At 44.9% G+C, this 109,239-nt stretch overlaps 14 protein-coding genes, 2 non-coding genes and 1 pseudogene across 18 annotated transcripts; 5 read left to right on the top strand and 12 right to left on the bottom strand.

Annotated features, from left to right (window-relative positions):
- Positions 4,833-10,083, bottom strand: LOC8079022 (MADS-box transcription factor 18). Its single transcript, XM_002460944.2, has 8 exons — positions 9,733-10,083; positions 7,271-7,349; positions 7,128-7,192; positions 6,937-7,036; positions 6,789-6,830; positions 5,999-6,037; positions 5,772-5,908; positions 4,833-5,474 (listed from the first exon to the last, which is right to left on the bottom strand). The coding sequence occupies exons 1-8, from the start codon at positions 9,915-9,917 to the stop codon at positions 5,360-5,362; spliced, it is 762 nt and encodes a 253-aa protein (XP_002460989.1). The 5' UTR covers positions 9,918-10,083; the 3' UTR covers positions 4,833-5,359.
- On the top strand, positions 13,302-13,373 carry TRNAD-GUC. Its single transcript has one exon. It is a non-coding gene; the product is annotated as a tRNA-Asp (tRNA).
- On the bottom strand, positions 13,624-17,286 carry LOC8079021 (UDP-arabinopyranose mutase 3). Its single transcript, XM_002460943.2, has 4 exons — positions 16,588-17,286; positions 14,763-15,013; positions 14,449-14,617; positions 13,624-14,218 (listed from the first exon to the last, which is right to left on the bottom strand). The coding sequence occupies exons 1-4, from the start codon at positions 16,909-16,911 to the stop codon at positions 13,877-13,879; spliced, it is 1,086 nt and encodes a 361-aa protein (XP_002460988.1). The 5' UTR covers positions 16,912-17,286; the 3' UTR covers positions 13,624-13,876.
- Positions 26,278-26,349, top strand: TRNAP-CGG. Its single transcript has one exon. It is a non-coding gene; the product is annotated as a tRNA-Pro (tRNA).
- LOC8060662 lies at positions 27,256-28,052 on the bottom strand. The gene is made up of 2 exons (XM_002460942.2): positions 27,880-28,052; positions 27,256-27,693 (listed from the first exon to the last, which is right to left on the bottom strand). Exons 1-2 carry the CDS (start codon positions 27,901-27,903, stop codon positions 27,442-27,444), a joined length of 276 nt encoding a protein of 91 aa, XP_002460987.2. The 5' UTR covers positions 27,904-28,052; the 3' UTR covers positions 27,256-27,441.
- LOC8060661 (mitochondrial import inner membrane translocase subunit TIM17-2) lies at positions 30,702-34,511 on the top strand. Its single transcript, XM_002463115.2, has 2 exons — positions 30,702-31,541; positions 34,041-34,511. The coding sequence occupies exon 1, from the start codon at positions 30,866-30,868 to the stop codon at positions 31,532-31,534; it is 669 nt and encodes a 222-aa protein (XP_002463160.1). The 5' UTR covers positions 30,702-30,865; the 3' UTR covers positions 31,535-31,541; positions 34,041-34,511.
- Positions 31,548-32,771, top strand: LOC8060660 (mitochondrial import inner membrane translocase subunit TIM17-3). Its single transcript, XM_002463114.2, has one exon. The coding sequence runs from the start codon at positions 31,944-31,946 to the stop codon at positions 32,469-32,471; it is 528 nt and encodes a 175-aa protein (XP_002463159.2). The 5' UTR covers positions 31,548-31,943; the 3' UTR covers positions 32,472-32,771.
- On the top strand, positions 35,448-37,823 carry LOC8079020 (COBRA-like protein 6). Its single transcript, XM_002463113.2, has 6 exons — positions 35,448-35,608; positions 35,696-35,775; positions 35,930-36,386; positions 36,467-36,611; positions 36,710-37,014; positions 37,168-37,823. The coding sequence occupies exons 1-6, from the start codon at positions 35,551-35,553 to the stop codon at positions 37,461-37,463; spliced, it is 1,341 nt and encodes a 446-aa protein (XP_002463158.1). The 5' UTR covers positions 35,448-35,550; the 3' UTR covers positions 37,464-37,823.
- On the bottom strand, positions 41,422-45,455 carry LOC8079018 (COBRA-like protein 1). The gene is made up of 6 exons (XM_002460940.2): positions 45,071-45,455; positions 43,976-44,055; positions 42,734-43,190; positions 42,404-42,563; positions 42,039-42,316; positions 41,422-41,943 (listed from the first exon to the last, which is right to left on the bottom strand). The coding sequence occupies exons 1-6, from the start codon at positions 45,174-45,176 to the stop codon at positions 41,648-41,650; spliced, it is 1,377 nt and encodes a 458-aa protein (XP_002460985.1). The 5' UTR covers positions 45,177-45,455; the 3' UTR covers positions 41,422-41,647.
- LOC8079017 (probable 6-phosphogluconolactonase 2) lies at positions 49,093-59,864 on the bottom strand. Of its 2 annotated transcripts, none has more exons than XM_002460939.2 (4): positions 59,681-59,864; positions 57,420-57,656; positions 57,174-57,309; positions 49,093-49,973 (listed from the first exon to the last, which is right to left on the bottom strand). In XM_002460939.2, the coding sequence occupies exons 2-4, from the start codon at positions 57,602-57,604 to the stop codon at positions 49,449-49,451; spliced, it is 846 nt and encodes a 281-aa protein (XP_002460984.1). In that variant the 5' UTR covers positions 57,605-57,656; positions 59,681-59,864; the 3' UTR covers positions 49,093-49,448. The 2 variants fall into 2 exon arrangements, with proteins under 2 accessions (XP_002460984.1, XP_021309860.1); XM_021454185.1 differs by lacking the exon at positions 59,681-59,864 and adding an exon at positions 59,395-59,616.
- LOC110432931 lies at positions 54,561-57,167 on the bottom strand. Its single transcript, XM_021454183.1, has 3 exons — positions 56,609-57,167; positions 55,263-56,434; positions 54,561-54,936 (listed from the first exon to the last, which is right to left on the bottom strand). The coding sequence occupies exons 2-3, from the start codon at positions 56,425-56,427 to the stop codon at positions 54,893-54,895; spliced, it is 1,209 nt and encodes a 402-aa protein (XP_021309858.1). The 5' UTR covers positions 56,428-56,434; positions 56,609-57,167; the 3' UTR covers positions 54,561-54,892.
- On the bottom strand, positions 65,667-68,800 carry LOC110432791 (annotated as a pseudogene).
- On the bottom strand, positions 68,680-70,992 carry LOC8079013 (aspartyl protease family protein 2). Its single transcript, XM_002460935.2, has one exon. It carries the CDS (start codon positions 70,702-70,704, stop codon positions 69,151-69,153), a length of 1,554 nt encoding a protein of 517 aa, XP_002460980.1. The 5' UTR covers positions 70,705-70,992; the 3' UTR covers positions 68,680-69,150.
- LOC8079012 (pentatricopeptide repeat-containing protein PNM1, mitochondrial) lies at positions 72,232-75,275 on the bottom strand. Its single transcript, XM_002460934.2, has 2 exons — positions 73,733-75,275; positions 72,232-72,575 (listed from the first exon to the last, which is right to left on the bottom strand). Exon 1 carries the CDS (start codon positions 75,197-75,199, stop codon positions 73,745-73,747), a length of 1,455 nt encoding a protein of 484 aa, XP_002460979.1. The 5' UTR covers positions 75,200-75,275; the 3' UTR covers positions 72,232-72,575; positions 73,733-73,744.
- Positions 76,048-79,481, bottom strand: LOC8079011 (protein NRT1/ PTR FAMILY 8.3). 2 transcript variants are annotated; one of them, XM_002460933.2, is made up of 5 exons: positions 79,280-79,470; positions 78,673-78,781; positions 78,108-78,325; positions 77,425-77,972; positions 76,048-77,073 (listed from the first exon to the last, which is right to left on the bottom strand). In XM_002460933.2, the coding sequence occupies exons 1-5, from the start codon at positions 79,316-79,318 to the stop codon at positions 76,269-76,271; spliced, it is 1,719 nt and encodes a 572-aa protein (XP_002460978.1). In that variant the 5' UTR covers positions 79,319-79,470; the 3' UTR covers positions 76,048-76,268. The 2 variants fall into 2 exon arrangements, with proteins under 2 accessions (XP_002460978.1, XP_021309990.1); XM_021454315.1 differs by lacking the exon at positions 78,673-78,781 and having other exon boundaries at positions 79,280-79,481.
- Positions 85,153-87,045, bottom strand: LOC8079010 (cytochrome P450 78A5). Its single transcript, XM_002460932.2, has 2 exons — positions 86,048-87,045; positions 85,153-85,936 (listed from the first exon to the last, which is right to left on the bottom strand). The coding sequence occupies exons 1-2, from the start codon at positions 86,990-86,992 to the stop codon at positions 85,328-85,330; spliced, it is 1,554 nt and encodes a 517-aa protein (XP_002460977.1). The 5' UTR covers positions 86,993-87,045; the 3' UTR covers positions 85,153-85,327.
- On the bottom strand, positions 93,104-97,386 carry LOC8060659 (putative methylesterase 11, chloroplastic). Its single transcript, XM_002460930.2, has 5 exons — positions 96,888-97,386; positions 95,184-95,420; positions 94,030-94,173; positions 93,751-93,882; positions 93,104-93,628 (listed from the first exon to the last, which is right to left on the bottom strand). The coding sequence occupies exons 1-5, from the start codon at positions 97,227-97,229 to the stop codon at positions 93,338-93,340; spliced, it is 1,146 nt and encodes a 381-aa protein (XP_002460975.1). The 5' UTR covers positions 97,230-97,386; the 3' UTR covers positions 93,104-93,337.

Here is a 109,239-nt window from a genome sequence, read left to right as displayed (position 1 = left end):
CCATGCGAGCGATGTGGTCAACCATGGGTGTGACAACACATCTCGGGCACGGCAGGCCAAGTGTGTCGTCGACCTAGATAAACCCTAGCAGGGTCGTGCCTAGGCCGATGGCTCAGCCTATGGACAGGCATGGCGCGATACGATTAGTCGTGCTGACCTAACCATTGGATTCATTTGGCTATTTATAGCTTAGAGAGGTAGCCGCTAGTTACTACTCATGCTCGCCGAGAAAGGAAATGGAAGCTAGAGCACGGGTAAATTATTGAGAGAGTCATTTTCATCCTTAGGGCACTCACAATGCAGACTCTATCGTAGAGTTTAAAGTTATTTATTACCTCGAACAATGTTGACTTAGAGTCTAAATAAGACTTAGAGTCTTATTTTTTCTACCTCTTTCTTCAATAAATATGCTGCCATATCAGCAAAATACCATAAATAATATATAATTAATTGTCTTTGACTCTATGATAGAGTCTTGTATTGTGAGTGCCCTTACTTCTCCATAAGCCATGAGGATGACGGAGCATCAGGTAGCTTAGAAGCTTTCCTCGTCAGCCCCAGGAGTGCCTAGCGACTTCACATATAGAGGCTAAATGACTTTTGTGACTTGTGAGTGGCTCCACAAAGGACCAAGTTGTGTAACAATAAGGTTTTCCTCAAGAGAAAAGAGAAAGAGGGCAATCACGATTCACGCACTAGGGCTGCGGGGAAAAGTGTCATAAGAACTGCGACAAAGAATCCAACCACCCCACCATCCATAGATATTGTAAAAAAAATTGAAGCTATTCTACAGTAGTATTTTAAAATGACGTAAAAGGTATGAGGTATCACATAGCCCTCGGCCGTTATTTACATCATTGCTTTGCTTAACTTGTAAGCCATCCATTTCTTATCTTTCCTTGTAAACGAACTTCTTTTAGATGAGTCTTAATACATAGTTTTATGGCACATTTACCAAGATTATAAACTAGGTAACCGAGCCATATAAGTTTTATAGGAATGAAACTCCTCTCTCATCTGATGAAACTCCTTCATTTAATGACCCTGTCAAGTCAGCAATTTTGCTTATGTGACACCCTATTTAATATACATGATACTCTTATGAAATATGCATTGAGACTAGCCTTAGCCTTATAGTCCCTCACGGTACACAACTTTCAAGTTGTGTAAAATCTCGCCTGACTTCCATTCGTGGAACTTGCTTCAATACCACCAGCATCTCTTTCCAGCTCTCAAGTATTTGTGGAACTTGCTGCTTGACTTCCATCGTAGTTTCAACGATTTTAATCCAGCATGTTTGTGACATCAACACATGTGATCTATAGTCTCTAGCAAGATAACGAGCATCATGCTACGCTAGTCGACATAGCGCTTGTTATTGTAGTCGTCCCCCACAGTGCAGTGCAAAAGAGTAGCAGTGCCAATCACCACGAAAGTTGCCACCGGGAAGTAGATGAAGTCGTGGATAGATCGAGCAATCGTGTCACTTGTGGATGCTCTCCAAAAACTTGATTGTCGCAGATGAATGCAGAGACGGATTGGTTTTTGAGGCCTACTCACCCTATTTTCATGCTCATAGGAACCAAGACGGGGAGAACACTAACTGCAACTAAAGCAATGGATGTATTTGCGGAAGAAGAAAGAATTCTAAATAATGTGATGGGTCTCTTATCTCGTCCACTCTCATAGAAGTCCAAAGGTCTCACAGAAACAGAACAATAAGTTGTCGGGGCTAGCCGTGTGGATGACTAGAAGGCAGAAGCGAAAGAGACACACAAACTTCCGACGAAGTGGAACAGATGCTCGCAAAAGAAACTACGGGCGTCGGGGCCAACCATGCGGAAGACCAGAAGGCAGAAGCAAAAGAGACACTCACGGAAGAAATTCTTGTAACTCCGGTAACCACGAGCTAAAACTTCATCAACCAGGCACTCCCAATGCTAGAAATTATATATAGTTTTCTATACCTATTAATTTTTATAGATATTATATATAAAAACTATGGTTACAATGGATAGTTTCTATAGAATATTTTTTTTATCCAATCATATTCATTCTCTCTCCATTCTTAGCTAATCATATCACTTCATGTCTTGGATTTGGTGTAGACATAGTTTCTAACTTAGACCCAGTTTCTATGATTTTTGCTCTCTCTCTCTTCAATAACTCTCTTGCCACATCAGCAAAATGCTTATGTGACACTACAATTAATGTCTATAGAAACCACAATGGTTTCTGCATTGGGAGTGCCCTTATATAAGTGGCAAAACCAAACCCGCACCCCACACTATTTAGATGTGACATAAGGGCACTCCCAATGCTAGAAACTACACATAGTTTCTATACCAATTAATTTTTATAGACACTATCTATAGAAACTATGATCCCAATGGATAGTTTCTATAGAATATTTTTTTATCCAATCACATTCATTCTCTCTCCATTCTCAGCCAATAAAATCACTTCATGTCTTGGATTTCGTGTAGACATGATTTCTAACTTAGACCCAGTTTAGAACAATTTTGAGCCCTAAAACCAAAGGTTTATAGGACACATGGAGTACAATGGATAGTATCATACTTTAATATCCAAGGCAATTAATTATTTTGGTAAAAAAATATATTTTTCAGGTGATTTGATGGAGATCCTGATTAGTTAGTGCGGGTAGACCCAAACCAATTATTGGTCAAACATGTAGCTCCAAAGCAAAGTAAGCTAACTAGGGAAAAAAAAGGAGACAGAATACAGCAAAACAACTACGGCCTTGTTTAGATGTAGCCAAACAACCAAAATTTTTGTAGAAATGAACACTTTTTGGAAGAATGGATCTGAACAGGGACATGTAAAACTTGAACTGTAAAGATTTGGAATTTGGGACCTTAGAGCCCTAAAACTGTGTAAACTTACTTAGGAGCTCGTATCTTATGTGTTGCAGACAAAAAATTTAGAGAACATCTAAACACATATTTGAAATGTAAAGTTTACAGCTAAAAATTTTGAGATGTAAAGATTTGAGATCTAAGCAGGCCCCTACATCTCCTCCATAGGCGAAAGCAAACAGAATAACGATCAAGAGTGGAAAGTGATGCAACTGATATGACGCAGGCACATGACGTTCATGCGTAGTGCCACTCGATGCAATCTCTCAATGCAACGCACTAGAATCGCTCACTCACACAATCGGATGATTACTATCAAGCATATGTGAGTTAGAGGCTTTACTAGCACTCTCCAAGCATGGACACTAAGTCCCAAGAGTGCTCAGCACCGGCCAAGGCCGGCCACCACTTCTATTTATAGCCCCAAGGGCTAAACTAGCCGTTGCCCCTTCACTGGGCAAAACACGTGGGCACCGGACGCTCTCAAGGAGCCACCGGACGCTCAACACCCAGCATCCGGTGCTCAGCTGACCGCCACGTGTCACTAGCCGTTTGAAGTCGACCGTTGCCGCCAACGGCTACTTCGCACGCGCGCCTGCACAGCACCACCGGACGATGGGCACCGGACGGTCCGGTGCTCACCGGACTCGTGCGTAGAGAGTTTGTCAAACTCGCGACCTCACCGGACGCTAGGCACCGGACGGTCTCAGAGTGCGTCCGGTGCTTAACCCTAGCAGGGTTAAGCTCACCGGACGCTGAGGCCAGCGTCCGGTGCCTCCGCACTCAGCGTCCGGTGAGTGTTTCTCAGTGAGAAAACACTCCCGCGACTTCTCTAAATTTCCCACCGGCGCAATAGAAAATATACACTTATTTTTCTCAAAAGCGCCGAATCCCGCCTCGCAAGCTCGGCGGGAGGGAGAGAGGAACCCACACCTCTCTCAACCCTAGGAACACCACCTCCTTTGTAAAGTGTGCCAACACCACCAAGTGTACACCACCATGTGCAAGTGTGTTAGCATTTTCACAAACAATTTCCCAAAGAAGTTAGCCTCTCAACTTGCCACGCCACTCGATCCTAACACGTATGCAAAGTTAGATTGCTCAAGTGGCACTAGATGACCGATATGCAAACAAGTTTGCCCCTCTTGATAGTACAGCCATCTATCCTAAATCCGGTCATAAACTTCTCTACACACCTATGACCGGTGAAATGGAAATGCCCTAGGTTATACCTTTGCCTTGCGCTTTCCATTCCATCTCCTCCAATGTTGATGCAACACATGCACCAACCAATCACCAAAAGATATGATCCACTTCATATCATCACGTGACCGTATTGGTTCATCGATCTTGACCTCACTTGCTCTTCACCGTTGCCTCGGTCCATCGGCGCCAAGTCTTGCTCAAGCTTCACCGTCACACGCGGTCCCTCGCTTCAAAGCCTCCGACTTGCCCTTCACTCTTGCAACCGGTCCATCAAGCCAAGCCTCATCTTGATCTTCTCCACCTTGGTCACATGACTCTATGTCATGTCTCATATGCAATGAGCTCCTCCATCATCACATAATCACCTGTGGACTAATCTTCTGTGTATCTCACATAAACACTATTAGTCCACCTAAGTTGTCACTCAATTACCAAAACCAAACAAGGACCTTTCAATAGGTCATAGCCATTCGTGACGCTAAGGGCTTCTTTGTCTGCACACAAATACACCCCAATCCCTCCAAAACATGTGGATTGAGGTGGATCTGTGTACAACCAAACAAAGCCTAACAGTAGAGACGGATCTAGGACTTATCAAGGTCCATTGACCCTAAAAAAAAATCTGTGAATTCTTTAATAGTGTTGTAATTTAAAGAATTATGTAAACTTTACAGTACGCATGAGCGTAACGCTGGTCTTTATTTGGCAATATCAGTTAGTACCATTCTTCTCATGTGGGGCTCAGAATCACCAGGGTATGTGTATCATTACCATGACTAGAAGCTAGTCAGTTCAAATTGTCAAGACGCTGAATTCTGAAACGTACAGTTCAGAATTAAAGTCACGCATGTTTGACACTTTTGAGACTCTTTATAACATTTCGGAGAAAAGAGCCTTCTTTTTTTTACAACAACAAAAAAAAAACATCACCACGGGTACAACATACATCTCCGTTAAAGCATACACAGGACAGAGGAAACATAGTAGTAGAATCTCCGACACAAAGCTACACCAAGCTCGTAGAACGGAGAAAAAAAGGTGGCTCTGGCAGTAAACGCAAGAACGAAACACAATATAGTGGTGCTGAGAAGCTCCAGACTTCAATCACCATGTAAAGCATTTGACGGGGCCTGACTTTATTAGTAGCACCTACGCCGGTATTCGATCACGGGATCGAGAGGGATCATGCATCTGTTGATGCCTGGGTCACCGAAGCGTGTCGGTGGCAGGTGTGTAGCTGTCGAGTTCAGCCGCAAAACTGCATTGGGAAGAGCTCACCTGTTACTGACAGTGCGGAGCATCCATGGTGGCAGGTTGCCGCTGTTTGCTTGTGCAGGAGCAGGAGACGGACCAGGCTCAGATTTTCCTGCTCCTCTAGGTTGACATGGCCTACAATGGTGACGATGGGGTAAATTAAGTAATTATGCTGGAGCACTATATAAAATGCAGTGCCCAATCGATATACCTTTGAAGATTTAGCTAGCAAGGTATGCTTAGCGTTCAATAAAGCTACTTTCAAGCATGTGTGTTTCTACCTTTAACCAACACCCTTCATAAATTCTCTATTTATTAACAAATCTTGGTATAGCTAAACTACTACTTATTATCAATATTTTTTTGCTAGAAATGAAGTGGGACATTTCACTTTAGTTGTGCACAGTAATGAATTCAGTGGAAGCATGATACCCAATATTTAGAGTTGGCATGGAATCTGGAACTACTGGTGGTGACAGTGATGGGGAGCTTGTTGATGCTCCATTTGGCTGCTCCCGGAGGTGTGCGTTCATTAAAGCATTGTTTTTCTCCTTCTCTGCCTCCATGAGCTGTTATAAAAAAATACAATTAACATCAGGGTCTGCTGACCTCCTAGACCAACATTGTCACTATGCCATAAACGAGAAAGGAAGCTTTACCTTTTGCAGGACACCATTTTGGTCTGTAAGTGCTTTCTCCTGCACACATGAATACAACTGATTGTAAAGATGCACCACAAATCTTGTCAGCAATCAACATTCTGGGATTTTTACAGGTTTCTTGCCAGACCAGCTATAGTTACCACAACTTGTCTGCTCAAGCACTTAGACCTGAGTGCTTGGTTTGTTGCCAGACCAGCTATAGTTACCACAACTAGTCTGCTCAAGCACTTCGACCTGAGTGCTTTCTTTCTCATTATCCTTTTTCACTATTTCATGGTAAAATGCTACTCACAGTAAGCCATTTCCTAAGTTTAGGGCATCCACTGGAGATCAGTTTCACGTCCAACTCAAACTAACTCATTTCATGGCCCCTTCCCCCCTATTCCATGGTTTCCACCCATGATGCAACGGTTATCAGTTGTCCTGTCTCCCGCTTGAAACTAACTTGCATTTCCTAAAAATATCGAAGGGTGACTCACACAGATTCAGGTCTTCCACTGATGTGTTCCTTATCTGAGACTTCTACAGAAAGAGACAAAACTTGACTCTGGTTTAGAGTATATCTGTAACATTGCATGATGAACGGTGGCAGCAGATTGCAAATGTTAAACTACATTGTAAATACATTAATCTCAATGAAACATGTGTATAATTATGCCATGATGAGACTGAAACGTTTGATCTCATTCCCAAATTCTGGAGGTGTGCCCGTAACAATGATTTTCACTAGTGACTTGTGTAACACATCCAGAATGCGAGATACAAGGGAATCTAGAGTGTAACTGACCTTTTTCTGAAGCTCGGAAATTGAATCGAACATGAGCTGATTCTGTACCAAAATAAAATAAAACTATAATATAATAACTGACTAAGACGTCAACAAATAACCAAATTAGCTGTGCACCGAACAACAAATTTAACCCCAATTTATTCACCTTTCTTGACCTAATATGCTTCAAAGAACTGTCCAATTGTTGCTCCAGTTGCTGGAGTTCTTTTATGGTTAGTGAATCCAATTGTTCTCCTAACAGTTGCCTTCCATTGGGAATAGACAGATACAATAAGTCTGAATCAGTAAACATTATCATAACCAGAATAAGGGTCCTCGTGAGCAAGTCTCTGGTACCTTTGACTCTTCTGAAGTGCATCAAGTTTGGATTTTAACCGGACATATTCATCTCCCCAATTTGCCTGGTATAAAATGAACCACATATCAATGCGCATTTTGCTGTAACAATAGTAGTTATAGTAGATATTCCATAACTATACCTGGTCTTCAATAGTTGGGTCAAGTACTGCTCTTTCTTCAAATGAGTAACGCTGGTAACGCTCAAGAATGCCTTCCATGCTGCAAAAAAAGAAAAAAGCATCATACAGCAATGTCATGTTCCAGCAAAAAATGTTGTGCTCTCATTTTAGAACTTAATATACTAAGACAAATAGCCAGGTACAATATTCTTTTTCTTGTACTTACTATATTTCTAGATGAAGCATATTAGTCTTGCATACAAAACGACAAAATTCACGATGCACAACATTCAAGAAACCAAGATTTAATTTCTCCCTATTTAAGAGATGCAAGATATATACAAGTATATTCTCCCGATTCTAGAATTGCAGAAGACATTGGACAGTTAACCTTGAATCACATGCATAACTAGATGATGCAAGCCTAGTTGTGGAACAACATGTGTCATCACATGCACACATAAGGCCTTGTTTGGATGTAGTCGGATTCGCATCAATCCACATGTGTTAGGTGGGTTGGAGTGGAAATTGAACTAAATTCTACCCCTATCCACTCTAACACATGTGGATTGAGGTGAATCCGACAACATCCAAACAAGGCCTAAGTGGGTTATTACTCAATGAACAGATGGTGCTTCATATATAGTTCATATACATGAACTCATCAAGAAGGGTGTTTTAGAATAATATAAAACAAGTCAAGACTACATAATGATGTAAAAATAACTCTAAAATGTAGCAAGCTACTCATTTGCTTGCGCGAACAAAATTTTCCATCACTTTGACACTATAATCAGGTTGATCGATCTGACATAATCTTTTAGACAAATTTGGCATCTACCTTCTTTGTTGGGATTAAACAGTAAAGTTTGTAACATCTTCAGTAAATTAGCAAAAGTATAGTGATATATACATTTTTTTAGAAATCTATTGATATTCTCAGTTCAAACTGATAACTGTAATTAGCACAGTTTTCTATAATCCACAACATATAAAAATGGCTCTACCTTAAACCATATCATATTATTTTTAAAAACAAAATTCATTACCGGTTTAGGTGATGAGCTGTAGTTTCAGCTAAAGAAAAATACAACAAGTTTTGCCATGACTCCAGCCATAATCTCTATCATGTTTGGATATTATCACCAGCACATATCACTCGTGTGCAAAAGCTAAAACGTGCTTATTATTATTTTTAACATACATATTTTTCTCTCCGGTATTAGAAAGTTTTCAGTGAAAATTTCCCTGAATCAATCAGTTATATACGAATATTCTGCATGGACAGAATATGTACTAATGCCAATTAACTTGTATCAGCATAAGGTCAAATTGTGCTATAATCAAGCATCCATTTTCTATCATAGCCGTGTTGTTTACTTACTAAATAAAGGAACTAAACTTAAACTGTACTTGAATATGGACCAAAGAATCAAACTAATGTTTAAATATTACGATCACCTTGCACACCACTTATATAATACTAAAATGAGGAACACACATAGTCTCTTAATATATGACACATGCATGTACCAGAGACACCACGCAAGAGCCGAATTGTTCTTCTAGAATTTCTGAAAGTATACAGATAAATAATAGCAGTTCTCCAAATGACTCTTCTACAGCATGGCAGCAACAGCTCTTTCTATAGAAATTTGTTCAGGTTATCACAGACCATCTGAAAATCGGCAAGATGCACATATACAAGGAACATCGAAGCACCAAACAGTACACTAATACTGATAAACATATTCCTCACCATGCATCCAGAAGACAAAAGCAGTGTTTCCTTTGGCAGAAATCATGCTGGAATAATACAGCTACTTGATACTGAAGAGTTTAATCGCATGATGAAAAAAAATACTTTGATAATCAGAATCCTTCCTGCGTCTGATCCCAGTTATATTTTGTGGCTGACATTTCCTTTAAACAGTATTTATGAATCAAATAATCCTGACCTCTCTCTGCGCTAAAAAGTTGAGTCTTCATAATAACCTTTAGGCAGTCAGCTCAAGGCTTGGGACTTACTACTTTGCATGGGCTAATTGTCATTCACCAGCAATACAGAAATACGGAGGTGTTTGCAATGACAGTATCGCCAAGTCATAATACATGTCAAAGAAATACAGAAATACGGAGTACTAAATAGGCTATCATCACTGTGTACGTACGTACGAAATAACCAGCAAGCGATTCCATGATCCAATCATCTAGAGCGATCGTTGATCGAGCACAGTTCAGCCATGCAAGCAACTAGAATTAATCCACACAGAACCAACACACGTAATAACAAACAAACATGCATGCATCTACAAACACCTCCCACAACTCAATCCCCATCCGAAGTTCGACGAACGCGGCGGATTGGCATTAAAAATGATCCCAAAACCATGCGTTAAAGCACACCCAGCGCTCCAAACCCCAAGCGGGCGATCATAGCAACGGGCACCGGCAGGCGGCGAGAGGGGATCGAATACGTATACCTGGAATGGCTAGAGTACTCGTAGAGCTTCCCCTTAGTGGAGAAGACGATGAGCGCGACCTCCGCATCGCAGAGAACGGAGATCTCGTGGGCCTTCTTCAGCAGCCCGTTCCGGCGCTTGGAGAAGGTCACCTGGCGGTTGATCTTGTTCTCGATCCGGCGCAGCTGCACCGGTCCGCGCCCCATCTCCGCCGCCTCGACACCTACCCTCTCCCGCTCACTCTCGGCGCAGCAATGGCGATGGGGACGTGTGGGAGGAGGAAGACGGGGAAGGAAGGATCAGGTGGTTTTCGTCTCTCGACTCGAGTGGTGCGCAGACAAGAGAGAGCTAGGAGGAGGAGAGGAAGAGGAGGTGGGCGGTTTTAGATGGGGAGGAGAGCGGTATCGCGAAACCACGGTGGTTTTGCCTGACCCGCTGTCGTGTTTTGATTGGACGATGAGGTTTCGGAGCGGCGTGGAGGCAGATGGACCGTCGGATCCCGAGGGGGATCGTTATTATGGGCCAGAAGGATGGGCCCAGCGAGGCCGGCGTGGGAGTGCTGCGCTCGTCAGGGCGCGCGGGGCAGGGATTGGTCGAGCCCGTCGTGGGCCGGAAAGGGTGCGGCTGTGGGTAGCGCGGATCCGCGGTGAGAAATGGTTTTCCCTGACCCTGTGCCTGTCGGGCACAAGGGAGCGAGGTGGCAAGTGACACGTGGGGTAGCTTCAGGGGGACTGGCTGATGGGTCCACACGGATGTGGGACCGCATGTCCGTGAGTGCTCTGCCCTTTTTCTTCCATTTCTGGACTGCAACATCCCCAAATTGGTTGCCGAAATTGACTCTTTTTTTGGTTTGCTTACATATCAAGCATACTACACTATTACTCCAAGAGAGCATACAAATACAAATACAAATACAGATTCTAATCAAAATATCTCAAGTGATTTTTTTCACGAAGGGTGAAAGTAACATTGTAGCAAGAGCTAGAAAAATAGCTAAAATGTAAACCTAGTAGTTTATTTCTCCAAGAGAGCAAATAAAAACATGCACAATTATCATGGACAATTTTTGCTCCTCATCGTGCATCGACACTTCCTCAAGCTTCTATTTGTTCCTCCACTTCACGAGCACTGCCACTAGCGAGCCAGTTCTAGATGCCATTGTGTCATAGAAGATCGTTTCTGCACCTCATCAACCTAGTGGCGCTAGCAAGACTAGAGGACCTCACCGTGATGGTTTCATGTGCATAAGGAGAAGGGTGTCCTCTTTTTTGTGGTAGCAAGACCGTGTCATCTTCTCTATCTCAGCTCAGCGAAGTGCCGCTTTGACTGATGAATACGACCAGTGCTACCTTAGCAGCAGCGAGCCATGGCAATGGTGGTGATGCTCAAGAGTGAGCTAGGAGTATGGGCGGTGGTGGAGAATGACAATGGGAGCAAAAGGTCAAGACGCTTCGGAGCAAGTTCCAATGAAAAAAGAACGAAGAGTCGAAGAAGATATAGCTCACCAGCTTAGGCCCACAGTATCAATTTTGTCTTTTACGAGTAGTTATGTCTCATCCATACTAGGAAATCATGATTTTATGGATGGGTAGAAAATTATAACATTTAAAGGATACTTATGGGCAAAGACAAAATTAACTGTTATCCATATGCAAATACCGCAGGTGATGAAAGTATGTCCACGAACAAATTTGCACTAAGCGCATTTCTTCTTCTTTTTCTTTGCCAATCATAGTATAATAATACACACACTTATACATGTACATACACCCATCTTTATAAACACGTGCACATCTTATTCCTATGAGGATATTTTGAAGGACTGGTACTAACCAGGAGCACGACATCTCTTGAGATTGACAAACATCACAAACATATCGTTGTTGATATACACTTCACCTACAACAACAAAAAAACAATATCGTTAAACCATGAAATAAATGCAGAAAAATACGAGCACTCACGTTTAACTCAGACTTAAACCAGGATGCACCAGCTGATCTCAGCTACATCGGTTCGTCTAATAAACACATTTATTTGACAACTGCACACCATTATTGAGGCGTCAAAGTGGTTTATCCGAGGATCTCCTTGGTAGCCTTACGCTGACAGTTGATCCTACCCGTTCGATGGTGGCCCATGCCTCTCCAAGACTGGCCAAGCTGGCTTTGGGTTTGGTTGGGCCAGATTTATGAGGGTGTTTGGAACTGCTCCACGAACTCTGCTCCATAAACTCCGCCGTGGAGCAGCTCCACAAAAAACTAGAGTTCGTGGAGTAACTCTTTAGGTGCTCTCACAACTCCACCCTTTTTTCTCGAACTGAGTGCGTGGAGCTGAAACCGTTTGGCTAAAAAACGTGGAGCGGAGCTGAAAAACGTGGAGCAGAGCAGTCCCAAACACCCCCTATATTGTTTGGTTCCCAGACCAGCCTCTAGAGCTAGGCTCTAACTGGCCATCCATACACCCGGAGCTAGACCCACAAAGAAATATGAGGTTGGTGTTTCTTCTAGAGCCAGATCGGAGCTAGCCTTGATGCTCCATTCTCGTCACCGTCCGATTTCACTCTGCACTGCTCGTCCTTCGCACTGGATTGGATGTCCCCTTCCTTCGCATGGACCACACATCCGCCCTTCAGTCGTCGGCCTCCCGAGCATGTCCATGATGGAGCAATTTGCCATGAAGCGTGTGGCGCCCGCGAAGGCCGACAAAGACGAATTTTTTAAATCTAGTTAGTCCATAATTAGATAATGTTTGTCAAAATACAAACGAAAGTGCTATAATATTAAAATCCAAAAAAATCTAGAACTAAACAAGGCATTAAACCAGGCCTCAGTTTGTTCGTCCCAGGCAATAATCATGTGTACTGTAAAATGCGTCGCACTGGCATACTCGTACCAGTCAGTTTCACACAGGTAGTCAGGTGTCAATGAGTCGTGTCCCCACAGGCCAGGCTCCCAGCGACCCCGCCGCCGGACCCCCCAGGGCCCCAGCCAATGCCGATGCCGGCCATCGCATGATAGGCATCAGGCGGCCACACAGATGGATGCAAGGAAACTAGGAAAGAGACGAGGAATCATAATCCCGGGACGCAGACGGCAGACATGCTCGCTCCCCACCAGTCCACCACAAATTCAGGCAACCATGCAGCAGATCGCGCCTCTTCTCTTCAGAGTCAGAGAGTACCTGCGCTACGCCTCCACGGCTCCACCGTCCACGCGCTGACGCCTCCACCATGCACGAGTCCCCCTGATGATTGATGATGATCCATGATCCCCGGCAGGTCTCCCTCAATGCACCCGTCCAGAGACCAGAGAAGAGAGTCCAGAAGAAGCGATGCCTCAGACCTGCCAGTGCCAGCATCAGCAGTGCCCGGTAGTGGGACCCTGCAGCTTGTATACGGAGGACGGAGCGCTCGTTTTCACGGATTCGCCCGTTGCATCGTGTCATACTGTCATCCTATATCCTTATTTGCATGGACGAGATATATAAGGCACGATTCTTCCATGCTGATAGGATAATGGAAAGAATAAAGGTCCCAGATCATAGCATTCTAATTAGAAATAAGAAGTTAAGAAAGCCATAGCATCAAAGTCGTTGTAGTATAGTGGTGAGTATTCCCGCCTGTCACGCGGGTGACCCGGGTTCGATCCCCGGCAACGGCGTTTTGTTTTTTATATGCATCCAGCTTTTTCGAGATGCAGCATCTCTGTCGCAGACATTGCACCGTTTACAGCTAACCACCGATCTTGCTCGCAGTGCTCTCGGGAAGCAAACAAGCGAGACACCTAGTATAAGCTAATCTAACCATTACACGAGGCAGTGATTTTTTTTTCTCACAGCGCCATTTTGCACTGCAAAGTGCAAACATATTAAATAGAGGAATAAACATGATAAACACGACAACACACATAATTATGGTTTCCGGGGGGAAATCAAGACCATAATCTGTAAACTTTATTCTAATTTGAAGGTAATCCAATCCGATTGCATCACACTCAGAAGCGAAAGACATGTAAACGCCTCATAACCGGCAGGACGGTTCCCGGGACGTGAAAATTTTGAGTTGCAGCAGAGTGATCTCAGTCCATCAGCACTAACCAAAAACAGTATTTCCTTTCAGTATGACGGTCCACATGAACAAGTGAAGTTTATACTATATCGTCTTTTACTTCTTGGGAGGGCCATTTGCTGTGGGGGCTCCACCTTTTGGGGGGTTCAGCTCGTCCCAGGCCTCAATCCACGTGACCATGGAGTCGGCAAGCTTGTTGAAGTAGCCATCCACCTTGCCGAGCTTTGCCCTCACCTGCTTGGCCAACTCGAGGTAGCACTTTTGGACGGTGGTGGCCTCCTTTGGAAGGGAGACTGACTGGAAGAATGGGATCAGCTCTTCTTGCCAGAAGATGCCGTTGTATTCCTTCTTCAGGTTCACAAACGGGTTGCTTGCTTTGCTGTGCCAGATGTAGGGTAGGCCAGTCTTCACACCCAGGCCCAGATGATCCGTAATCACCTGTGTGTTGCAGCAGAGAAGACATTGCCATGGACCATGGTCTTGTCAGTACAAAGATACTGAATTAAGACATAAGAAAAATCACCAAGCAATGGACACCCAATAAGCATACACTGGTAATAGTCACTAGCCTGCACAACGCAACTTCTTACAACCAACTGTGGGCAATGGAAATGTTTTGTTGCACTTGTAGGCATAACATGAACTAGGAAGCTGGTAAGGGAATATACCTTTGTGCACCATCCTGCCCACATATCATCGTAGCGACCGATAGGCTGGCCATCACCCATAAGACCAAAGTACATTGCAGGGCCAATGAGCTCACGGTCAAATGCAAGGTTCATTCCACACATAGGGAAGAGGGTGCCCTTCGGGATTGTAAGAATAGCATCAACATACCTGATTTCAAGAAAGAAACACCAGTTAGCAAAAGACAACCACCTGACAATGGAACATACTGAAATGTACTCCCTCCGTTCCAAATTATAAGTCACTTTGACTTTTTTGGTTCATCCATTTTGCTATGGGGGAATAGCATTTTTACCTGGTGTTTCTCTCAAGGGGCTTAACAAGCTGGGTAGGGGCATCATAGTCTGGAATGTTGAGCCAAAGCCCGTGAGAAACAGCAGTCGGGACACCCTCACGAAGGCTGAAGGGGTACCCACGAACAAAATCGGCGCCAACACGGTAAGGGTCATACAAAGTATTGAAGAAAAATGGAGTAGAAGGGCTCAGGAGGTTCTTGATGTGCTGCTCAAGTGCATTGATGTCCTTCCCTGATGGATCCTTGGCAACCTGAAAGTTTTGAAAAGCCATAGCTCAGCAGTTAGCATTTTGCCTAAACACATACAGAGTATCTTGGACAAAAATATGCCATCATACTCAAAGGTTATAAATTTTATACTGAAAGGGATGGGCATGCGCAGTGTTAGTTTCAGCTGCCAACAAACATAGAAAACTATCATGTTTCATGTTCTGCAGGCCTTCCTCACATGCAAATAATGCAACGAAAGTGAACATCAGCGTACTATTTTTTAACAGTAGTAGTTAAAACAAAAGCCATGCTCTTGAGTTAGAAGATTGCTTTTAAAATAATTGAAAAAGAAAATATGATTCCTTGGTAGAGCCCCTGCATCATAAGCAAGCACAACGATCCAGTAAACTAGTATTTGGAAAGTTGGTGGGACCCCAGAGTCAATGCACTTGGAGTGCTGTCAAGATTTATGCCCTCTAGGAATCTTTATATAATACACCCTAAATATTTTTCCAATGGCTCTTGAGACATTATTGATTAAGCTTCCTGTTTCTTCAATTTCTTTACAAGATATTCCTTCGCAAGCTTTTATGCAGCCTCTAGGATCTCCAGTTTGTCAGAGAGTCACAATGCAAGGACAAAACAGTATGTATAAATCAACACAAGGCTTGATGTTGACATGGTCCACCAGGTGGTGGTGATTCCAGGGCAGTGGTAGCTCCAAGCTAGCATTAAGTTACATCTATGTGCAAAGGAATAATTTATGGTCATAAGAAAATATTATGGCAATAAAAAATAGAGGATGGTCCAAAACTACATGAATGATATCATTCACTCCAACCAGATTGTCTGTACAGGCTTGGGAATAAACCATGCAAGGTGCAATGCAGATAACTCTCTACTGTTATTTGTATTGTAAAATAAGCAATTTTGTCCCCTAGTTACTGGTTCTACTGATCATGACCCAGAACATAAAGAAATGCATATGCATCAACACAACCGACACAATATGTCTGCAAGGCGACATATACAAGTTATCCAACAGAGAACAGACATTGTGAGCTAGCAGACACCAAAGATCAAGCATATTCCACAGTACATATACCCTCCAACTTGGAGCAATACAGGGCCAAAGCAGTGAATGCTAGATACTTTTTGTAGCAGTGAAACAAGTCCAAACTCAAAAGTCTAGTCGAAGTAACATGATTAGATCTGACAGCTGCGACCACCACTAGACACATGTCTGAACTCTAAGGAGACAATATCCAACTCGTCAGATCAATCAATCACCTGAAGCACGTGAACTTTGCATTCTACCTACCCAGATCACAGCGCTCCGGCCATAATTAACAGGACGGGTAACGGCAAAGACGTCAAAACTTTGCACCCCAAAATTTCAATCCAGGACGCATTGTATTGTATCCCAAATTTCACAGCTCAATTCATCCCCACGGCGGGTTACTCTCGTGTATTTTCCACGTCACCTTAGAAAATACCCCCAGTGAATTTTCTACGTCACCTATGTAACCAGATCTGAGCCCCATCCCCACCAACAGATGGAAATTACTCCCGGGTTATCGTCGAGAAGGAACGGAGCGGAGCGGAGGGCACTCACGAAGCAGTCGTCGTCGATGGTGTAGATGTACTTCTTCTTGGAGACCATGTAGCCGAAGCAGCGGCAGGCGGAGTCCTTGAAGGAGATGCAGGAGGCCTTGGGCCCCAGCATGCGGTTGATGTCGTTGCGGTTGTAGAGCTCGTAGTCGAAGCCCTCGGGGACGCGGATGGTCTTGCTGGGGTCGCCGTCCTGCACGATGATGAGGTGGTATGGCTGGAAGAAGGGCCGCCACATCTCCAGGAAGTCGAGGTTGCGGATCGTCGGGATGACGATGTCCAGCTCGTCCTTGAGCAGCGGCACCGGCGCGTGCGAGCCGGACGCCATTGCTGGAGAGCGGGCGGCTGGCGGAAGGGAGGGAAGGGACGCGGCCGGTCGGGGCAGCGGTGGCTGCGGTGGTGGTGGTGGGGCGGGGACTGCCGGAGTGGGGAGAGAAGGGAGGGAAACGGAGGGGGTATAAATGGAGGGAGGGTGGCCGGGGATGTAACGGCCGCGGCGGGTGGGCTGGTGCGGTGGAGCCGGCGCGGCTGTTGTTTGCTTCTGAAGGAAAGGGGAAAAAGGAACAGTGGGTTGGCCGGGGTGCTTTGTCACGCCCTAGACCCATTCAAACGTCCGGCCAGGCGGCCATTGAAAGGAGCCCGTCTAGTGTTACACTAGTGCAGGTTGCAGGCCTCGGTTCGGCCCGACCTGAAGCCCAAGGATGGCTTTAAAAGTTCATTTTGCTTATATATATAAAATAAATACTTTAATTTTCGAAAGATTAGGCAAAAAAAATTGGAAAGCAATATTAAGTACAACTTCCACCAAAATACAATTATAGTTTCGTCTTATAAATAAATAATTAAGTTTAAAAAGTATGAAAGGATAATATTTATGATACTTCCTCAATTTCTCTGTCCTAAAAATATTTGACCTTATATGATTTAAGTTTTATTTTAAAATACTTAACCTTATCATGTCTCCATGCACATTTCTCTTTTTTCAATGTGCATTTTCTTTTTTTAATACATCTCTATCTCTCTCTTTCTTGTTTTTCTAACCATACTTTTTAAGTTTTTACTTAGCCTTAATTCCAATACCCCAAAACTAAAACATCAAATATTTTGAAATAGTGGGAATAGAGTTTATAGTACATATATTTCATGTCACACATGTTGATAATATTTTTGTATATAAACTTAGTAATATAAATGGTTTGATTTAACAAGTATATGTACTTCCTCTGTATAGGATTTAGAACTCGTTTTAGATAAGGTTTGGGTCAAATATTGGGAATATAAATTAACAATAACTTTTAAATTGTTGAGTTTGCAAATATAAAAAATATATGAATAGATTTGTCTTGAAAAATACTTTCATAAAGGTATACATATATCATTTGTTCCTAAATTTTTTTTATAAAAATAAGAGGTCAAAGTTGTGTTTTGTAGACCGTGCTGTTGTCCTAAACGACTTCTAAATCCTATACGGAGAAAGTATATCTATACCTAATCTCCTACAACTAAAAAGAACAAAAATAAGACCACCATATAGTGCAGAACAAAAGTAAGACCACCATATGGTGCGACTTTTTTTAGGTCGCTCCCCCCGCCCCGACGTGCGATACCCGTGCGTAGTAGGAGGTGGAAGGGTCAAAATTGAATAAAAAAACCAGATAGGATTCCTGATGCAAATTTTAAATACAGAATAATATATAACAGAGAAGTGGAAGGGTGCGAAATGAAATAAAGAAAAAGAAAGGATTCCTGATATAAAATCTCAGTCATGTAAAGGAAACAAAATTAATCGCACGCTCTAAAGGAAAGAATCGCGCATGGTACCAATCCTCGCCCGACGCCCGACGCCCTCGCACTCACACTCGCCCTCGCCCGACGTCGCCCCTCTCCCTCGATCGTCCTGGGTCCTCGCCGCCCTCGCACTCGCCCCCGACGCCCGACGGCCGACCTGCGTTGCCAGGTCTGGAGAGTCGCCCTCGCCGGAGAGTCGCCCTCGGCCCCGACACCGTCGCCCTCACCCTCGCCTCCGCGTCCCGACCGGCCCCCGACGCCGTCGCCCGCCCTCGCCCTCGCCCCCGACACCCGACGGCCGACCTGCGTTGCCAGGTCTGGAGAGTCGCCCTCGTCCTCGCCCCCGACACCGTCTCCCTCGCCTCCGACGCCCGACGCCCGCATTGCCTGGTCTGGAGAGTCGCCCTCGCCGACCTGCGCCTTGTCCTCGCCCGACGCCCTCGCACGACCTGCGTTACTAGGTCGCCCTCGCCCTCGCCCGACGCCCGAGCCCGACCTGTGTTGCCCACCTCAGCCCTGCGACCGTCCTTGAAGCCGTCAATCCGGCGTTTTTACAGGTCCTGGAGTCGCCCTCGCCTTTGCGTTTCCTGGCCAATCCACAACCATAAAACAAGGTGAGTTAGACAACTGAAAACATGTCAATTGGAGTTACACGTTCTTGAAGCACATACAATACTGTGTATTTTGAAAACTGTGTATTTATACACATCATTTTGTTTCAAAGTAACTAATATTAATTGTAAAATTTTAGACTGGGGGTGCAGCTATTCAAAATAAAAATTTTAAAACAGCTCTTTACACAGTTCAAAGTAACTAATATTATTTGTAAAATTTTAGACTGGGGTGCAGCTATTGAAAATAAAAATTTTAAAACGGCTCTTTACACAGCTTGCAGGCAGAGAAAAATATGTTGTAATAATGGTTGGTAAACAAGAGAATAAATTGTCAGTTACACAAGAAATTTCTAAAATAATGCTCAGTACATGTTCTTTGTTTTGTTTTCGGATCAGTACATAGTTTTGTTCCCTATAAATTAGCGGCCAAAATAGACATGCTAATTGCTGTAATTTATGGTCTTTTCTTTGATTCTTCATTTCACATGCTGCCACCTAGCAGTCACTATTTTTCTTTGAATCAGCGGGACACATAGCTGGTATTTAAATTTTATTATAATATTATTATCTTATTGTGCGATACATGTATTTTTAATAAAAAATGTTAGCTGTCCCGTAGCAACGCACGGGCACGCTACCTAGTAACATTAAAAAGCAAAAAATCTTACTACATATTTTGATCCATCACTCTCTCTTCAAAATTTTGTGTCCTTCCACTCTCCAAATCATAAGATAGCTAGCTGTTTTTATTAATAGCAGTGTTCGCCTAAACGGCCGATTAAACGGTCATTAAACGGTAAACGGTGGCAAACTGTTTTGTTTAGGGGGTAAACGGGAAATTAAACGGTTGACTGTTTAAACGGTCAAAAAACGGGGAAAACGGTCTAAACGGCTTACACGGAACAGTTGTAAACGGCTGTTTAAACGGCCGTTTAGGCAAACACCAGGTGAATCTAGTTGAATTTTATATTAACAATTTGTATACTTAAATTTATTATATTTATAAATATATAAAATTGATTTGTTATATGCATAAATATGTATATTTAATTATTCTAACATGCATAAACATATATACATAATAAAATAAATGGTTTTTAGTTGCATAAATATGTATAAATGATAGAATAATTGATTTTACATTAAAAAATATGCACATTTTTGTAATATTGTGTAAAACCGTTTAGACCGTTTTAATCCGTTTAAACACCGTCTAAACAGTTTAAACGCTAAACGAAGGGTGACCGACTGTTTACCGTTTAGCGTTTAGGATAACATTGATTAATAGTAGCACATGATGGATTAGATATTAGTTCTAATTTGTTTATTGTTTTGTTTATAATCCAAACTCAAGATCCATGCTTATACGAGTGGCAAAAGCGGACGTCTAATCAAGGACTAAAAAGTTATGACTGAAAGTACTATTTGCTGATTTATTGTGAGAGAAAATCATTGTTGAATGGTTGGCTGATTTGACTAATAAACTCAAGCGAAATGACATATCAAGGGCGTCCCTGAGCCCGTGTGGGCTGTGCGACTGAACTGGACCTCCAAAATTTATGGACCCCAAAATTTACTAAGTGTTCTAAGTATATATAATAATTAGTAAAAGCTTGTTACTTCCTTCGTGAGAAAACACATTGAGTCCATGATTGTGAGTTAGAAAAGTCTATGGTTGGTAATTTTTCTTCACATAAGTTTGTAACCTTTCGTGAGTTCGTGGTTTCGTCCCTTAGACTTATTCCTCGCCCTTGGTGTTGTTCGTCGCTCAAAAGTCGAGACCTAATAGCAATTATAGACGGCTGGACCCAGATTAGGACGCCAGACAGAGATCATTGCCTGGTATAATCCCTATTTTATTTAGTTAATCTTTTACACATTGTTTTTGTAATATGTTGATATTTAATATTTTTTTTAGATTTTAACAATAGACATTAGGCCTCCACTTATTGTTTTGAACTGGGCCCCATATTTACCTGGGACGCGCCTGGACATATGTAAGTTTTGTTGTAATATACGAACATATTTGTTAAAAGTATGTTTTTTATGTGGACACTTGAGAAAAAGAAAACACTGCCGAACCGGACATAACAAAAAAGCTGACGATCGATCATGGGATGTTGTTCTCATCGAGTCGATAGCTTCGCCACTTGGAGTAGGAGTGCTGGACACATAGCATAGGACAAGAACATAAAGACGCGACCGATTGGCACGACCCGACCTGTATGCACCTTGAGTGAAAGCGCCGTGTGACTTGAATATGAACGATGAATAATCACGTCAGTGAACGCGCCTTTTTAATTTCCGCGGTGCACGCCACGGTCACGGCATAGCATCCGAGTGCCGAGTCAAGAGTTCAAGACGACATCGTATCCTATGCCAGCTGGGCAAGGCATCTTTTACCCCCCTTTTTTTTCTAGGTCGGTGGGTCGCATGCATCGCATCCCAATCGCAGGTGCCGCCGTGCCGAGGAGCGAGCATCTGGTGGCCGGCATTGTCAGGGCACCGTGCGTCGCGTACTTGGACGGTTGCATGCATTGAGAGATCCGAGGTAGGCATACTATGTACACGTAAGTGTACGCACGTCGTCGGAGAATTTTTTTTTATTTTTAGTCCATTTTTAAAACAAATTTCAAATTTAGACCGCTTCTTAAAAAATTTTCAAATCTAGGCCGTTTAACCCCGCCACCATGCATGGCGGGGCAAAAACACTGCACCCCGCCATGCATGGTGGCGGGGTAGACCCTGCCACGTGGCGCTGCATGGCCGAGGTGGCTGACCTGGACCCCGTCATGATCGCTGGCGGGTTAGGGCGACCCCGCCATGGATCATGGCGGGTACGTACCCAGCAATGCAATGCACACGAGGTAGAGAGCTGGACTTGTTTAGTTGCAAAAAATTTTGGAAAAATCGATACTGTAGTACTTTCGTTTGTATTTGAAAAATATTATCCAATTATGGACTAACTAGGGTCAAAAGATTCGTCTCGTTAATTTCGACTAAACTGTATAATTAGTTTTTATTTTTATCTATATTTAATACTTCATACATACGTCTAAGATTCGATGTGACGGGGAATCTGAAAAATTTTGCAAATTTTTTTGGAAATTAAACAAGGCTGACAGGACATGTTTGTCCTCTCGTACGAATTGAGCACATCATGGAGTCTAGTCTAGGGTCTTGTTTAAGTTGCGAAATTTTTTTAGTTTTGGTACTGTAACATTTTCGTTTTTATTTGACAAATATTGTCCAATCATAGAGTAACTAGACTCAAAATATTCATCTCGCAATTTACTGGCAAACTGTGTAATTAGTTTTTGTTTTTATCTATATTTAATATTCCATATATGTGCTGCAAGATTTAATGTTATAAAAAATCTTGAAAAGTTTTTGAGTTTTAAGATCATCATGTCGCTTTGGACAAAGCCTAGCTAGCAGCCGTAGTCATCATCATGTCCATAAAGCTGCGCCCATAGTTCAGGCATTGTTTAGTTCCCAAAACTTTTTAGATTTCACGTCACATTGAGTATAGTGGCATATGCATAATACATTAAATATAGACAAAAATAAAAACTAATTATACAATTTATTTATAAATCGCGAGATGAATCTTTTGATACTAGTTAGTTCATAATTAGATAATATTTGTCAAATAAAAACGAAAGTGCTACAGTAGCAAAATCCGAAATTTTTTCATAACTAAACAAGTCCTGAGTGGTCAGTTCGGCCACTTTTCCCGAGTCGGTCGTGCATGTTCACGTGACCACACCACCAAGTCTTGTCAGCCTTGTTTAGTTCAAAAAATTTTGCAAAATTTTTTAGATTTTTCGTCACATCGAATCTTTAGACATATGTATAAAGTATTAAATATAAACAAAAATAAAAACTAATTGTACAGTTTGATCGAAATTGAGGAGACAAATCTTTTGACCCTAGTTAGTCCATAATTGGACAATATTTGTCAAATATAAACGAAAGTGCTACAGTACTGATTTTCTAAATTTTTTTAAACTAAACAAGATGCGGGCGCGGGTAGGGTAGGACAGAGGGAGAGAAAGAGCTTTTGGTGGTCCTGTGCGTGCCCCGCCATTATGCACGGCGGGGTGCGCAAATCCGCCATCAGTCACGGCGGGGTACACGTCAGCGTACTCTGCCAGCCATGCGCCACGTCACCAGTGCACCCCGCCGCCATGTATGGCGGGGTCATGTGTATTTGCCCCGTCATGCATGGTGGCGGGGCCAAACGGCCTAGTTTTGAAATTTTTTTCCTAAACGGTCTAAATTTGAAATTTGTTTTAAAAATGGGCTAAAAATAAAAAAATATTCTCGTCGGAGACGACGACGACTTTGCTTGTTGCGTGCACGAGCAAAGTCGCCGCCTGACGTACAGTTCACACTATACGGAGTAGTGCAGGCTGAGACTGAGGCCCTGTTTAGTTCGCAAAAATTTTCAAGATTTTCCGTCACATCGAATCTTTAGTCGTATGCATGGAGCATTAAATATAGACGAAAATAAAAACTAATTGCACAGTTTACCTGTAATTTGTGATATGAATCTTTTGAGTTTAGTTACTCTATGATTGGACAATGTTTGTCAAATAAAAACGAAATGCTACATTAGCCAAAAACGAAAAATTTTGCGAACTAAACAAGGCCTGAGCGCTAGCCAGTGCCTAATGATCGGAAAGTGAGCTTGGTAATTCGAAAAGTTTTTGGATTTTGATATTATAGTATATATTTTCGTTTTTATTTGACACATATTTTTCAATTATGGAGTAACTAGGCTTAAAAGATTCGTCTCGTGATTTACAGACAAACTGTACAATTAGTTTTTGTTTTCATCTATATTTAGTGTTTCATGCATGTATCGTAAGATTCGTTGTGACGAGTAGTCTTGAATTTTTTTTGTTTTTAGGGTGAACTAAACAAGACCTTGGTCGCTAGTCGCTGTAAGAGCGTGGACGGTTCTCCAAACAGATACCCACAATTTTCCTATACTGTAAACGAACTAAATAAAAGAATAAGAAAAAAATTACTCCCTCTATACCTGTTTTGCAAAGCTTGACGTTCTGTACTAGATAGGAGCGCAACTGCCCCGCGTTGCTGTGCCTGCATTCATTGCCTCTGCAGGCGTGCATGCCAGCGCCGCGCCATGCAGCCAACCCGAGGATTCGAACTGATGACCTCAAGCTCCACACCCCCACGAGCTCGCCATATGCACCGAGAAACTTTCTTAGAAAGAGTACACCCGTATCCTATTTAATAAGGACAAAGCAGGAAAAATACTCTCTAATTAATCACTTTTTAGTTACCACAATCATGTTCTAAACCTCAAAAATTTCAAGTATAGAGAGTATCTATTTAGTTTATAAAATTATATCAGAACCTATTTGAAGGGCATCCAAGGTCGCTGGCGTGCCCGCATTGCACGTTGTTGGCGCGCGGTTGTCAGTTGTGCTGTCACGACTCGACTTCATAATAGAATTACGTGTCAATCCATACACGTGTTTTTTCTGCCTACAACTAGAAGAGCGAGGGACAGAGACGGTCCAGTCGTTGCACCGAGCGAGCTAGCACCCCACCGGCCACCGGTACGGGCCACGAGTTGGTGCGTGCGTGGCCCTGGCACGATGTACGTGCACAAACTGCACGGCCACGAAGGCTGTAATCCTTGGCCCTGAGAGGCTCTGACAAGCCGACCAATCCGTCCGTGCATCCATCCATTCCAAAGCTACAAGAGGTCACCCTGCAACTGCATCTGCAAGCACGCACTGATGACCATGTACTAGTCGCGGCCGGTCGCTCATGAGCATCCATCCCGTTCCCATGGAGCATGTCCGGGCGTGGCCTCGACCCTCGAGAGTCCTCGACGACGGTCCCGCTCGCCGTCGTCGCTTCCCCAGCGCCAGCGGGACCGTGTGCGAGTAGATCACGAGCACCAGGCCACTAGCCGTCGAGTCGAGCGCCCCCAATTCCGACCTGTCGCGGTCGCAGCATGAGCTCGTCACCATCTACGACACGGTCACCGCGAGCTCGTCAGAGTAAATGGACCAGGAGGCCGTGCCGTCCCGCGCCACCTTTGTCACTGACGCGCGCGCCAGCCCTCGCCGTGCCACGGCATGCGTACCAGTACCACGGGGGAACAAGTGTATGGTGACACGCGGCGCCCCCACTGAACAGGCCGCGCTCGAACAACACGGGCTTCCCACGCGATCGACGGCAGGAACGCATCCACCTCTCTCGCATGCAGAGTGTTCAGCTGTACTATTACAAATATCAATGATGAATTCAGTGTGTCGATGGCCGGCTGCCCAGGCCCGGCTTTCAGTAGATTGAACAAGCTCCAGTGCTGACAACCCATGGCTTTTTGCCATCAGAAAAATGGCACTGGCGCTGCTGATTTCAGCTGGCTCGCGAATGCGGTGAAGTCGAAGCATTTCCCTGTTTTTGGTGGGGTGGCAGCGGCTGCCACAACCGGACGTCCCGCCGCGGAACGCCAGAACCGGAGTTCTCGCACATACAGTATGATTGAACCGCAAGCTGATCCTGTACAAGACATAACTAGGTCGTCAGTAGAAATGAAGGACAGAGAAACACAAACCTTGCACATGTCCCAATTGAACAAGCTGCTGCTGCTCTAGAGATCACACGGAGCGACAGGAATGTGATTCTTGAGCTCGGCCGGCACCATTTTCCTAAAGTCTGAACCGAGACAGGAACAAGTTTAACTGAGGTGCGGCACAAAAGTTGAAGATATCACTGCATCAGCGCCATCATCACGATTGATTATGTCTCTTCAAGCATGTTGGGTCTGTTTGGTTCCTTCTTGGCAGGCAACTTTTGGCCAGACAGAGGTAGCGACGCCAAATGTTTGATTCCGGTCGTTTCGATGAAATTGTATAGATTCGTGTGTGGGCGTTGGCCTCAGGTCAAGGTGTCAACCAAGCACCCTTTGTTTTTTTAGATCACTTCGTTTTCTTAGGTGTGTTTGGCTTTGAGGAATGATGTGGTCTGTCGCCTTCTCACTCCTTACTTTTATATTTGGTTTGTAGAATGGAATAAGTTGATCCATCACCACCTCATTCCACACAAGCTAATAATTAGTCTATGCATAAAATAGAGATCTCATGGAGCATGGGGTGACTCCACAAATCAAACGCACATTACTTTCCCTGCATCACTTCCGCTTCCTACCTTAACATGAAACAGGGATCTTATGGATTTTGGTGCCCAACACGGCAGCAAGCCAAATAACAAATATGTAAACTTATGTAGATGTGTGCCAATTGATTGGGTGTTTGGTCTAGTGGTATGATTCTCGCTTCGGGTGCGAGAGGTCGTGAGTTCGATTCTCGCAACACCCCCATTTTTCTTTTGCTTTCATCTCAAATCCGATATCCAATGTTATTTCAAATCTTCGCTTTTTTTGGCTAACAGATCCGATGTTATTAAGTTCAAAAAAATGAACGTGCACCATCTTTTATCGTTGAACTTATTTCTAAAACTTCTCAACAAAAAAACGCCATCGCTGAAACATTATTTATCTTCACTTTTTTGCCAAAAGATCAGATGTTATGTCGTTCAAAAAATGAACACACGCCACCTATTTCTTTGCTTTTTCGCTAACAAAACATTATCGTCGAACCTATTTCTTTGCTTTTCCACCAACAAAAGACCTTAACCATCTCTTGCCGTCAAACCTATTCCTTCGTTTTTGGCCAACAAATCCCAAATGTGTTGAAGAACAGAAGGAATGAATGGCCATTAGACACGATTCAATCCTGCGTTAAATAATCAAGAATTTCTCTGCATAAGCAATCTTGTTTAGTATTCTTAGTGTCCCTGATTTTTTTCCTGTCTCTTTTTTTTGTTTCGTGAGCTACCCAGTAACGTTTTTGCTTTATTTTAATTAATCCCACAGTAGGGGCTCGCCCCTGCTGATTTTCCAAAAAAAAAACACCTATTTCATTATGCAGGAGTAGGGAAAACAAAACAATACAACACTCCCACAACTGTAATCGCGTAATGACAGACCTGAGAGACTACTCAGGAGATCACAAAAGAAATATTGAACACTCCCCACATCGATTCATTATATGTTAAAATCCCTGTTCTGAGCTTTCAAGGAATTTAAGTTAGGAATAAGATATGCCGCCTCTGAAGCTCTGGATGGCGCGGGTAAGCAGAAACTGCAGAATTTCAGATGGTTTGCCCATGGAACGGAGCTAAACGGCAGGATTAAACGCCGCTGAAAATGGAATCCGGACGTGTGCGTACACCACGAACTAACAGACTCGATTTTTATTCAATCGGCACACACACCATGGCATGATCATAGATTTACAGACACGCACACCGTGCATCCATAATTCCATATATATTCACACGCGCAAGCGCCGTCCGGCGGCGTAAGAGATCGACGAGACGATTGATATACACGAGATGAATCGATCAGTTCACTTGTCGGCGGCGGAGTCGGAGTTGGAGAAGAAGCGGTTGAGGGCGGGGAAGACCTCCGGGCGCTGCGTGCTGAGGAAGCGGCGGAAGGCGTGCTGGCTGTAGCGCTGGCCCTCGTCGGCGTTGTCCAGCACGGCGCTCTGGCGGTGGCTCTTGCTCACCCGCACGTCCGGGTTCATCAGCACGTTCCGGGTCAGCTGGAACACGCACATCCCCGTAACGAACGACATGGCCGCGATCAGCGGGTACACCTGCGTCACACATATATATATATATATATATATATATATATATATATATATATATATATATATATATATATATATATATATAAACACACACACAGCATACAGCATGCATGCATGCAAATGACGTGAGCGCGCGGCCGGTTCACGAGAAGAACGTAAACGATGCATAAAGGACCGACGCGTACGTACATCTGGCTTCAACCAACGACCCATGACGCTGCTGCAGATCCTGGGACGTGGGATGGGATCACTGTAGCTGCTGGTGCTGGAACTCTGGAGGGTCTCTCTGGCTGCTGGCTTTGCTGCTGCTACTTTTTTTTTTCTTTGATCTCTCTTGTGCTCTGCTACCCTGATGATCGATGGATGGCATGCAAATGTGGTACGCGTGCGTATATATATACTACTCCTACCGCGCAGCACTCGGCACAGCGTCCGGCAAGCCGGCCGGTCCGCGCGCGAAGCCATGGACAGGGACAGCAAGTTGCTTCGGATTGCATTGGTGTCGTGTCGGACGAGAGCGAGACGCACGGTTTCCTGTGGGCGGCGAGGTGGGTTTCATGGCTTCAGCGTGTGTAGGCCGGCCGCTCCCGCTCGGCTATGCTGGTGCTGGATGAGCCGGAAAAACCATGAGCTGCCCGTTGTTTTCCATTCCCGGGCCTTGGTTGTCAAGGTCTCCTTCTCGTCGCCGTCGCGTGCGTGCTCCCGGGCGGGTCAGGTCAACCCCGGCCACATTTCAGCTTCCCGCGCCCCACACGACCGTTCCATCGCGGGCGGTCAACTTCATCAGATTGTTCCAGGTCAGCCCGTTAGTACAGTCACAGGGTTTTGCGTTACTCAAGCATATAGCATCTCTATCCTCCGTATGGGACGACTCCGTCGACGTCGGTGTACGTACACATGTGGATACGCATAGCAAGTACGTACTCTCTCGTCAGAACGGGCTGCTCTTTTCTGGACGTCAAATTGCAAACCGGCCGGTCCGGTCCATGTTCCAGATCGAAACAGCCCAGGCTTTACCTTTGGTTTTTAGAGAATCTGTGGGAGTAAGTCTGGTTTTGCACATAACTGCTGTGCTGTGCTGTGCTGTGCGTAACTCTGATCTGGGTTATGGTGTCCATGTCCACGTCCAACTTCCGATGACGGCCCACGGCTGGCATGATGATGTGCTACTGCTACGGCGCTGGCCATGCTTGAACATGCATTTTCGCTGGATATACAATGATGAGTTGATGACTCGTGTAAGAAGAGATCGATGAGGACGAAGGCGTGACAGCCTGACACGAAAAAAATGGATGGGCGTTACAAGAATAATAATACTCTACTACTACATACAAATCAGTTTGACGCTTCTAATATCATAAGGAGTTATTTATGTCCAAGTGCAATACCACGGGCACGGATTGGTGTTTGGGTTTTCCCACAGAGGTACGTAACTGCGTAACGTCGTGTTAAAATCTGGGCATACTAGTTTGACGATTTTTTGACAAGGTTGTTTCTTTTTTTTTCTTTCATTATGCAGGTTGTTGTTGTGTGCAGTTATTGCCCCGAATGGATAGCTTTATTTTTTTTTGTTTTCTTTAAAAAGTGTTTTTCCTTGCAAAATTTGGCTTGGTCAAAGAAGAATCGAAGATTTTATTGCCTGATAACCGGAAGAGACTAGAAAATTCTCAGTACGTGGGAAAGCCTAAATATGGAGATTGCTTCTCCATATGGGGGACAACACCAAAGGGAAAGAACCCTGCCAGGTGACGTTGGACACGGGGGTGGCGAAACGGCCTACGATGACGCTAAACCAACAGTGGCTACTTCCTTGAAGTGCATAATTGAAGGTCTAAGTTGACTGCTCCTATGTGGAGGCCACGGGCGAGGTTGGAGCGGGTGTCACTGCCAAATATGAAGACGATGATCGTGTTGTCCTTGTGTCCTAGAAGTATTTCAGCAAGTGTGGCAGTACTGAAGAAGCGGAGGCTTTGGCCTGTGTCGAAGGATTACAACAAGCTCTCCAAGCAAGCTTAACACAAGTAATTATAAAAACAGATTGCACAAGGATCATGTCGGCCGTGAAAAAACCGAAAAAGGATAGATCAAAGATCGGCATCATCATTGCTAAGGCCAAGGGACTCACTCGTTTGATGGGCGATTGGAGAATAGCCCAAGTAAAAAAGAAGAAAATACTATAGCTAATGCTCTGACTTGTTTAGCTAAGTGCCTAAGTAGTGTAAAAGTTTTGAGGTTAGATGTTGAAGCACCTAAGTGTGTCGTAGATTTTCTCAGAAATGAATGTAATTTTATCTTGTCTAGTTAATAAAGCTTCTCTTTAAACGAAAAAAGAATAGGGAGGAATGAGAACCGAGTTTTTAGCTGCCCAATAAAAAGTGATTATGGTATGATTTTCTACCAGAATTTATAATATGTATATTGGGCTAAAACTCCAGATCCATGCCCTGACTAGCCTTTTGCCCAGCCCAAACACGTGCGGTTCAACAGACCAAAATTCATTGGGCTATATTGTGGATGATCCCCCGCCACGGCCCAACGGCACGCTAAGGTAAGGTCGCCGCCGCCTCGCCGGCGCCGCCACAAAAATCTCCCACCGCCTGTTGCCCTGTCCGGCTGTCCCCACAGCATGGTGTCGGTAACCACACGAGCTAACAGTCAATGACACTAGACCCCACGATCCGTGGGACCCATTTACAGTGAAGAGTGCTGTCACACTGTAACCCAAAAAATAGGACGAGTGCTTAGCACCCGGGCCTTGTTTAGTTAAAAAAATTTGTAAAACAGGTACTGTAGCACTTTCGTTTATATTTGACAAATATTATCCAATCATGCACTAACTAGGTTCAAAAGATTCGTCTCGTCAATTCCGACCAAACTGTGCAATTAATTTTTATTTTGTCTATATTTAATATTTCATATATGCGTCTAAAGATTCGATATGACGAAGAACGTGAAAAATTTTGCAAAATTTTCTGGGAAGTAAACGAGGCCCCGGTGCTAAAAAGCCATTTATCCACATTGATTCTTCATCCCCCATTTCGCCCAACTTCCTTCCCACGTCAGGGCCCGAGCTCCGAGCTAGGGTTTCCTCTCTCGCCGCCGCCGCCGCTGCCGACGACGACGGGAGAGGAGGAGGAGTAGGCGAAGCCGAGTTAGTTGTGCCAGGAGAGGGAACATGGGCACGCCGGAGACGTCGCGCGAGCCGTGCCCGGACCGGATCCTGGACGACGTCGGCGGCGCGTTCGGGATGGGCGCCGTTGGCGGCTCCGCCTTCCACTTCATCAAGGGCATTTACAACTCCCCCAACGGGATGCGCCTGTCCGGTGGCGCACAGGCCGTGCGGATGAACGCGCCGCGCGTGGGGGGCAGCTTCGCCGTCTGGGGCGGCCTCTTCTCCACCTTCGACTGCGCCATGGTGTACGCTCGCCAGAAGGAGGACCCCTGGAACTCCATCGTTGCGGGCGCCGCCACGGGCGGGTTCCTCTCCATGCGCCAGGGCATGGGGGCCGCGGGCCGGTCGGCGCTCATGGGCGGGATCCTCCTGGCCCTCATCGAGGGCGCTGGCCTCATGCTCAATCGCGTCCTCGCCAACCCGCCCCTGCCCGCCGACGATCCCAACCTTACGGCGGCCATGGGCGGCAACCCTTTCCCGGGTCTGCCGCAGGCGCCGCCGGTCGTGGCACCTCCGGAAGCGGCGAGCTCCAGCGGCGCGGGTGGGTGGTTCGGGGGACTGTTTGGCAAGAAGGAGGAGGAGAAGAAACCCAGCGCGGGCGGTGGCAAGTCGGAGATCTTGGAGAGCTTCGACACGCCCAGCAGTCCGATACCATCGTTCGAGTACAAGTGAGGAAAAGGTGCGATTTTTACTCGATGTAGTTAATTGCTGTCCTGTTCGGATTTAGAAAAGGTGCGATTTTTACCCTATTTTTGTTGGACCCGTTGGGGATTAGGACTCGTGTTCTTGCTCTGGAAGTTAGAAATTGCTTGGGTTAGGCAACTGTTTAGTTCGCGATCGTTTTGTTACAAAAAAAAAAAATCCGAACCGGATCCAACTATAGATTGTTATAGCTTCCTATTAGAAGAACGTGATTGGTCTGGTTGTCCTATATATTTTCTTTTCTGGTGAGCCTGGATATAGTAGAATAGAAGGGACACCAGAGATTTCCTTTTTGTCGACCCTTTGCCTGAGTTCTAGTTTTGCTCCTCCATCGACAAGGAGCAGAAGCAGACCTTCAGGACGTCAAGCCGCAACTACTATGGGGTCTCTTACGGATAGGGAATGTCCTTGTCCAGGCCGCATCCTCACTGATACAGGTTCCGCCTTTGCCATTGGTGCTGTTGGGGGTTCTTTCTTCCACTTTGTCAAGGGTCTCCGCAATGCACCTACTGGTGCACGATTTACTGGTGGCCTGGAGGCTGTGCGCATGAACGCACCACGTATTGGTAGCAACTTTGCTGTTTGGGGAGGCCTGTACTCAGTATGTGATTGTACTCTCGTGTATGTGCGTCAGAAGGAGGATCCCTGGAACTCAATTCTTTCTGGTGCGGCCACTGGTGGCATCCTTTCTTTGCGTCAGGGATTTCGCTCAGTTATTCGTTCATCCATGCATGGCGCAATTTTCTTCGCTCTCGTAAATGGAGCAATTATCACGACACAACAATCTCAACCTCTATCTACGCCAGTTGATGTTCCAGCTGTCACCCCTGTGGAGATATCTTCTTCTGAAGCAATCACACCCGTGGAGACATTTGAAAAGGAAAGTGGAAGAGGGAATCACAAATAGAATTAGCGGCAGCGAGACTGGTATTTCCGAGACTTATTAGAAGGAGCCCAGCATGGCAGTGCCATCGTTTGAGTATAAGTAGATCCATTGATGGACATGGGATTTTTCTCAGCTGCCAGGGTTTATTGGCTCATTGCTCTTTTGTCGCTGTTCCTTTTTAAAATGTGTACCTGGATTTGTATTGGATTATTGTTTTTTTTAATTTATTAACTTACTAGTATCGAAACCAAGGGCAGTGTCAGGGAAGGTAGAATGATAATAGTTTCTTGTTATATGAATTCAATTCAGGTCATTACATGATGTGAAGGACCGAGATCCAGATTTCACTTCTTTGTAGTTTCTTTTCACTTTCTGCGTGCTGTGGGATGCTGTTCTGGTGCTGCTAGCTTGTTTACATTTTACTTTCTTGCATCCATGTTGATGTTTTAGGAATTCTTTTATGTCATGAGTCACATGGCGAATGAATCGGTAGATACCAGCTGTGTGGAGCCGGTTAGTTCCATGAGAACCCTAGTGTATAACATCTGCAACTTTTGCTAGACTGCTATTGATCACAAACAAGTCTGTTAGTTATGTATAAGCTACAAAGATAGGTGAGGCATGATAGTTTGCCCTATAATCGTTTGAAATGTTGACACTTAGGGGTTCTCCAGTGGGCTTGGCAAACCGATGCATGGTCCCTCGTGGTAATTGGATGAGCCGATTCAACGACTGGAGAACGTTGATGCATGGAGGGGAGAGAGAGAGAGATAGAGGAATCGGTGCATATCCTTGCATCAGTTCATCATACAAATCGATTTATATGTCCCGATTGCTGCAAGATGCAATTGTAGGCCAGCTTCTGCTGCAAGAGGACGTGAAGTGAAGTTCATGCATCAGCCATGGGCCCTGCACCACTCGAGAAGTATGAGCCGTTTTGTGATGAATCGTCTCCTTAGGTTGTTGGTTGTTTTTTTATTGCCATGCACCGATTCACCAGTGCAGATGCTGTAATAACTAACACATTCTAAGTTCGGTTTGGTTTTTAGTAGTTCCATGAAAAGTTACTTGTTAGGGTTTATGAACATGTCTAGGTTCATGTTCTTGAACTGTACTTGTTGGTATGGCATTGTCGCCTTTGAAACTGGATGAAAAATGCTTTTAATCACATGCTGCTGACAGAGGTTTCTGGAATAGATTGAATTCTGTATGTGAAGGTAGACTGGAATTTTCTTTCAGTAGATCTGCCACTGAAACAGCCAACTCAATTTGTTGTCAGAGATTGGAAAGTGCTCAGCTGGAACTATAGAATTTCCAGGCTTTGGGTTACCAATTATTTGTCTGGATTCAGGCTGATGTTCTGAAAGTAGCAGTATTTATGTTAGAAACAAGATTGATCATGTGGTTTGTTTCTGCTTGTTTTATACGAAGCAAACTCTTGTGTTGCGGTTTTCATGATTAATTATCTGTTATATACATCACTGATGACATGCTAAGTACTTCTAGCTGTTCCTATCTTGTTTTTCCACACTTGGATTGTTAAACATGATTCAGAGCTCCGTATGTGCTAAAGGTGTTTCTAATTCGCAGGTTGGCTGATGCCTTGGTCTTGCAATGTGGTGGTGGTCTGGAATTGGTGATGCATGTCAGCAATAGAATAACCGACAGGACAAGAGATGGATTGTTCGATAACTTATTCCTGCGCCGCTCTGCCTCGACTGGCTCATATCTATGCGTCCTCTTGTGTATGTATAAGCCTTTTTTCAAAACGTGGCAGATTGGCTACTTCTTGAGATGTAGTTTTTGTAGAAGCAAAGAGCAGTAGTATACTGCCTATATTATAGCATTCGTGTTGTGTGCAATGTAATGCACATGAGAATCCTTGTGCGGTTGTGCCTCGGCCTGGCCTCAGAAGGGACGACATTTTTTTTGAGTTCTTATTAGTTGATTGAGTTGTTCAACTGCGCCCAGTCTTGCTGCAGGTCTTTGTTTTGTTGTCGGTGCTATTTTCGTGGCGCAAGTCCTCACGATTTGCCGTGATGTTAAGGTTTCGACGTCTGAGATGTACTGATGTATCCGCGTGGCTGGTGTTATGCGTGGTCTTGTGAACTGCTACTGTCAGTCAGGGCAGGGATGTGCAATTGGGTTAGGAATGTAAACTGCCCATCTTCGTGTGTAAGCTAAACGACTGATGACACCAAAAGTGGGGCGCCGTCCTGTTCGTTTGGCTGATAAGCTATAGTAAAAAGTACTATTGATTGATTTTTTTGAGAGAAAAACACTGCTAAGTGGGAAGCATAAGTACTCATATGGTACTGGTAATATATCGCTGCACCTGCTGAACTGAAACATCAGCTTGACATGGTTAGAAACTTGCCATCCAGAAATATGCACACTAGTTCACCAGAACGAAAAACGATATACTGTACTAATTTGGAGACTCAGCACACTGCCAGCGATCACGAGAAGTCGAGCGGCGACAGCGGCCGTGCACCGGACACGAGCAAGCAAAAAGAAGGCCCAGGTGTTTGGGCGTCGCGATCCACGACCTGAACGCGGCCGGTTGCGATGGTCATCGCTCGCCGCCTTTTTCCTTTCCCTCCTGCTCCCACTACAACTGAACTCAGGGACACGGGAGGCGGTATTTCTATGTATATTGTGTTTTGTGTATGTTGAGTTCACCAACCACGTTGCTTCGGCAGGGAGAAACTACGGCGCAAGCAACCCCAAAGCCACGACGGGCACGAGCGAGCCACCGGTAGACACCAGAGAGTCGCAGAGGCAGGCAGCCACCAGTAGTCTAGCCGCGCGCGTACGCGTCGTGCGTCACCGCGCCCGCGCCAGGGGTTCGGTCGATGAGTTACCGACAAGGAACCCAACCAACGGAGAGGTTGGTGGCGCCTTGCCATCGCGTCCGGCGCCGCCGTTGGCTGTCAAGCAAACGTGCTGCTCTGCGAACCGGAACCCGTGCGCTTTCTTTGCGTTAAAGGGCCGTGCGTGTCCGCGCCGCTACTCAGCCCAGTGCACAACGCCCCGATACTGCTAGCAAGTGCTAGTGCAGGCGCCGTCCGTTGCGTTCGTTGCGCGCTCGCCGCCGGCGATGGAGCCCCGATGCTTCGTGCTGGTCCTGGCCCTCGCCGCCGCGCTCTCCGTCGCAGGTCAGTTCCTGGCAACTGTCATCCTCCCCCGGACGATTCAATTCGTGTTTTTTTGCTGAAACTAACGAGCTCTAAACGTCTTTTCAGTGGCTTACGACCCGTTGGACCCGAACGGGAACATTACCATCAAATGGGACATCATGTCGTGGACGCCTGACGGCTATGTCGTGAGTACTCACAACGATCACTTGCACTCTGCTTCGTTCTCTTCGTGCCCATGCTTCCTCCTGTATCATCATCATGCTACTAAAATCAGACATGATCGAAGATCGATGATGCATTGACCGATCGGTTACTGACAGAACATCGAATGCAATGCAGGCGGTGGTGACCATCAACAACTTCCAGATGTACCGGCAGATCATGGCGCCGGGGTGGACGGTGGGGTGGACGTGGGCGAAGCGTGAGGTGATCTGGTCCATGGTGGGCGCGCAGGCGACGGAGCAGGGCGACTGCTCCCGCTTCAAGGCCAACATCCCGCACTGCTGCAAGCGCACGCCCACCGTCGTCGACCTGCTCCCCGGCGTGCCCTACAACCAGCAGATCGCCAACTGCTGCCGCGGCGGCGTCATCAGCGCCTACGGCCAGGACCCGGCCTCCGCCGTCGCCGCGTTCCAGGTCAGCGTCGGCCAGGCCGGCACCACCAACCGCACCGTCAAGGTTCCCAAGAACTTCACGCTGCTTGGGCCAGGGCCAGGGTACACCTGCGGCCCCGGCAAGATTGTTCCCTCCACCGTCTTCCTCACGCCCGACCGCCGGCGCAAGACACAAGCCCTCAGTGCGTTCGCGTTCGACTTGTCCTTCTCCTTCTCTCCTGTATATAGCCTGGCTGGGCTGACGACACATTCATGCACGCAGTGACGTGGAACGTGACGTGCACCTACTCGCAGCACCTGGCGTCCAAGTACCCGTCCTGCTGCGTCTCCTTCTCCTCCTTCTACAACGACACCATCGTGCCCTGCGCCAAGTGCGCCTGCGGCTGCGAGCACAAGACCTGCGTCCAGTACGTCTCGATCGCCCATCACCATCTCCGGCCCTGCCGCGGCCATCATCGATCGGTTCTAGTTCTAACGAGGTGCGTGCGTGCGTGTGCATGGGCAGGGGCGACTCGAAGCGGCTGGCGGTGACGGGGAAGCACGAGCACGCGCACGCGGCGGCGGCGCGCGGGCACAGGGACAAGGAGGCGCCGCTGCTGCAGTGCACGACGCACATGTGCCCCGTGCGCGTGCACTGGCACGTCAAGCTCAACTACAAGGAGTACTGGCGGGCCAAGATCGCCATCACCAACTTCAACTACCACATGAACTACACGCAGTGGACGCTCGTCGCGCAGCACCCCAACCTCGACAACATCACCGAGGTCTTCAGCTTCGACTACAAGCCTGTCGTCGCCTACGGATCCATCAGTAATTGTCTCTTCTCGATCTTCCCTTGCTCGATCACCGCCGTCTCCGATCCTCAGCTCACCATGCATGTGCCGATGGCTATGCCTTTGCAATGTGCTCAATCTAGACAAGACGTTAATTGATGCGATTGTACTTACTCTCACGCGTGTGCAGATGACACGGCGATGTTCTACGGGCTCAAGTACTTCAACGACCACCTGATGCAGGCGGGGCCGTACGGGAACGTGCAGTCGGAGGTGCTGATGCGCAAGGACGCCAGCACCTTCACCTTCAGGCAGGGCTGGGCGTTCCCGCGCAAGGTCTACTTCAACGGCGACGAGTGCCAGATGCCGCCGCCGGACGAGTATCCCTACTTGCCCAACTCAGCCCTGCCGGCAGCCGCGGCGTCGTCGTCGCTGGGCGCTGCGGTAGCGGCCGTCGTGGTGCTCTTGGTGATGATCGTGGCATGAGAGAAACACCGGAGATCGATCAGAGCCTAATGCTAGAACCGGCAGAGAGAGATGGAAAAAGACGTTGGTTTGATTTGTAGATAGAGACCTCGGTATGGGTTTCAGGAATGGTTTGGATGCTTTTCTTCCATAGATGGGCAAAGCCATGAGCATGATTTTGGACGGGCCGGACATGTGCATTTCTCGTCAGATAACTCAAGTGTCAAGTCATACAGCGTGTACAATGCCTCTATATGCTTGTTACATCTAGGGATGCAAGTTAGGTTGTCGACGAACCAAAAATAGACTTAATTTTTATAGATGATCCACCAACCACTGAGGTTCTATATCGAAATATCGAATCATACGGAGATATTATCATACCATGTTTCACAACAGCTACAGCAAAATATGCCAAAATATTTTTCGTTGGATGATCAGCCGCTGCCATTAAGGCATACCCACTAGATCCAATTGCGTATAGTAACATTGGATGATCCACCATTTCGCCAAATTAGGTCCAAGACAATAACACGAAGATGATGATGACATTATCACAGCATACAGTTATGAGCAGAGACCAGACGCTCAGAATAGTTGGATCACACAAAGACATGATACTACTACTACTACTGCTTAGGGTAGCTTGATCTTGGATAAATTAAACACAGGCTAGCTGCTTGTAAATTATTATTGAACAACCACCCCTCTCCTTGCTTCTTGCTTAGTTCTTCACCACCGCCGGCGCCACCTCCTCATCGTCGTTTTCCTCATCATCTGTGACCTCCTCTTCGTCATAGGCAAAGCCAAAAGCATCACGCTGCCTGATGAGGGCTTGATAGTATGCACGCCTCTTAGCATTGATGATCTTGATCATGGCATAGCTTTGGCGGTGTTCCTTTGAACACCTGGCCATCTGCCTGGCCGAGAGGTCTGGCATCATGCAACGACTCTCGATGATGTCATCAATGCAACCATCGGGCAAAATTACCCTGACCACCTTCTTCTTCTTCTTCTCGTCGACAGCAGGCTCCTGCGTGGTCTTCGTCGCCAACGCCCCCCGGATAGCCTTCTCCCGCATCTCGCCCCACAGACGCTGCGCCTCCCGTAACTCCTTCCTCAGCTTCAGCATCTCACCCTCCTTCCACAAGCTACCAGCCTCCTTCTTCTCCGCCGTGGCCGTGGCATCCTCCGTCTTCTTCCCGGCACCGGCCGGCCGGGGCTCCGCCGCAGAGGCCTTCCTCTTCTTCCCGGCCCCGACCGGCCGGGCCTCCGCCTTGGACTCAATCGGGAACAAACAGGCCAAGGGAACCCGGGTCTCCGACGCGCCCGCCTCCTCCTTCTTCTTCCCGGCCCCGGCCCCGGCCGGCCGGGCCATCGACGCGGCCGCCTCCTTCACCTTGAGATCTCGGTGGGAATCGTCAGTAAACAACATCATCGTGCCCTAACCTGTCTGCTCCCTCTCGAAATGAACGAGGTGGGAGTTCTAGTTCTGGAATTCTGGATGGATTGGGGCGACGAAGCGGCGGCTATCGGCTTGGACGGACACGCAAGGCGATCCAGACATATATATTGCCCCGCAGCGGCGGCAAGGCCCCCTATCGGAATCGAATCGCCGCCGCAGACTCTGGACTCCGTATGACTGATGCTGGTATGGGCCATATACACAAATATGTACTATATACACATGGCTATACTCATGGGCCCCCTAGGGTAATGGGCCCCCGCCGTCGCATAGCCTGCCCTCCCCTCTAAGACGCTATAGCCAGCTCTGGTGCTCCATTGTATTCCGTTTGTGCAAACAGTACTGGAACTTTTTACACAAAAAATCTGCAATATAATTCAGAAGTTCATGAAATTCGATTAAATACTAACACATTACGCATATAAGTTTAACTACACAGTCTGTAGATTCCACATATTGTGTACATAAAGCATCATTAGTTGCATCACTGCAAGGATAATGGTGCAAGCATCATTAGCAAAATCTACGACCTGCCGAGCCTGGCTGAGGAAGGCCTATTGCAAGCTGCGGACCTGGCTGAACTCCTCATTCAGCTAAGGAAAAAAAAAATCCAATTTTCCTCCGAAAGTTCGCTTTTTCTCCCTGAACTCTAAAACCGGACAAACCACCTCTCTCAGCTTTTAAAACCATACGTTTTACCTCCCTATCCCAATTATAAGTGGTTTTAAAAGTGGTTTGCCTAATTATGTATGCTTGAACTGTAGTTTTGCCTAATTGTTGCATGCCTGAACTGTAGTAAAAATTTCATCCTCATTACACAAACATAAACCCTAAATAATTTTATAACTAAGTTATACATGATCCAATGAGTATGAAATTTTTACTACAGTTCTAGTATACAATAATTAAGCCATAATAAAAATTTTACTACAATTGGATATATAAACTTTAGTTATAAATTATTCTAATTAATTATAGAAAAAATATATCAAAATCTATAGCAAAAACTTTGTACTAAAACGTACCATATTATATATTCATTGTGTAGATCTACTCATGTGGAGTCCAACAATTTGGATTTTCTATTTTATGAACTTTTTGTGATTTACTATGATTTTTTTAAAAATTCAGCCAAAAAAAAGACAAAATTGTCTTCAAACCAGTTTATAATCGGGTCAGGAGATAAAACACACGGTTTTAAAAGTTAAGGAAGGTAGTTTACTCGGTTTTAAAGTTCAGAGAGGAAAAATGGACCTTGCAAAAGTTGAATGACCAATCAAAACTTCACTGCATGCGGCGAGCCTTGTGCTACATGCAAGCAACCAAAGGCGAGTAACAGTGGCAATTCAAGATTCTCAAAAAAAGGGGCAATTCAAGGTGTATCGTTTATTCAGAGAAAAATCAACAACTTCTTCCTCCGAAGTCACCAACACTTAGGTCTTTTTCAACCCTATCATCTTTTCAAGCGAATGAAAAAGTTTTAGCTTGAGGTTCTTACAAGTTTCGTCAGGATAATTATTGTTGAGAATTGACCTATCCATGGATTATCATATTTGTATTTCCGTTTCGATTCCGAAAAAGAGGCATGTAGGAGTTGTAAATAGATCCCGTTTACCTTGAATCACATAAGAACACAAATGAGACAAGTATGTGAGGGAGGCTATCTCTTCAAGAGTTAACTTGTTTCCAATCTTGACTTTTTTTGGTAAGATTGAAAAAACCCACTCCCCCAACAACTTCGTATCCCAACTCCTAATCTTATCGCATTTGAAGGTCGATCTATTACTGTGCAAATATATGTGTGTGTATCAATCAATCAATCTAGAGATACAAAGACATGAGAAAGATTAAAGAGTAAGAATATGGTACCCATGCAAATGTATAAAAGAAAGAAAGTAAAAGTGGCTAAAGTGATTTGGAAAACTTTTGGATTTCTGATGCAAAATTGCCTTCTAGAACGGTTGAATGAAAGGAACAAATATGCTCCTAATTTTTTTAGCCACTTGGAAAACCCATTGCTTTACTAATTGTTTTTTTGGAACTACTGGAGATGCTCTAAATGGCTACCACATTTTAGGTTTCAGGATTGGTTTGGGTGTTTTTAACTTTCTGAAACACAAAGTTTATGTTTTTTCCTTCCATTATTAAATCGACGGGCAATGAGCATAATTTTGAAAGATAAATCTATATACAGCTCACACGAGATAATTCAAGTCATAAAAGAGTTTATTTCTCACTAAAGAGGATCTAAACTCAGATAATTCAAGTCATGCAAGATTTTATTCGTCAATAAAGCGGACCAAAACTGAAGTCTGATATATGTAATAGAATGTATCTTCAGTTCATATCCCTTTTTTTATTTTTATTATCAGTAGTTATAAAAAAATAAAGAAATATTATTATAAACATAAAAGTGTCCTTATCGAAGGTATATACATACTCAAACTGTTCATATGCATCCACAGGCTTTTTATTTGTGCCACTGGCGGTCGTATTTGAGCATGAAACTCTGCATGATGTGGAAGGAAACACATTATTTCTATTTTGTCACTTGCCAGTCAGTCTTTGCCGAAATTTACAAGTATTGGGAATGTACATGCTTGGTATATGACTGCACATCTGAATCTGTTCCTCGATCAAGATTCAAGACATCATATAAAACTTTGCAACAATCTAATGATCAGCAGCAGGCAACGACACTCAAAACTTCTTACGAGACATCCACACCACCTATGCCTCGCTACGGATGGGTCATCAAGAGGATTGCAAATGCTGTCCAAGCTGCAACGAACGGGAGGAGAAGTGAAGCCGACAGCCGCGGAGAGGCGTTGGGCAGCCACGGGTAGGCGTCCGGCGGCGGCATCACGCAGTTGTCGCCATTGAAGTAGACTCGTCTCGGGAAGGCCCAGCCTTTCTGGAAGGTGAACGTGGAGGGCTCCTTCCGGAACAGAAGCTCAGACTGCACATTCCCGTCTGGCCCGGCCGTCATGAGCAGATCGTTGTAGTACTTGATGCCCCATAGCATCGCCGTGTCGTCTGCAAAAGCGTAAACGTCAATGTCTGACAAAAACAATGGAATTAGCAATGCAAAGATTGAATTTCTTCAGGGTTGAATGAAGTCAGTTGCTCACTTATCACTCCATAGGGGTTCAGAGGTTTGTAGTTGAAGCTGAAAATGGTGGTCAGATTGTCGAAGTTGGGGTGTTGCGCAACCAGGTTCCATTGCGAGTAGTTCATCCGGTAATTGAAGTTTGTCACCGTGATCTTTACCCTCCAGTACTCCTTGTAGTTAACCTTGACATGCCAATGCACTCTTATTGGGCACATGTGTGAAGTGCATTGGACTAGAGGCGCCAAGCTGTTCTTATTAGGATCGTTCACGACAGAAGCCAGGTAAGGCGAATTACCCCTGTCCAAGGACAACACATCCAACATTCACATAACCGAGCAAAACGAAAATGATGTGTTGAAGCTGAGTTGTGTCGATGTAGCTTACTCTACACAGCTTCCTGGCGCAGTGCTGTTATTCTGGCAGCCACAGGAGCATGTTGGGCAGTTAACAATAGTGTCGTTGTAAAATGATGAGAGCGAGACACAGCAGGATGGAGATCTTTGAGCAAGAAACTGCGAGTACGTACATGTCACATTCCATGTCACTGCAGAAAGAAATCAAGTTATCAACTGCTGCTAAAAACTAGAAGGTGTTGCTACAGCAAAGGGATCATAAATTTGCTGAAAACAATTAACAGGAGATTTATTCATGGTATTTTTTTTCTCTTTTTTATGTGCGTGCACAATATAATGGGCCATGAAAAGAAGATCTTACTGTGTGCTTGAGTTGATCTCCTCCCATCCGGAGATATGAACTTGGTAGGTGTCACTAGTTTGGCAGTTCCACAGGTGTACCCGGGACCTGGTGCCTTCAGAGTGAAATTCTTGGGCACTTTGACGGTTCTGTTGGTAGTCCCAGCCTGTCCAACGCTGACTTGGAACGATGCCACGGCATTGCTAGGGTCCTGTGCCCATGATGTGAGGACTCCTCCCTTGCAGCAGTTGGCAATCTGCATGTTGTAGGGAGTCCCAGGCAGCAAGTCCACAACCTCAGGGTCCTTTCTGCAGCAATGGGGGATGTTGGTTTTGAATTTGGAGCAGTCGCCTTGTTCAGTGGCCTGGCCACCGGTCATCGCCCAGATTACCTCCTTCTTTGCCCATACCCAGCCTAGTTTCCAGCCTGGCGCCTGAATGTGGCGGTATTGCTGGTAATTGTATAGAGAAACAACAGCCTGGATGAAAGGGGATTTCAGAAGATGTCAGATAGTGCCAACGCCTGTCAAGTGAGAACTGGGGAAATCAAAATGATGATGATGGTGATACCAGGGTACTCTAGGTAAATAAAATGTCCTTTTCAGCTGTCAGTGTCACAATTGCAGAATGCAGATCGTGAACATAAATTTTAAAACACATCTTAAGACAAAAGAAATGGTAAATAACAGACAAGATTAGCCATGTCTCATTCGGAATGCAACAGAGGGACAAGCATCAGGTATTGGTTAGCTAATCAAACTGCACACAATTCAGTCCTCCCGCCGTTCCAAATTATAAGGCGTTTTGTTTTTTCTAAATTCATGTCTTTTGTTATGCACTTAGATATGCTTACTAGTTCTATGCTTGCCAGTTCTATGGTTTCAAAAAGAAGTCCTGTGGCACTATGTTCGTCATGACATCCTTCAGCTGCAGGCTGCAGCCTTGATTGATATTCAGTTACGACCATTGTAAGCATATCAAGAAAGTACTGCAGTGCCCAACGGGCAACGACCGGCAGAATGGCAATATAACAGAGGACATGGTTTCCTGACGCAAAAGAATGACAGAGAAAGCAGAATACGCCAACAAGACTCAATACTGACGATAACTGAAGTACTACTCGAAAAGTCTTGTAGAATAATCCTGTCCACTTCTGAAAGAACAATGAGAGCATATGCAGACTTTTGTAACAACAGCGACATGCACTCGAATTTTTTCAATGATGGTATAAGCAGCTTCAAAGACACATTAATCGTTCACTCACCACATAGCCATCTGAAGTCCACTGTATTACGTCCCACTTAATTGTTATGTTCCCATTCGGATCGAGTGGATCGTATGCATCTGCAGATTACCACGGAAAATTTCATGAAACATACATGGTGTACTACTAGCTCAAAATTGGAGATGTTACGGTAGCACACGTACAGGAAAAAGCGATATCATAATTATAACAAAACAAAAACACAACAATTTACATCCTAGAACCAACGACCAAGAGGGTTCCAACTAGCCATAAACAACATGAGGTCTTTGTCAAGGTTATGATTCAGACAAAAAAGAACAACAGGTGTTGGATATTGATAGTTTGAAACAGAGTAACATATTGGTGGCAACTGAAAGAACTGTACAAATCAGCTGTTTCAGTGGTCAGATCGGCGTTAAAAATAACTTGAGTTGGCACTATTAACTTATCAAGTGAAGATCAGTAGATCACAGTTTAATTTACTTAATTTAATAAAAAAAATATATCACACATCTAGCGTGATACTATCCAAAAGGCTGTTTTTTTGGTAGGAATATACCTTTGTTTACCGGCCAGAGAAGACAACGACCACATGGCACAGGCTAGTATGATGACATTACCAAAAAACAACCAAATTCTCTTCGTTTTATGTGTGATTGAGATATACGAGGGAAATGTCTGAACACATTATAAATCTATAAACCAACAAGGAGAAGGCAGTGACGTGTTAAAAGAATTTGAAAAATTTTGAGCGGTGGGTGTCAGTAGATGAATTAGGCCGCTAAGATAACATGCTTTCCGCAGGTGGAAGAGTGCCAAATTGAACGAATAATAACCAGGCAATCAGCGTCATTATCGACAACAGGAATGTTGGGCGGATCAGCGGATGTATAGTTTTGATGCCATCTACTGTTGTATCGTTGATCTGAAAGAAACTAGTACTGCTACGTGGAGCCCTGAAAAGGAAGTACTGTAGCACGCATGGAGCAAAACTGACGAATCTCAGAAACCCAAAGAATTGAAACCCGATGCCCAAAACACGGCATGCATGCCAGAATCAATGGTAGAATCGACGAGGCAAAGTTGGGAGGCTGGTGTGCGGTGCGCACTGACCTGACGAACGCATTAGAGAGGAGAAGGCGACGAGGAGGAGGAGCGCGATGGTGGTGGAGGCGAAGCGCACGGCGGGCAGCAGGAGCGCCGGCCGCGGTGTCGCCATGGCTCGGCCCGCCGGCAGCAGAGGTGGATCAGGAACCAGCGTGCAGACGCCGCCCCTGGATCACTCTCTTCAGTCTTGTCTGCTACTCCGTATGCGCGAAGGAATGGGATGGAAATGAATGCAACAGCCAAAGCTCGGAACGAGGATGAGTGGGCGGGTCAGAGAGAGCAGCAGCTTTCCTCTCTCCCTCTCCTTCTGTGGTTTCCCGCTGGTCACCTAGTTTATGCGATGGCGATGGCGATGGCGATGGCGATGTGAGGTTTCTGGCGGGCGGGCGGGCGGGCGGGAGGGCGCGCCGTGTCTGGACGGGGATGCAGACTTGCATGCAAGACACAGGTTTGAGCTATTCTTGTGGGTGTGGCGTGTGGGATGGCATCGGTAGATGAAGCTTTCCTTCTAGGGGAGTGTGCAAACTGGAACGCAAAAGCTACTAGCTGGCCTTGTTTAGTTCCAAAATATTTTACAAAATCGACACTGTAGCTATTTCGTTTGTATTTGACAAATATTATCCAATCATAGACTAATTAGGCTCAAAAGATTCGTCTCGTCAATTTCGACCAAACTGTGCAATTAGTTTTTATTTTTGTCTACATTATGCATGTGTCTAAAGATTCGATGTGACGGAGAATCAAAAAAATTTTGCAAAATTTTTTGGGAACTAAACAAGGCCCAGCTCTCACCAAGTGCCAGGCGCCAGCTGTGTCTCCCTTTCCTTCATTTTCTGTATTTTTCTGAAACGTGTGCTCCTGCTACTTCCGTATTTTGCCTTTTGCATGCCGTTCTACTACTAATCGATAAGTTCAGGCAGATTACTGCTGAAATTAAGCCTGCGTTTGACCTGCACTGCAGTCTGCAGGCCTTGGATTGCTTCCGGGTTAAGGTTATTCGTGTGACCTGTATCAGAGTGTCAAAAGGGACCCATCACTGTCATGTTGGTAGGTTCTCACAGACTCGATCACAGTGCTCCGCTCCGCTAGCTCACTCCAATTTAAGGTTAAGTACCCATCACTTTTTATGTGACAAAAGTCGCTTTTAGTGCCGGCCTCTCGAGTCTGATGATGCGTGTAATCGATCTTTTCGTTGGTGACGGACTGACGGTCAGGCTAATAGGCAGGCCTGTGGCTAGGTCAGGTCCTCTGTAGGATATTGCACGCACCAGGTAGCTGCAATTTCTTGGCCGGCCTGCTGTGGAAAACCGAATGAAAGACGGCACCCTGTGGCTTATGGAGGACTATGAACTGGCGTAGACTTTGACATAAATAATGATAGAGGCTGTGATAGGAAAAGTTCAGATTAGTGTCGCGATGATCTGTTCCTCGTTTTTTTTTATTTGACGGAGCAAAGGGGATAGATGGCGTAATGATACTCCAATAGAGCGCCAGGAACATTCAGGACCAGACTCAAGAGACAGGAAGGTTCCGGACGAAACGCGGCCGGCGCCGCCTCACGCGCATAGCAAATGCAACGCAGTGTGGAGTAGGACGGGCCACATGCGACAGCTAAGATCCAACTTTAACCAGGCGAGTGGCGGCGCAACGCGAACCAGCAGCGTCAAGAGAAGAACATTAGCGGAGCGAGGGACGAGACGAGCACGGCAAGCGTGGCTTCGAGAAGGAAAGTACCACACGAGACGACAGCTTTGTAGCCGGTGGCCGCGCCGGAACGGATGGTGTGACCCGGGACACAAGGCAGGCACCTCCCGTCCCGCGTGCTTCTCCATCGGCTGTGTGCCAGTGCATACAACGTACAAACAAACAAAAAAAAAAAACCGGTCACAGTCACAGTGGTAGCCTGCTGTCACGGTCTTGCCTGCAACCGAAGCTCGCTCGTTCGCCGTGTTGCGCGCGTGCCCCTGTCCCTTTGGTCAAGCGGCGGGCGGGCGCGCACAGATCAGTGGCGCCGCGGCAACTGGCACACAGGACAGACGCGAGCGATTGCACTTGCACGCACTATTTTCTACGAACTGTTGTTCTTGGCTGCGCACCCATTTTCCATTGCAGTGAGTGGTCACAGCTAGCGTCTGCGACCGTGGCCAACCAACCAAATCGGTCAGTCTAGCTTTGGTCAATTTCCACGGCGAGCGTCTGCTACCGGGGTGGGGTCCGTCCTTGGTCCGCTTCAAACTAGCGCGTCGCTTGTTGGGCGACAAGTGGGCCATTGGCGCGCGTAACAGCTGGGGTCTATTTGCTGAGCGGGGACGAAATGAGGTTCGGCCCGTCGGCCCGAGGAATCGCGCGTTGCCGGACCAATTGCACATGCATTCAGCACACTGCCGATATAGCCTCCCAATTTGGAATGCCGTGCGTATACCTGGACTAGCGGCAACTTCCCATCCACTTCTCAGGAGGCCGGCCAGTCAATCTTTGTTCTCCTGACCATTGGTGGTGACAAATCAGCACATCACCAAGGTTACCGACAAAGGCGGTGCGTATGCTAACCCGAGATTTAGAAAGAGAGAAATGCAAAAAAAAATTTGTGGGTGGGGGGGGGGGGGGGAGGGGGGAGAGGTTGTTAAAGCACAACCCGTCGTGCACTCGCGGGTCACGCGACCCTGCTCATCTCTTAAGCCTCTGTCTCTGCCTTCCTCACCTGCCATTCCAAGCCAGTGGTTGCGCCACCCACCTCTCCACCCTACTCTCATCCTCGTCCTTGCCCCCATCGTGGGTGCTAGGGTTTGCTGGAGCTCCACGCGAGATGCCCGCCTTCTTTCCCTCCCCCTCTGGCCATGGTGTCGCTCAACGTGGGTGTTAGGGTTCGCCAGATCCGTGTGAGCCCTAGCATCCGAGGCACCCGCCTTCTTTCCCTCCCCCTTCGTCCATGGTGCCCCCGCCCTTCCCTAGCTCGGCAGCACCACCGTGGCCAGGGCCCCTAAGCCGCTGGCCTGCCTCCCCTTGGCCAGCCCCTTCTATGCCCTTCAGATTTGGGGAAGAAGGGTGGGTCACGACCGCCGGAACCCTAGCCGGAGTTGGGGAAAAAGGCTAGGATGTGGGTGTGGTCGCGTGGAGGAGGAGGAGGCCTGCCTCGCCGGTGCCGCCGCCGCCACCGAAACCCGCACCGAAGGAGGAAGGAAGGACCGAAGGAGCTAGGGGGGAGGAGGCGAGCGCGAGGAGGGCGACGGGTCACACACTTCCCAATCGCATGACTCGTCGCGTATTGTTTTCGAATTTTTTATGACGGCCATAACACAGCGGAAGCACTCATTGGCAAGATAAAGGAAGAGGCAAGACTTTATTGTGCAGCAGGAGCTAAAAAAACTGTAAGATCACTCCTACCTCCCTTGACTAAAGCTTAGTTTAGTATAGAGGACTGCTAAATTCACCCCTTTATTCACGGGGCTTTGGAGGGAGTCCTTATTTTCGGTTGCCCACTGTTGCTCTCTTCATGTCCCTTTGGATCAAGTGGCATTAGACCCTAGTATGTTAGATATAGTGTATATCTAAGTGTATAACAAAAGCCATGTATCTGTAAAACTAAAGCATCTCATAATTTGGAATAGATGGAGTATATATGTGATCAATAGGATCATAAAGTTAGGAGTCATCAATTGAGGGTTGCTGAAGTTGATTTTAGAAAACAGGGTCTTCAAAAGTAGACGTAAGCTCTCAAATCATAAGTAGAACCCTATTTTAGATATCATTATTGGAGTTACTCTACACTATTACTGTAGTCTGATTTTTCTCCTAGAACCTTAAAACTAGACATCATCATTTACTCTGGGCACTCGAGCCCTGCGAGCGCAGCCCTCCCAAACGTGCAAGTCAGGCCTACTGGCATCGTTAATAAGGTGTTGCGCTTAAGGCTGAGTGACACTTGTATCATTCAGCTCATAGGCACTCGTTCGACCACAAACAGAATATATGGAGTGAGCCTCAGCTCCTGTTCAGAAAAAAAAAAACAGTGGAAGAAACATACTCCGGGCTAAAAGAACAGTAGGATTGGTGTCTCGCGGATCAGAATGTTTTTAGAAGACGCCATGAAAGACATACCAACAAATAAAAAAAATCTAACTTCCACTACATAATATCATACGACCAGAGTTAAAATCTGATGTTCTTCGATGACTCAACATCGCATACCCATTTCCTCGCTTTCAATCACCTCTCATAGCAAAAGGACCAAGAGCAATTTCAGATTTCCCGGAACTAAACCCTCAGACAAATCAATGCATACATCGAGCTAAAAGGGGAGCAAACAGCACGTCTTCCATCATATGCCACCACCTACTTACACACCTCCGTTCATTCACTTCAAGACGACCTCAGATCCTCAGAGTTAGTACTCATGACGGTCGAAGGAAGCATCGTCGTCGTTCATGGACTCAAGGGATGATGCCGCCTCCTTGTCCAGAAACCACACCAGCTTCCCGTCCGTTGGCTGGACCATTCTAGCAGGCAGTGATGTAGGAGCATCAGGACCTTCAGTCGTGTCAGAAACTGCTAAGTGAACAGCATTTGCTTTGTCATCACCGGTGGACACTATTGCTATGTTGGATGCTGAGTTGATTACTGGGAGAGTGAAGGTGATCCTCTCAGGAGGAGGCTGCGGGGAGTCAGTGATGTAGGTGACCCAGTCGTCTTTCAGCTCCATGGCAGGGTGGTTCGGGAAAAGTGAGGCCACATGCCCATCAGCGCCCATGGCAAGGAGGATGAGATCAAACTTGGGACAGTCGTTTCTCTCTGAGACTCCTATTGTGCGGACCTTAACCAGCTGCCTGATCATGAATTCATAGTCTGTTGCTGCATCCTCCACTGTGGCATTGTCATTTATGGAGTAGACATGGCCATGCGGAATAGGTACCTGTAAATGCCATTCAAGTATCAGATAGTTAACTTGGCAAAAGCATTACAAAGATACTAACACATCTTGTTCAGATTTTTTGCTTCTTGAGCTAAACATGGGAATCATTGTAACTGGTATGGCAAGAAAGGGAACAGAATGAATCAGACATATAGTCAGAAGACTCCACAGAGAAGAACATGAATGACACACTTGAGAAAATCTCATGCAACAGTAACACTAGCAGAACAGGGAATGCTGCGGTTATATTAAAGCTTTTAGACAACCAAAACAGTTTGCACTCTTAGAGATTTAAATGGGCCCAATAGAGAGAGATTAAAAAACAAAAAAGTAAACTGATTTTTTGTTAAGCTCCTTGAACTAAGAAACATTATAGACTAGAAAAAATAGAAACTAAAAATCTGAACATTAATGCATGGAGGAAAGACCAGTTCAGACCCAGCCTTATATTGACAGAAACCATTTTGATAAGTTTTTTGTCTGACATTTGGCAATGATGGATAGCTATGGAAATGTGTGGTTGGTGCAGGGTGCTTCCAGAGTAGCTGGAAGAGGGAACTATTAAAGCGGTAGTTAGGCAGCCTTAATCAGTCCCCACCCCCAAGTTGGCACAGGATATAGCATTATCTGAAGTTTGAAAAATATCATACTGCAAGAACATGACACATCATAATGTAAATTAGCCCAGCCACCCATCCAGACCAATCAGTGTCTAAGGTGTAATACCTTGACATGTGCTCTGCTTTGCAATTGGCAGTAATATTTTTACTGTAACAGGAAAGGAAAATGGATAGGGATAAATGAGAACAAAAATAAGAGATTGAATGTTAGCATCATAGATTTTGAGCTAATATATTGTATGCCACTACTCTTGACCTGATTTCTCTTTGAAAGAATCGAAGCAACACACATGGAATTCTTGATTATCTATGACTCCCTCTGATTGGTACTCTAGATAATTTTAAGCCTCGTCCTGAAACAGAAATACCAAAAACTCCTAACTTTTGGTTGAAACAAGGATTTTTTTTCTCTGAAAATACAACATCAGAAAGCCTCACGTAAGTCAGACCCACCTTGAGAGTTAATTTAATACTATCATAATTTTTTTTTGGAAAACACATTAGTCATAAAATAAAATTGGTAGTATTTCATAACATGCATTCATCACCATCAACATACAATAAAAATATTAAGATCTTAAACAGGGCTAGATTAAACTAAAATTCCACTCTTATTAGTTATCAAAACAACATTGAGGTATGACACAAGTTCGTTCTTGCTCTGTAGACTTTACAGTGTTCATTCTGTTCATGGTTGTAGCTTCAACAAGGTGGACATAACGTAAAGAAATTTTTTTTTGTAACTTAAGGTTGATCTAACACAAGTGGTGGCAAATAATCACATCAATTACTTCCACGCAAAAGCATAAAAAAAATGGGAAGCAAAGAGCAAACACAGCATCAAAACTTCAATCAAACATCAGTCACGAAGAAAAATCCCTCAATAGTAAAAGAAACCACCAGATCATATAGTTCAGTGGGCACCAAACTTTGCACATGACAACCAAAACAGCATTTTAGGTTAAGGAATAAGACACTCACTTCAGCTATTAAATTTGTATATAAGAGTTTGTCAACATCTTATTTCACTGAATAATTTTTTCATTGTTTAGGTATGTATAGGGGAAAACAATATTAATGGAAGCAACTGGTGTACCATCAGTATAGAGGATCTCCTGTAAGATACAACCCCTGTCTGGTTGTGAAGGGGTATGGAAAATTCCAGAGACCACTCCACTTTCTGTGTCTTTGATACATACATATATATATAACACATACACCAACACAGACAATGGGCTATAAGCCCATGGGCCTATCTATAGAAATACATAGCCCAACACTCCCCCTCAAGATGGGAGATAGATATCTATCATCCCCATCTTGTTACATGCTAACTCACACTGTTTTAATCCTAAACCTTTGGTTAGGCAATCTGCCACTTGTTCATTTGAAGTCACATGACCCAAAACTATAACACCATCATCTATCTTCTCCTTGATAAAAAAGCGATCAATCTCAATATGTTTGGTCCTGTCATGCTGAACTGGATTATTGGCGATACTGATAGCTGATTTGTTATCACAGTGTAGCATAGAAGGGCCTTTCCTCAACACCTTCAATTCAGATAAAAGGTTTCTTACCCATAAGATCTCACACAACCCTTGTGACATGGCTCTATACTCAGCTTCAGCAGTAGAACGAGATACAACTGGTTGTTTCTTACTTCTCCATGACACTAAATTTCCACCAACAAACACACAATAGCCTGATGTTGATCTCCTATCATCAAGACTACTTGCCCAATCAGCATCACAATATCCCTCAACATTAAGATGGCAATGGCTTTTAAACATAAGTCCCTTACCAGGACTACCTTTTAAATATTTTAAGATCCGGTTAACTGCATCCAGGTGTCCACTTCTAGGATCATGCATATACCTGCTCACAACACTCACAGCGTATGAGATGTCAGGTCTTGTATGACATAAGTAGATGAGTTTACCGACCAGTTTCTGATAGCTCTCCTTGTTCACTGGATCACCTGATTCAGCACATAACTTGTGATTTGGATCAATAGGTGTTGATGCAGGTCGACACCCAAGCATGCCAGTCTCACTGAGCAAGTCTAAAACATATTTTCTTTGTGACAGAAATATGCCTTTTGGAGATCGAGCAATTTCAATACCAAGAAAGTATCTAAGTTGACCAAGATCTTTAACCTCAAATTGCTTACTTAGGTTCTTCTTCAAGCATTCAATCTCTGCTTCATTATCACCTGTGATAATGATATCATCCACATACACAGCCAACATTGTGATCTTACGCCCTAAGTGTCTGTAGAACAAGGTGTGATCTCCATTGCACTGTTTGTATCCCATATCACATAGTGCCCATCTAAATCTATCAAACCAGGCTCTAGGAGATTGCTTGAGACCATATAAAGACTTCTTCAATTTGCACACCATCCCACTTGCTTCAGGTTTGGACCAACCAGGTGGAACCTCCATATACACCTCCTCTTGTAGATCTCCATGAAGGAAAGCATTTTTAACATCCAATTGATGCAGGGGCCACCCAAAATTGGTTGCACAAGATATTAGTATTCTTACTGTGCTCATCTTCGCCACGGGAGCAAACGTCTCATCATAATCGATACCGTATGTCTGGCTATAACCTCGTGCAACTAATCTAGCTTTGCACCTTTCCACTTTACCCTCGGGTGTTTGTTTCACAGTGAAGACCCACTTACAAGTGACAACCCTTTTTCCTGCAGGCAGTTTGACAAGATCCCATGTTTGGTTCTTTTCAAGAGCACTCAACTCCTCCCGCATGGCTTCATGCCATTTGGGATCATTTTTTGCTTCTCGCCAATCTTTGGGAATTTTCACAGATTGTAGTGAGGCTACAAATGCTCTATATGCAGGAGATAAAGAAGCATATGAAACATAGTTACTTATATCATGCTCAAACCCATACCTTTGTGGAGGCATTCCTGCACTAGTTCGTGTACCTTTCCGTAGTGCAATGGGCAAATCATCTGATGATGGCTCAGCTTCAACTTCTGATGATGAAGATACATCAATTATCTCTTGGTTACTCTCATGCACCGGAGCTGATGGAGCCACCTCGGTTGCCTCAATTGAGGACCTAAACTTTCTTCTTGTATACACCTTTGAGACATCCTTATTTTGGAACAAGTCAATTTGAGAATTCTCTTCTTGAAGCGGGACTGACTCATCATTCGCCACTCCCATTCTCCTTGATTGAGACAAGGAACCACTTATCACTCCTTCTATACTCGACACTTTTTCAACTAAATTATTTTCCATGACATTGTTCTCCCCCTCACGAGTAACTTCTTCAGTTCCCATAAGATGAGGCTCAAACATAAAACTTAGTTCAGTCTTCTCACCATAATATGGAATTGACTCCCTGAATGTCACATCCATGCTTATAAACAAGCGTCTCTCATTAGGACTCCAACATTTGTAACCCTTCTGTCCAGAGGAATAACCCACAAAGATGCACTTTACTGCACGTGGATCCAGTTTATTCACCAAAGGTCTATGATCTCTAACAAAACATGTGCATCCAAAAACCTTAGGAGGAACCACAAATTTGTTCTCACCTAACAACATTTCGCATGGAGTCTTCATCCCAAGTATCCTCGATGGGGTGCGATTAATGAGATATGTAGCAGTCAAAACAGCTTCACTCCACAAAAATTTTGGAACATTCATTGTAAACATTAGTGAACGAGCAACCTCCAAAATATGACGATTCTTCCTTTCAGCTACTCCATTTTGTGGAGGAGTATCTGGGCATGAGGTTTGGTGTATAATACCATGAGCCGACAAGAATGTACTGAATTCCTTATTCACATACTCAGTTCCATTGTCTGTCCTTATCATTTTTACATGTGTATTGAATTGATTTTTTACAAGGGCACAAAAATCTTGGAAGCATCTTAGCACTTCATCTTTATGTTTCATGAGATATACCCATGTCATTCGAGAGAAGCAGTCAATAAAAGTAACAAAGTACTTCATTCCACTAATAGAAACCACAGGACATGTCCAAACATCTGAATGTACTAGCATGAAAGGGGAGGCACTTCTAATGCCCTTACTCAAATAAGATGTCCTTGTGTGTTTTGCAAACTCACAAGCATCACAAAATAGTTTGCTCTTATCCACCCCACACATTACATTAGGAAAGGCTTTGCTTATTTTGTTGAAAGAAAGATGCCCGAGTCTACAATGTAATAACATCACATTAGCTTCCTTCTCTCCTATCGTTGCAGCCAACACAGTACATAATGCTTCAGCTGTGTCCTCACGATCCATATACCACAATCCACTATGCCTGGTTGCAGTCCCAAGATTCCTCCCTGTCCTCCTTTCCTGAATTAAACAATTTTCTCGGTCAAGTGTAACCCGACAGTCCAATTTATCAACTAACGCGCTCAATGATACTAGATTGACAGGAAAAGCTGGCACATGCAAAACTGATGACAATTTAATAGATGGAGTGCACTGAACTGTTCCAACACCTTTAACAAATTGTGATGTGCCATCAGCAGTTTGTATAGTTTCTTTATGTGTGGGGGGATATTGCATATACGATTCAAACTCACATGATGCACCTGTAACATGCTTTGATGCCCCTGAATCTAAAATCCAATTTAACTGTGATATGCGTGTAGGCATTGATACATGAGCATAATTACCTTCATCTATGTAGGCAAAGTTGACGAAGTCACCAACATAATTAACTTGATCTTTATCTCTTGAGCTCTCAACTTTATCTTTCCATTGTCTGGGTTCTTCGTCTTTCATTGATGAAGTTGGAACTTTTTCTTTCCATTGTTTGGGTTCTTCAGCTTTCACCGATGAAGCTGCTGCTCTAGAAAGCTCCTCTTCTATACCCACTACGTTGGCCCTATAGCCACCTCTTCCTCCATAGCCTCTACCACCCCTAAGAGCACCTCTGGTACCTCTTCCTCTACCATTGTTGGGCCTGAGTGGCTTAGGACAATCACGACTCAAGTGTCCAGTGTCACCACAATTGAAACACTTTCTATTTTCTTTCATTTCTGTTGCTGCAAAAATTGGACGAGGTAAGGATGCAGGAGATGGTGATGTAGCAGTCTCCCTCATCACCTTTAGTCTATACTCCTCTTGTGAAATAGCAGCTATGGCCTCATCTAGGCTAGGAAGAGTCGGTTGATGAAAAATAGCAGAACGCCTTGCCTCAAACTCTGGGTTCAGCCCCCTTAAGAAATGAATGACTCTCTTTTCTTCTATCCACTTCTTCACCCATGTCACACACTCTGAGTGTGGCAACTCGATAGGTTTATAATGATCTGCATCAGCCCACAAACTCTTCAACTCAGCAACATATTCCATCACCGACCGCTCCCCCTGTTTGAGATCATGGAGTCTGTCTTCTATTTCAACCATCAGCATCACATTTCCAACACCTGAATACATCTTTTCCAAAGCTTTCCATATCTCTTTTGCACTCACAATTGTATCTACTGTGTTTGCAATGACCGGAGTCATAGAACTCAACATCCACGCTGCTACCAGAGAGTTGGTAGCATCCCATGTGCTCCATTCAGGACTTGACTTATCTGATGGCTCAGATGATTCCCCAATGACGAAGCCTTCAAGTTTTTTTGCTTTCAACAACCGAAGTGCCCTTCTAGACCAAGCCAAGTAATTTTTTATGCCCTCTAATTTGACATCATTTGGCATCAACTCTATCTTTTGGACAGGTTCAGCATGAACAACAATTTCTCTGCTTGAAGATGAGACCTCATCCTTCTTTGCAGTAAGTAGTTCTACCAATTTTCCAAGCACTTGCTCAATTCCTTGATTTTCCCCCATCATGTATGAGCTACAACAGTAACTAATAAGATGCCTTTGTTATCAAGAGACACCAAGCAGCACACAAACTTCTAGCTCAACTAAATCCCCAGGGTATATAGCATATATGCCCTGTGCAGCAGGCACCCTTTCTCCAACAACCACACAAGAGCCACACTATAGCCAACAGAGATGACACACGCACCTGCTTCCTTCTTCCACTGGATGCTTTCCCTTCTCTTCCTTCTTCACCACAGAGCAAGGCACCAGTAGCAGGAGGTACCACAGCAGCAGGTCCACCAACAGGAGCAGCACGGGTGCACTCCTCAGCCAGGCAATCTAACCTCAGGCGCCTGGACATCTCTAGATCCAGTCCGTCACTCCTGTCGCCGAGCTCTCTCTCTCTCTCTAACCAGGCTCCGACACCATGAAGGGGTATGGAAAATTCCAGAGACCACTCCACTTTCTGTGTCTTTGATACATACATATATATATAACACATACACCAACACAGACAATGGGCTATAAGCCCAAGGGCCTATCTATAGAAATACATAGCCCAACAGGTTGGTACAGAAAAATAAACAAAAATAGAGCCAAATTAACTCACTTTTGAAGGAAACATAGAGTAGGTGACACCATGACAGACAGCACCATTTCAATACAAAATAAGCTGATCTTAATGACAAAAATTCTTGACATAAGCTTATTTAGGCTGCAGCACGGACAAAAAATGGAAAAGAAAAATAAGGCATCTTCAGTTCACATACCTTGGCAATAAATCCTTCTTTTGTTAACTTATAGTTACTCTCTGCATGGTTTTTTGCAACGGCACGTTCATCAGACCAGAAGATGTACCATTTGGACCAGTCCAGGGTCTTGTTGTATGGTGCTTCACAAAGTTTCCTTGTAGTAATTGAAGGAGAGAAAGTTCAGAAATTGGAATGCAAACTATGTAAACAATTCTAGTACATAATAGAGTAGAATATCTAATAAATATGAGGAAATAATATTACCCCAAAAAACTGACTAGGGGACCACCAGATAAGGCGATGGCAAAGTATCCCCTTTCTTTGACAGAAATTTCTGAAATTTGCGAGATATACTCAGCAAGATCTGTTGAAATTTCATCTGAACTCTCAAAAACCCTTATTTCACAGTTCCTTTTTGGCTCATATGTGGTAGACGATTCCCTTTCCATTGCTTCTTTGGTCTAGAACTCTATGTCAAGTTATTGTTTCACCAATATTCTCCTGCAAAGAGAATCAGTGGCAAATAAGCAATGAAAGTAATTTCAGCCATATTCTCCTGCAAAAAGAATCAGTGGAAAGTAATTTCAGCCATATTCTCCTGCTAGCCAAGTTCGCTTGTCTTATAGCCGTACTTTTTTTTGCCAGCCAACAGTATTTTTCTCACAATAGATCAGCGAACAGCTCGGGGGGGGGGGGGGGGGGGGGGGAGGAGGAGGCGAGCGCGACGAGGGTGACGGGTTGCATGCTTCCCAATCGAGCGACCCATCGCGCGCGTAGTAGAGTTTCTGAATATGTTTTTACAACTTATGTTTTGCTTCTAATCATTTCCAACAGAACCAACAATAAAAACACCAACTTGCAAGTTATATTAAATGATTAAAAAGGTACTACATTTTGTAGAACTCGCCTAAAGGCCACAAAAGACTAAGTTTTCTACAAAGCACCTAAAAAACTGAACATGTATGATTGCATCACGTCAATTTGGGGATCATAAATTTGCTGTGTAGTATGACTGTGACAGAAATCTAGCTAGATTGAATAAAAAAAGCCCACAAGAAAGAAGATTGGAACTTGGGGTATCTATTATTGCTTTAACTAATAATCATGTCTTTGACATTTCAGTACAAATTTAGAGCAAGGGAAATCTCTTGCTGTTGTATACAGAAATCTTACTGGCTGCCTATAGCAAATTAATAGATAAGCCTCGGAACCCAATCCTAACCATGATTAGACGTCCAACAGACTATCGCATAAATCATTTCACGATCATCTCAGCAAAAAGACCCATTCAACATTCAGCTGCAATTGACCTCATATGAAAAGGCTGCACACGGGAAGCATGACAATGATCTTCACTAAGTTTCAAGCGTCGTCAAAACAGAAGCTCTAAACTGGTATAGAAGAAACAAACTCTTTAGCATTATACACGGGAATTGCACAAGCAGTAACATCAACTCAATCAAAGATCATAATAAAATTGAAAATGAAAGAAGAGAAGCTGCCTTTCTTTTTGTGCTCAAGGGATAGAGAAAGCTGAAGAAATCTGGAGTCTGGACCACAGCTGAGGAAAGATCAATAAGAAACAGAGCAATTGCAACTGAAAGCTCTAGCAACCATCATTTGAGTTGAGAACAGTTCAAAGATTCCGATCTTTATTTTTTACAATCCCAACAAAAGCACCCAAATACTACTTTACTGCCCAAAAAAAGTGAAAAAGAAGCAGAAGCACTGCGGGCGAACAATCCATTGTAGTAGATGCTGAAGACTGGTAAAAAGCTGCTCCCTTTGGCCCCACTTTCTCGCGTACTTTCTCCCGACGGAAAAGAACCCTAAAGAAATCGGATAAGGCCATGGCGGCCGCATCATTGTTTGGCGGGCGAAAGCAGCGGGATCAAGAATGCGCAACTCCGGGTCCGTCCGCCCCAAGAATTCCAGTCTCTGATGGACTAAAACGCGCGCACCTTAGCCGCATTCCCTAAAACCCCTTCCCAGCAACAAAACCACACTCCAAAAAACACCAACAATTCGGCCGCATTTTGGAGCCAATGTTGTCCCAGGCAGTGCCAAGAACACACGACAGCACGAGTGAGAGTTAGAATCGCAGTTCGAGCTTCGAGGCGTCTGCGCGCCGGATAAAATCGTGTTTCCGCCTCGAGCAGCGCCCAAACCAAGAACCAACCCTAAGATCACGGCCGCGGAAACGAATCAAGAAGAGCCGGGTCGGATTCCAAGAACTCACCGGAACTGTGCATTCGCCCGCCCACCCGCCCGCCCCTCGTCCTCTCCTCCTTCCCGAAGCCGCAAGCCCGCAAGCGAACAAAGGAGAGGAGAATAAAAGAAGGCAGGGGAAGCAAGGAAGCGCAGACGCACACACACATACATACGCATATACTGCGTAGGATCTTTCGCACTCAACGTATTGCGTACAGAATTGCTGGCGATTTATATTTAAAACCCGGAAAAGGAAATCGAGGAGAGGGTGGACGTCGATATCAGGAGGAGGGGGAAGAGGAAGAAGGCGACACCTTGGGTTTGATCTGAATGTCTCCTCTGCACTCACTCCTCTGCTGCGGCCTGCGGATTGTGTTGTGCGCGCGCTTCTCCTGCTCTCTTCCTTTTTTTTTATTCCAATTCCAATCCCATCTCCCTCCTTCGCCCTTTTCCTCTGGGCCTGTGAAGCCTTCCACTCCACCACTGCAGATGTGTGGCTTTTATCTTTGTGTTCCCGGAGATGATTAAATTTTGGTTGCGTCCATCTGTCGAGCTGCCCCGCACGTGCGGCTTGCCCTCTCGTACTTATCCTAACCCAGCTTCCCCACCTGCCTGCCTGGCTGCCTGTTCCTGGTAGATTATAAGATTATTATTAATTAAAGATTGTTCATTAAGCTTCCTTCCTGCAATAAACATCGGGCGTTTCCATTCACCTGCGCTTGGACTTAGTGGCTTTCAGTAACGGAATCTACCGTGGGGTAGATTAGAAGAAGGGGGCTTTTGTCAGTTGGCATCGAGCCGATGATAGAGAACCCACGCAAGTTGCAGCGGGCGACTGCGGTCCTCCTCATCTTTTTGGAGAAAACGATTGGGCTGCTGTCTTCATCTGCAACTGACGCAGAGGATGGGGAAGAGGAGGCATTGTATTGCAGAAATGCAGATGGCAGCATGCATGGACCATGGAGATGGAGGGAGCGAGCGAGCGAGGTCCATCCATCCATCAAACATGCCTTTGATGCTACCCTACCCCAGATCTTTACGCGCACCCCGCAGTTGCTTGCAGTGCAGCTAGTACAATGTGGCCGCCACCGCTTGCTTCATGATCCCAAAGTGTAAGGCATTGTTTAGTTCCTAAAAAATTTCAAGATTTCACGTCACATCGAATCTTGTGGCACATGCATGAAGTACTAAATATAGACAAAAACAAATACTGATTACACAGTTTACCTGTAATTCGCGAGCTGAATCTTTTGAGTCTAGTTAGTCCATGATTGGACAATATTTGTCACAAACAAACGAAAGTGCTACAGTAGCCAAAACCAAAAAATTCTCTCAACTCAACAAGGCCTAAATTACTACGAGCAGTTGTGCTGTGTTCATGTCTGCCTACCTACCTACCTCGCCTCGAATTCGCATTAACAGAAGGAAATACTCCCTCTGCTTTAAATTATTAGTTATTTTATTTTTCTAGGTACATTAGTGTTGCCATGTATCTAGACGTAATATTTGTCATGTATCTAGACATGAATCTTGTTTGGATCCCTCCAGATAATCTAGTTTCCAAATAGTGGGTGGGGTCTAAACAAGTCAGTTTTTTTCTGTTAGTTTTTGTCACATTCTTAAAAACCAGAAAGTTGTTAGCTTTTGCCAGCTTGTTACCCATAGAGCGATAAATGAAGTCAGATTTTTAAAAACCGGAGGATCTAAACACTCTCACTAGGTTTTTTTTTGGCTCAGAATCCAAGTTTTAGAAACTAGAGACAAAACGAGTTTTTAAGAATCCGAGACTGATATCAGGGGCGTCCCGGTTCAAAACAAGTGAAGGTCTACCATCTATTATTAAAATATAAAAAATATAATATTAATATATTATAAAGGCAATATATAAAAGATTAACTAAATAAAATAGAGATTGTACATGGAATTTATACCGGACAATGATCTCCGTTTGGTGTCCTAATCTGGGACTCGTCGTCTAGAATTGCTACTAGGTCTCAGACTCTTGAGCGACGAATAACACCAAGGGCGAGGAACAGGTCCAAAAGATGAAACCACAAACTCATAAAGGGTTATAAACTTATGTGAAGAAGAATTACTGGCCGTAGACTTTTCTAACTCACGATCATGGACTCAATGTGCTTTGTCTCGAGGGAAGTAGCAGGCCATGTTTATTGAGTTTGTGACTAATTTACTAATTAAAAGAAACCTAAAATTATTATATATATACTTAGAACCCTTAGTAAATGTTGGAGCCCATAAATTTTAGGGTCCAGTTCGGTCGTACGGCCCGCACGGGCTCTGGGACGCCCCTGCTGATATCTAGGTGCATAACAAATTTATGTATTTGACTTATAATTTGGTACAAAGGGAGTATGGACAAATAAAGAAGCCATCAGTTGCAATTTGCATAGGTACTTTACTTGCTTGTTTTTCCAGATGAGTTGATCACAAGGCATCAAGGAAAAGATGCCACACCACCATATGCCTCATCAGATTGGGCCCTTCCCTTTGACATGCCGCCCTTCGTCCTTGGAGATAAGATGAGGCCATCTCATCTTAAGACAGTAGCTGAAGTATTATACAGTTTGGGATCACGAAAATGGACCGTTCCAGGTGTCAAACCGGCATTCCCCTAGGCTACGTGGCTCCGCCAATCAGAAGTTGCAGATGAACAGAGGTGGAGATATTGACCGACGTGTCATCCTCAAGCTTCCGTGTAGCTCACAGCATGAGAGCTGTCATCTTCCCTTCCATCCATATCCATCCGATTATCTGATAGCAAATTGCAATGCAAGGCCTGGTGGCATCACGCAAATGCGGCTTGCAGTTTCTGGTTCTGGAAACGGAGGCTCAACAACCAGTCATCTGTCACCACCCAACAGAGGAACAGCAGCAAGATAGCGGCGAATCATGGCGTGTTTTTAGGTCAGGGGCACGCCGATCGCCGGAGCCTGTTTCTGATAAGAGAGAGACGGAGGAGAGAGATCGCGCCGGAAAGGACGTGATGCGCGACCCCCAATAATTCTGGGCCGTACCCATCGCTGTCAGTGTCACCGCCTCCACTGCTGTCCGTCCGTCCGTCCATTCCGCGTCCCGGGAGGGAGGAAACGGAAAAACGGAAATAGCTACCTGAGGCGATCAGGGGTACAATGGGGCAGGGTCCAAGGTTGGTGGCCTGTCAAATTCTTCGCTGCAGCGGCTAAAAAATCGACAGATTTGGGCGAACCCCGTGCTCGTTATTGTTCCTCCCCTAGATTTGCACTTGCACACCCAGCAGCAGCACGCCTGAAGCATCTTGCACAAACCGTGAAAGATTTGATTTTCTTTTTTTTTTCAGATTGCGTAACGGTGAAAAAGAAATCACACATCAGCAATTCCAGTAGGGGACCCGTTGGGTGCCAATTTTTTTTTATATATACAGGTGAAAACGAATTTTTTTTCGATTTTCTTGTCTTTTCCAAATATCTTTTTCGGTCGCCACTCACTGAAGGACTGGGTGCACCGGAGATGAGACTGTGCCAAAGGGTCGTCCCTGAAGCACATACTTTATGTTATCGAGAGAGAGAGAGAGAGACCCTCTATAATGGTGTGGATGATAGCAGCTTGATCCGAGATTTGGTTTATGAAATGAGAGCTCACAAAAAGAGGAACCAGTGCACGCAAACCAGGTACAGTGTATAAATAAAGTCGCATACAATACTACAAAAGAAGAGGGTCATACCTAACCTACCTGATCGAAATCTCGGAAAGGAACGGGTCTCTCTGCATGAGTGCACCGTGATGTGACGCGCAGGAATCAAGCAGGTGTGGAGAAACAAAAACTCTTCGATTGCCACTTTGTCAGTGAGTGAAAATTGATGTTCATGTATTAGCACTCGAGAACATTGAAACATACATTTTCGCTCATAAAAGTGGGGGCAATCAGTAAACAGCAAGCTTCTTCAGCAAGAGGTGGTCCAATTAGTTTTGGACGAGTTGTTGCAGAGTTCCAATGCTTTTCTATTAGAAACAGTACAATTAAATGAAGTGAAATGGTACATTATTCGTGTTGTAATGACATTACTGGAGTCACCAGACCATCAACCCAAAAGTGAAACCATACGGAGCCCTCAGCATTCCAAAAATGATGTTGCATAGCCACTCACAAGGATAGACACAATTCAGGGACAACCATTTTCTGATCTTGATTTGGATCTGGTGGTGTCCATTCCCATGATCGTCCGCTCCAACCAAACTGATACATGGTTACAAATCATTACTACCGCAATTGCAGAAAGATGTGCAGGCAGTTTACAAAAGAAAACATTTTGGGCAAAAAGCACAAACTTTTAAATCCTTAATTTCTCGGTGCAGAGGCATCATGTTGCGGGCAGAAAATTAGGTCAAACTGGAATCTAACAGATGAGATGACTGGTAAGATCACTGATAATGATAGTGGCCTCTAGTACATTATCCATTTACTCCCTCCGTCTCAGGATAGAAGGCGCAATTGCCTTATGTGCGCAGACCAAGAAAAGTTTTAATTTTTGATCTCTCTCACAATTGATACTTTGGTTCTTGTAACATGTGTACGGAGACCAGCGCTCAACTAAATGCTAAGTGCAGGCCAACCAGTCCCCACTAGAGAGAGAAAGACAATAACTTAAATTAGCGTGAATAGAAAGGTGAGAAACTGTGCAGGTGCAGTAAATATTGCATGGCTGCATGCGTGTGAACTATTGGATTAAAGAGCTGCGCCTTATATGCTAGGACATTAGAAAAAAACAGTTACGCCTTCTATTTTGAGACGGAGGGAGTATCTTGTAACTTCAGCCAAAACAGTCACACATAGGAGTATGTGTTGAGCACTTGCAACTTCACAAACATGAGAATTATGTTCGACACTAAAAGGATGATCAAACTTAAGAGCAAGGAAGATGTTGCGTGGCCAGAGCATATTCCATATGTTAAACACTGGATGGTAAGAAGCCAAATTTGTAAGTCAAGCTCATGATATGATACAATACAGAAAGTTGGAGGAGCCTACATGTAGACTTGTAGTGATGGGGCTAAGTACATTCTAATCTGCTATGCTGTATATGCTCTGGTGCCGTAGGGGAGCTTAAAAAATGGATACAACCCAACACTCCTATAATATGGAGTATGCTCTGGTCATGCCTATATGTAACAAAACAAAACGCCAGCATGGTAGTAAGAAACTTTGTATCAGTGCAACCTTAGCAACACATAACAGAAAGTTATTTGGAACTCGTATTTCACAGGCCGGTGTGAGAACCTGAGCAAAGCAGCTTTACTTTCATAGTCAAAGGTCCATAAAGTAAAAAATTTGATTTTCTAAAACAAATATAGCTGCATTGTTCCCATGAAGCTATTCTGCAGCAGACTGGACTGCTCTAAATGAAGAGGAACAAAAAAAATCCAGTTTCTACTAGCTTTGTGGAGGCAGAGAGTCAGGTAATATTGGACAAGGAACATGAAACCAAACTAAGCTTTTGATACTCAAGTATAGGCTTGCATATATGATATATACGTACACATTCTATCATCATCCAGTCCTAACAAAGGAGTGATCCAGGAATTTTGGTGATTGTAAACAGTGCATCGTGGTTTTCATGAAATTTCTAGTATCCATTTTACCAAGCATCTGCATTTGACAAAAAATCTCTTTTTTTCTCGAAACGCAGGAGAGCTACATATCATTGCATTAAGAAGAAGAGAACTTAAAGTAGAACACACCCACACACACACAGATGCACGGATTACCACAGATTGTTTTGAATATGCCAATATTTAATATTTATTATCTATGCAACTACTACAGAGGATTAAACAAATAACAAAATAGCCAGTTTGACAAAAATAACATGACAAAGCAATGTTTGGGGCACCTAAAATTTCCTAAGAAACTACACTCATTTCCATGTTATAACGATGATCTACTGGTTAGTGGTTACTGGATCAGAAAAAATTGATACGAGCTCAGCAACAAAATTCAAGTGAAACTACCCAATTTAGACAAATACATGCTAACTTCCCTCATCCCCAAAAGAACATTCTTCCTAGATTTTCTTGACTTCACAGCATATTCAGCATCACACTGATACATCTACTGGTACGTTTTTCCTTATAACTTGTCTTATACACATTCATGGAGAAACTAGGCTTTTCATAAGCATCTTACTATAATGGTGTAAAACAATACTCCTAAACACATTCATGGAGAAACTAGGTTTTTCCTTATAAATCGTTTTTGAATGTGCCAATATTCTAAACAGAGTTTTGAATCTGCATACTAGAACCTTTGGGGGGAAATGATTTTATTGTGCTTCTATAATTCAAGTGTGATGAAGTAAGATATAGTGACAGTAGCGCAGGATAAAATGATTAACAAAGAATGACAAACTGATTCTCAGAAAAGATCACGATCGACATGGCAAATGCTGAAGCAAAGATAGTATTATGATTTATGAACGAGTAATGAAATCAGCATGACTATGGGAATACCCAAATTCTGCTTAAGCCTGGAGCATTCGACGCTTGGGCTTCTTGACAAAGCTCATTCTGAGCTTGTATAACCTCTTGCTCTTCAATCTCATCTTCTGTGGCAGAGTCAGCCTTTTCTTCACTCCTCCTTTGCCTTAACATACCTTTTGTCAATTTATACTCTCATTCTGCACAGCTACACCACGTGCAATGGCCTCCCTGAACAGTGCATTGGAACGATCCCCTAAATTGTGCCCAGCCAGCTTCTCAATGAGCAAGCTATATGATTTTACTCCAGGAGCACGCCCATAACCTTTCACCATACAGAATAGCATGTTCAACCCTCTCAATCCCACATAAGATCTTGATGAATCCGCAATATGCCTTCCTATCAAGTTTATCTCCAAATCCTTACCACAACGATGTCATCATCTCATCCCCCTCTGAAGTTCGAGCAGCTTGGTACAAGCTGCTGATGAGCACCAAGTACGTCTCAGGCTCTCAGCTCCTCTGAGCAGTCCCACTCACCTATAGTATGCTGGAACAGATTCATGGCATCCTCTGTCTTGTGGATCTTGAAAAAAATTGTGATAAGAACCCGAAATGTCCCTGCATCACGGGGAATGCCATTGGCTTCCATGTCAACTAAGAACTTATCTGCTTCCATGGGCATCCTCAGTGGGTCCTTGTGACAGAGCCGGCAGACACAACCAAGAACAGCAATGTGTACATACAATCCTGGCTGCAACCGACCTCTACATGTCTCACCAACCAACCTTAGTGCACGGTCGAGCTTACCAGCATATTGGCCAGATACCAGCAAAGTACAGATATTGTCATCCGGGAAGATCTCGTTGGCGACCTTCTTCGCAGCACGCTCTGCGTGCAAGGGGTAGCTCCCGGCAGAAAGCGAGGAGACCAGCAAAGTGTCATGGTTACGGAACTGCACCGGCAATTCGTCGAACACTTTGACAGCGTCCGTTAGGCGCCCGGCTCTAGCGAGCTGCTGGAGATAGGCGTCGAGCGTGACGGGCCCGAGAGCGGTGGGAAACTCCTGAATGCGCGCGCGCGCAGCGGGTAAGTCGCGGCGGCGGGCGAGGTGGCGAGCGCGCCGTCGGAGGGGTGGAGCGAGCGGCGGCGGACGGGGAAGCGAAAGAGATCGGCAGCGGCGCGGGAGGGGGGCACGCCAAAGCAGCAGAAACAATTACAGAAATCGCGTGAGTCAAACTAGTTCAAATTTAACTAAGGCTCTGGTTACCGTTGCTAAATTCTAAAATTATATTATTTTAGCTATTCTTAAGTGACTAATGGAACTAAACTATTTTAGTTTCTTTTAGTTAATGTGTTTGGAACTTTAGAGCAACTCCAATAGATATGTTATCTATGTTATCTAGGTTATTTTTATATTTTTATGGCAAAAATTAAAGTCCAACGGATGTGCAACTCCATTTGATGTTGAATCTTTTAAGTCTAGTTAGTCTATAATTGAATAATAATTGTCAAGTGAAACCGAAAGTGCTACCGTATTAAAACCCAAAATTTTTCGTGAACTAAACAAAGCCAAAGATTCAGGGATAATGGTGGAACCAAAGGGACAGAAGATGGCAGTGTGCCTAGGTTAGGCCTTTTCAGTTCATCCAAAAACTCAAAAAATTTTCAAGATTCTTCGTCACATCGAATCTTGCGACACATGCATGGAGTATTAAATATAGATGAAAATAAAAACTAAATACACAATTTGTCTGTAAACCGCGAGATGAATCTTTTGAGTCTAGTTACTCTATAATTAGACAATATTTGTCAAATAAAAACGAAAGTACTACAGTATTTCGAACCAAAAGTTTTTGCGAACTAAACAAGGCCTTAGCTTCACTGGTAGCTCTCCTACATGGAAGGTAACTTTTTACGAGGATACTAATGTTGTGTGCATGCTTTGCTGCTGCCTTGAACGGTTTGATCTAAGCCTGTTTGTTTAGCTGATAAGTCATGACTGAAAGTATTATTCGCTGATTTGTTATGAAAGAAAAACATTGTTAAATGGCTAGTAGATTCGGCAGTAAGCACAAGTGCTCTGGCATAGTGTCTTTCAAAAAAAAAGTCTCTACTTTTAAAAAGACCATAACATATTGCCAACACCAGGGTTCGGTGCATGTACCTTCTGAATGTACCTCTGAATGTGTCAATTGTTGAGTTATCAATGGAGTGTTGAGGTAATCTACTTCTCATATCTTGTACAGATTCTCTATGCAGGTGTTGAGATAGATGTTGTAATTCTTAATTTCGTCACCTTTTTAGGTCAAGGCAACCAATGTTGATACTTTCGTTGGTGGCGCAGATTTTTATGGTGCATTGCTTGACTATGAGCGAGGACAAGTTAGCACTGCAAAGGCACAAGGAAGCTACTGAGAAGGCTAAGGTTTAGTTTTCCTCCACTATGCAGACTGAAATCTATGTCCCATTTATCATTGTTGATACTTCTAGTGGAAAGCACTTCAACATGACCTTGATCAGACATAAGTTTCAGTCTCTTGTGAGCAATCTCATAGAGAGGACTCACATCCCTTTACCCTTGTGTGAACTGACGTTGGCATCTCTGCTTACAATGCTCTCGTCAGCAAGCACTTGATGAATTTTCTAGGGTTGAAAGAGTTGCCTGGTCTTTGAAGAAAACCTTGTACGACCTCAACAGTGAAGGATTTATTTTTGAACACATGCAGGTACTATTGACAACACTAATTGCACCAAATGAGAAAAGAAAATTGCACAGGCTACGGAAGGATTTATTTATCAACTGCACCAAATGGAAGAAGAAAATTACACAGGCTCCATAAGAATTTATTTATCAAGTTCTTTGGACTCTAGATAGTTTTGAAATATCTACTCGATACAAGAACAACCTGGGCATGCAGCATGCTCTTCTTAAAGATGAAATCTATTCTGTTGTTGTACATCACATGTTCGTGAGCAATTACTTGAAAGAAAAAAAAAGTTTGTGTGCACTATGCATTCTTGATGTACAACTTATAATTACAATTTCTATAATTCAATTCAAGTGACCAAATGGGCATTGACACGGGGCCAGGATAGGTATTTTCCCGGACATGATCCTAGTACTACAATATTCCTAACCTTCTCTCCTTGGAGATAATAAGTGCAACAACAACAAAAAAACTTTGTGCTAGAGCTTTGCGTACGTGCCACCGACCGAAAATTTCTACACCCAATTTGCCTCCCAATCCAATCAATCAAACCGAGGACCGAGTTCGAATCGTTGGTCCTCTCAGGCAGGCCTCGCCGGCGGCTACACCTCGGCGCACCGCCGCGGCGCGAAGCCCAGCCGGTTGTTCTTCAGGTCGTAGACGACGTGGAAGTTCTGCTGCTGGAAGTTACCGATGATGGACATGCCGGTCCGCGGCGTGCCCAGGACCGCCAGGCACATGATGCCGTCCGGGTCCAGCCGGATGAAGTAGTTCTCGGCGGGGAAGTCCCACACGGCGCCGTCGGCGAACAACAGCGACAGCTCCGGCACCTCCGGCCGGTCCACGCCAGACACGTTGTAGCACGGGCTCAGCACCGGGAAGTCCGGGATCAGAGGGTACGACCTGCCCATGCGATCGATGAAGGCTTGCCGGATCACCTGGTACGCCGGCTCCACGAAGTAGCTCAGCGTGGTGCCGGAGTCGATGATGGTGCCGCCGGATCCGCCCTCGCCCTCGCCCACACCCCACGTGTCGGAGCTGATGTTGAGCAGCTCGCCGCCCACCAGCACGCCCTTGAGCTTCACGTAGTAGAACGTGTCCGCCGGCGACGACGCGGGCGCGAACGCCGTGTAGTTGAGCTGCGGGTGCGCCGCCGCCAGCGCCAGCGCGTCGTCCTCCCCGAACACCACCTTGCTAGCGACGTCGCTGCCGTGGTCCACCAGGCAGTAGGAGAAGGTGTGGCCGTACACGGCGCGGAGCTGGGACGCGAACGACAGCGGGCCACGGCCGAGGCCCAGCAGGCCCGCCGCGCCGTGGAAGAGGCCGCGGTTCCAGTGGCCGCACCCGAACACGACGTCGTCCACGCGGCGAGACGCGCCGGGGGCCGTGAGGTTGACCGTGAAGGACTCCAGGGCCAGGTCGCCGGTGGTGTTGGACTGGTCCCCGTACCAGTAGTAGTAGGGGCAGGAGTCCTCCCCGGGGCGGCGGCACGCCCTTGGTGGCTCGGGCGGCGCCACGAGGCCGCAGCGCTGGTCGCCGCAGGTGACGTTGCGGTAGGAGGAGGACGCGGCGGGGTCGAACACGGGGCCAACCTGGTCGAAGCAGTCCAGGCACGGCGCGCACTGCAGCCAGTTGAGGTCGCTGCCGGTGTCCATGATCATCCGGAAACGCCGCGGCGGCGTGCCGACGTAGACGTCCATCAGGTACTCGCCGGACCCAACCGCCACGCCGGACTCCACCGTCGCCACCATCCGCTCCGACAGCGCCCGCCGCGGAGACGAAGACGGAGACGCCGGCGTCCGGTCCCCGCCGGAGCGCGCCGCTCTCCGGTGCATCGTCTCGATGCGGACGGCGTCCTTATCGGCCAAATCTAAAACGGACTCTTTCCGTGTCCTGCCCCCCTCGGCAGCGCGGCGGTTCATGTGCAGCTTCAGCGACGGGGACAGGCTCGCCGGCTGCTTCTGCTCAGCCACCGCCTCCTCAGCTGCAGCCAGCTTGCTGCCGCAGCCGGTGACGGCGACGGCGGTGTTGAACGGCGGGAACTCGATGCCAAAGAGGGACGACGACGAGTTGAGCTTCGCGATACCCGGCGAAGCCGCAGCTGGCGAGACCAGGAGCAAGCACAGCAGCAGTGACCGCACCGCGAGCTGCGCCATAGCTGAGCGATGGATGGATGGATGGATGGATTAGTTGTCCTTCATGGAACAGCAGGCGACGGGGGGGGCGGTGGTGGGAGAGGAGGGCGGAAGAGGAGGTTGGTGGTGGTGGAATTGGGGGGAAATATAAAGAAACGCGGGTCGGGGGAGGGAAAAGACGACTGCGGGGGAGGTGAGGTGCGTGGGTTTTGACCATTGAAAACACGGAGGAGAGGGAGAGGAGGAGGAGGAGGCGAGGCGGGGTTGGAATCGACGAATGTTGGGGACGGTGGCCCGTGGAAAAACGCGGTTTTTGTCCACCGGGAAGACGACCAGAGCTGCCATGGTGCCAACAACGAACCCCTTTCCCAGGCAGTAGCTGTGCTAGCGTGTGTGACGGGCTGACGACGGCCGTGAGCCCGTGACGCCGCCCGCACCCACCGGCAGCCAGGCCGCTTTTCCAGGTGGCATTACGGTCACCGAAGACGGGCTTGTGAGGTGTCCAGAGGTGAGGTGAGGGACGGCGCCCCAAATCGCGACGAGACGGAGGGATCATCGTCGTCGAGGAGGCTCACGTGTCAACGACGATGTGACGGAAGCCCGTGAGCAGGAGCTTTAGCGCGGCGTGGCTGCCGATGTGTCCCGCCGCAAGCGTGCCAGCCACTTCGAGGAGAGCGAGAAAACAGAGAGACCTCAGTACCTCACAACCTCACAGGTGGCCGAGCTCGCGATCTCTAACGGCTCTCGATACGCCCTCGGCCGTGACGCTACGTCTCAAGCTCGGTGAAGACGAATCGGCCGGCCCCCGTGATGCTCAGTCTGTACTACAACATTACTGCGTACGATCTTTCCACTCAACGTATTGTGTACAGAACTGCTGGCAGTTTGTATATATTTAATAATACCAAAAAGGGTGGACGTCGACATCAGGAGGAGGAAGAGGACGAAGGCGACGACACCTTGGGTTTGAGCTGAATTCTCCTCTGCACTTCTCTGCTACGGATTGTCAATTGTGTTGTGTGCGGGCTTCTCCTGCCCTCCTCATTTTTTTTTCCAATTGCAGTCTCCTTTGCCCTTCTGTGCGCCTGTGAAGCCTAGCCTTCCACAGTTCCACTCTACTACTGCAGATGTAGCTTTATCCTTGAGCTTTTTTTGGTTGCGCCCATCTGTCCAGCTGCCGCGCACGTGCGGCTCATACTTAAGCAGGTGTGGAGAAACATAAACCTATTGATTGTCACTTTTTCAGTGAGGAAAATTGATGCTCACGTAGAAGTCTCAATTGTCACATCCACTTAGGCCTTGTTTTTGGATTTTGACACTGTAGCACTTTCGTTTTTATTTGACAAACATTGTCCACTCATGGAGTAACTAGACTTAAAAAGATTCGTCTCGTGATTTACAGATAAACTATGCAATTAGTTATTTTTTTATCTATATTTAATGTTCCATGCATGTGCCGCAAAATTTAATGTGACGGAAAATCTTGTAAAGTTTTGGTTTTTTTGGTGCATCTAAACAAGTGGGGGAATACAATTTCGCTCATACAAGTGGGGGAAACCGGGAAACAGCAAACTTCTTCAGCAAGAGGTGGTCCAGTTAGTTTTGGACGAGCTGTGGCAGACTTCCAATGCTTTCTATGAAAAACTAGGGTGTACAGAACATCACCAGAAGTGTAAATCAAATTAAGTGAAATGATACATTATTGGTGCTATTGCATCAAACATACCGGAGTCACCAGCCCATCAACCAAAAAAAAAGTGAAACCATACAGAGCCCTCGCCTTTGAAAAATGATGTTGCATAGCCACAATTCAGGGACAACAATTTTCTGATCTTCCAAGTTATAACTGGATCTGGTGGTGTCCATTCCCGTGATCATCCGCTCCAACGAAACTGATACATGATTACAAACCATTAGTACCACAGTTGCAGAAAGACGTTCAGGCAGTTTACAAAAGAGAACATTTTCAGCAAAAAGCACAAACATTTATTCGATTTCTCAGTGTGAGGCATCATTTTGTGTGCACAAAATTGGGTCAAACTGGAATCTAACAGATGAGATGATTGGGAAAATCACTGATAATGAAAGTGGCCCCTAGCATATTATATGGTTTCCATTTATCTTGTAACTTCAGCCACCAGTGAGCCCACAGTAGTGTTGCGGTGTTGCCTCTACCAAACAGTTACACATATGTGTTGAGGGCTCACAACTTGACAAGCAATGGTAAATGTTGGACACTAAACAATTCCATAAAAGATGCTCAAACTTAAGAGCAAGGAAGATGTTGCATGACCATCATATTCCATATGATCAACAATGGATGGTAAGAAGCCAAATTTGTAAGTCAAGCTCATATACGATACAATACAGAAAGTTGGATCTTGGTTTGTAAGTAGTGCATCTTGGTTTGCATGAAATTTCTAGTATTCATTTTACCAAGTATCTGCCTCTGACCACAAATCATTTTTTTGTCAAATACGCAGGCGAGCTGCATGTCATTGCATTAAGAAGAGAACTTAAAGTAGAACACACCAAGACACACACAGAAGAACAGACGATTCTTTTTTATTGTGCCAATATTTAATATTTATTATGTAGGCAACTGCTTCAGAGGATTAAACAAACAACAAAATAGCCAGTTTGACAAAAAAAAAATATGGCAAAGCAATGTTGAGGACACCTAAAAATTCCTAAGAAACTACACTCATTTACATGTTATAACGATGATCTAATGGTTAGTCGTTACTGGATCGGAAAAATCCAAGTGAAACTACCCAATTTAGACTAATACATGCTAACTTCCCCCATTCAAAAAAAAAACTTTCTTCCTAGATTTTCTTGACTTTACAGCAATATTCAGCATCACACTGATTTTATTGTGCTTCTACAATTAAAGTGTGATGAAGATATAGTGGCAGCAGCACAGGACAAAATGATTAACAAAGAATGACAAACTGGTTCTTAGAAAAGATCACCATCGATGTGGCAAATGCTGAAGCAAAGATAGTATTACGAACGAGTAATGAAATCAGCATGGCTATGAGAATACCAAAAATTATGCTTAAACGCGGACCATTCGACGCTTGGGCTTCTTGACAAAGCTCATTCTGAGCTTGTATAACCTCTTGCTCTTCAATCTCATCTTCTCCGGCAAAGTCAGCCTCTTCTTCACCTTCTTCTCCTTCTTTGCTTTGACATACCTTTTGTCAATACTATACTCTCCTTGAGCCACAGGTACACCACGTGCAACTGCCTCCCTGTACAGTGCACTGGAACGATCCCCTAAATTGTGCCTAGCCAGCTTCTCAATGAGCAAGCTATATGATTTTACTCCAGGAGCATGGCCATAACCTTTCATCATACGGAATACCTTGAGAGCATGCTCAACCCTATCAATCCCACATAAAATCTTGATGAATCCATAGTATGCCTTCCTATCAAGTTTATCTCCAAATCCTGCAGACCGCATCCATGTCATCATCTCATCACCCTCTGAAGTCCGGGCAGCTTGGTACAAGCTCCTGATGAGCACCAAGTATGTGTCAGCATCTGGTGAGCAGCCCCACTCACCCATACAACGGAACAGATTCATGGCATCCTCTGTCTTACGGATCTTGCAGAAATTTGTGATCAGTACCCGAAATGTCCCTGCATCACGGGGAATGCCATTGGCTTCCATGTCAACTAAGAACTTCTCAGCTTCCATAGGCATCCTCAGTGGGTCCTTCTTGCGACAGAGCCGGCACACACAATCAAGAACAGCATTGTATGCATCCAATCCTGGCTGGAACCCACCCCTACGTGTCTCACCAATCAACCTGAGTGCATGGTCGAGCTTACCAGCATTGGCATAGCCAGATACCAACAAAGTGCAGATATTGTCATCCGGGAAGATCTCATTGGCGACCTTCTTGGCAGCACGCTCTGCGTGCGAGGGGAATCCCTCGGCAGAAAGGGCGGAGACCAGCAAAGTAAGAGCCTCGCGGTTACGGAGTTGCTCCGGCAATTCGTCGAACACCTTTACAGCGTCCGTCGGTCGCCCGGCTCTGGCGAGCTGCTGAAGATAGGCGTCGAGCGTGGCGGGCCCGAGAGCGGTGGGGAACTCCTGGATGAGCGCGCGCACGGCGGGGAAGTCACGGCGGCGAGCGAGGTGGCGAACGACGGGCGCGAGCGCGCCGTCGGAGGGGTGGAGCGAGCGGCGGCGGACGAGGAAGCGGAAGAGCTCGGCAGCGGCGCGGGAGGTGGCGGGCGGGGAGAGCGCAAGCGCCTCGGCGAGGAGCGCGTTGGTGGGGCGCACGTCGGAGAAGTGGAGCGAGAAGTAGGCGTCCGGGGTGGTGGCGGGCGGCGGGGTCGTGGAGAGCGCGGTGAGCGCCGACGCAAGGGAGGAGGCGAGGGAGGCGGCCGGGGTCGGGGTGCTTGAGGTAGATAGGTGGCGCAGGAAAGGCGAAGGGGGCGCGGCGGTGCCACCGGTGGCCGGAGATGGGAATAGGCGGCGGAAGAGCTGGCGGCGCCACATTTTGGAGCGGCGGAGATCGGGGGAGGGTTTGGGACTTGCGATGTTCGGTTCTGCGGTCTCTGCTGCCGAGGTCTAAACGCGTCAAGGGTAATGTCAAGGGCCGATCTGAGATCGGACGGTCAGGATGGCTTCATGGAGAGTACTATATGGTTAGTGATGAAGTTTTGCTACTATTGACAAAAATAACAAATAAGTATAGCAAATAACAAATGTCGGTCTACAATAACAAATAAGTGTACTATCGACATGCTCAATAGCTGTCATTTTTTGCTTATACGTTGTAAGTTTGACTAGATTTGTATAAAATACGAGCGATATTTATATCTCCAAATAAATTTATTATGAAAATAAATTCAACGATCTATCTAATAATATTAATTATATTAATTATACACCATAAATATTAATAATTTATATAAATTAGTCAAAATTATTTCTTGAAAAACGAGAACGACAGCTATAAGGATAGAGGAAGTACTTTTTAACGTTTTTGTGAGGGTAAGATATTTAACCTCGATTTAACAAAACTAATTCAATGTTGTGGATGTTGTATTTTTCCAAAAACTTAGTTAAAGTTGAAAAAGTTTAATTTATGACTAAACTAAAATAACGTAGAAGCAATCAACTAAATCTTCCCTGTCAACTCGAGAGGTCGAGATGGAACTCCAATTTCATCTTCATTAAAAAACAAAAATGGAACTTAAAGATCAATAACCAGCACCGTCCCACCAACAGGTCATACCATAGTTCAATTATATAGTGGTTTTGTTCCAAAATCCTGGATGCTTTAACAAAATTATGTTTACACCAAACTTCTTTCACCAGCAAATCAGTATTACATTCGTATATAAATGAAGCAATCAACGGATCCCTCCAGCATAAGAACAGAGAATTAATAGTTACTACAGACAATATGTATCTTTCTCCTAGCATTCACACATCGCTACGAGAAAAACAAGGGACGATATGTTGGGGAAATAAGGTCCTTCCATGGCCTATACTGCTATACATGTTAAGAATAAAAATAAACATTTCATATGTTACACTCGGTGATATTTCACAAGTAGTATTAGCAGATAACAACTTTCTTCAATTTGTATTTACTAGCAAAATACAGATACACAACAAAATTCACCAACGAGAGGGCTGTAAGACACCAGTAGTAGTAATCAAGGTGTCCCTTGTTCAGATCATCCGGTATCCATCCAGGACTATGCCATACCCTGGTCACCCCTGCAATGAGGGTGATGATAGCTGAGCTCAAGTAATTCCCAAGGGCAGTGGTGAGCAACGCGAATGCCGTTAATATGCTCTTCATGGAGTCTGGCGCTTGGCCATGGAAAAACTCTAGCTGAGTGATGACAGCGAAGCACTCAGCCCCAGCAATGACGAAGTACTGTGGAAGCTGCCATACAATGTTTAGCAGTTCCCCCTCCTGAACACTCTGCAGCCTCTTGGTTTCTAGAAGTGCGGCCATTGCCATGGCAAAGATCATCAAGAAACGACCAATTCCAATCCTCTGTAACTGTGTGAGCTCTGCTCCATTTGCAAAATACGTTCTGGTTGCCGGCACAAGCACTTTGTTCACAGAAAGTACCCAGAGCGTGACACATATCACTTCAAATGAGTACAAGGATGCTGGTGGAATGGACAGGGAACCAATCTTGGTGTTCATCACAGCTCCCTGCTGAATGAAAGTGGTGTGCATTTGAGAGATCGCAGCAGCAAAGAATATTCCAGTCACCCATATTGGGAGTAAGCGGATAAGTATTTTCAGTTCCTCAACTTCAGTAACCGTACATAAACTCCATGAGCTTCGACACCCTCCATACACCAAGCTTGGATCAGAAATAACTGCTGCCTTATCTAAGAACCTGAGACAAAATGATGGAATTAGACAGATAGTTAAATAAGTGCAGAATAGAAAGGGAAGTTGGGAACACCAACCAAATGAAAAGGTAATTCTCATTGGTTTTCATGTTTCAGGAACAGTTATTTATTACTAGGTTCAAATCATGGGATCCATGAGATAGAGATATACATTTTGTAGACTGAACATCCTGAAAGTATATATATGATGGGTACTCCAGAAATCATTAAGAAATCAACAATTGACCACCAGTGGCATGATTGCTTCAAGAAGATTTTAAAAAATGATCAGGAGAAACAAGAAAAAAATACCATATATACAAGTGTCTCATGGTAAGTAACGAAAAAAGATGTACCTAAAATCATCGGAGTGAGCAAGTATTGTCCTTTGTACGTGGTTGCTCCTGACCTCATACAGAAGAGAGCTATCAGCAGGTACTTCCAAGCTCATGTTCCTAAAAGAGGCAACAATAACCTGGAAAATACTCTTCACTGGAGAACCACAAGGCTCATCTTGTTGGAATATTGGTGTCCCCACCAGAAATCCTATCAAAGCAAGACCTATGCATGTAGTGGCAACTCCATATCCTATAGCCCAGCTCACATTTTCCTGAACCCAAACTATAATTGTCCCAGAAGTAATCACACCAAAGATGACACATATATAGAATGAACTGAAGAAATTTCTTCTCCTTTTTATGTCTACTAAATTGTTCTCGTTGTTGAACTGGCTCGCACCAAATGGAAGCAATGCAGATCTTACGCCTCCACATCCAACAGCAGTGAGATACAAACCAGCAAAGAAAATCACGGTTTGAGTTCCATTTGATGACAAGCATGAGCTGGCGTCGCATAAGATTGAAGTAGAAGGCAGAAATGTTGCAACTGTAATCAGTACCATTCCCTGCAATCAGCATTGGCATTTTATGAGAGAGAGAGAGAGAGAGAGACTTTGCATCCTAATCCAAAATAGTATACCAAACTCGAAACGAAAAGAGCTGAATAAGAACAAGCAGCTGAGAAGGAAAAAATATCTTACAATTAGGTACATGATAAGGGAGATCAGGATGGTCTTATAATTTCCCAAGCAAGTATCTGCTATGGCGGCTCCAAGCATTGGCACAAAGAAGCTTGTCCCGTACCAAAGAGATACTGTTGATGCACTGGAAGCAATACCACCATGGAGGACCGAACGGAGATACACGACTAGGTTTGTGGCAATGCCATTAAAAGCCATGCTCTCCAAGCATTCCAATCCTGCAGGATTTGAACTGATTAACATCCTCCCGGTCAAGGAATGCAGTCTCTTAGTCACAGAATCAAGAAGAATATCACCCCGAGAATTGATCAGATAACCATAAATAGTCTAATTATAGGAAATGTGGCTAGAATTGATACGCTAACCATGGATCAGCTAACCATAGAAGAATACCAACTCGTGTGTAGAGCACCTATCACTCTTTGTATACCAGTGGCCAGAAAAAATAAACAAACAAGCATCTCATAAGAAATCACACTAAATAATGTAAAAGAGTGATAGGTGCTCTATACACGAGCTGGATATCAGACAGTTTCAGAGAACATATTGACACTGCATGACTCACCCAGGATGAGTGCCGGTGCTCTCCAGTCAGAGCATTTACTTTTCAGCTGTGGCCCTAGATTTGCTTCCAATATACTTTGTGTTTCCTCGCCATGACATGATGCATCATCCTAAAGGAAGGCCAGGTATTAACATATGAGACCATAATGTTTCTCACAGTAAACAAATTTTCGACAGTTTTATCTGACAACTTTCTGTAATTAAGTCCAATCATCTTGTAAAGTCAATGTAAGCAAGAAATTTTGCAATCATTTCCCTTCATTTTCACATCCCAGACTTACAAGCAACGACTTCCATGTACTACACATCTGTGCATACTGCACGATCTACAGTTGTGCAGCCAATTCACTACTATGCATGCATGTCACGAACTCACGACTCACGATCAGATGCCCGTCAGCCTGTTCAACAGTTCTAGACTCATAGCCCCTAACTTGGTTGCCCAAACCGCCGCTTTTGGGAGACAATACAAAGGCACGCGGTTCTAGCACCCAATTTTGCTCCTGGCGAGCGCGATCCCCAAACCCAGCAAATAAACCATTCAGCGGCAAGCAAGCAAGAGCTAGCTCCGATTCGGCGGAGACCAATCGACAGCAGGTTCGCCGTACCTTGACCAGAAGACTCGTGTGCTCGCCTCCCTCCTCCATGGCCGGCCGGCCTCCTGATCGACTGCTGCTGATCCGAGTCCCTCACTAACCCACGCATCCGCCTCCGACCTCCCTATTCCTAATAAATATATGGTCAAAGGTGGTTGGTGAGAGTGCGACCCGTAAATCATCATGGCCTGGATATCTGATACCGGTGGCTCAGCTGTCAGCTCCGCTTCCTGCGCGACCCACGCCGGCGCAAGGGGATAGGAACGAGTGCGTGGGAACTTTGCTTCGGCCGGATCGCGGCGACGGCGACGCGGAAGGGGGAAAGGGACGGGCCGCTGGGAGTGGGACTGTGGCTATTCGGCGACGACGATGACCGGTGTTGACAGCTGACCCTGCGTGTGGGCCATGAGTGCAGCGTCTTTCCAAGATACAAAAATACTACCACATTTATATCTCCAAATAAATTTATTATAGTGGTATATTTAATGATCTATCCAATAATACTAATTATATATTATAAATATTAATATTTTTATACTCCCTTCATAACTATAAAGAAAAAATTATTTTGGACAAGCTTTGAGTCAAAATATTGTAAATATAAATTATAAATAACTTTTAAGTTGTCGAGTTTTGAAATGTGAAAACTATATGAATAGATTTATCTTGAAAAATATTTTTATGTAAATATACATATATGACTTTTTGATGAATATTTTTATAAAAACAAAAAGTCAAAGTTAGGCTTTTGAAGACCGTGTCATTGTCCAAAACAACTTTTTTTATTGGTACAGAGGAAACTTAAGAGAAGTTGATTTAAGCAAAATTAATTTTTATGTTAAGACACAGAGAGTACCATGATTTTCTCTCCTACTACCATTGGGAGTACGTCTAGGGTATCTTCAATATTGACATTATTAGAAAATAACATTGTTAATATAAAAGCTTGTGTAAATATAGTCATATGAATTATTAGAAAGTGTGCGTGTTTATCTCTTCATAAAAAATAGCTAGTAGATTTTCATCTCCCTTTCTCATTTTTTTAAGTAAAGTATGTTAAAATAAACTAGTTCCTTTGTCTCAGGAATTGTTTTGTTTAAAAAAAATAGTTTTGGGTATTGTAGTACTTTCGTTTTTATTTGGTAATTATTGTCTAATTATTGACTAACTAGGCTCAAAAGATTCATCTCGCGATTTACATGCAAATTGTGCAATTGGTTTTTGTTTTCGTCTATATTTAATGCTCCATACATGTGCCGCAAGATTCAATGTGACAGAGAATTTTGAAAAGTTTTTAGTTTTTGGGAACTAAACAAGGCCTCACTCGCACATTATTTAAGTGTCTAGGATCATAGAATCATCCATCTAGACACATCACCGTCTTGGTTTAGAGAATTTTTATTGTACCTCATTGAAAACTAAAATGACTATTAAAACGGGACAAAGGGAATATAGATAGTTGTACTAGGCCACCATGTGCCTCTAGATATGGCACAATGGTAGACGCAAAAGATCATCGTCGTAAAGTGTGACTGAATCTAGCTTGTTATGACTGATGTTTGTTGTGACTGCCTACACCTATATTGATCATCAACCAAATAAGAGAGCTAAGATTTTTACAGCGTAGCCCAATTGTGGCGTGGCATTTTACGAGCAGCAACTAAACGAGCTCTAAAACCAACATGATTGTTCTATTTGTTATAATGAGCAAATTGTGCCAAAACTGCTTTATTTATAGAATAGTTGTCATTTGACATACACCGACTTTGTTTAGTTGTCAAGAAGTTTGATAAATAAGTTGTACTCTTCATTTTTTTGAGGCGAAGCCATGAGAGCTCCTATAAGATTCGTTGATAGCTTGCAAAATTAGTGTACTCGTAATTTTTTTATTTCACATGACATCTGAGTCTATGTGCCCTGACGAGACCACAATAATATAAGCGTTGGCATGGTCTAAGGTGTATCCAACAATTGAGATGGTGGGAAAAAGACACATTGTTTGTTAGGTCAGTCTCAATGGGGTTTCACGAGGAGTTTTATACACATTAAATATGGTGCCACATGAACAGATTTGGAATTTTTGCATGAAACAAGTAGTAGGAGAGAGAGGGGATACGTTTCATCCCCACGAAACGAGCGTGCACCGTTTCCAACAACTTGGAAAGCGCGTGAAACCAGCGTTGAGGGAGAAAGTTTCATCCGAGCGATCTCATGCTCCAGGCGTGCGACTCTGACTTCTCTCCCGCACCGCAACTGATTCCTTCCCGTCGCGTGCTCCAGGTGCGCGCCATCCTTCCCATACAGCAGAGGCGAGCAGGTTGGGAGCTCCGGCGACACCAGGTCTAGATTCAGCACCATGGATCCGTTGAGAGCTGTGGATGGCGCCCTGCTTCCACCGAGATGCATGGCTGAATCGATGTGGGGCAGAGGGCCATCGGCTCTGAGTCGGTGCTTGTCGGCTGAAATCGTCGCGGGGTAGGCGCAAGGTAGAGTTGAATCTACGCACGGTGGGGCTTCGACGGGGTGCGATAGGGTGAAGTTGCCGTGCGAAAGGAGCCATGCCTGCAATGTATCACCAAAGAAAGAAGGACGCCCGGGACTCTACCTCATCTCTCTCTCCACGGACGCCGGCTGCAACTCAGTGACCACAAGGAAATCAATCATCGAATCTGCAGTATCCGGTAAGTTCATACCCGGATTTAATTAGTTCGTACTACATGAGTACAGAGACAACACACTGATTTTGATTTGCCCGTTGATCTTTGTCCGTTTGCACATAGGATTGATTAAAGAATAGCTTCTAGAAAAGTTTATGCGTATATTTGCCGATAAGAAATACAAAAGGTTATAAAACACATTTCTTTGCCAAACTGACTATGTTTGGTTTAGATAAAATTTCAGGCTACACAATTTACATGTCACATTAGATCACAGCACCGTATAGTAATTAAATGATGCAGCTTGCCTATGAAAATGTGAAAGGAAATTGTACATTGAGAGAGTCAGTTTCACTCCTCAATTCAGGCCTTGTTTAGTTCGCAAAAATTTTCAAGATTATCCGTCACATCGAATCTTTGGTCGCATGCATGGAGCATTAAATATAGACGAAAATAAAAACTAACCGCACAGTTTACCTGTAATTTGTGAGATGAATCTTTTGAGCCTAGTTACTCCGTGATTGGACAATGTTTGTCAAATAAAAACGAAATGCTACAGTACCAAAAACAAAAAAATTTGCCAACTAAATAAGGCCATTATGTAAAACTGACGTGGCAGTCTTGGAATCTGGGTAATGAAACTTGCCATTGAGACGGACCTTATGTGGTTGCGACATTCCCTATTTTTAGCTCTATTAAATGATCATGAGCGGATTCCTTTTGTCATTTCAAAGTCCATTATTCATTTTGTGAATGTTATTCAATAGTAGTTGTCCTTTGCCCTTCTGTTTGCCTTTTCTTTTCTAATAGTCGCTGTAATAACTTTTTCTCTTTTTAGTGAAATATATGTACCATGTTCTAAAAAAAGTGTCACATGCCTCTTTTCAAATCCCACATAAGAATTTTACCATGCATACATGTAAGGAAATTCTAAAACAGTTGCGCGTGTAGTTGTACGTGTATATATACATGCGTGTTTGGGGAAAAAGAAAGATTTCGAAACAGATGTGCTACACAGCTCCCGTAGTCCAATTCAGCCCACGATGATAGGAGCGCGCGCCTGATGTCAGGTCGGCGACTGACTGGTCTCCAACCACGACCAGGCTTCTGGGCCTCGTACCAATCAAGTCGGGGCTTTCTGGGCCGCGCGACGAAGCTGTCGAACAGTAGTATACCCGGCTTGAAGCGCGCCCGCGGCAGCAGCAGCAGCAGCAGGCCAGCAGGAAACGTCCGCGCAGAAAGAAGCCGCGCGCGGCGGCGGCACCCACGGTACCGGTACCACGTCCCGCTTGCGGCGCGCGCGTGGTCGAATTCCTGGGACGGGACTGTAGCGAGCCGCGACAGGCCGCCGCCAAGCCGTTGCAACGTGCACCGCCGCGGCTGAGAGACGGACGGAGGCGGGCGTGCCCATGCCGTCGTGTCCGGCGGCGCCCGTTCCCGTGGCATCCGATCGACTACGCACTCATCTCGCCAGCGGCCGATGCGATGCACTGATCCACCCGGACCCACCAGCACCAGCTCGGTTTCACCGATGACTCAACTGACTGATCGAGGACGTGACCAACGCAGACATCGGCGGCGAGATCTGCCACCGCCAGCTCTGATGGTACCACCGCCCACACCTCCGTCTGCACATCCTGCGGCCTGCCTGCGCCAATGATGAGACGAGACGGGACGAGACCATGCATGCATGGCGGCATGGCGCGCCCACAAGTTTTAGCTTCTCTGCTGTACCAGTACTACCGTGCCTCAGGGTCGTCGTGCAAGCTGCATAGTACCAAAAAACACGTTTGGATTTGGACGTTTCCGTTTCTCGTCAGAGACGTTAGCATCTTTCTTCCCGTTGGTGGCAATGTCACAGCTTTCGCGTATCTCATCTCATCACTTATACCGTGCAGATTTGGATCTTACAAAAGCAAAGACAGGTGAAAGCTGGAATCGTATCGCCTCGTTCTTTAGATTGCAAATGGACGTGGAATCATATCGTTTTGGTGATCAGGTTCTAAAGAGCAGATTCACAGGGAGATGGAGTCAAGGGTGCCCGCACCCTCCCATAAAAAGGCCGGCGAGGTACAGAAAACTATGGTCGACAAGCTACACCTGGTTGAGATAGTGAGGTCCATCCATTCATCTCCCACGGTTAGCTAGCTGCACCTTAAGACCTGTTCACTTAAACTTATTTATCGAATCTGTTAATCATTCAGCAATATTTTTTTATCTTATAATAAATCAGACGAATAAACAAACAGGCAAACACGAAACACTGTGAAATAGTCAAACAGATCGCTGCTTCCACGAAAGAAACAGATCGCTTCGGGTGATCAGTTGGGGAAAAAAATTACTCTGCACCCAGCTCTCTGTTTCCTTGGACGAAACAGTGATCGGTGTCCCCCCGTGTTTGACTTCGATTACTGCGTTTCTTGTGGTAGCCCTGACGGCAGCTGCAGCACCAGAGCACATATCTGAAAAGTATAGGCGTTGACCTCACCGCTCTTGAACAGCACCTGCTTGCGTCAGCTCGCATTGGTCGAATCTTCATCTATGACCAGGTTGATTTCTGATCTGTTGGCACATATCGAAGATGATCGTGATCTGAGTGTGACTAGACATCGAGGTGCTGAAACTGGGAACGCAGAAAAAGGGATTTACAATTCTCCACAAGTTCGTGGTCATTCTCTCACAATAAATCAATAAACTGTGCTAATCTTCTCTCGGCAGTATACCAGTATTAGAGTTGACTCCAACACCAGCTTCATCTGTTTCGTGCAATAATCTTTTACCCTTTGGCTGAAAGATAGCACCCAATCTGACAAACATGCAGAGGCCAAAACCATTTGCGCCGATACTGAAACCGTTTCAAGCTCGGGCGAATCATTCGGTGCTTTGCCAATTGGCCTGTCTTATCTCACGTTTAGTGCGCTTTTTATTCCAAGCAAGATTCAGATCACATAAGAAAAATTATATCTGGAAGATCATAAAAAACAACCTCCAATGCATCATGCATGCATAGACTAAGATTAACGATCTAGTTGGGACGACGGAACGAGTGGCATGAACACACACAGTACAAGTGTTCTACAGTTCGTTAGGACGGAACACACCATTTCTCCTTGCATTGCATGCATGCAGCCATGGTACCATATAGGAGTCCATTAGAAGGCATATGTATGCATTGCATCCGCCAATGAGAATTGAGAAACCACCAATAACATAAAACATGGCGCGTCATAATATCAAAACTTAAAACTTCATTACTATTATTATTTTGGTGGTCTCGACGCAGGACATCCAAAACACACTAGCAAGCCACAAGCTACAGTAGCTGAGGCGTGCATGCATAGACACGTACGCGAACGAAAACGAGACTCTCTCTCAGCAGGGCGGCATGCATGGAGGCGGCAGCTTAGGCCAGCTGGGCCCTGGGGACGGCCTTGCACACCAGCGGCGTGGCCATCTCCAGCGACATGTTGAGGCGCTCGGACAGGTCGACGCCGCCGTTGGCGGCCGCGGGTGCCCACTCGAACTCGTGCAGCAGCTGGGCGATCCAGAGGTGTGTGGTGGCGAGGGCCAGCATCTTGCCGGGGCAGACGCGGCGTCCGGCGCCGAACGGGGCCAGGCGGAGGTCGCTCCCGAGGACGCTCACGTCCTCCTCCTGGAAGCGCTCGGGGCGGAACTTCTCCGGCTCTGCCCAGATGGCGGGGTCATGCGCGATGGACCACATGTTCACCATGGCCGTGGTGCCGGCGGGGACCAGGTGGCCGCCGACGTGCGCGTCGTGGATGGCGAGGCGCGCCCACGACAGGAGCGGGCCCGGAGGGTGCATCCGCAGCGTCTCCTTCACGATGCACTGGATGTAGGGGAGGTTGCCCACGTCGGCGTCCGCCACGCCGCCCACGACGACGCCGTCCAGCTCCGCCTGGGCCTTGGACTGGATTTCAGGGTGCAGCGCCATCCTCGCCATGATCCACTCCATCAAGATCGCCACAGTGTCGGCGCCTCTGAAGATCATCTCCTGATCGAAACAAAAACGACCGGAAATTTTTCCATGAACGTAACGTTTAAGATCTGAAAGAACGTGCATTTTAGTTACACAGCAAACATTTCTAAACTCGATCGATCTTACCCAAAGAACAGCGATCATGTCGGATTCGGACAGCTTCTCCTCTCCCTCGAGGTCAAGAAGGACGTCGACGAAGTCACCCATGTACTCATCGTCGACTCCTCCATTCGCGCGCCTCGCCCTGTGCTCCTGGATGATCTTTCCAACGAACACTTCAACCTTTTGGACTAACCTGTTGCACCGGCGGCGCACGCCCTGGAGGTCGAGATGCTTGATCAACGGCAGGTGGTCAGCCCAGTTGAACGTGCCCAGGAGGTCGTAGCCCTCGGTGACCATCTCTTCCAGAAGGACGCCCTCTTGGCTGTCCATGTCGTAGTGCTTGCCGAAGACGGTGGCCATGATGTGGTTGAGAGACGCGATATGCAGCACGCGCTTCAGGGAGACCTCGCCGTGGCGGGCCATGGCAGCGGCGACGTCGGCGACCATGGCCTCGCCGATGGAGACGCGGTGGTGCGCGGCCGCCGCCACGCGGCGCGGGCCGAACAGGTGGTTGGCGGCGAGGCGGCGGAGCCCGCGCCAGTGCGCGTCTCCGGAGGGCGCGAAGCCCATGGCGCGGTGGAAGAGCAGGTGGCGAGCCGCGTCCTTGATGGGGCGGTCGCTGAACGCGGGGTTGACGAGGATCTCTCGCGCCGTGTCGGGCTGGCTCGACACGACGAGGCGGGTGAGCCCGACCGAGAAGGCCATCAGTGCTTTGCCGCCGTCTACGGCGTGGGACAGCGCCGCCAGGGTGCGGTGCGCCACGGGGCTTGAGAGCGCGGTGACCACGCCCGTTGGGCCGGACGGCGGGCGGCGGCAGCGGGAGAGCGCCCACGCAGGACCACCGGGGGAGAGCCACAGGAGGACGGCGGCTAGGATGAACACGGCCATGAGGGGCGGGAGTGGGGAGGTGGTGGGGAGGAGGAGCAGGAGGAGGGAGTCCTCTTGGCCGGTGGCCATGGTGAGCACCATGGCTGATGAGTGAAGGGTGATGATGGAGTGGCTGGTGTGGAATGTACAGAGGGAGGGAGCCTTTAAATAAGGGAGAGTGCGGTGGTGGAAATGGCTTCGATTTGGCAACTGTCGCGGCAAATAATTTACTGATTTCCGTTAGTAAATTCCAATCGCATATTATACAGGAGTATTTGGCAGTACTAATGACTGCATTATATTATCAAATATCAAGGCGTGATCGAGGGCCTCCTTTGCTTGAACAATAATAACGCATTTAAATTCGCCTGTTATCTTTTGATATAAATGCCTTGATTTTTCCTCCTGATTATAGCATTATGTGTGGGCAATAAAATCGTCTATTTTAACAAAATATATAGATGGAATGCAATAGTTTTTTCTCACAAAAGATTTGTGCATCTTTATTTTAAGATCAAGAAATGTAAAAGTTATAACGCCGTGCCACAAATATGGCACAATAGAAGGTTAATGTGGTTCTACCCTTCTAGCAGAAAGGAGATCATAACCTAATACTCGCTAACCATGCTACCTAGCTAACAATGACGATCAGATGGTATAGAATAAATCTTTATCTCAATCTCTATTTTCATTTCTACCTGGTATTAAAGAGACGTGTATCGATGCTTTCCGGGGAAGCAAGAGACGTGTACCATGTACGTACATATATAAAGCCGGGGGCGTGGCGAAACGCACGATTGAAGGCGTCTCGTGTCGTGTCGTGTCGTGTCGTGTCGTCTCATCGGATGATGAGGTAGTAACGCTCTGTAGGTAGAGTGCACACTACGTAGTTTTTTTATTATGCGGTGTGACTAGTCACTAGCTCATTCACTGGTTCCAAGTCATAACATATCGTTAACTTCTTCAGAGACATCTATCATCAGTGTATGCATCTGTGTTCCGTGATGAACTCATCAAGCCGTTCCAATTCTAGAGCCATCAGATTAGCATCTGTGACTCACCCAGCCCCAGACGATCTAATTCCTAATCCTATCGTCAGTTTCTTCACTGAGGCGTCACGCCAAAGTATCTCATAGCTACCGGGCATCGGCCCATGTCCTATACTAGGCTTGAACACGCCGGCCCAGCAAGTTTACAGTGTACGCAGACAACACAAGCGGATCCAATGCAAAGCCGTATAGCCGCATATATACCAGGCCTGGCCCCTATCACTCTATCAGGCTTTATATCACGTAGCCGCCGAGCACGTCGTACAAAAACACGGTGTTATTTTGGACGCGCCAATTCTATTTATTTATTTATTAAACTCCATTCACCCCTAAATAAATAAATTTCAGAGTTACATTCTAAGTCAAACTTTTGTAGAAAAAATAACAGCAATGTATGACACAAAATATAAGCATTTATAAGAAAGTCATTCACGTTTATAACACAAAATAAGTACACTATAAAATATATTTAGGTGTCTCTAATGATACCAATGTTAGCTTCTATAAATTCGGCCAAATTTACAAGATTAGGTTACTTTGAGAAATTAACTTATTTAGAGATGGAGGTATTTATTATAAAAGAAGAGGGGTCCTTCCTACCTTTATAGTGTAGTGAGTAGATGCTCAGTGAAAGTACCTAGTAGAACTTGTAGTACTGATCGAGTTTTTTATGGTAGAACTTGTTCAACTGGGTTTTAAATCCTTGTGATATGTTCATCTTCGTCTTTCGGAGGTATACATAAGTGTGAGATGTGTGTGTATACGTTCATATAGGTGAGTATGTGTATGTATGGGTATATGCAATAAAGGAGCACAACGACAACTCCATAGATTAAGGGTGTCATGTATAATGTTTGGTCTGAGGGATAAAATGATTCATGCTACTTGTTTGTATGGGTGGATGCGACATGCCATTTTTTGTTTTGTTTGGATGAGGGTGAATTGGATACAAATAGCATACTAAGTACTAACTATATCTTTGTTCTAAAATATTAGCAACTAATTATACACTAATAAATATGCACTAGCACAGATTTTGCTATGATAATTAATAATTAAAAATGAACATGTTAATGAGCATAAATACTACCCTAATATTTAGCATGGACGACTTCAAGGTGGCATGCATATTCACTAAGGTGGAGTTTATTAGATATGTGTTGAATATTTGTATAGTTTGGTTACGCTATGACTTGAGTTATATTAGCAGCTAAGATAGGATTAGAGTCGAGCTTTGTATCCAAGGAGAGCATAAATATGAGCCAACTCCTATCGTAATCATGAGATGACTTGGTGGTTGGTTTAGGTAGGCTGATGTGGCTGCATTTTATAGGGAGAAGCTCTTGTAGTCATACTCTGATGATGTAGACACATCATTGAATCTTGTTAAAAAAACATCGTGTTTCGGTGTTATTCTCGTTTGTGTATTTGTTTCGTATGTTGTTATGCTTTTGTGTTTTTCTGTTAGTAGATCTATTTGGGTCTTGATCTAACCGTGCATCATGCAACCCTTATAACTTAATTATATCGTTAGAAACTTATGAAAAGAAAGGTGAAGCCTTGTCTTTGTACACGTTCACAACAAGAGCACAGTAGAATAGATAGTTGTAGCGAACCTAGTTGTTATGGTTTGAACTAGATTATTTTGATTTTAAATCAGAACTTGAATTACATTCTAATTGTTTGTGCCTCGTGAAGAGTGATAAATGGCTAAAAAAATGTTGCGTCACATTCAAATATTTTTTTATAGTATATAACACATGTTCAAACTTGTCGTGACGGTATTCCGTTGTCTGTTGCAATACATGGACATGATCCTAATAATAGATAATGAAGTAATTAAGCATCTTGTGCACTAAGATCAGATTAATGGGAATCTCTAGGTAGATTTAATTAGTATAATATGCATACAAGAGGTTAGCAGTATGCTGCAAGCATCCGGCCGCCCAGAATGTAATTATTAGGTTCTACGGAGTACATTACAGCCAGAATGCTGCGTGAGAGAATAGGAATGTATTCTTGGACACTGCATATGATCTTGACTTGCGGCGAATCTTAGTTTGCAGCTCGATCTCCCTTCTGGTCAAACTTGAGGCCAAACAACGTAACGTGGAGCACAGCGTTGAGATCATTATCACGAGGCATGACGTTCTCGATGAGGCAAAACCTGCTGTCACCCATGTAGGTAAGGGTGGTATTCAAGCGCTGCTCCTTTGGGTAGTCCTCCTTGCCGAAGAGCTTCTCGTTGAGCTTGCTGCACTCGGGCGGCTCGGTGGCGCTGCGACTGCGAGAGGCGACTGGGCAGCAGCTAGCAGACGTATCCACCCTCTTTGTGGTGAAGTCCAACCCATGCGTCCAACTCGGCGTCGAAGTAGGCTTGGCCTCGAAAGGGCAGCACCCAGTCCCCGAGCTCCGTCCACACGCCGCTGCTAGTGTCGAAGGAGTGGGTACTGTGGTGCGCCGTCGATATGAAAATGGTGCGTCCGTCCGGGTGCAGCGCGTAGGCGGCGATGTCGAACCCATGGAACCGCGGCGGCGGCACACAGCTCCAGGACCACTCCATGCGCGGATCCCATACACCGAGGCCGCGGCCGGGCCTGGTGGTTGGCTCCCACGACAAGGCCCGGAAGGAGGGGCACTCGTTGAGCTCCAAACAAACCGACGTCAAGGTGTACAGCCTTTCACCGACAGCCATTGCGGCACCAAAGTCGTAGAGCCGTTCCTGGTCCGGAAGGTGCGGGCCGCCTGAGAGAGCGCCTGTCGCCGCGTCGTAGACCAACAGTTTGGGGGCGGCGTCGTCGTACCTGCAGCGCGGGTTGGTGGCCACGAAGATGTTGGTGCCCATGGCGGCGAAGGCCATGCGGCAACCCACAACTGGCGACGCTAACCGGACGGCAGCAGGCTCCGGGAGCTTGTGCAGCTGCTCCCGGTCAGTTGCTGAAGCGGCGGCGGTGGCGGCTTCATCGTCGTCGTCATCCATGATTTCGTCGGCGTCAATCTTGTGGATACTGTACCCGCCATTCCAGTCATCCAGCGCCAGGTACAGGTGCTGCTTCCGCCGCGGATTGCTACTCCTAATAATCGCGTAACGATCATGGTTGTTCAACTTCTGCCGCTTAGACGATGAGGACGAGCACGAGCACGACGACATATATCTCGCCATTGCGGCCGGCTACCAAGTCCGCCAACGAAGGAAGGAGCTCTGTCTGATCTGGGATGTGTTGCGGGGGCTGGCTGGCTGGCTGGCTTGGGGCCTTGATTTTATAGATGGAGCTGCATTTACAGTGCAGAATCGAAGTCGTAATCGGCGAAAGCAAAATCGATTCCGATGAAAGCAAGTCGGCAACTCGACGCCAAGGTGCAGCCGCGGTATATTGGATTCGAATCGGAACCAGCACGGCTGTCAGACGCTGGTCCGTCTCAGCTCTCGGCGGCCCAGACTCCAACCAAATTAAGGACTTAGCCCAACACGGGAAAATTGCAACGAAAGCGCAGCCCAACATTGGATTGTTCCATCCTACCATTGGAGCCGGCCCTCCTGCTTCATCATTTTTTTTTTTAAAAAAAAAAGTTACGCCGTTCGTATTTTAGATAGAATGTCAGATAGACTAGGGCCAAGATGTCATAGAAATGTCTCCTGAAACTCCACCGTTCAAACTTTGGTCACGATAGTTTTTTTTGGGTCAGGGGGGGGGGGAGTCGATCCCCACCTGAAAAAATTTATTAGGTTACAAAGGTTACAGAGTGGGGGGATAAAGAGTGCGACAGGGTTACAAAGCAGCAAACATGTTGCTGTTGTTTGAGAGCTTGCCTACCAACCTCTATTCTAGCCCTTCTCTAGCCATTACCAGAATGGAGCACCATTGATCTATGATTGATTTTTTCCTTGTTGGGAATCTGTGTTCCACATAGTGGCAGCAGATAGGCACTCCTGCAGCACATGAAACACCGTTTGCGTTTCATTCCTGAATATCCTTGCATTCCTCGCCTTTCAAATCTGCCAGCATACCAAAGCAACAAAGGACGCCAGCTCTGGGATTGGGTAGAGGAATGAGCTTGAACTGAATGGAGGTCATTCATGTCCACTGAGATTATGGACAGAAGATTCAAGCTTGTCCAAACACCGCGTCCAAGGCAGCAGCCATGGATGACATGTTCCGGTGACTCATCGGCAGCGTTGCAGATTTCACAAATTCCGGAATCAACGATGTCTTTCCTCAAGAGCACCAAGCGGCACTGAATCCTCCTTTGCATTAAAAGCCATAAAAACAGTTGCACCCTTGGAGGAGCCAGGCTCTTCCAAATGAAGTTTGCCCTTGGATTGTCTTCCTGTCCCCTTGCCTTGATCATCTTGTATAGCGCACCACTGTCGAGACTGTTGTCTGGCCTGAAGAAAGGTGAGCTTCTCTTGTCGCGTACCGCAGTGAGCTTTATTTGATCGATGATTTGGAGCACTAGTTGTAGCTCGTGTTCTGCTGGGGTTGACAGACGAGGCACTAAGGTCGGCAGTATACCGGTTGTTTTGATTTCCCACACCGAAGCCTGCTTTAGGGTGCAGTGAGACATGAGTGCTGGAAATCTGTCTGCCAGTGGTTCATCCTGAAACCAGACATCACTCCAGAACGAGGTGCACTTGCCGTCGCCAAGCACGACAGAAGTAATGGCCTGATATAGTGGGATGATGGCCCTCAGGGTCCGCCAGTGATCGCCATGGAGGTCACCGTTTAAGGTTATGGTTGAAGCCCGTCTCTGCACCCATTCTGCCCAAGCAGACTATTGTGGACAGTGTAGTCGATGCAGCAATTTAATAAGCAAGCAGATGTTTTGAATTTCCAGATCTCTGACGCCCAAGCCACCGAACTCACGGGGACTGCAGACCTTCGTCCAAGCGACTAGACAGCCGGTCGGAGAAGAAATCACTGACTTGTCCCCCGACCAGAGGAAAACTCTCCTTTTCCTATCCATTGCGTGCAGAGCAGACGCAGGTAACTGCAGCGAGCTCATCACGATAGTGAGTTAGCGACGCCAGATGTATGGGCAATGTCAATGTTGAAGATTATGGTAATGAAGATTGCCGTTGGACAGTTCTCTTGTAATAGGTTTTATAATGCTTTGTTTACTACTCTTCAATTTTATTTGCTTTATATCTAGCACGAGGCTGAACTATAATAATGAACTGATTGATTCTCCAGGCCAGAATAAGATTTGTTTTTTTTCTAATATATAAAAAACTGATGCCTGTGAGTATATTATGGAAGGATGCCTTTCGTTGAGACGACGCTGAAATTCTAGAACCCCTACTTGCTGCCACACCGCCACAAACCATACCATCCTCAGCATGTACAACAGCCATGCAAGCTCGCCGGCCGGCGAAACCTGAAGCTAAACAAACACCATCTCACGAAGCCTGGACCGGCGGCGGCATGGTGGCGATCTCGACCAGGGTCTTGTGCAGCGCCTGCGGCTTGGAGAAGAAGGGTGCGTGGTCCGCCCCCTTCAGCCGCAGCACCTTCTCCGGTGGGTTGGCACCACACATGCTCTGCTGGAGAGGCAGAGGAATTGCATTGTCCTCCGTGGTCTCCACGTAGAACCGCCGCACCGAGCCATAGTTCTCAGCGGTGAGCACAAGCTTCTCCAGCACAGGGGCGAAGGGGATGGGCCTCATGGACACCGAGGCCAGCGACACGTCCTGCACAGTCACAAGGTAGGGGGTGTCATATCACAACTTCAGAATTCAGAAGTAGGATTCAGTGATGTGAATGGAGGTGATTGTCTCGGTGACAGTAACAAAGTACTCCAAAATCCTAGTACCTTGGAAGGGCTCTGGTTGAACAACAGGTCTCTAAGCAAGGCCCTGTCGATGTTGATGGCAGTTGGAGGACGGTCCTTGCCGTTGGAGTAGACGAATTCTTGCGCCTTTTGGAGAGTACCGTTTGTGTCCATCTGGAGCGGAAGGACGGCATCAGGACATAATCATAGGAAGACAATGCTACTTTGATGCCAGACAAGGCAACGTTTAATGTCCTTGTCTTTTTGATTCGTTATAATGCCAGTTGTTCAACAGAATTAACGCTGGGCCAGGAGACCAACCTGCTGTTGGAACATGTCAAGGGCACTGTTTCCATTTGTCAGCATTGCTGCACAAAGGAAAACAGCCTTGGCAACTTTGGATGGGAACATCTCCATTGCATAGGATACACAGACACCACCAAGATCATGAGCGACCAAAATTACCTGCATAATGTTGGAGGTATTCGATTGTTATATTTCTGGTCAGATAAGAATATGCTCAAAAAAAAAATCAAACAAAGCAGGGATCTTCACATAAGTCTGAACATGCCAGTACAAAAGTCGCTTGAAAACTTCATATGATGCTTTGAAATATCAATATTGGCATTGCTAAAGACTTATCTATAAAATCTTGGAAAATATCGAGATGATGCATTTTATCGTACACAAAATATTTCCAGGATCATTTTAAGAGATACAGATCGACTTGAGTGGCAAGCAACTACCTAAGTCACTGGTGCATACATAATAATAATGTCACCCCAAGCATCAAATCATAACTAAAGTTAGGTGGTGCTTAGGTTCTGCACCATAATCTGGGACCACTTCAGTCTGGGATTTGAGAATTAGTTATGATGATTCATGTTATGATTGTGATCTTTACAGAAAGAAAAAGTCTACAGAATTTAGCACTTACAAAATTGATTCCCCAGAATGTCAGGCATATTGTACTTATGCCTATGGTTTTTCCTACTTCAGTATTTGTAAATTGAGTGATTAAATGTAACACTACTAAAATCTTACCATCTCAAAAGATTAAAGTCCAACCCAAGTCCATTGACATTTAGATTAACAATTCACTCAAATTTTTCATGCTGATGCACTAGCTATTTTTACCTACAATGTGTGAGATGGAAGAAGATAGCATTGGCGGCCTACAAGATCCTAAAGTATGGCGCTGTACTGAAATCCATGTGCCTGCAACTTACCATGGCTTATGCAGAAATGTAGAATACAATTTTTTGCAGGAACAAGTATTACTTTGCCATTATAGAACTCTCATCTAATGATAGGTTAGTCGCTGTCATCCCAGTTTTTATTATAAGATTGTTAAGGACTACAGTCGAAGCATGAAAGCATGTAAATTACCAAATATCATGCACAGTGCCACAATAGTCAATGGATACTACAATATCCCAAATGGAACGTAACTTGATATATGGAAAGAGAGTAACCTTTTCAGCACCACCTAAGCCTTTAAGGTAAGACGTAAGTGGTTCAGCGTACTCTGAAAGACTGCTAATCTTGTTTGTGTCGTAAGAATGAATCCCAGAGCCTGTTAAGTCGATGGCGTTAACTTTGAACCCACTATCTTCAAGAAGTGATATAGTCTTGTACCAACACCAAGCGCCAAATCCACCTCCATGAACAAGAACAATGACGTTGGTTTCCAAATCCTTAGTATTCAAATCCTGTTTGAGAATGAACCATAAGTCAAAAATTGCAGTAAGATAAAATCTAGGAACACAAATTATCAAACACTAAAATCAAATGGGTAGGAAACTAGACAACGACAAAGTATCTGAGGTCCTGATAAATATGCACACAATATACTGAGTCACAAATGTGGACTGTGGAGATGACTGTTTGCTGATAAGCACGAAAAGAAAGAAACACCTCGAAATGTCAAATACCATGCTGATTCTGTTCAACTTTTCACAGTTTCCAACAAATTTAGCATACCAGCATCGAATTCGGTAGCTGACAGATGACTTTGAAAATGTCAAACACAAACCTCCCAATCCCAATCATCCTCGGTTTCCTTCATGGCCGTTATCCTCTTACTAGTCAACACCACTGTTATAGTAATTAGAAATGCCAGTATATAATATACTCAAGACAAATTAGTAGCCACGCTGGCTGCCCATCCCATTCATAGCCAGGGCAAACCTGGGAACAACATATCTTGTGTCGATACTGAAACAATTTGAAGTAAACAATATCCAGATCCCCCACCAGCACAAGTTGGGACCTCCTAGGCTCTCCTTTGTCCTTTCTCCAGAGCAATGAACACACAAGCCAATATGATCCCACCAGAGCTAGAAACAACAATCGATCAGTTTCTACAGCCCCTATGCATAAGAGCTTCTGAACAAAACCAATGTACGACCAACTACTATCAGTCAACAACGGAAGTTTCCCAGTTCCTCTAAATTTTGACCAAATCAGTGCTTGGTCGTTGTGAGATAACTACTTGTTCACACTCCTCTCAAGAGTATTCATCAACTACAGATGTTAAAGTCAGGTCTTAGTCTATATGTTGATAACTACAGATGGAAGCAAGCACGTGCATTGCACCGGTTCGGATTTGCAGGTGGAATTGAACGGTCTCTCGCCTATGGCTTATGTAAACCAGATTGCCCGGTCCCAAAGTCACGAAGTGCGAAATGTAATCGCCTGCCTAGTTCTTACCAGAGCCAAATTCATACTTTCCTTCATAGAAACAAATCAGGGGTGTATTCGTCCACGAGGGAGCATCGAATTAAACTGCAAACTGGCCAGGCATTGACGCATGCCATGATGCAATACAATAAATCAGAAAAACAAGAAGAATCTGAATCACCAAAGATCGTGCCTTTCTGCAACTGAATCGAGCAAACACTAAATTTCATCTAAAGAAACGTAAGAAAATTGAACCGCGACAACGAGAGAACCGAGTAGGGGGATCCCATAGCCCCTGCTTTCCTTACATTCGACGCAAGGACAGCCAATCGCAGTGGAAACTCGCAGAAAATAAGGCATAAAGTCAGACGAGACTGCACAAAGAATTCAACGCGGCGGCACGCACACCAATGACCAACCAAACCAAGTAATGGGGAGTAAAGGCCGAGAGGGGCAGGCAAGCTATGGAGGAAGGAGTAGTATGGCAGGGTTCTCACCTTGGCGAGGAGCTGCTGCGGTTGGAGCTCGGGGTCAGCGAGCGACCTCGGACGCGTGCTGCTGCTCCGGGGCAGTGGCGGGCCCTGGCTCTGGCGCTTGGCAGCGTATCGCACCGACGCGGACCGCTCGAATGCCCCCAGGCCACCGGCGGCGCCCCTCTGCCCCAGCACGAGCGCTGCCGCCGCGGCCAGCGCCTCCTCGTCAAAGGACACGGAGGCCTTGGCGGAGTCTCTCCCGCCACGGCCGCGGGAAGAGGTGGAGGAGCGCCGCTTCGCCTGCAGCGGCGGGGACCTGTTCCCCGACGGGCAGGGGTCGGAGAGGCAGGACATCAGCGAGCCCATCGGGCGGAGCCGGGTAGATTCGGAGCGGGGAAAATCCTTCGCCTGGCTGCTCCGGTGCTGCTGCCGCGATTCAGGGGAGCTTGACGAGGAGGGGAAAGAAGTGGAAGCAGGGGGCGGCAGCGGCAGGCAGGCAGCGGGCGCGGCAGAAATGGCAGGCAAAAGGATACGAAAATTTATATACTTCCTCTGGTACCGCCACTTTTGCACCAAAGGGCTCCTTGTTTAAGGAATTTTGTTTCAGGCTACGACTAGCCTTTATTGATGCTTCAAAGAAGTGCCGTGTTCAGGTTCAATCTATCGAAATTTGGTCGGGCATCGTTTTTTGACATTTTGTACCACGCCATTGACATTTGGAACCGCGAGTCATTATCCATAACGTCCCAAAACAAATGTCGCTATAGGTATCCATGTACGTCAATCCTTTTAAAATTAGGTTTGTAGAAAAAATATTAGCAATAATTGTATCTCTAAATAAAAACTTTATTAAAAATAGATTCAATAATCTATATATCTAATGATACTAATCATGTAATATAAATATTAATATTTGTATATATATTTAATCAAAGTTAAAAACATTTTACTCCCCGAAAAGCGAGAATGACACTTATTTTAGAAAGGGGTAGTATCTTAGGGTTCATTTGATCTATTGGTGCTAGTAATCAGTGGCTAAAATTAATACTAATGCATTCAAAAGTCCTAGTAATGTATCTACTAACTATTAATTAGAGAGTTGCTAAATATTAATTCTATAAGTATAGTTTTAGAACTACTAATAGGTGAGATACATTTTTAGTACACTAGGGAGGATATGAGCATCCACATACAACTTTTCTGATCACTGGGGGCACCACTAAGGCGTGTTGTATTAAATTTTTTCTCTTCCTTGATACAAAGACGCATAAAAGTTTTGCGTGATTCTGAGAAAAGGTGCCAATAGATACCAACTACTTCGTGCCTATTAGTAACTTATTAGTAGGTAGATCCAAATAACTTATTAGCTACTCCCTCGGTCTCTCTATCCACAAAATAATGCAATTTTGGCATAGTACCAAGATAAAGTGTCTCGAGTTTGACTAACTATAAATAAAAAAAATATTTATAATATCAAATAAGTGTTATTATATTTATCGTGAGATATTTTTTATACTATATTATTTGGGGTCATGAGCATTAATATTTATATCTATATATGTATATATATTTGGTCAATATTTAGACGCCTTAACAAAGAATGCAACTAAAACTACATTCTTTCGTGGATTATTAGATATCTAGCTACTAGTTATACTATGTTCTTTATTGTTGCTAAAAATATTCCATGTGCTTGAATTTGTAGGTAGCAATCTCTGTACAATCAATTGGTACAATTAAAGAACAGATAATTTATATATTTTTTCTATAGTCAAATAATGACAAAAGTGCGTATTGTCTGGACACCAACAAAAAAAAGAGCAAACACCGCCGGAGGAAGCCTTAACCCCTTGTACCATGGGGGCAAAAAAAGGTCGCTGCCATTTGCATGTTCAGTGAATTATTCTTTGTTTAGAAAGAAGAAAAAAACTTGAAGGAGTATACCACACCGCCGTTTTTGACTTAGCTGTTTGGTAGGGCTCTGGCTCCTCCAGAAATGGCTTCGGCTCTAGCTCTTCTGAAGAAGCAGCTCCTCTGGAGAAGCTAAAGCCGTTGTGAAAAATGTTTGACAAAATGGCTCATTCGGAACTAGATGATGCGAACCTAGCAAGAAGCCACGCGAAACTCGTTTTTGAGACTTTTCTTGCGTAGGCAAAAAATGGCTCTGGCTCTTGACTAGCTCCCCATGCAAAGCTCTTTCCAAAACAGGCGTTTGGCACAGCTCCTGTACGAGGCTACAAGCCAGAGCTGAAGCCCATACAGGAGCCCTGCCAAAGAGCTCCAGTAACTAGTTGCCCACAAGAGCACCTGCTGAATTATTCCTGAGAAAACTAGAAAAAGTAAATAGAGCATCCATTTGTGCATGTAGCTGAAGGTAGGAGGTTTGAAGTAAAATTTACTTTACTTGTTCGCTTGCTTTGTGCCTATGTAGGGCCTTGTTCTACCTACGGAGTATATGTAAGGCCTTGTTCATTATTCTAGTGGAGACTGAAGAGGGATTGAAGGGTGTTATTAAAGACTGAAGGAATGTAAATTATATACTACAAGTCAAAATGCGAGCGGCATGTTTGGTTGTTTTGTTAACACTTAACAGCAGCCAGGAGTCATCAAAGGCACAGGAAATTCCAAGCTGTGCTCTGGTCTGGTCTGAGAAATGCACGCTGGCATCTTGATGAAAGGAAGAAAACGCCAGACGTCCGTTGCCCAGCCTCGATACGGACAAGGAGTCAGGGACAGCCGCTCTGCCCTGTCGCTGTGCCTTTTCTTTGCTGTGGGGCAGCTTGATTTTTGATGGCTCAAACTCGGAGCTGCCTCGAGTTGGGTGAATGCGTAACGACTAACGAACGCCAGTGCAGGCGCAGATCCCAAGTCCTTGCTGCCATTGAAATGGCCGCGAGCTAGCACCGGGTATCCTCACTGCCTGTCCCGTCCTTGCCACAACGGGCAGATCCAGGTCTCAGGTCACTGACGACGTGCGCGGCGTGCGCCGGTGGCCGTGTCCACGGACCTCATCATCTGCCGGCGGCGCCGGCAAGTCGACGGAGTAGAAAACTCTGGCGGCGCTGGATTGAATTCCTGCTCCAGCAAAGAACAGCAGGAACAAAGACGCGCCGTCGGCCGTGGCCATTGCTGGTAATAATATATAGTGGTAACTATAAATTGACCGGGCGGTTGTCGAGTGAGTCTGATATTGAAGCTCAGGTCTGGTTTAGTTCGCGAAATTTTTTGGATTTCGCTACTGTAGTATTTTCGTTTGTTTATGGCAAATTTTGTCTAATCATAAACTAATTATGGTCAAAAGATAAACTATATAATTAATTTTTATTTTTATTTATATTTAACACTTCATATATATGCCTTAAAATCTGATGTAACGAAGAATTTTGAAAAAAATTGGAAACAAGGCCTCAAAGGCAAGCCATATCAGAGTCAAACAAAACCCATGCCGTGCCGAGCTATAGTTGATTTGACTCCACGGGTTCAGTCAGAGCAGAGAACAAGTGAACAACGTGCTTGGTTTGACCAGGCCAGGGCTCATCCGCAACAAACATGCATCATGGGCATGACTCGCGCTTGCTTCAATTCATCATATAGAAAAAGAGTGGAACGGGACTACGGGAGGTATCTGCTGGATATTGAATTATTGATTGGGACGACATATCCGGGGTGTTTGTTGGCAGTCGTGGCATACGGATCACGACACAGCTATCCATATCTCTCTTTTTTTTCTTCGAAAAAAAAACAATAGATCATGGGATGTGCTCCGTCGATTCAAAAAAGATTATAATTCTAGATATAATGTTTTGTCAGTTGTCACACCATCTTTAGTTTACGCATTTTTTTTAAAAAAAATGTCTCACTCTCACATACAACTATTGTTAGGGTTTTGTGCCATATACTAACTTAAGAATCAGAAATCTTTGACGAAATCCAACTACCAAAATTGTTTGGATTTAGCCATCTAGCTGTTTTAAAGGATGATATCTTTGACATGAACAACACATGGCAATGAAGCCCACATATTTAAACATGTTCGCTTGGCTGAAAAGTCATGGCTGAAAATATTGTTCGGTGATTTATTGTGATAAAAAAACACTACTGAATGATTTACAGATTCGACAGATAAACTTGAATAAACATGCTGTTTTATTTCTCTCTCGTATGTTTCTTTTCTCTGTTCTCTCTCTTTCTCCACATCGGCGTGGGGGCGGATGACACCATCGGCGGTACAAAGCACGGTGAGCAAATCTTAGATCGCGTGTGTAACTCAAGAAGTAGACGAGCATATCTTGAAGTAAACTCTTACTGCCTCCATCTTGAAAATAATATAATTCTAGTTCTATCATTAGATAAACTACAAGCATACCCTGTGTGTTGTTGTAGAAACTGTCAATGAATTAGAACAAAACTAGAGTAAATTACTTATATGATGGAATAAAATATTGTAAGTTCATGGTCATGGATGGCATGGCATACTAACGATAACAATTAAATGCATGTGATAGTAAATTGTTGAGTTGGAATGCTTGCATGTCGAGATATGATGGCTAATGAGATTTAGGACTATAATAGATATAGATATAGATATTACTGATACAGTAAAATATATTTTATTATAAATATAATATAATAAACATTGATACTTTTTAGTATATAAAGTAAATATAGTCGAACTCAAGATAACTTGGACTTGAATTTCGCTAGTAGAGTTGTAATGGACGCGGTATTCTTTATGACGACCAAATGAACACACCCACGGATCAGTGCGCATGCATGTCCTGCCAGCCCATGTCCTCGCGCCCATTGAATATTGCCATTGCCATCCATGGGATGCACGCACGGCGATACGGCATTACGGCTCACGCGGCCACCGGTGACGACGACGCTCCCAGTCCCAGCTGCCTCTTTGCTTCCTCTTCGGTTGTTGGGGATCCTGATTACGGGAAGAATCACATCACGTCTATAAACTACTCTAGTGCAAAAGCTCCCAACTCCCATCCCATCCGGGGGCTGGCTCCACCTCCTCCAGCGATAGCTAGCCTTGCCCTTGCGTAGTCGCACGCACGCACGCACTTCGCCAAGACTTGACAGGTGTCGAGGTGATCTTGTCAAATGCCTTTGGCGGCTTGAATTGGCGCCATGCCGGCCGCGCACCAACCGCGCGGAACACATGGTTGCCGCCGATCGATCACCGCCGTCGTGCTTCCGTCAATCCGCCGTGGATTCTTCCGATCATCATCAGTAGCTGCGCGGCTCGTCGCGTTTCAGATCAACCGCTGTGGATTTATGAAAACACAGGGACGGAGTGGCGTGGTGGTGCAGCAAATCAGTGGTTTCCTGTCATCGTCACGGCTTGGCTTCTCCTTCAGTCGGCCTGCTGTCTTTTTCTGAGCTGAATTCTGTGGACAAGCTTCTAATAAAAAGATGAAAAGCATTAACCTTAGTTTCTGAAGATATGTATTTTTTACCCTTTCTGATGAACAACACACAGAAAAAGGTTAGGTAAGGGCACCGATTTGTCATCCTTGGTTTCTCATTCCCCAACTAAAAATAAAAGACTGTTGGGCTGCTAACCACAAATGCTCAGCATGATTAGTTCACACGTAGTAGAGAGAGCACAAATGGGTCAGTTCTTTTAATAAGATTTTGAGTTTTTCTGCCCCCAGATGCAGACATGTGGTAAGGATATATGCTTGTCACTTGTCAGTCATGGGCTTTTTGAGCTTTCCAAAATGCATGTCAGCAGTGCAAACTTAATTGGGTGGTCCATTTGTCCAAGCACTAAGCAACCATAATAGTCCATACATGTGATGGCACCTATATATCAACAAAGCTTCAGCAGAGAACGCCAAGAATGATGCAACTTATTACCAGCTGCAATTTTACTAGAATCACCACCAGTCACATTTACCAACATGAACATCATCTCTTTCTTATGTCAACTTTGCTGACACGCAACACACAAAAATAGCAACACTAAAGGTGGATTTTTATCTGATTTATTTTGAGGCATATCAATTCACATCTGATCCCCAACCCCAACAGCTTGCTTCCTCACATGTTACCCACCAAAAGCTGAACTGGAAGTTTCTTCTGGGCCATTCTTTTGGAATGTGAGGGGAAAAAAGTCCCACAGATCAGGCAGAGATGAGGAGCATCATTGTTCACTTGCGATCCCATGGCATCAGATCAGAGCCACCCACAAATATCATGAATCACATGAGACTCCGTGTACGGTTTATATCTTTCCCTGCCCTTTTTTAGCTTCATCACAAAAGAAGCAGGGATACGGCCCCTCATGACTAATCATAGAACAGCATCATCTGAACACCGTGTGGGTGCTTCGACTACGAGTCATCATTTCCTCATGAACTTCTGGAGTGCAGACTACGGCTCCAAGAGATTCTGCTGCCTCAAACCTGCAAGAAAATACTCCTACCTAGCAGCATATCATATTATTGTTACGGGTGGTGTGTTGCATTGATCCTGTACGTCAGCTTGTGAGATAGTAGCAGCAGATAAAAGTCAAGGAAGATTACTGCAACTTGATTATAAGCTCAACTGTCTGAAGAGTTTCTTGTCTTTGCTGTCCTAGCTAGTAAGCTCATCAGAAAGATGTGTGATCCAGGCCCATGCATATGTCACTGCATGTTCAAAGTTGTTGAAGCAGGAGAATGAGTCACCTAGGCTGTCTGAAACTGACTGAAACTGAAAGCAATGGTTGATTGATTCTTGCCATAAAGAAGAACCTTAAGATATTCTAGTTATACTTAAAGTACATAAGCATTCCAGGACAGACGTTGGGACCAGCAGGGGTCAGTTCAACACCGACTGAAATCTGAAGCAGACGGATCCACATCTGCGAGCTACGTGAGTTAATTGGTCTACGTCCTTCAGTGCACACAGGCATCTGGTTCTTCATCAAACTGAAAGCAACTGACTGAAGATCATGTGGTGGTTGAGCTGCTAACCAGCGGTATAGACCTGTGCATGCATTCAAATACAGAAATACTATACCTGCTGAAGCTTCTAACTGTCCTTGCATTCTTCAGACTTTCAGAGTAAAGAGTGAAGATAGAGACGAGCAGCTGAGTCGATCAGGCAAAAATACCTACAGACGTGCATCTACTTCACATGATCCCCAACAAATAAAACAAGTACGACCTCAAGGTCCCCAGCAACCTGAACGAGCAGTTTGTGGTCCAGGAATGCGTGTGTGCAACGCTTGGATGAACTGCATGCGTGCAAGCAGCATCCATACAATCATGTGCGCGGAAAGGCACCGATGGATCGATCGATCAGGAGACTTTTGCACTGTAAAATGCTTCTGGTTGCCGACGATTCGCATAGAGTTCTTTTTTAGGCAGAAATCGCACACATGTGACAAGTGGGTCGTTGGGGGGCAGCAGCTGAGTTGAGTCCCATCGACCAACAGGCCCATTATTCATTTAAAAGTTTATTATAAACTACTGAAAAATGGTGAGCACTAACTCCAAAGTCACTATAACTAGAAAAAGTTGCCATACCAAGTTTCTCTCTCTTTTAAAACATTATACGGTAAATAGCCACAAAGAAGCCACGTACGTACATTTACTCCTATAAATACACATGCAAATTCTACATCTACGAGCATATTGGATGAACAGGTTTGTAGCCGAGTTCATCACAGGAGCCGAGCATTTCTAAGAGTACCCCATATCCCTTTTCGTATCCATATTTTTTTGGAAAAAAAAAGAGAAAGACTCATCTCCAAGAGTACCCTATATCTCTTCCCTATTTATTGGTAATTACTAAATAGGATGGTATCCTGCGTAAAAACTGGTGCGGCCTTTATCGTGCGCATCACTCTGTATAGGATTCTTGATGCAAAATTATCTTATATTTTAGGAGTGGATTATTGAAAACTCTTGGAGATGGACTTTTTTTTTCTCCCAATATGTTTTTAGGAGTTGCAAAGCTATATGATTTGGGAAGAAAAAATTAAGGTACTCTTGGAGATGCTACCATCTCAGGATTATCCTAAACGTTAAATGGTAAAGTTATATATATATATAAAACGGTAAAGAATTTGACCTAAAGTAGTACTTTGTGTCAAACAAAAAGTAATTCTCGGCACAACGCCCTGGCGACAGAGGCACACATCTTTTTGTGGGCCGCTTTTTGCACGGTGGTTCATTTACAAATGCAGCCCACACCCAGCCCAGTGGCTCCATCTCCATGGCTCCATCGACGCACACATCTAAAGGTACGACACCGCAGCCCCTCAAAAAAAAAGTAAGGCACGGCAGCATCTTCATCCTCCTCTTAAAAAAACCCAATTTTGAATTTTTATAAAGCTAAACCTCACTGAATTGTTTTTCCCTTCATGCAAGATGTCCGTATCATTTTTCACTAAGTGTCCCACTAACTTGCAATCCTTCTGTGCAAGCTATCCATGTCATCCTTATATTAATTACAAAAAAATGTCTACATTCTCTTTATTATGTGCAATACTTTTGATCTTTAATATATTAAAGTAAAGTTATCTACATATACTATTTATTTTATCACATATCTCCTACAATGTGGTCAAATATTTTATTGGTTTTTCTTCTATTAGCTTACCGATTCTTATCAAATCTGATATGAAAAAATAATATACAAATCATATATATATATATATATATATATATATATATATATATATATATATATATATATATATATATATATATATATATATATATATATATATATATATATATATATATAGACACGTTTCTTTTACACGCGCGTGTAGTTACTCTCATCTATATATCTCTAGATTTAAGGTATATATGACCGGACGAAATGTATATAGACAAAGTATATGATCATACTAGACCATCTAGAGTGATATGTATGTTAAGTATGCATACATACATAGAATATATGGTTATACTTATTGTATATAATATAGTAGTGGCATTTTAGTAATATATTTAAAATATATTTTTTTTGAAAATTTTTCACATGGTAAGATCTAGAGTATCTTAATATGAGTATATAAACATACTCAAACCGATAAACAAGTATAAATACATATATATATATACACACTGATACAGTATACATAATACCATATAGTAATATATTTTTTATAAGAACGTCTCATGGCAACGTGCGGGACATACTTCTAGTATTTTATAATTCGTTCTATTCTTCTAAATTATAATAGTTCTTTCCAGAATGTTTTTTCACTGACCTTTGTGCTGGCGAGTGTATGTATAAACTGAGACGATGACTTGGGGGTTTAAGAGTTAAGATGATCTAGAATACGGAGTATGTCAGTATGTGCACTCCAGCTATTCGCGTTTCAAAAGACTTTCAAAAAGATCAGTTATATCAGTCGTATTTTTTCTGGCAACCAACAATGTTTTTCTCTCATTTTAGCCATGACTTTTCAAACCAGTTCAAAATCCTTGTGCATTGCTGCTCGTTCTGCTGATTGATCTTGTGGGCTGCGGATTCAGAACGCTGCATTCAGATAAATCTCGGCCCAGTGTTAAGATGAGTGCGAGTTCGCTTTGGCCCACTAGTCTTCCCCCATCTTTCTCGTTTCCCTCGTTCCATTCCAATTCCCAAGATTACAAGGTTAAGAACATTTAGAAAGCCTGCTTGCTTCAGAACCCCCGGGTAACGCTTAAAATATGTACACCAGGTCCTTTAATAATACCGCAATTAATAAAAGCGTAAAAATTGACAACTACTGATAAGATTCATCGTGTTAGTACAACACAATCGTAAATCTCGCACATCCGTGTGGATGGGCCGAGATTCTAAACTGTCTTCAGGCCCATTTGGTGGATGGTCTTTGATTTGATCCGGCCCGTATGGCAGTTCTTTCGACTCAAACAAAGCTTTGCGAGGCCTCAATACCAGATAAGTTACCATCAGTCTCCAACTTGTTCTTCACTCTCCATCAGCTCAGGTCAGGTCTCAGATCCAGTTTCTGAGAATAGATGGTAGATTGCAGAGAACAAGAACATTCAGAGCCTCGATCTGCATGCTTCGCTGTACCTTACACACACGCATGACCCGTCCTGAGAAGCAGTCATTGCTCAGTAAATTCCCAATCTGCATACTGCTGTACAATCATGCGCATGCTTAGCTAGTAAGCTTAACCGACGACATGATTTGTCAATGCAAGGGAGCAAGGTACACATGCACGGCTGCCGTAGCTACACATGCTAGGCATGTGCTCCCTTGCTGCCAACTGCCAAGTACGGTCAATGCAAACAGTGTCGAGAAGGCAGACTATCGTAGCTAATTATTGGTTCGTGATTCATTAGTTTATGGCAGATCTCAACTGCAATCTGAATCTATCTTACTAGCGAGCGAGATTGGTCTACCTATTGACTACCGTACATTATATATATTCAACCTCTTTAGGCCCCGTTTGGAAGAATGATTTTGTTCTTGAAATTCCTACGCGATTGCTGAAATACTCTGTATATTTCAGCATATACAGAGTATTTGTTTAATTTTTATTAATAGCTTTGCGAAAATAATTATGGTGTATATACAGACGACGCGTTTGAAGAGAAAAGTTATAGAGGTCTATGTCTATAGGTGCTTGTCAACCTCGCACATACATACACGGTAAACAAGAAATTAAGCTTGGATCATGCATGTACGCTGGACTGCAGTAGGTAGCGCAGTTGCATGTGGCTGGCACGTTATAATCGTCTCAGCAGGCGCGCGTCGTCGTGTATGACCTCAATTTGCATTAGAATTTTTTTTCTCAAATACAATAGATCGGAAGAAGGTTCGTGATGATCTCTTTAGCTTTGAAACCGGTCAACCCGAAAGAGTCGTACAGCAAATCTTCAACGGTCCAACATGGTTTTCACTATTGCCCATCGTTTTAACTAATCCACACATGCCTTCATTTCATATGGTTCTTGTCAGCTTGCCTTCTACTCCCTCCATATATTTCAAATTATAAGTCATTTCAACATTCTTAAAGAGTCAAAACATCTCAAGTTTAACATGGCTAGATAAAAATAGAATGAAAATATTTCAAGCCAATCACTTTTATTTTCTATATTATGATACAGTTTTCTATATAGAATGAAAATATCTCAAGTTTAACATGGCTAGATGAAAAACGCACATGTACGCCAGTAGGATTTACACATAGCGTGGTTCAGTTTTAGGCCTTGTTTAGTTTGTGAAAAATTTTGGGTTTGCCTACTGTAACAATTTCCTTTGAATTTTACAATTATTGTCCAATCATGAATTAACCAAGCTTAAAATATTCGTCTCATAAATTAAAGGTAAATTTTTTTATCTAAATTTAATATTCTATGCATGTGTTTAATAATTCGATATGATTGAGAATTTTGAAAAATTTTAGGAACTAAACAAGGTTTTGGTTGAAGTGTAGAAGCCTTGTCCTAGTACACACAGTAGCAATCACGCGAGAACACCATGATGAACCCATGATCATGTTCTGCTCTCTGCACTGTCGCAGGGCACATGAACAACAAATGAAAGCAGCGCCACAATAATTTGCCCAGCTGTGCTTAGCTAGGCAGGCTTTGCCGGTTTAGGCCACTGATTATTCTCGCTATGTCACGTACGTACCACGGACCCCCCATGGCTGGCATGAATGTGTCATGTGTGAGGGCCGGCCATGCATGCATGCATGCATCGTTCGATCTCCTCCGTGGTTCTTCCCGGCCGGTTGTTCAGTTCCTCGCCAAAATACAAAATTTTTTAACTGTCATATTGAATCTTTGGACACATGCATAAAAGCATTAAATATAGATAAAAATAAAAACTAATTACATATTTTATTTGTAATTTGCGAAACGAATTTTTTAAACCTAGTTAGTCTATGATTGAACAATATTTGTCACATACAAACGAAAATACTATAGTACTTATTTAAAAAAAATAGAACTAAACAAAGCGTAGGAGTACGCAGATAGCGAGCGTACGTGTACGCACGCCCCCTGATGAGGCAAAGGCAAAGGTGTGTCTAGCTCTAGATGTACCAGCATGCATGGGCAGACGAATTGAAGGATGTTTTTGGCCTCATCAACTTTGACGTCCCATCCACCTTGACGCGATGGCTGTTCCATTCATGTTTCCCGGCCAAGAACATGTGTCGTGCTTCACGTTTTTGCACGGCCTATTGCACGAACTGTCTCCGAGTGGTACGCAGTCATCTAGAGAGAGGGCGCGTACCCAGTGGATGGCTGAATCCCAAGCTGCAAGCTGGAGCAAATTTGACAGTGGTGCGTTCGCTTTGTGGCGCGCGCGCGTGTGTGTAAGGGTGTGAAATTTAGTGAAAATGCCGATCCGCCTCTGACTAGCTACTATGTAGGAGTATATTCAACGTGCAAATTAA

Source organism: Sorghum bicolor, chromosome 2, assembly GCF_000003195.3.
Source record: "Sorghum bicolor cultivar BTx623 chromosome 2, Sorghum_bicolor_NCBIv3, whole genome shotgun sequence".
In the NCBI taxonomy this organism is placed as follows: domain Eukaryota; kingdom Viridiplantae; phylum Streptophyta; class Magnoliopsida; order Poales; family Poaceae; genus Sorghum; species Sorghum bicolor.
The sequence above is the reverse complement of the archived record's forward strand: the minus strand, read 5'-3'. Positions and strand labels throughout refer to the sequence as shown.

Coding starts and splice junctions, on each gene's coding strand:
- LOC8079022 (XM_002460944.2), bottom strand. CDS start 9,917: ATGGGGCGCGGACCGGTGCAGCTGCGCCGGATCGAGAACAAGATCAAC. Junction 6,831..6,936: donor AGCATATTAGGTCAAGAAAG/GTGAATAAATTG, acceptor ATTTTGGTACAG/AATCAGCTCATGTTCGATTC. Junction 5,909..5,998: donor AAAATGGTGTCCTGCAAAAG/GTAAAGCTTCCT, acceptor TTTTTATAACAG/CTCATGGAGGCAGAGAAGGA.
- LOC8079021 (XM_002460943.2), bottom strand. CDS start 16,911: ATGGCGTCCGGCTCGCACGCGCCGGTGCCGCTGCTCAAGGACGAGCTG. Junction 15,014..16,587: donor CCATCGACGACGACTGCTTC/GTGAGTGCCCTC, acceptor CAAAACTTTCAG/GTTGCCAAGGATCCATCAGG. Junction 14,219..14,448: donor GGGCAGGATGGTGCACAAAG/GTATATTCCCTT, acceptor TGCAACACACAG/GTGATTACGGATCATCTGGG.
- LOC8060662 (XM_002460942.2), bottom strand. CDS start 27,903: ATGGGTCGTTGGTTGAAGCCAGAT. Junction 27,694..27,879: donor GTCGTTGGTTGAAGCCAGAT/GTACGTACGCGT, acceptor TGTGTGACGCAG/GTGTACCCGCTGATCGCGGC.
- LOC8060661 (XM_002463115.2), top strand. CDS start 30,866: ATGGGCACGCCGGAGACGTCGCGCGAGCCGTGCCCGGACCGGATCCTG.
- LOC8060660 (XM_002463114.2), top strand. CDS start 31,944: ATGGGGTCTCTTACGGATAGGGAATGTCCTTGTCCAGGCCGCATCCTC.
- LOC8079020 (XM_002463113.2), top strand. CDS start 35,551: ATGGAGCCCCGATGCTTCGTGCTGGTCCTGGCCCTCGCCGCCGCGCTC. Junction 36,387..36,466: donor GCGCAAGACACAAGCCCTCA/GTGCGTTCGCGT, acceptor TCATGCACGCAG/TGACGTGGAACGTGACGTGC. Junction 36,612..36,709: donor GAGCACAAGACCTGCGTCCA/GTACGTCTCGAT, acceptor GTGCATGGGCAG/GGGCGACTCGAAGCGGCTGG.
- LOC8079018 (XM_002460940.2), bottom strand. CDS start 45,176: ATGGCGACACCGCGGCCGGCGCTCCTGCTGCCCGCCGTGCGCTTCGCC. Junction 44,056..45,070: donor CTCTCTAATGCGTTCGTCAG/GTCAGTGCGCAC, acceptor GGTAATCTGCAG/ATGCATACGATCCACTCGAT. Junction 42,317..42,403: donor GCGCCAGGAAGCTGTGTAGA/GTAAGCTACATC, acceptor GTCCTTGGACAG/GGGTAATTCGCCTTACCTGG.
- LOC110432931 (XM_021454183.1), bottom strand. CDS start 56,427: ATGATGGGGGAAAATCAAGGAATTGAGCAAGTGCTTGGAAAATTGGTA. Junction 54,937..55,262: donor CTTTGCCTACATAGATGAAG/GTAATTATGCTC, acceptor TGTTTAATTCAG/GAAAGGAGGACAGGGAGGAA.
- LOC8079017 (XM_002460939.2), bottom strand. CDS start 57,604: ATGGAAAGGGAATCGTCTACCACATATGAGCCAAAAAGGAACTGTGAA. Junction 57,310..57,419: donor CCCCTAGTCAGTTTTTTGGG/GTAATATTATTT, acceptor AATTACTACAAG/GAAACTTTGTGAAGCACCAT. Junction 49,974..57,173: donor AAGAAGGATTTATTGCCAAG/GTATGTGAACTG, acceptor TGGCATTTACAG/GTACCTATTCCGCATGGCCA.
- LOC8079013 (XM_002460935.2), bottom strand. CDS start 70,704: ATGGCGCAGCTCGCGGTGCGGTCACTGCTGCTGTGCTTGCTCCTGGTC.
- LOC8079012 (XM_002460934.2), bottom strand. CDS start 75,199: ATGTGGCGCCGCCAGCTCTTCCGCCGCCTATTCCCATCTCCGGCCACC.
- LOC8079011 (XM_002460933.2), bottom strand. CDS start 79,318: ATGGAGGAGGGAGGCGAGCACACGAGTCTTCTGGTCAAG. Junction 78,326..78,672: donor AGCACCGGCACTCATCCTGG/GTGAGTCATGCA, acceptor CAAATCCTGCAG/GATTGGAATGCTTGGAGAGC. Junction 77,074..77,424: donor GCTCACTCCGATGATTTTAG/GTACATCTTTTT, acceptor ATTTTGTCTCAG/GTTCTTAGATAAGGCAGCAG.
- LOC8079010 (XM_002460932.2), bottom strand. CDS start 86,992: ATGGTGCTCACCATGGCCACCGGCCAAGAGGACTCCCTCCTCCTGCTC. Junction 85,937..86,047: donor ACATGATCGCTGTTCTTTGG/GTAAGATCGATC, acceptor TGTTTCGATCAG/GAGATGATCTTCAGAGGCGC.
- LOC8060659 (XM_002460930.2), bottom strand. CDS start 97,229: ATGGGCTCGCTGATGTCCTGCCTCTCCGACCCCTGCCCGTCGGGGAAC. Junction 94,174..95,183: donor GCTTAGGTGGTGCTGAAAAG/GTTACTCTCTTT, acceptor AACATTATGCAG/GTAATTTTGGTCGCTCATGA. Junction 93,883..94,029: donor TTGACATGTTCCAACAGCAG/GTTGGTCTCCTG, acceptor CTTCCGCTCCAG/ATGGACACAAACGGTACTCT.